Source organism: Ambystoma mexicanum, chromosome 6p (genome assembly GCF_040938575.1).
Source record: "Ambystoma mexicanum isolate Mex_15411 chromosome 6p, UKY_AmexF1_1, whole genome shotgun sequence".
NCBI lineage: Eukaryota > Metazoa > Chordata > Amphibia > Caudata > Ambystomatidae > Ambystoma > Ambystoma mexicanum.
The window spans coordinates 1,361,616,370-1,361,760,548 of record NC_090935.1 but is presented as its reverse complement, the minus strand read 5'-3'; positions in this window follow the sequence as shown (position 1 = coordinate 1,361,760,548).

Below are 144,179 nucleotides of genomic sequence, written 5' to 3'. Positions count from 1 at the left end.
AATTTCGCAGAAAAGTGTCGCAAGCGGCTGGCGCAGAGTGTACGCGTGCGATTGACTGCGCCAGGCACGTGCGCTAAAACCGATTTCCGCGCACAGCGTATTCATGGATTTTAGGCTCCCAAACCAGCCGTGGCGCAGAGTATCGCAGCGACCCTGCAGCAGCGCCAGTAACGCCCCCAAGAACGCCCTCGCGCAAGGAAAAGCCATCAAAATCGCAAAATCATCGCAAAGGGCTGCGCTAACCCTGGACCAGTTTACAGGGCTGCCAAACAAGGAACGCAAAGCGGGTAACGTGCATATCAGGGGTACGCGTGAAGTTATACACGCGATTAGCCAGGGTACGTGTATTACAGGGGTACGCGGGAAGTTTAACACGCGATTGGCCAGGATACGTGTATTACAGGGGTATGCGGGAAGTTTAACATGCGATTAGCCAGGGTACGTGTATTACAGGGGTACGCGGGAAGTTTAACACGCGATTAGCCAGGGTACGTGTATTACAGGGGTACGCGGGAAGTTTAACACGCGATTGGCCAGGGTACGTGTATTACAGGGGTATGCGGGAAGTTTTACATGCGATTAGCCAGGGTACGTGTATTACAGGGGTACGCGGGAAGTTTAACACGAGATTGCCCAGGGTACGTGTATTACAGGGGTAGGCGGGAAGTTTCACACGCGATTAGCCAGGGCACGTGTATCACAGGGGTACGCGGGAATTATCACATGCGATTTGGCTGTGTACGTGTATTACAGGGGTACACGGGAAGTTTTACACGCGATTCGGCTGGGTACGTGTATTACAGGGATGCGATTTGGCCAGGTACGTGTATTACAGGGGTGCGCAGGAATTATCACACGCGATTTGGCTGGGTACGTGTATTACAGGGGTGCGTGGGAATCATCACACGCGATTTGGCTGGGTACGTGTATTACAGGGGTGCGTGGGAAGTCACACGCGATTAGGCTGGGTGGGTCCTCACAGGTGTTCCCTGTACACCCTCCACGGCCCCTGCAGGCAGCCTACAAAACAGGGGACTACCCTGCACACCTGCTCATGTCCCCCTGCACCCCCACCCCCCAGCAGTGCAGGGGCAGCCTCCACCAGGCCCCCACTCATGTCTCCCACCACCCCCACCCTCCCGCCACCAGGGGCAGCCTCCACCAGGCCCCCACCCATGTCTCCCACCACCCCCACCCTCCCGCCACCAGGGGCAGCCTCCACCAGGCCCCCACCCATGCCTCCCACCACCCCCAACCCCCAGCAGTGCAGGGGCAGCCTCCACCAGGCCCCCACCCATGCCTCCCACCACCCCCAACCCCCAGCAGTGCAGGGGCAGCCTCCACCAGGCCCCCACCCATGTCTCCTACCACCCCCACCCCCCCGCCACCAGGGGCAGCCTCCACCAGGCCCCCACCCATGCCTCCCACCACCCCCAACCCCCAGCAGTGCAGGGGCAGCCTCCACCAGGCCCCCACCCATGCCTCCCACCACCCCCAACCCCCAGCAGTGCAGGGGCAGCCTCCACCAGGCCCCCACCCATGTCTCCCACCACCCCCACCCCCCCGCCACCAGGGGCACCCTCCACCAGGCCCCCACCCATGTCTCCCACCACCCCCACCCCCCCCGCCACCAGGGGCAGCCTCCACCAGGCCCCCACTCATGTCTCCCACCACCCCCAGCCCCCACCATCCAGGGGCACCCTCCACCAGGCCTCCACTCATGTCTCCCACCACCCCCACCCTCCCGCCACCAGGGGCAGCCTCCACCAGGCCCCCACCTATGCCTCCCACCACCCCCACCCCCCCGCCACCAGGGGCAGCCTCCACCAGGCCCCCACTCATGTCTCCCACCACCCCCACCCTCCCGCCACCAGGGGCAGCCTCCACCAGGCCCCCACCCATGCCTCCCACCACCCCCAACCCCCAGCAGTGCAGGGGCAGCCTCCACCAGGCCCCCACCCATGCCTCCCACCACCCCCAACCCCCAGCAGTGCAGGGGCAGCCTCCACCAGGCCCCCACCCATGTCTCCCACCACCCCCACCCCCCCGCCACCAGGGGCACCCTCCACCAGGCCCCCACCCATGTCTCCCACCACCCCCACCCCCCCCGCCACCAGGGGCAGCCTCCACCAGGCCCCCACTCATGTCTCCCACCACCCCCACCCTCCCGCCACCAGGGGCAGCCTCCACCAGGCCCCCACCCATGCCTCCCACCACCCCCACCCCCCCGCCACCAGGGGCAGCCTCCACCAGGCCCCCACTCATGTCTCCCACCACCCCCACCCTCCCGCCACCAGGGGCAGCCTCCACCAGGCCCCCACCCATGCCTCCCACCACCCCCAACCCCCAGCAGTGCAGGGGCAGCCTCCACCAGGCCCCCACCCATGCCTCCCACCACCCCCAACCCCCGGCAGTGCAGGGGCAGCCTCCACCAGGCCCCCACCCATGTCTCCCACCACCCCCACCCCCCCGCCACCAGGGGCACCCTCCACCAGGCCCCCACCCATGTCTCCCACCACCCCCACCCCCCCGCCACCAGGGGCAGCCTCCACCAGGCCCCCACTCATGTCTCCCACCACCCCCAGCCCCCACCATCCAGGGGCACCCTCCACCAGGCCCCCACTCATGTCTCCCACCACCCCCACCCCCCAGCAGTGCAGGGGCAGCCTCCACCAGGCCCCCACCCATGTCTCCCACCACCCCCACCCCCCCGCCACCAGGGGCAGCCTCCACCAGGCCCCCACCCATGCCTCCCACCACCCCCAACCCCCAGCAGTGCAGGGGCAGCCTCCACCAGGCCCCCACCCATGTCTCCCACCACCCCCACCCCCCGCCACCAGGGGCAGCCTCCACCAGGCCCCCACCCATGCCTCCCACCACCCCCAACCCCCAGCAGTGCAGGGGCAGCCTCCACCAGGCCCCCACCCATGCCCCCCACCACCCCCACCCCCCCGCCACCAGGGGCAGCCTCCACCAGGCCCCCACTCATGTCTCCCACCACCCCCACCCTCCCGCCACCAGGGGCAGCCTCCACCAGGCCCCCACCCATGCCTCCCACCACCCCCAACCACCAGCAGTGCAGGGGCAGCCTCCACCAGGCCCCCACCCATGCCTCCCACCACCCCCAACCCCCAGCAGTGCAGGGGCAGCCTCCACCAGGCCCCCACCCATGTCTCCCACCACCCCCACCCCCCCGCCACCAGGGGCACCCTCCACCAGGCCCCCACCCATGTCTCCCACCACCCCCACCCCCCCCGCCACCAGGGGCAGCCTCCACCAGGCCCCCACTCATGTCTCCCACCACCCCCAGCCCCCACCATCCAGGGGCACCCTCCACCAGGCCCCCACTCATGTCTCCCACCACCCCCACCCCCCAGCAGTGCAGGGGCAGCCTCCACCAGGCCCCCACCCATGTCTCCCACCACCCCCACCCCCCCGCCACCAGGGGCACCCTCCACCAGGCCCCCACCCATGTCTCCCACCACCCCCACCCCCCCCCCCCCGCCACCAGGGGCAGCCTCCACCAGGCCCCCACCCATGTCTCCCACCACCCCCACCAGTGCAGGGGCACCCTCCACCAGGCCCCCACCCATGTCTCCCAACACCCCCACCCACCAGCACTGTGGGGCACGTGGCCAGCAGGCAGTCAGGCAGCAGCAGATGGCAGGTGGGAGCGTGCTCAGGGCTCTGGGGGGCAGTAATTTGGCCTCCTGGCCAGGAGCGTGGTCTCTCGTGTGTGAACGCGTGGACAGCCTGATAGGGAGTGAAATCCCACACGTCAGCAAAGGCCCTTAGCGCGTAAACCCGTCAACAGCATATGCGCGCCTATAGTCACCTGCACGTGCAGGAAATTGTTGCGTGACACGTCCCAGTGTCAAAGCGTGTGATTGGTGAAAATGGATCTACACCCAGAAGTGACAAAGCGTGTGATTGGTGAAAATGGATCTACACGCAGAAGTGACAAAGCGTGTGATTGGTGAAAATGGATCTACACGCAGAAGTGACAAAGCGTGTGATTGGTGAAAATGGATCTACACGCAGGAGTGACAAAGCGTGTGATTGGTGAACGTACACGCCGCGTAAGTGACGCTGTACGTGTGGGCCTGTATATAAGGTACATGTAGAACACCATTTCCTTGTACGTGCTTTTCCTGGAGAGCGAGTGGGTGAATTCTGTACTTCTTGTCGTTTCACACGCGATTTACTTCACGGCGTTTCCAGTTCGTATTCCCTGTTACCTCTGACAGCTTTTTCTCTTTTTTCTCTTTTACTGGTTTACCTGGGCCTGTTCCCTCAAACAGTGTCCCCTTCTACTGTTGTCCTGTCTTCTCAGACAGCGTACACATCTTCTTTTGGCGGGGGTTTAGCCAGCCAAACGCGCTCATTTTTCACGCTCTTTTACCTGGCAGACGGTGAGTCACGCACGTATCCAACTTCTGTGCTTGCCCCGTGTGTAGCCTACCCCTTCAGAGGTCATTCTAGGCTGCGTGTGACACGCATACGTTCATTCTTGTGTTACTGGGTGCCACAGCGTAGTGCAGGTTTTTCTTTCTGCACACGTGGTCTAGGAGGGGTTGCGTGCACGTCATCTCCCTTTTTTGGGCCTCCTGTGCGTTGCGTGACCCGTCATCTTTCCCCAGGGGTTACAATCAGCCGTGCTAGAGCACTAGGGTACAATTACCATCTGGTACCCAACCCCTTTGACCCCCAATTGCCCAGGACAATTGTCTACAGCCACTCCCATACGCACATTAATATCAGTGCCATGGCTGGGAGGCGAGGATTCCGTAAGGGTGGCAAAGGTGGAAGAGCCACAAGTGGTGGCCGTGGTGGATCCGGTAGGGGACGTGGTCGTAACTTGCAGGGTGAGCCTGTCCCCCCATGTGTGGAGGACCAGTCAAGGGCACCCATCATCCCTCCCCCCTCCCCCCCCCCCTCCCGTTGAGGCTGAAGTGGCTGACACCATCCATGCTCAGCCCTTGTTGGACCAGCCCATTGTGGCACCAGACCTGGCTGACTCCATGGCTGACTTCCAGGTCAGCAGGGCTACGACACGTGCGCTGGTGCACGTTGATGCCATCATGCCACGTGGATCTGGGGCAGCAAGGTCATCTGCTGCACCAAGGAGGCAGGGTGGAGAGGCTGCAGGGGCAGCTGCGGCTCCATCCACCCCAGCCCTCACACACCCAGCCAGGACAGTGTCGGTCCTAGTCCATGCTGCTGACATTCCCCCTGACACCATCACACTAGAGCCAATGCCTGCACCAACTCCCATGCTGAGTGTGCAATCCCACACTCCTGATACAGAGTCCACCAGGGCTCCTGCCCCTAGTGTCCAGAGCGGCGCAGGACACTCAGGATCACCACCACCTTCCAAGCGGAAGAGGAAGAGTGCTCGTCCGGCACAGGCTGATGCCACAGACACGGCTACACAGTCCGGCCCGTCCAGGAAGCCCAGCTTCACGGATGACGAACTGAATGCACTTGTCGAGTATGTGTCCGGACATGACAACGAGATGGTCATTGTTGCAGGATCCAAGACCACACCTGCACAACGCCAGGCACACTGGCAGACCGTTGCGGACATCGTAAGTGCCCTTGGAATCGTGAGGCGCACAGCCAATGATTGCTATAAGCGCTGGAATGACCTAAAGCGCAGGGCAAAGAGTAAGCTGGCCTCAAGTCATGCCGCAACTCTAGTGACTGGAGGTGGGTCTCCAGTAGTAGACATGGAACTCACTCCACATGAGTCAGTCGCTGGGACCTACGTCACGGAGGAACAGATCCAAGGCGTGGGAGATCTGGCTGATTACGAGGCATTGTCCGGTGAGTGCACATGCATGTGTGTGTCATCCATGTGCATGGTGTGTGTGTGAGGGCTTCTGTTCGGGTGCCAGGTGAGAGTGTGTGCGCCTGAGTCGTATGGGTCAGCCATGTGCTTCATGCAATCCTTCCTGCACAGCTGCATTTGGCCATAGCAGTATCCCTTCTGCCAACAGTAGACATCTAGCACAACTGCACGCCAGTTGCCCTTGAAGTGTCACCTTGACACAACATATTTGCTTCTTTTTCACTGTTCATTCAGTCAGTTTGTTTGCATTCCACCACTTTCACTAGGCATGTCGCTGTCCACTAGTCACATGTCTGACATGGGTATGGTAAAGTGGAGTGACTTTGTTACCTGGATATCATTTGTACACACATGTCCCTGTGCAATTTGACCATTTCAGACTGGCAGCTCCAGGTGAAAAATCTGACCTGTTAGAATTAGAAAAGCTATTACATGCGGGAACTGGACTGAATGAATAGGTGCTGCCCTCCTCTCCATCTTCACTCAATAGCAATGGTACATGCCATCTGTGTGATGGCATGTGTGTTTCACCTGCCAATCACAGGCCAATGTGTGATGCCACTGCCAGGCAGCATGCAGAAAATGTGTTCATCTTCCATCTTGGTGTCATCAGTGTGTGCCATTTGCCTGCACTTCATACGCAGTGAGGGTGCATGCATGGGAGGGTTTTAGTCATGTGGGACATGTGTCAATCAAGTACTGGTTCTCTTGCTTCTCAGCCCTCAATGTGTGCCATGGTGCTAATGCCTGTTTCCATTTCTTTGTTTTCATGTCTTTGCAGGGGAAGACGCACCTGATACTGCTGGGGTTGTGGAGTTGGTGCAGACCCAGGAGGTGTCCGAGGGCCGACCAACCACCAGTGAGGGACGTGGTGTGGTGGTGGGGGAGAACCCACAAGTGCTGCAGGTCGTGCTCTCAAGGGGTGTCTCTGGCTGCACCTCCCCCGAGCTGTACTCAGGTGTTGATTCGGATGAGACCTACGTGCCGTCGCAGGTGAGTGTTCCAGGGAGGGATTCTGTTCTGTCTCACCCACCTGCACCAGGGTCAGTACCCTCCATGGGGATGTCAGTGTTGGCAGCTACGCCTTCGGTGGTTACGGATGCAGGGTCACACTCCGCGACATCTGATCCTGTTCCTGGGCCAGCAGATCAGAGGGGGAATGCAGTCCTGCAGCCTCAGGCAGTGCCGGCACAGCAAGGCGCAGTTCGCCTTGCCCCAGACAGGTGTGGTGCCCGCCGACGTGGTGGCCGTACGCCACCCGGCAATACCGCATGGGAGCAATCCATTTACGGTATGGCTACCCAACAGGCTGCATCATCCGAGATGATGGCTCAGGCCATGGATAGGGTGGCCACTTCCATTGTCCCCCCAGAAAGGCTGATGGAGCGACTAGAGCAGGCAACCGACTCCATCTGCCAGTCACACAGGGAGGACATGTTGAGGTCCAACAGGGACAGGCGGGCGGCACTGGCGACTCTGCAGGAGGCCATCTCCATTGAGTCCCAGGGCCACAGGGAAGCCCTGAGGCAGGAGCTCCTTCACCTCAGGACGACTCTTGTTGAGCTTGAGGCTTCAACACACCAAAGGACAGAACAGCAGCTGGAGCGTCTCACCCGTACGCTCTCAGCTGAGATGCAGGCAACGAGGGCGGAGGTCCGGGCATCCCGTGAGTTGTTGCATGGGGACCTCCGCACACTCATCCTCCAGAACCAGACCTACCACACCCGCATGCTTGCAGCCATGGAGGAGCAGACTAGGGCCTTGCGTGGGCTGCCTCCCATAGTGCAACCACCTCCGGATGCAGCTGCACAGGGTGATAATAGCGACAGCAGTGATACTCCCACAATAGGGTAGCCGTGTGGGCCATGAGCCCATGGAGATGTTTTATCTTCCCAGGATCCACGCAGGTGGGTTCTGGTGTGCATCCTGTCCTCGGACCTCCTGGGTGGCCTCCCCAACCCCCCCGGGCCCATCAATGGCCATTTTTGATTGTTTCTTATTTTTATTTTTATTTTGATTTCTTTTATTCCCAATTTTTTTGGGACGATCTGTTGGCTTCGATCTGTTGGCTTCGATCTGTTGGCTTCCGTGGTTCCTGTGGGCATACGCTGCATTGTGGCTGGGCACATGCAGGCTTGTAATGTATTTGGTTCAGATGCTTGGGTTTGAGTCACACACACCCCTCCTGCTTCCCGTTTCCATGGGCTTGCAAAGGGTGTGCCCAATTGACAGTGAATTACATAGTGACGTTGGACTCCCATGAGCTGTGTGGCCAGTCTGTAGTCAATACTGTGTATACATTCATAGTGCATATTGCTGTTGTGTTGTACACTGCATGTTGCATTGATGTGTAACTCTTCTTCTGTGTCTACCTCCCAATTTGCAGGTCCCTTCCTCATGTCCACACAAGGACCTCTAGTCTGGAGATGGGGACCATGTTGGCAGCAGTGCACCTACAACTCTACATGGCGACAACACTGCACAGTTGGTAGTGGTGGGAGTGCAGGCATTTCCAGGTGGTGAGACTACTAATATGTAACATTTGTGATGTCATGTTAATGGTACTACGTGCTCAAGTATGTTGTTGGTCCGGCATTGCTGTGAGCATTTCAGGTGTTGCAGGTTTCTAATAGTGCCACTGTACATAGTGAGACTGATGTCATGTTGTGGGGATTACTTTGTTTACCTGCAATTAGCATGACATGGCACGGTGTGTCGTGTGGCGGTGCTGGGGTTGGGTTGGCTGACATGGCACTGTCCACTTGTTGCATTTTGCAAGTGGGTATTCATTTTAGCTGCTTCAATGTGTAACTTCACAAAACTGCATTGGTGGTGTCTGTGTGGGTAGGGATGCACACATTGTGACACTTCCAGGTGAACAATCTCAGGCTGACATGGTATTCCCGGTTCATTCTCCAGACATTCAGGATCAGTGTCAGGTTGAGTCATCATTGATTGTCAGATGGAATGTGCCAGGGCAGTGTGCACTCCACAGGGGTGTGATTTCTATGTGAAGTAATTAGCCACTAGCTGTGTACGGGCTGCCTCCCCCCGTGCCCTTTCCCCTCCCATGCGCAGCGGCTGTGCATGTGGTTGGAGATGTGGGGCCACCACCATGTCCACGGCCAGGCCCCGGCGTGTTGCAACGTTGTGCAGGACACGTGCTGCCACTATGATCCTGCACACTACTGGGGGAGCGTATAACAGCTGCCCGCCAGAACGGTCAAGGGAGCGAAAGCGTGACTTTAGCACTCCGAATGTGCGCTCCACTATGCCCCTGGTTGTAATGTGGGCTGTGTTATATCTTACCTGGGGTGGCGTGGTGGGGTTCCGAATTGGCGTCATCATGTGGGGGCTGAGAGGGTAGGCACTGTCCCCTGTGGAGGTGGTGATTGGTATCATTGGTGGGGTTGTGACCTTGCTCAGTATCCAACATGCATGCATGTGCAGTGGCATACATACTCACCAAGCAGCCATGTATCGCCATGCCGCCCAGCATCTATGTCCCGGCATAGGGTGGACATTCGGTAAATGAAGCTGTCGTGGGTGGACCCGGGATAGTTGGCATATACTGAGGTGATGATTCCCTTGGCATTACATACTACCTGCACGTTGATGGAATGCCAGTGCTTGCGGTTCCTATAGATGTGCTCTGATGCCCTGGGGGGACGTAGAGCCACATGGGTGCAGTCGATGGCACCTAGCACTTTGGGGAATCGTGCCACTCCGTAAAAATCCAGGGCGGCAGCATGCCTTTCTGCAGGTGTTCTGGGCAGGTATATGTGCCTGCGGACTGATGGGCGTGCAGTCATGATGTTCAAGACCTGGTGTAGGCAGCGTGACTGGGTGGCCTGTGACACCCCACCCACTATGGCACTTCTCCGCTGAAATGATCCAGTGGCTAAGAAGTGCAGTACATTGAGGACCTTCTCCAGGGGGCTGAGTGCTTGGGAGCACAGGGTGGGTGATGTGAGGTCATCCTCCCACTCAGTCACCAGGTCCAGTATGATGTGTGGTGGAAACCTGTACCTCCCATACACCTGGTCATCAGGCATCCCGAAAAGGCTGGTTCTGGGTGTGAATATTCTGGCCCTGACTATCCTCCTCCTCCTCCTTTGGTAGCCCACTGCCACTGCTGCTAGGAACGGTATGTTCATCCTGGCGTCTGAGCTTGTTATTGTTAAAGTCCGCAAATGTATGCTTTGCGCGTGTTCTAGGCGAGCGTGTGACCCGCGCACCCCTGGAATCCAGTTCCCAGTCCAATAGCGTGTGGAAATTCACACGCACCACGGGATACAGCGTGTGACCCGCGCACCCCTGGAATCCAGTTCCCAGTCCAATAGCGTGTGGAAATTGACACGCACCACGGGATACAGCGTGTGACCCGCGCACCCCTGGAATCCAGTTCCCAGTCCAATAGCGTGTGGAAATTCACACGCACCACGGGATACAGCGTGTGACCCGCGCACCCCTGGAATCCAGTTCCCAGTCCAATAGCGTGTGGAAATTCACACGCACCACGGGATACAGCGTGTGACCCGCGCACCCCTGGAATCCAGTTCCCAGTCCAATAGCGTGTGGAAATTCACACGCACCACGGGATACAGGTTCGCTGACGTACTTGCGTGTGTAAGTGGCCGCGCACCCATTAAATACACGTACATAGGCCAATCGCGTGTACGCGCACTTTTGTCCAATTACACGCAATGAAATACACGTACATAGGCCAATCACGCGATGACACTCTGACGTGCAGTATTTCCACGTGTGTTCCGTCATCACGTGCTGAGTGGGGAACGCCCGTGCGGGTCACGTCAGATGCGCTTACGCGCTGAGGGACTCTGGTCCAATAGATTCGCGTATGCGTGCTGACGCGCTTACGCGCTAAGGGCCTTTCCTCGGATTTCACGCTGACGTGCAGGATTTTCACGTGCCAAATCACTCCGTATCAAGCTGGCCACCCGAAAACACACGGAACACCACGCTCCTGCCCAGAAGGCCGAGTTACTGCCCCCCAGTGCCCCGAGCAGCCTCCCACGTGCTATCTGCTGCTGCCTGCCTGACTGCCTGCCTGCTGCCACCGTGCCCTGCCATTTGGTGCCTGCACATCAGCCATCTGCAGGGGTCCAGTTGCTGTGTCCACCCCTGCTGGAACTGAAGACTCCCAACTGGGATTACATCGCTCCACAGCCCAGCCCCAGGACCCAGTTGCCCACCCACACCTGCCTCTGGGGTTGCCATGTCGGGCACTTCCACATCTGGCACCAGTGGCAACCCCAGGCCAGAGGGGCAGAGGGGCACCAGCTTCACTGCCACCGAAGTTGGTGTCCTGGTGGAGCATGTCCTGGGGCAGTATAATGCCCTCTTTGGATCGTCCCGCGCCAGCAAGGAAGGACGGGATAGGATCTGGGCCGACTGTGTGGTTGCCATCAACGCGGAGGGGGTGGCAACCCGCAACGTCCAGAAGATCAAGAAGCGCTGGGAGGACTTGAGGTCCAGGACCCTTGTGAAGGCCCGGCGCCTCGTGGAGGGGGGCCGGGGCCGCATGAGTTCCATCCAGAAGAGGGTCCTGGAACGCGTACGCCCAGCGCTCCACGCCCAGGTCCTTGAGAGGGAGGCCCGTCTGGAGTTGAGCGGTATGTGTCCAAGCATTACTGTGTGAGACAGGGCATGTTGCGGTGTGCTGGTTCTATGATACTTGCCTGTATGTGTGCCATGGGCCATGTATGCATGTATGTGTGCAGGGACATCATGGTAATGCATGTGCGACCAGTGATGTGTGACCCACATGGTTGTTGCATGTGTTGAAATGCGGCATGGGGAGCCCTATGCAGATTTTGGACATGAGAGCATGCCAGTCTCTGTACCTGGACATGGATGGGGGTGAAGGATGGGTGCTGATGCCAGGTACATATATGGTAGCCATGTCTGTGTGCCTGACCTGCGTGTCTGTGACTTGTGCATGCCATGGATGCATGACACATGTGTGTGACAATGCACAGATTCAGTGACGCACCCAACTTACCCTTGTTTCGCCTGTGTTCGGTGTGTTTGGGGCCAGATGGATGTGACTGAGGTGAAGTGTGTGCATGTGATATGCATGAGCCATGATGCATGTGAGTTACATATCATTGAATGTTTCTAGAGTCCATTGGACATGCATGGAAATGTCCATGGCATGCACCATGCCTGTTACTGTGTGTGTTTTGCCTGGACTGACCCATGTGTTGTGGAGGGACATGATGGAAGTGTACTTTGACAGTGGTGCTCATCTGCTATTGCTTCCTGTCTAGGGGACCATTGTACAGTAGCCTGATGCTTGTGTCCTTTGTCTCCCTCTACGCAGCGGCTAGTGAAGAAGAGGGCGGAGACGGCGCTGTGGAGCAAGGCGGCGGGGATGCCCCCACGGCTGCAGCGGAAGGGGTGGGTGAGCCCCCACAGGGGCCTGCTACGGCGGGAGACGGTGAGGAGCCATCCAGGTTGGTGGTTTGCACAGAGGAGGAGGAGGCCGACACTGGTGCACACATGGGGCCTGGTGGGAGCATCCCTGCTGGTGCAAGTGGTGCAGTCCAGGGCCAGGGGCAGGAGGCAGCACAGGTCACCGTGGAGGGGCCTGTGCATGTCACTGTCCCTGACCCTGTCAGTGCACCACCATGCACCAGCAGGGATGCCCCGTCCCAGGCCCGTCCGCAGGTAGAGGGGATGTCCATGTCACCTGACTCCCCTCCACCTGCGGACGTGGTAACCCCTAGCCGCGTGGAGAAGGTCCTGATTGGGGTCGCGATGCGCACGGCTGTGATTCGTGATGACGTGCGTGCTTCCCGGGAGGAGCACGCACGTCATCACGAAGTGCACCGTGCCGACGTGGCCCAATTGGGATCGGCCATGTTCGGGGGTTTCCTGCATGTGTTGGCCAATCTGACGGCCCTCTCCTCCTCTGTGCAGGCTATCCACCGGTCGTTCTCCTTGCCGTCTTCCGGCCCAGATGCCACCAGGGCCCCCTGTGGACCTGCCCCGACCAATGCAGCCAGCTCGGTGGGGATCCCATCCCTGCCACAGTTGGGAGTCGGAGGTCCAGCAGGGGTGGACAACACAGCAAGTGGACCCCAGCAGATGGAAGATGTGACGGCATCATCGGGCAGGGCACGTGCACGACGGCGTCGGTGGTTTCCATCAGCCTGGATGCCGTCGTGCTGGCAGAGGCAGTGGCGTCGGAGGCAGCAGCGGGCTCGACGTGGGAGGCATCATGGCTCGGGGCCATCAAGATCAGAGGGGCAGGCATCGGCCGGAGGGCAGGGCAACCCTGGGATGGTGGTGTGTTCCGTGTGGGAGGAGTTTGGCCAGCGGATAGGTGCGGAGCGGCAGCGGGCGGAAGAAGAGCGGCTCGCCATGGTCAGGGCGGAGTTCTCCATGCGTCGGGCATTGAGGCGGGCTGAGTGCCTCGAGGAAGCTCGCAGGGAGTTTGAGGTGGACATGGGGTTGTCCCTGCGAGACCTCGGGGCCAGGACAGAGTCCCGCCTCCAGGACATCGACATGGAGTTCGATGATGCCCTGGCCAGCAACATCACCAAGTGAGCCGCAGGACTTGCCCGCTGCCTTTGTATATAGTTATTTAGTTAGTTAGTGCTAGGTTTCCTTTATTTATTTTTATTATTTTGGACCGCTCGGACAATGGCCACTTTTTTGTACATATATTTTTCATTAGTTAGTGGTAGGTTTCATTTTTGGTGTTGGGCTCATGGACCCTGGAACATTCCTGTATATAGTTTGTTTTTTTGGGAGATACATTTTTTTAATTTCTTATTGTTTTCACCATGACGTAATGGTTTTTCATTAATTTCCTATTACATGATATTGCTTTGGACAAATTCATTTTAATTTTTTTTTCCTTTGTTTTTTTGTTTATCACTTTTGTTCTCGGACATGGACCATTTATTTACTTAGCCACATCGTTGTATGTTTGAAAAGTTCACTTATTTTTGGTATTTAATACATTTTTTATATTTTCTTACACTTGTGTTATTTTCTCATTGGTTTGTTACATGTCATGATATGGGTTTTGACATTCACTTGCACCCATTGTGTATGTGTGTGTGACGGACATGTGTTCTTTTGCATACTTGGCATTGGGGTTGTGTCATGTGATTGCATTCACTATGTGGGTGGATGCAATCCTTGCCTGGGTGTTTGTGCTGGGTATGCTGGCCATTACTGCCATGATTGTGTATCGTCAGGACCTGGGGCCAGGGGGACATGTGTGGGGGCCTGCTGGCAGGTTCCCCACAGTGCTGGGGGGTGGGGGTGGTGGGAGGCATGGGTGGGGGCCTGGTGGAGGCTGCCCCTGCACTGCTGGGGGGTGGGGGTGGTGGGAGACATGAGTGGGGGCCTGGTGGAGGGTGCCCCTGGATGGTGGGGGGTGGGGGTGGTGGGAGACATGGTTGGGGGCCTGGTGGAGGGTGCCCCTGGTGACTGGGGGGGTGGGGGTGGTGGGTGACATGAGTGGGGGCCTGGTGGAGGGTGCCCCTGGTGGCGGGGGGGTGGGGGTGGTGGGAGGCATGGGTGGGGGCCTGGTGGAGGGTGCCCCTGGTGACTGGGGGGGTGGGGGTGGTGGGTGACATGAGTGGGGGCCTGGTGGAGGGTGCCCCTGGTGGCGGGGGGGTGGGGGTGGTGGGTGACATGAGTGGGGGCCTGGTGGAGGGTGCCCCTGGTGGCGGGGGGGTGGGGGTGGTGGGAGGCATGGGTGGGGGCCTGGTGGAGGCTGCCCCTGCACTGCTGGGGGGTGGGGGTGGTGGGAGACATGAGTGGGGGCCTGGTGGAGGGTGCCCCTGGATGGTGGGGGGTGGGGGTGGTGGGAGACATGGTTGGGGGCCTGGTGGAGGGTGCCCCTGGTGACTGGGGGGGTGGGGGTGGTGGGAGACATGAGTGTGGGCCTGGTGGAGGCTGCCCCTGCACTGCTGGGGGGTGGGGGTGGTGGGAGACATGAGTGGGGGCCTGGTGGAGGGTGCCCCTGGATGGTGGGGGGTGGGGGTGGTGGGTGACATGAGTGGGGGCCTGGTGGAGGGTGCCCCTGGTGGCGGGGGGGTGGGGGTGGTGGGAGGCATGGGTGGGGGCCTGGTGGAGGGTGCCCCTGGTGACTGGGGGGGTGGGGGTGGTGGGTGACATGAGTGGGGGCCTGGTGGAGGGTGCCCCTAGATGGTGGGGGGTGGGGGTGGTGGGAGACATGGTTGGGGGCCTGGTGGAGGGTGCCCCTGGTGACTGGGGGGGTGGGGGTGGTGGGAGACATGAGTGTGGGCCTGGTGGAGGCTGCCCCTGCACTGCTGGGGGGTGGGGGTGGTGGGAGACATGGGTGGGGGCCTGGTGGGGGCTGCCCCTGCACTGCTGGGGGGTGGGGGTGGTGGGAGACATGAGTGGGGGCCTGGTGGAGGGTGCCCCTGGATGGTGGGGGCTGGGGGTGGTGGGAGACATGAGTGGGGGCCTGGTGGAGGCTGCCCCTGCACTGCTGGGGGTGGGGGTGGTGGGAGACATGGGTGGGGGCCTGGTGGAGGCTGCCCCTGGATGGTGGGGGGTGGGGGTGGTGGGAGACATGTGTGGGGGCCTGGTGGAGGGTGCCCCTGGATGGTGGGGGGTGGGGGTGGTGGGAGACATGGTTGGGGGCCTGGTGGAGGGTGCCCCTGGATGGTGGGGGGTGGGGGTGGTGGGAGACATGGTTGGGGGCCTGGTGGAGGGTGCCCCTGGTGACTGGGGGGGTGGGGGTGGTGGGAGACATGAGTGGGGGCCTGGTGGAGGGTACCCCTGGTGACTGGGGGGGTGGGGGTGGTGGGAGACATGAGCAGGTGTGCAGGGTAGTCCCCTGTTTTGTGGGCTGCCTGCAGGGGCCGTCGAGGGTGACAGGACCCACCCAGCCTAATCGCGTGTGTAACTTCGCACGCACCCCTGTAATACACGTACCAAGCCAAATCGCGTGTGATAATTCCCGCGCACCCCTGAAATACACGCGCCCAGGCTATTCGCGTGTGGAAATTCCCGCGCACCCCTGAAATACACGTACCCTGCTGTAATCGCGTGTGGGACTTCCCGCGCACCCCTGTAATACACGCGCCCAGCCTATTCGCGTGTGAAAATTCCTGCGCACCCCTGAAATACACGCGCCCAGGCTATTCGCGTGTGGAACTTCCCGCGCACCCCTGAAATACACGCGCCCAGCCTATTCGCGTGTGGAACTTCCCGCGCACCCCTGAAATACACGTACCCTGCTGTAATCGCGTGTGGGACTTCCCGCGCACCCCTGAAATACACGCGCCCAGGCTATTCGCGTGTGGAACTTCCCGCGCACCCCTGAAATACACGCGCCCAGCCTATTCGCGTGTGGAACTTCCCGCGCACCCCTGAAATACACGCGGCCAGGCTATTCGCGTGTGGAACTTCCCGCGCACCCCTGAAATACACGTACCCTGCTGTAATCGCGTGTGGGACTTCCCGCGCACCCCTGAAATACACGCGGCCAGGCTATTCGCGTGTGGAACTTCGCGCGCACCCCTGTAATACACGTACCAAGCCAAATCGCGTGTGATAATTCCCGCGCACCCCTGAAATACACGCGCCCAGGCTATTCGCATGTGGAAATTCCCGCGCACCCCTGAAATACACGTACCCTGCTGTAATCGCGTGTGGGACTTCCCACGCACCCCTGTAATACACGCGCCCAGCCTATTCGCGTGTGGAAATTCCCGCGCACCCCTGAAATACACGCGCCCAGGCTATTCGCATGTGGAACTTCCCGCGCACCCCTGAAATACACGCGGCCAGGCTATTGACGTGTGGAACTTCCCGCGCACCCCTGAAATACACGTACCCTGCTGTAATCGCGTGTGGGACTTCCCGCGCACCCCTGAAATACACGCGGCCAGGCTATTCGTGTGTGGAACTTCCCGCGCACCCCTGAAATACACGTACCCTGCTGTAATCGCGTGTGGGACTTCCCGCGCACCCCTGAAATACACGCGGCCAGGCTATTCGCGTGTGGAAATTCCCGCGCACCCCTGAAATGCACGTACCCTGCTGTAATCGCGTGTGGACCTTCCCGCGCACCCCTATAATCCACGTACCCGGCCAAATCGCGTGTGAGACTTCCCGCGCACACGTATTTTTTGTCAGCGTGTCCGTGTTTGTGGGTACCCCTTTGCACGTCATTTGTCCTGGAGGGCCACAGTATAGGACATTCATCATGGCAGTATATGGGTGCTATTTGTTGGCACACCTTTTGGCGCACATTTCTTACAGCCGCTGAGACGCTACCGCCTGCTTTCTTGTGGCGGTCGTGTTTGTGCCTGTGCGCTGGTTTGAGCGTGCGCTTTTTTGACCTATTCTATTCCATGAATACGTGTTGTAGGCGAGCGTGTGGGCGTTCTGCGCACTTTTACCCTGTGCTTCCCCCGTGACGCCCACATTTTGGCAAGTTGTTCCCCATTCCGAGTGTTACGCCCCGTGTTCCGCCTACTTTTGTTGCGTGCGCCGCGCTATGTGCGATTTTCGCTGTGGACTGTGCGATTTTCGCTGTGACCTGGCGCATGCCGTTAGATGGCCTGTGCGCCAACGTGCGCCGCGCACTTTCTTATCGCACGTCCGATGGTTTTCTCGCGCACGGCCTTCCATGAATCGATGTGCGCTGCTTTTCGTGCGATTTTCGCTATTCCACTGCGATTTTCGCTATTCCACTGCGATTTTCGCTATTCCACTGCGAATCGCACGTTTTTGGCCACTTGCGCCGCGCTAATTATTCCATGAATCGGCCTGCCTCTCTTGCTGGAATTGGCCGGGGCACACACAGAATTGTTATTTCTGCAGGGGTGGAGCACGTTGAATGCATATGTTTCTCCTTTATCTCTCTGGGATGGGAGAAAACACTGATTTTCATGCTTCTCCTATCTCGCAGAGGTGTGTACACATTCTGAATTTTGACATCTCTCCTTTGTCACAGGTGTGGGCTCACACGTGACATTTTACATCTCTCAACGCAGGGCTAGGGGACTCATTGACTTGTTATGTGCCCTCTCTGGCAGGGCTGGGTGCACACACTGTTTACATCTCTCCTACATACAGAATGTTTACCTCTCTCTCAGTAGACATGAGCCTTAGTGTAGGAGAGTGGTTACCCGAGCAATCATCTGAGTAACTTTACATGATGGGGGCATGTTACAAATCTCAGCAAGACATGGCACCCTGTTGCGACAGGGTAGACTCAGAAGCATCCTTTCTTATGAGTGTTTATTGCGTTAGAAAAGATAACTGTTCCTACATACAGGCTCTCTTCCTAGACAAGACAATGGTGCACCACCAATTTAGAAGGGAAAAGAGAGGCTTTACAAAATCTGAGTGATTGCCATTTTAACAAAGTGTACCATGTTTATTGGGGTAATTTATTTGGCATTTAAATCTCATTTTTCAAATGTTTATCTTTTTTGTTTTGTATCTGGACTGGGCTATTTATGTTGTTTTCTTTTTTCCATCATTCTCTTAAAAAACTAAGGAATTACAAATGATTTGTACAGTTCCCCCAGTGACATACAACCATACCAAACCTCAGCATCTTCAAATGTGCTTGGACTCTGGCTTCTCAAAAAGATGCAGTGCATTACCCATGATCGCCTCCTAAACCAATTCCTCCGGCTGAAGACATGCCTCCATACTAGGCACAATGTCCCAATCTCCCTGGCAATGTTTTCCGGAACCCTGTGCTCAGGGACATTGACCCTGTCTCCCACAGATCCTGAGATTGCACCTACGAGTGGTCTGTTTTTTGAGTGTGTTGGTACCAATCTGTCACTGCAGGACTCGCTGACTATATTGAGTGGCCTGCACCAACAACAGCATTTCTGTTCGCTTCAACCCTCCTTAGAGGTCCCTGCAGCAGTCTCATCATCATTACTGGTACAAACTTGCAGTTGGTGGAACTTGGTGTACACTTACCGGTGCCAGCACTGAAGGTGGTTCAGGATGGGCATTGCACCCAGTGAATGGGTAGCAGAGATCTTCCCCCTCCTAACACTCTTTGCCACTGTGCACAAGATGTAGTCCTTGTATTCAGCCTCTGCTACTAAAGCCCCACCAGAGAACTTAAAGTAATACCTGGCCCAAGAGGATTATGGAAAAGCAGGGGCTGTCTTCTTGCTCTCCCAGTACTTTCCTTGTTAGTCCCAGGCCTTCACTGAACCCTCACTGGGTGTGTGCCTCCCTATGACTCACTGGGATACAGGCTCATATCCTCCTGGCCACTGTGACATTGGCTCTCCTCCTGGCCCCTGTGCTCCTGGTTGAGCCACTGGCTAAAGCTCCTGCACCACCTCAACTAATTCCAACAACAATTTGCTAAAAAGAGAATGAAGGTTTCTCAAATACAAAAAGGTGTTTTCCAAATAAATACACTTTAAAAGAAAAAGAAAAAGAAGCTTTCCTCAACTTCAGTAACAAAGGTTAGAGATTCAAATCATAACACAAAATAAAATGATTACCTTACAAAAAATGGCTTCCCCAGAAAACTGCCTGATTGCCTGTCTCCAAAAGTAAAGAACAAAATAAAGAATTCCCAGCTAAAAATAAAAGGTTTTTAAAATCCCAAATAACACACACAGTTCCCAAAGAACAAAACATGCTGTCTAACTCCTCATAATGTCTCTTCTCTTTCTCCAGTTACTGGTGTGCATCAGCTCTACCTCACATTCCTATAGCAAAATCCAACCCAAAAAGGAAACAGCAAGTTGTGTGTTCTTCAAATAGTCTTCCAAACTCATTTTCTGCCTATAAAGACACCAGAATATATGCTTGAATACCTGAAATCAACACCACTATGATGCTCTCAGCCAAATCCTCATGCATTGCCTGAATCAATGTATGCGCTTCTCGATCGCTTCTAAATTGTGCGAGAAAATCACACCTCAAAGTTCTTCCACTGGCCCTCCCAGATTCACCTGAATCCACCGATGGAGCATTGAGTGCACTGGCATTAATGGGGGGGAGATTCGCCCAGGTGTAGTCAAGAATAAGTCAGAGCTATTAGTTCTTTCAATCAATGTGTTGTCTCCCCTGGGTCCCAATTTAATATGACCCAAATACATAGTGCACACTTAAAACCTCTTAAATTACTTTTGCACGGTGTGTGTTGTATTGATGCAGTGAAGTTAAAAACACAGAGGTTGGCTGACCTTTTAAAAGGTCTTTATTAAGATTCACAATATAATGTTTTGGGTTGGGCAGATACCAATATGTATGAGGGAAATATTCTATCCCTAATTAAGTTATCGCCTCCTTTACACCAGTTTATTAAGTATATTTTTAAGGATGTGATAACCCTGAAAGGCAGGGAGCACCTGAAGAGTCATACTATAACATAACTTTCTTAAACCTACTCTTAGTAGCCAACATCTGAAGGTGAGGGCCAACAGAAATATTCAGAACCTATTCTGTATAGGTCCTTTAGCCTCCAGGCTAACCCTAGGCAGCAGCATAAGAGTTCTTCAGATTGGCAAACCTAAGTGTTCATAAACCTATCCTTTTAAAATCTTTCCTTATCCTGGAAATGAAACAAACATCAAATACTTTCATATTTAAGTCTCTCTGGGGTTTCCCCAGAATATTGTTCGTCTTCAGAACTCATCAGTATTCGTGTAACACTTCAGATTTGTACTGTCCTTCATAGTTCCTCATGGGCCTTGGGTGTTGCAAGTTCCACTCTGATCTTTGACTCATTGTGTAACCGTTTCCAATCTTTGGGATTAGAACAGTATCCATTTCCACAAAGTTAGGATCTCTGATGTGGCCAACTCTCTCAGGTCTCTTCAAAGAGTTCTCTTTCTCAGCACCAGTCTTTTTTCCTAGTTTCTCTTTAACCTCAGATTCTTTTACTGAACTTCGAGATCTTCCAACAGTCTCTGGTACCCTCAAAGTTTCCATGAGTGTTATCCAAAATCTCTTGTTTCTTTTAGTAGATACAACTTTTCAGTTTCACTGCAGTCTTTGGTTCTCTCGGCCATCTCTTTATGAGCCTTTGTTCGACATTTCCTAGCTCTCTCCAGGACCTTCACATCTCCCAGGCTTTCCATAGATCTCACCACAAACAGTTATTCACTCAGACTTCTCTTAAATCACACCACCACGTTTCGTTCTTTCAGCAAAACCTTCTTAACAATAATGTGCATTTCTCCCCACTCATACAAGGTCTTTTTTAGGAAGACAATGGGCTCACCCCCCTGCCTGGGCTGCAATACACTCATAAAGTTAAAATGTCTTCCTATTGTTCTCACAGACTATTTTATTTGTGCCTTTGGTGGTCTGTGAACTCCCATGGTTCGCCTTTCTTTCAGCATTCCACTGTTAAACGGATGCAGTTAGAATTATACGCTCATCATCCATTCTCTACACTTGGGGTGCAAAAAATTGCTCTTTTCCATATTAACAGAATCGTGTCGTTCTGAGACATGCTGGGTCCTGATGTCCTAAATTTGCTTTTCCGGCAGAGACAGATCTTTAAGGAAATGTGAGCCCAAGGAATACCACTCCATTTAGCCGCAGAGAAGCACATCGGGTATCAGGAAGACCAACCTTGTCCACTGTTACTCTGTCATGTACTGTGGTTAGAGAAACTCACCATCCTTTTAAATGAGGAAACTGTGATGTCATATCTAATATGATCAATGAAGTCATAGAGGATAACATTTCTTTCGGAAGCATACATTCAAACATTTCTAGGATTGTGTGCTTCATTGTCCCTTTAACTAAAGTTTTGCACTGAACACATAAATAGCTTTTTTTAACACTGGGGAAATAAATGAAGATACGTGCAACAGATTCAGTTTCTTGTATTTGGCATATTAACCTCCATTATTTAGACTTGTGCTCTTATACTATTTTGAAAGATCTAAAGGAAATATAATGTATTGGTAATTTTGGATTCAGTCTCTTGCCTAATTTAACCGTCTTCCACCATTTTATGAAGATCCAATACTCGAATGATTGTTTAATCAGAATATTTGTTTTATCAATTAAAATGAATAATACATTGAAGAATGCTGTCAGTGTTTGATGAAGCTGTCACTCATTCGACCACTTTTTGGTGTTTAAAAAATGCTTAACTACCTTGATCAGTGGTAAAACTCAAGTAAGTACTCTCACATAAGGGCAGCAGAGCAGAGACCAAGAAAGACGCCAAGGCCACAATATTGTTCTCACTATGGATAGATTCAAAGATAACTGGGGTGTTCCCATATAAAATAAAATTAATATCAACAATAGTGACCGTCAGGATGGTCTTCTCCAATTAATCCTCTCCCTCCCACCAGGTAGACAATCCAGTCCTCTGTGTCGCTGGCATGACAGTGGCAGTCTTTAGAATTCCAGGAAATTGTTCCACCTCTTCAGATGCATTAGGTACCTAGTGAGTCCGCGACACCAGATGTCCAAGTCCTTATAATTCTGGTGAGGTAACATGACCTTTCCTGAACCCTCTTGTTCTGTCATTTCTAGTTGTGGGCTTTCTGGGTCCCCCGTACCAGTGCACCATTGCTGTTACCAGTCTTCATGAGTGGACAGGTTATGGACTGTTCCTGATAGTGAGAGCTAAAGAGGAGTCCCTCGATTATGGTGATCGAAATCTAAACTTCTTTCCTTGTTCCTCCTCCCACCATCTGGACCTGTTAGGGATGACCTGGCCCAGAAGGACATGCCTATTCTGTTTCACTAGGTGCTACCTTTTCTCGATCTTAGGTTTTCTATGCTTTCTCCCTGTTTCCTCTTTACCCCTCTCTTCTGATGTTACAAAGGTTTCTTTCTCACCCCAGATCTCTGATGTTCTCCGCTCAACATTGCTTGGGAACTCTATATCATCTGCTGGTTCCTCTGATTACCAACTCTTTGGTTCACATTAGTGACCCTCATTACTACTACAGTTTTTTTCCTACCAACTCATGATTTCACCTTCTCTATTGTTACCACCAACACTTCCTCTCTCTGCTTTGCAGATCTTGCCATCCTCCTTCTTCTCAATTCCTGGTTTATCTCTTTTCCCTCATCACTCCCAATTTTACCACCTTCTTCTTCCCCACTCCGATGCTGCCACTTTCTTGCTCTCCACTCCTGAAGTTACCACCCCCTTTCTCTCCACTCCTGATCTTATCATCACTTTGCTAGCAACTCCTGATGTAACACCTCTTTTCTCCCCACTTCTGACATTGCCACCTCCTTCCTCATCCTTTCAGCTTTCACCTCTTCTTTCATATCTCCTTTGCTGCCAGCTTTCTTGACTTCACCACTCCTTCATTTGCCACGACGTTCACCTTCCAGCCTTAACTAAATGAAAGTTTCCTGTTCAAACAACCCAAAAGTCCAGAGTGGGTGGTTTCCATTATATAACTTCATTCCACCTCCCTCTTGGTGGATGCTCCTTTTTGAGGGTTGTTAGGTAAGAATTGATGTAGTAACACTGTGTGAAACTACACAACACGTCTCTGCTTGGAGTTAGGTAACCCAACCTTTGGTATAGGTATGTACTACACAAGTTGGTAGTGTGACTGAGCAGCCAGGCCTAGCTCTAGATGGGTACATGTGAGCTGTAGCAATGAAACTTGTAAATACAGGTAACCAAGTAACACTTACACTCAATGTTTCTGTTATGAATAGTTATTTATTTATTTATTTAACATCAATTTAAATCCATTTAAATTTTAAATAAGCGTTCCTTAAAAAGGGCAAGATATGTAACACTGTAAATATACTTTAAAATTCTCTTCAGAATCAAACAAGTTAGAGGATACTCTTTGGATATGCTTTTCACACACTTCCTACACCCTGAGATGACTTCATTCACAAGGCTGTAATGGCATTTGTATATCACACTGAATACACTTTGCAGATTCTGAGGTTGCAGAAAGGAAAGGTTTGAAGAAGCCAGAGTCAATTGGAGCACAGTCTATGGAGCTGCTGCACCTCTAAGATAAAAAGTCTTGCACAAAGTTAGAGAGTTTGTAGAAATCACTTGAAGGGGCACAAGCTGTGAAGCCTGTGAAAATCAGAGTTGAAATCAACTCAAAGGTAAGCTAATTAAATTCCCAAATGAGAACAACACAGCTAAAAAAGACACTGAGGTAAGTGCCCCAACTCTAAACAGTACCTCTGGTTAGAAGAAGAGTGGTCCAGCTGGAATCTGTCCTTTTGTAGCGATGCAGACCCTGGGTTCCTGAGCACCTGGGTTCCTGAACTCCAGGGTTCCTGAGCCTCAGTCGTGGGGAAAAGAGGGAGGACGTCTGGAGGGCTCCTGCAGCAGCAATTTGGAGGTCGTCGGCAGCTAAGGGCTCTTTTTGGTTCAGCAGCACTTTGCGATTTTGGTGCTCGGTAAACAGCACCAACGTGGATCTCTGATACCAGTTGGGCTTCCTTTACTCCTTGGGTCCTGCACTCTGGTGAGAGGACTCAAGCTCAGGCCATCCTGCTTCTGGAGAGTCCTTAGGAGACTCCTGAAGCTTCTGGACAGATTTCAGACGTTGCACTCAACTACGGATTTCTCACCGCCTTGCACTCGGTTCTTGCAGCAGTGCAGAAGTATAGCGAGTCAGGGAAGATGGTCCAGTGGAGTTCGTCTCGGGGTTAGTTGGTCCCACTAACCCAAGGGAAGAAGTCGTCCCTTCCGGAGCTTCTCTGTCGAATTGAAAAAGGAATTTCAGCACAGCAGCAGGGCTTCACCAGGCAATTCAAAGGTCTGTGAGAATGCAGCAAGCTTCGTTCACGGTTTCTTCATCTGTTGTTTCTCCCAGTGGTCAACTCTGCCTCTAGTCCCGAAACCCTCACCTTTTAAGCAAGTTTCTCCCATTCATGCACAGCTTAGGCTGTCAATCACACAGCAGGGTGGCTGTCCAGCCAGCCAATCAGGACTGGTTGCATTCAGGCACTCCTAGAGACAAAGGATAGGGGAGTTTCGGGAACCTCCCTCACATCCTGCCTTTCCAGACACACTGTAGCCAGAGGCAGGCTTCAGGGCTAAAACCCGCCAAAGACCAAATGAGCAAACGGTTCAAACCTAGCTCAACATACAGAGTAAAACCCAAGGAAGACTTCACAAACAGAAAATGATGAAAAAAGAAGACCCGGCCATTTTGACAAAAATGGTCACTCACGGGTGCTGCACTGCAGCTGAGGATTCAGCCTGCGGTAGAAAAGCACAATGGTAGAAATATTAAACCACTGCCACCAGCCATTTCAAGTAGCAAGGGTATCATAAAAAATGTTCCATGAGAATGTAGGATAAGGGGCTACTATGTAACACCCCAGAACTCCACATAAGATAAAGTGTGCTGGACCAACAAAGAGAAAAGGTAAGTAAAGTCAATTCCACTCTCAAAGTGGTTAAAAACCACTGAACAGATTATCATACCGTGTTCTTTCGAGAGAGGGGCGCCTGCTACCTTTTTTGCATTTTTGGAAGGAACTTGGGGTTGGTCACCCTAAGGTACCTGGGGGAAACCAGATGTGGACTCCCTGCTCACTGTGCTCAGAGAGGCACACCTTCACCTCACTGATGAGGCCCAACAAGGCTGAAACATGTGTATGGGGTTGTTGTTGGTACTCTTGTTCAGAAGGGAATTGTCATAGCATTTTGGTGCGGGACAAAGACTGATATGCAAATCAATATTTCCCATCTGTGAAAGGTATAGTGAACAAAAAGCAGATGGCTGCGAACTCTCAAAGTGGTTAAAAACCACTGAACAGGTTTTCATGCCGTGTTCTTTCGAGAGAAGGGCGCCTGCTACCTTTTTTGTATTCTTGGGAACAGTAGTTTACTTAAGAAAAGGTATTTAAAACTTATGAGAAATCTAAAGGATTTCTCTGTGACACTGCACTGAAGGTGCTTTGTGTCACCATACAAGAAAGTAGATGCCCATGGAGTTTGTCAGACTCCAAAAACAGTGGAAACACATAATCCAAATCAGGTCAAAACACATGAGAGAGTGAGAAAAAGGTCTCGCTCACTCCAGGGTTAAAAGTCCTAAAGTCCAGCAAAAGAGCTGGGGGGTCTCTAAGTATGAAGGAAATCAGCACAGAAATGAGAATTCTCCCCAACAGGGGTCTGCCCCACGGAGGCAGGATTGTGTAGGGAATGGAATTGGTTGGGCCATAGGAGGACATCTGGGTATGGTTTGTGTTCAGAGTGGTATATGCTGATAACTGGTCTGTCAGCCATTTTGGATCTCAAATGTGTCTGTATGCTATTACGCTAAACTGGTGGCATTAATGCTCTCTGCATATAACCGATTGTTTGGGAAGGCAATGGGAACGTTTGTTATTCCCTCGAGTTCATTGTTTATAGTGTATGAATGGGAGTTTCACTGGTGTGGGACTTTGTTGATAGGGATGCGATGTATGATAACGCGGCTAGGGTTGGGTTCCCACATTTGGAAACTCTGAAAATGAACACTTGCCATCTGCAGGGCCATGGGGTTCAATGCGGCTTCTATGGAGTGCCGACAGCAGTCCCATCCTTTTGCCGGGTATGCCAGCAACAATACCGCTATCGGCACTTCTTCTTTGACCAAGTGGAAAGAGGTTCCCTAATAGGGAAAGCATGACCTTACAGTGTAATTTTGGTTCTGACTCCCTCACTTGGGGAGAGGGCTAGTCTCCTTAATCTGACAAGTTCCTGCAAAGGGTGCGGGATCAGGTTTAAAGCTCTTAGCTCCAGTCTGCCCTTATGTGGCTATGTGACTGTCCTCTGCCAAGGGCTGGGTCGAAGGCAAAGTGTCCATGGCAACCTCCCCAGACCTTCCATGGGGACAATAACCACTAGCTGTTGAATCCCAGGCATTGGCAGGGGACATCATCACAGTACATAGAGAAATTATTTAATTCTGACCAAAATTCGTTGTCCATTTCCATAAAATCTTTCATTATTACATTTTATTTAGTTGTATTATTTGCCAATTTCCATGCTTCACCATTCAGATATATTCCAGATTTCAATTACTTTAAAATCTGTTTACTACCTTTAATTGGGTAATGATATTCAGAATGTTTGTGACTGGGTCTAGAGGTGGAGAAGACATCTGGTTTAGCACAGGACTATGAACAGCCATGAAGAGGTGGGATGAGGCCTAGTGGAAGAGCTCCAACGAGGCAAACTCGCTGCACCAACAGGTGGGCTGCCAGGATTCTATGCCCGTGCCCAGCGGCTGTGCGGGCAGCCCACTTCTTTGGCCTCATGGAACTCTTAGGTATTATATCCCACCACAGGTGGGGTCGCACAGTGGGAATCCCTCATGGTGTACTGGGACTGGTGATGGAGAAGGGCTACTGGAGGCAGGCTTCACAAAGAATGTTTTAAAAAATATAAGTAGCTAGGGTCCTCACGGTAGAGATAGGTGCATTAGAAGTGCATGCTAAGAACCTTGATTGCAGATACATCGTTGCACCAATTTGCACCATTAGAAATGATAGCATTCTATGACAGGAAATGACAAAAGGAATACATTTGTTGGAAAAAATAGAAAGCAAATGTTCAGATGTCATTTTTGGTGTATTTTGATTTGATTCGTGGTGGGCTGAAACGTAGAAGATGCATATTGCCCACCCTCTCTGGGCCGCTCTAAGGGTGCCAGATAGCATGCCAAAGTGGCATTCTTCATTCCGGCATAAGGCTTGTACTCACACGACTCCACGACACAGCAGATTTTTGAGATGCTGAAGTGATCAGCACTTAGAGGCCCTCAGGAAACTCCGGTCATGTTAGAACATAAAGCCAGAAAAAAGTGTCTGTTTTATTTTAGTACATTTAGACCTATTGTTGGAAGCGTCAAATATTAATTGGGCTATGGAAACTATCTTTTTAGTAAACATTGCTGAATAAGTTAAGAATGTGTACTATATATTAAAGAAATAACATTCATATCCATGAATCAGGGCACTTTCTTTCCTTTGTTATGTTTTCTGTTTTTCAGAATAACATGTGTGCATGCTTTGAAAAAGAATGAGCATCTCTTTCATTTTAATTTGCATGATTACATTTTATTTTTGGGACTACAAGTTGAGTAACAAAAAAGTACCGCCATTTTGAACAACATTACTATGGGAAGAATGTTCTAAGAAGAGTAAAAGCATTGCCTGCACTCATTTGTATGTCTGTGTGTGTGCACAGTCATGTGCGAGGGAGGTTGTCTGTGTGTTAATACATGCAAGCGTGTTTACACTTCTCAGAGTGTGTTTGTGTGTGTGTAATTTTGTGGGGGTAGACAACATGAGAACCTACATTACAGTGGCAATGCGGGCAAAGTTTGTTGGGAACAGCCATCATAATGAAACTGATTCATAATGTTGGGCCCAGACAGTCACAATTAAAATGCCTCTCACAGGGCAATACTGGTATATATTGAGCATAAGTGACATTAGCATGTGTTTTTCAGGTCAATGATGTCACACAAGCAGCAAGAGAATCTGCTAATATGGAAGCATGCTGGTATATATTTGGCACATCCAGCAGGTACATGTGTTCTTACAACTGACATAAAGGCTAGGTTGGGCATAGCCAGAATGAAAAGGTGCTCTTACAGTGTTTTATAGGGCAGTGCTGGTATATATTAATTGGCTATGGCAGCAGAAAAGGTGTTTTTCAGGCGAAGGCTAGAGTATGCTATTAACAGACCAGGTAGATGACTCCACCAACATTTACTTCTTTTAAATTCAATATAATGCACTTTTTAGTATTTTGATCCAATATAATTCGCTCCCAGTCCTATTAAAGAAACGGACATGTGTGAACATGACAGGGAATGGGAGTGCAATTTCTCACCCTTGCCCTCGTCTTCTTCAAGTCTTCAGGACAAGAACATTTGAGGGACAAGAACAATTTGAATCCTTCTGGTTCAAAGACTTCGCTTGCTCCCCAGATAGAATATAAAAGGACACCCGTTTTTATATAGAACAGTTTACTCAAATTGCTTTCTCCCTAGTTTATTGTTCAATGACTATTAATATATAATTCTTCAAAAATGTAATTTACAGTGCATAGATACATTCATGTGCAAATGTTCTTAATTAATTTCAATTGAAATAATTTGCTTAAATCAAAATATGTATCATCGGCCTGTCCCCTAACACATGAGATAAATATTTCACATTATGGCAATTATAATATTACACTATTTGCGCTTGTGAAAATGACACCTCCTGTTAAAAAAACACATTTTTATAGTCTGAAAACTCATTTGTGTACATTTTGTAAGTTTCATGCATGAAGTGCTCCAGACTTTTTTAAATAAAAACAGGAGCTATGGTGAAAGCCTCTGAACAACATGAGTAAAGCGTGTGGGATCGAAAGGTTTCCTGATTACGTTACGTCTATGGGGCAAAGAAAGCCGTGAGACCCAGAGGACTACTTTTATTGATTATGCTGAAGAAGTCAAGGGGAGTGGTGTGAATGTGCTGAACAATGTATGGGATTGAGCTAGCAACACTAAACAAATGGACTGAATACATTCAGCACCTGGAAGGATGGTGAACATTACATTTGTATAACAACAATTGTGCCATCAGCTATGTATTTTGGCCAACTTTTTTCGATTATCAAGTGATTAAGTCTACATGATTTGTACATATATGGTGTGTAAAACAACCTTTTGGACCAAGTACATAATGTTAGTGGAGTCACTTATCTTTTTGGTGTAGGCTGTGGACCCAGAAGTCCTCCAGGAGGTGTCTGCCATTATATTATTTTATAAAGATGGTTGGTTTATTACAATCTTTCATCTCTCTAAAAACACATTACATGTTAACAATACCAAATTACATTTCATTGATAACATGCAATACAGTATTTGATTAAAAAAAAACACAAAACACTACCTTAATCAAAAAAAAGAACAGTGCTTCAAATACAAACTCATCACAATACTACCCACCTTATTCAATTCATATACAATATTTACTCACAAAACCTACAAGAAATAGATAAAAGATCAATCGATAGTCACTCGCCTTCCATTTCTTAATTAACTATACCTTTTTTTTTAAACATTGCTTCTAAGAATATTATTGCACTAAAACCAAAGCGTTCTCAAGTAAAAACCACAATTCCTCCGCAGTTAGACTAATCACCTTTGATATTATTTTCGCTAAATAGCAAGTTATCAAGTCCACCAATTCTGTGCAAAAAACCAAAATGTGTTTTAACGTTTCAATCCCCCCATTTTTCTAGGTTCTACGTTATTTCGCTGCAGTATTTTTCATCGCAGATTTTTTCATCGCCGTTTTTTTTTTTGAAAAACCCATCGATTTTTTTTTTTTTTTGGGGGGGTTACCCCACGACCCCCCTTTTTTTGTTTTTATTCCCTTACACCCACAACCATATATTACATTTTTTAACCCCCCCCAAAAAATAAAACGAGTTTATTTTCGAAATAAAAACGGCGATGAAAAAACATGCGAAGAAAAATACTGCAGTGAAATGCGTGTATACCTTTTTCTAACACCATCTACAAGAAGTATATTTTGCACCATCTTTCATTCGGGTGGCTAGCACTTCTTTCGTAGGCAACAAATTGAGTCTCACATGCATAAACCGGGAGCAGAAATGTTTACTAGGAAATGTTACCTAATATGTGGGGACCATGTTGCAAGCCCTCACTTCAGGATAAAGGTGATAAAATAATATATATCGTTCCTTTTCATCCTGTGTTCTAATCCAATCCCTTCGCCAAAACTTCTGCTTTACAGCTATCGGATCCGGCACCAGGTCACCTCTCATGTATCTTGCTCCCTCAGTATACCTTCTCAGAACTACTTCCACTGATCCAAGATCCACTCACCACTCCGGTCAGACCGACATTTAAGTATGTGGAACAATACTGGGGTGTTGTTTATTACACATTTGCAAAAAAAAGTCAGGGCCATCCAAACCACCATAACTTAAAGAGATAAGAGGCCCAATTCGTATCTGATGACCAGAACAGGCACCCAATTTGTAATCCCCAAGACTCTTCCCCAACATATATCTTCCAGTTTAGGCCATACATCATAAGGAAGGCTCAAGGAAGCTTCTGCTCCGTAAGTACGTATTGAAAATACCTTCTGTTTATAAAAAGTTAATACAGGGACTATAGAAAAGCTCCCATATTTACTATGTAGAGTTGCCCATGTGCAGCTAGATTTTCGGCCTTGACTCTTAATTCTCGTTACCTAGTTTTATCATTCACATTAGAGTTTATACAAGATCCCACGTATGTAAAGGAGTCGACCATTCCTATTTCCTCATGGTTGAGATACCACTTATATTTCACTCTCCTTTTACCTCTTCGTGATTTCAGTGTCATTATTCTGGATTTTGCCACATTTATAATCAACCCATTGCACTGTATGTAATATTGTAGCGATTCAGTTTACTTTGAAGGCCGATAGCGGTTTGATCAATGAGAACAAGTTTGTCTGCGTATAAAACTCAGCCCACCTCATTCCCATTGATATTCGAGGGAAAGGATACAGCTCCATCCAGTGTATCGCCCAGATCTGAATTAAATAGATCAAAAAGGGCAGGAGCCATTGGTCATCCCTGTTCCAAGCCTTTGTATGTCTGTATGACTATTCAAAGGAGACCTACTAAATAGAATCTCACTCTCAGTGCATTTGTAGAGTGCAGGCCTTGAATGGCTTGCAATAGATCTATCGGGCAACCTCAGCCTAACATTGCTTCCCATAAATGTGCCCTGTGCACACTATCATATGCCTGCGCCAGGTCAATGAATGCAAGATAGCAAGTCAAGCAATCTCCCAGGGCTCTACTTTTCAGAATGTTGAGTGAAAACAGGTGTAATCCTGTCCCCACCCCTTTCACAAGTCCCATCTGAAAGATGTTGTAGTGTTTTGAACCCTTCACCCACTTTTCCAGATGTTTGAAAAGCAGTGAAGCGAATCATTTGTCCAACACATCCAAAAGGGCAACAGCACAGTAATTACCTGTGTCTGCCCTATTGCCCTTTTAACAATAGGGATTATAATCAACGACTTCCAGGAATTGGGGACATCTTTTGCACTTAGTACCTGCTTCAATAGCAACACCAAAAAGTCTGCCCATAATTCTGCTTCCGCTTTGACCATCGCATTGGTCAGCCCGTCTGTGCCAGGAGCTTGGGAACTACTCGCCTTCTTGACCTAATGATGTAATCTCTTTCACAATCAACCATTGATTGGTCTACTCCATTTTGTTTGTGTTTTTGGCATATATATTTCTCTAAAAGGCCTCATGTTTATTCTTTGGGCACAAACAACATGAACATGTGCTGCAAGATGCTTGTGCCCCGTAACGTGGGTCGCTGTGCCCTTAACGGCAGGGTTGGCCTGCCTTATTGGGTAATATCGCCATTAGCACCTGTGTAGTTCCTAATGTAGCGAATGGTGTGTAGTATATATATAGATTTTTTAAACATAGTTTTTCTGCGTGACTGGTTTACAATCTGTTTTCAAGGTTGACGACTGGTTGATGACTGTGTCATCATCAACCTTGAAAACAGACTTTGGGAACTACGGCTCGGCACTGGGCCGTACAAAAAAGCTAGGTCTCTTTTCTTTAAAGTAAAAAAGCACACTTAGCACCCTAGTGGTTAATCAAATGGGTACTAAAACGGGAGGGGGCGAAGGGGAAAGGAAGGAGGAGCGGGGAAGTGAAGGGGGCCATGGCCAGCAGCACCCAGGCCTGCTCAGAATGCAGGCTTGTACCATACAATACAGCCCACGTTCCGAGCATCCTGAGTGACCAGCACCCCCTTGCAGGGTGCTAATTGTTACCCGGAATGTACTCAACCTTTTTATTTCTACCTCTATGGATTTGGTTGCAAATTGCATGACTTATTTGACCCTCTTTCTTGATATTTTTGCTGCCAAATGCTCAATTTCAACCCAATAGTTCAGATATATTCTCAGGGGAAGAACTCCTGCACACACTCCAATATGGTTTGGGCTCTCTTGCGGTTTTCATTCTACTGGGCAATTCCTACCAAAAAATGTATGCCCAACCCCTTTATAAAATTACCAGCCGAACAATAAAAATGCTTGCACTTGGAGCTTTTTTAATGTTTTTTTTCTATTGGACATGTATAAAACGCAATGTTCTCCAAACCACACTGCATCCAGAAAGTACAATGCCTAACTTGTTAACTTATGCTGCCACTAGGTTAGTAAGAAAGGTTCTGACATGGGAGCGATCATGCTCACCCTTGTCCAGATACATGCTTGCTGATGCTTGAGACAAGAACCTACTCAAAATGTGTCTTGCTGATGTCCCTGCCTATTTGTTTGGTTTGCAAAATGATTGTGCTTGATAGAATATTCCATTCTCAATAGCTAGTTGTTTTTCATCTGTCAAACCTGGTGTGAAAAGTTGGAAGAAGGGAATCAGTTATGTCGGTCAGTAAACCTTTTTTCGTCCAACAAATAATGCCAGGTGTACGGTCTGAATGCTGTTTGGTGTCCTTTCCCTCTCTTCTCTTCAGAAATGAGTTGCTTCTCATTTTGATACCCTCCAGGACCTTATCGGTCAGGCTTTGGTCAGTTAAGTGTCCTCTTTGAGTTCCAGGTCCAAATCCTTGAGCCTGGACCCTATTGTGTCTCACAAGATCCTGGCTTCTCTCTCAATAGACCCAGGTGACAACGTCCCGGTTTTCCTCGTCTGCTTCCTGAAACAAAGGGAAATGAACCCTGAGTGTTGGCGCTGAGGCCCATGATATCCCCTTCCTCCTCTTGTGATTGTCCTGGCCTCCCCCTCCTCTCTTTCCATTCCCTGTCTGGGTATGCTTGGCCACGCCCCCTTGAGGGTTGATTGCAGTATTCCCTTGCTGTCTCCCCCTTCCCCTCTCTCGTGAGGGCTTTGGCATCCTCCACCATCCCTGATGCCCTACTGGTGCTCTACGGTGGCCCCTTGCCTCTGCAGGCCATCTTCAGCGCCCGGGTTCACTGTACCATCATGTGTGGGCTTCCACTTCGGTTGAGGCCTGGCTCTGCCTGCTCTAGCTAGTCTATTTTACACCCCTCAAAGAATGTGTAAACTAGGTGTAAGTCTATTATATGCAGAAATTATGGAAAATGCACAAACCCTATCTTGCATGCTATGGAGCAGAAGGAGGTAAGAACATGATCATATTTGAAAAGGTTTGATAGAGTTACAGAAGCATTCTTAGAGATGTCAAACTCAAAGACATTAGAAATCGTCTAAGAGACCATAATCATATGTCTGGTCACACAATTTAACATTCTTGGCCATATGGAGACATGCTCATACAGAATGGACAATGTAAATATGTGTTATGGTTTATGACACAAATGTATACAATTATAGGGTGCTATCTACTCATCACAGCTGTATTTTTGAAATAATGTCAATGCCCTGCCCAAAAATAGAAGCAGATATGAATGGAGAAAGGTTAATATCTCCAAAGGTTGATGTTTTCAAGAAAGTATAACTGCTTGAATGGGTCGGCAGTCATAAAGTCACAATACACATGCCAACAGGATAGAGTCATAAGAAATAACATGTGGGAATTGAACCTCTAATAAACAAGCCAAATAATTAAACTCCTAAGAATCCTTAAGCCTTCTTATTCATTGATTCTACCATAACTCAGACACATGCATTATTGTAATGGGCTTCCATTACTCTATAGGAAGTGGTTCAACTGCTGTAGTTGACCTTGTATAATAGGAAGCTACCCTGTGGAGATGTGGGGTGGGAATTTAAGCACTCTAAGAAGATATGGGTAAGTTTGCAGGTCCCCCCTCATTTTTCTTCTCAATGGTATCTCTCTTAATTTCCTTCAGATGCGCTAAGTCTTCAGGGATGTGTGGCAGGAGTTTGGGTATGTCCATATTGATACTTGGGGCAACATCTGATGCAAAATAAATGTGAAGGCTGCAGGAAGGGAGAGGCAGGTTTGTGGAAAGGGAGGGGTGGGGGGAGAGGGTTGGAAGGGGTCCCCTCTTTCCATAGCCACCATTTAATCAAGGAGGAAAAGGACAAAGGAAACCAAATGCCTACTCCACCAGTTACCTCAAATATCACTACCAGAGCTCTCCCGTCCTCTCCACACCCGCTTGGCCCTCCACCATACAGTGCCACACCACAGCTCATCCCTTCCTCTATGCAACAGACTGCCTGCCCAACATGGCTGTTGAACACAGCAAAGCAACACCCTCATGACACCTCTTCCCTTGTCAGCATCATACAATACATGCACCTGGCATGTGCATGCCATCAATCCAATTTCTTCTTGCACTCCCTGACCAGGGTGGCACAAATATCTTGCCTCTCCCCTCGACAAAATATAACACTTATCAATCAAGCATGGCATGGAACTCAGACTCATGAAAGAGATGAGCTGTCAAGCACTGACATTGAGGATTGAGTTCAGATCCCATAGTTGACCCCTTTCAGTCCTTCCCTGTAACGATGCTCTTTTTTGAACTATTTTGCTTTTTGCTATTCAGCCTCAAATGAAATGTTTTAATTCGGGCTCATTTTAGGGATGAACAATTTACATTGAAAAAAATTACAATAAAAAATGTTGTAGAGCGCTGACAGAGATTGGGGCCAAGTCCACAAGGCTGATCCTTTTTTCAAAAAGCGTGTGTTGTCTCAGGGGCACTGTGGGTCAGTAGATAATACAACAGGTTTAGTTTGTGTTTAGCACCACACAGTGGAGAGACTAGAGAGGTGCAGTTAGTTTCCCTTTAGGTATATGGAGAACGGGAGAGCAGAAAATGTTTGTGTTGTGGCTGGTTCGCAGGATATCTTATCGCACCAAAGGGCACACCACCTGTTGACCTTCTCATTTGCAACATGAATTGCAGGTACGGGATCACTTGCGTGTTTTCTTAAGTGCAGAAGGTCCCCTCTTTAACTTTTCCACCAGATAATGGAGCAAATAAAACGATTTTACACTTTTGCCGAAACTAGAGAAAAAGTTAATGCTCCCCACCAAACCCCAAATTATAATTGGAGTCTGCCTATTTCATAGGAATCCATTGATTTACTGCCAGCATAAAGTTACAAGCGGTAAGCAATGTCCCGCATTTGTCAGGTGGAGTGGAACAGCCGGCAGCAGTTAAAGCCCATCCTGCTCTTCAGCTCTTCCTGAAATTCTATAAAATCCTATGGATGGGTAAATATGGAGGTAGAAGTGTGCGGCCGCTATTACTACCCCTTTCCTTGAATTGCAGACCCAGAACATGACCCCTATGACAAGTATCGTGGAGCCGTTTAGACCATGACTTGCAAGGCTGCAAGTCTTCCAAAGTGACCCTGTAACTAGATAGACTTCCCCCAGCCTGCTCCAGGGGTTTCACAAATACACATTCTCGTTAAAGGGGTTATACAAAGATATCATTCAATCCGTTTCCTGTGCTTCTGCAAATAAAAGCTAGAAAAGGCGGATTTCCAAGCCAAACAATTGCAGCCTTATTTAGTGTGCCCAGTTTCCCCTTGCTGTGGAAACACTGTCATAATAATGTACTTTCACAGATAGTTACTACTTTTGAAATCCCGCCGTTGTGCCAAACGCAGCCCGTGCATGTTTTGCCAGCCACATAAAATACTAAACAGAAAATGAACAGGATTGAGAAATGTTGATAATTGGGTACTGAAAGCTCTTTGCAATGCGTCTCTGTTTTCCATCGGCATTTAAGCCAACCGGAAGACAGTCTCCGCTCTCTACAGCAAATATGCATGTCCTTGCAGAGAGCAGAGCTAAGAATCTGCCATGAAATCTAAAGCAAGACACAGAAAACCTTGCTGCTTAAACAGAAAAAAAAAATGACGCATGGTCTGTCGAATTAGAAGGGCACGCGCTACTTCACAATCAATGTGTAAGAAAATCTGTTGGAAAAAAAAAGAACATCTCTTCTTTTTCTTCTTCCTTTGTTTTATTTTTATTTTCATTCTAGTGAGTTCTTATTTGATTATCAATTCTGATTGTTCATTTGTAATCCTGCATCGATTGTTCGAATGCAATGTTGTTATGTACCATCTGTTGTTTATGATGTATACAATTCAATATTTTACACAAGGAAAAAAAATAACATCTATGTGTTTTCATGTGTTTGATTTATTTTACTTGTTTAAGGGGACAAGGGCCTCATTACGAGGTTGGAAGTAGTCATGCCGTTTTTACCGGCATGGCTACCCCCAAACTCGGGTCCAGATCCGGGTCCTGCGAAAGGGGAATTACTGGGCCTTTCCGATCTCGGTGGGCCTGGTAATTCCACTTGTGCGGGACCTGGAGCCGGTACGTCCCCATTCCCATTTGAGTCCTCATAGAGCTCAATGGGAATTGGGAGTAAGGTAGCAGCAAAAAACTGGCAGCAATTCTTCCACCTTGCCACCAATACTGCACACGGAAATTCTACAAAATAAACTCCATGGGGTCAAACAGTCTCCAAAAATTGGGATTTTCAACGTCTTACAACACTTATTATCCCATGGTAATATTACGGGACCAAGTGGTGGTAACATAACTGAGTTTGGCAGTAATTCCACAGATTTACCACCAAATGACTGTCCAACTAATGATGAGACCCTTAGTGTGTATATATTAGCGTATAGACGTTCTCAGTACAAACATCTGCCTGTGTGGTCACAGGGATTTGTTCATATGTATGCTCTGCGCTCCCGGTAGCCTTGGAAAGTAGCATTCAAAACAATTTGCAGCCAATACCAGTTCTTATAGCCTGCAGGCTGACCAATGAGCATTCTCCCTAAGCAATCCAAGGGTTATAATTAAGTTTTATAGCCTATTTTAAGGTATGACCTTAGGATGAAGTGGGGGTGTAAACATCTTTTGTTGAAAAGGCAATCTTCCTGGAGTGGTTGATGGGAACTGGGAAGTTCCCAGCAACCACATACAAACATGATGTCAAGGGAGGGGCAGGTCTTAGAAACTAGCCAGGCTGTGTCTGACAGGTGTGGCCATGAAAGGTAATGGAGTGGCGGTTGGGTGAGATCGTGGGAGAAAGGGTGGGCCTTGTCTGGTGGTGTGGCGCTGCGTAGATTGCAGCCAGCCCATCTTAACAGGGTAAGGAGCGGGCTGGCGGATGGGGTATTTTGAGGCCTTGGGACAGTTCTGTTAGGTGCTGCCAAGGTGAGGAGGATAGTCGTGCAGGCCACAGGGCTCTAAACGGAAATGAAGCGTCACGTCAGGAGCCCTGCCAGCACTGCACACATATCGAGGGAATTATGCAGCATCCCTGTAGCCACTCGATCAAGCAAACTGCAGGACAATGTTTCACATTCTGAAGGTATGGGCATGCAATCACTTCTTAGTTGCAGGATTTTCTTGAATGGAGCTTCCCTCTGAACCCCGAGAATGCACGCAGGGGTGTGTGTTCTATCATCCCTACAAAATGACCTAATCATACTTTTGGAGAGTTGCAATTTCTCTTCCCTGATCGATTTATATATGTCAGCAGCAGTAAATAACAACTATCACACTATCATGGTTAAAATTACTGCACCAATCATCAATAGCTAAATTTACTCTTGTGACGTGCCCTACCCTCCCCCACTTTTCTTTCCATAAACCTGCCAAGTGCAGTCTTATCCCTCCTTTAGTGTGGCATCCCCACAGGGATAATCTAATATATTCATCAAATTCTACATTTACCATCTTTTGATGGTAGAAAATAGTAAGTCATTTGGCTTAATGTTTAGGCTCATGCAGAACCCTTTACGTAATGTGGTTGCATCACTCAAAGAGTTTCAACCCAAATTTAAATTCACGTTCAGCACTGTTTCCCATTTAGTAAACAAATGATAGCCTATTTCTCCTTAAAATGATATCCCACCGAGGCTGAATTATTGGACGCTAGAGATTTTCCTAACCTGTATCCTTTCTTCCCTGGATCCGCTGAAAATGGCCTTACGTGGCCACACTCACTGGGACTTTGCCAAACACCAGTCCACATAGAGTGATATCTTGACTTCTTGCTGAATACCATATCACAAATTAGTGGGTGCTTTCTCTTTCTATCAAACAAAACCTGGTAAAGAGCCTTCGTTTGTTATGTCTGGTATTGCTCATCACGTTGATTCATGCCTTGTTATTCCGTGTTTCTCTCTATGTGGCTTCGATATTGTCTACAACCCACACCAATCTGCCCATTGAGGATCCTCACATGACTGCCTACTCTAACATGTTCAAATTCTACGTTCCAACACAGAAATCATACCAACTAAGCCACCCACACATGGCAATTCAACACCCTACCCAACAGACATCAAATAATAGAATACTACACCTCCACAACCAACTTATAGTGCACAGTTCCAGCAAATGCGTCCGAGCAGCAGGGGCACACAAGTGGCCCATTTGGATACAAATGACGAAATGCTTGGAAACACAACCACATTCTGAGCTCACGGCACTGCCGCTCTGCATGCATCCACACAAAAGGAAAGCGATGTTGCGTTTGCGGTCTCTTCCCGCCAATTAACCAAACTCACCCCTATCTCTTGCAGATGCATCAAATCGCCCGCAGACAATGCAAATGGTAGCAGAGGACATCAACTCCAGCAACGTAACATGGTATCCAGTCTTTTTGCCACAGAAAATTCACAGACGTATGTTTTTACTGCACTGTTTACACTGAATGTTGCCATAGAATCCGCATGGGAGGTTTGGGTGAGGCAATTTGGGACGGGGAGAGTGTGGGGGATTCATGGGGGAGGGTTGAGTGGGGGATCTCCACCTGCATTCTGCGGCAAAAAATAAACCCGTAAAAAACAAGTAGTGAACCAAAAATGTGTGGTAAAAACACATGGAACCCATAACAGAACACATGGTAATTGCTGCATGCAAATGCAGAGTAACATAACAAAACAGAGGCTGGATACAACTCTGCAGGATATTTTTAGAGATCCAAAAATGAGTCACCATGAGCAAAGTTTACTGATGAGCAATGACACTTTAAAAGTGTGTCACACAGAGGTTCGAAATTCACGTAAAAGTGGAGTAAGAAAACATGATATAAAGAATGCATAAAACCCTATGAGATAACATTTTACACTTTCAAAAACTAACCATTCACTACCAGTAAAGTAATCCGACGAAAAATCACACCTAAAAGTGCGATTGGGATAAGTTTGGAATGTGCATACCATCTGAGACACGTAACATAGTTACTGCATGGGATTCAATACAATGAGATTGTAGAAGTCTGAAAAACTAGTCTCCCTCTTCAAAGCATGCTGATGATGAATGACGCGTCAAAAGAGAGACCCCCCTTGGTGTAGAAAGGCAGCCCCTCCCCCATAATCCACGTTTAAATTGCAAATAGCTGCTAAGGTGAGGTCATTCTTTCCTAGCTCCAGGACACCTTCTGTGGGAAATGTTCACACCTTGTGTATATGATAGGTCCTAACACCACCTTCCCATGTCCTCGGTCCCTCCGAGACATGGTTCACTGCCAGCTCTGTCACAAGCTTTGACACGCTCCTCCCTGACGGCTACAAGATCCTCTCTGCGCCCAGGTCCAACCGTTTCGGGGGGGTGTAGCCTGATCTTCACCGAGTGGATTTCTGCCTCCGCCATTCCTATGCAGGCTTACTCTTCTTTTGAATGCCTCGTCTGCAGGCTCTTTCTCTCCCCCAGCCATTCCCTTACTGTGGCCACTATCTATTGGTCACCTGGTCAGATCTCCTCCTCCCTCTCTGAGTGGGCAGACCTCTCCTCCTCCTCCCTCCTGGCATCGACCACTCAACTCATCCTTCTCGGAGACTTCAACATCCACCTGGATGCCTCTTATCCTCCCTCTGGATTCTTTTGCGACCTGTATGACTCTCTCACGCTTCATTCTCCCCTCTGGACCGACTCACTCTGCAGGGCACACTCTGGATATTCTGATATCCTCATATCTTCCCCTTTCTGTCCCTCTCTCCACTCCTCCCTCCTAGAGTGACCACTTTCTCCCCTCCTCCCATCTCACCCTCCCTACCCCTCAGGCCAAGCCACTTCCATCACTGCCCCCCACCTTCTCGGTCATCTGACCCATGAAGTGCGTGTCAGTTGAGGCTTTCGCTGCCACCGTCTCACCCCCATCTCCGCCTTCGGCTGACTCACACCCTGACACAGCCCTCTCCACGCTCCACTCTGCTATATCTGATACTCTTGATATCCTGGCCCCTGTCATGAGAATCTGCCTGAAGCCCAAAGCCAAGTGCAACTCCTGGTATGACTCATATCTCGTCAGTCTAAAAGGCAAGTGCAGGGTGGCCGAGAGGAAATGGCATGCTTCATGTGCATCCTCTGACAACCTGGCCTGCCGCCTGCTCTAAAGGCAATACCGGCTATCTGTCCTCACCAAGAAGAGAGCTCATATCCAAGCCCGCATCTCTGTGGCATCTAACAAATCGGCTGAACTCTTTAAAATCTGCAAGGAGCTGTTCAATCCTGCCACAGTCTCTACCTCTCCGCAGGCCCTCTGCTCGGCACTGGCTTCTCACTTCATTTCTAAAACTCAGGACATCGTGTCCTCACTCTCCTCCTCTCACCTTCCTCCCTCTACTCCCTGCTCTTCCTCTGGCCCTTCTACAGCCACCTCTCCTCCCCCCTTCTCGGCCTTTCCCCTGTTCACCACAGACAAGGTTTCTAGACAAGTCTGATCTATGAAATCCCTGGCTCCTGCACTGGCTGACTTATGCAACCACTCGTTCGCAACTGGAGTCTTCCCTTCCGCCCTGAAGCACTCCCTTGTGTACCTTCTTCTTAAGAAACCCTCTGCCACCCTTCCTGTCCGGATAACTATTGCCTAATCTCCATAACTCCCTTCCTGGGCAAGCTCCTGGACAAACTGGCCATCTCCTGGCTTAATCTCCACACTGAATCTGTTGGTTGCCTTCATGACCATCAGTCTGGCTTCAGAGCTGCCAGAAGCACAGAAACTGCTCTCCTGAACATCCGTGAAGACCTGCTCTCCAACCTTGACTCTAACACCCCCTGTGCCCTCATCCTGCATGATCTCTCTTCTGCCTTTGACACTGTCAACCATGCCATCCTGCTCAACCGTCTCCGTGATAACCTGGGTATCACTGGTCAGTCCCTGGCGTGGCTGACTTCTTTCCTCTCTGACTGACCCTCCCAGGTCCAACTTGGGTCCTTCCTCTCTGCTATCTTTTTCTCTACCTGTGGTGTCCCCCAGGGGTCTAACCTCTCTCGCTGGCTGTTCAACCAATGCCTGACACTCCTTGTTCCACCGCATTGCCGCTCTCTTCCCCAACTTCCAGTGCTATGCAATGAAACCCAGCTCATTTTCAGGCTACCTTCGGCCACCTCTCCCCTCCCTCACATCTGACTGTCTGCTATCCAGAAGTGGTGTGCTGCCAATGACCTCTGCCTTGATGCCAGTAAGACTGAGATTCTCTGCATAGGCACACCCACTCCCTCCTTTCCTGTAGCTCTCTGGCTGGCCTCCCTTGGCCCTCTTCCCACCTACAAGGCTAAAAACCGGAGGGTCATCTTCGACTCCACACTCTCCTTCTCTCCTCACATCTCTGACATCTCTAAGAAGTCACACTACCAGCTGCACCTCCTCAGAGGTATTCTTCCTTTCCGCTCCTTCCCACAGAAGCTCACTGTCTCCGGAGCTCTGGTTCTCTCTAGGCTGGATTATTGCAACAGCCTCTTTCTAAATATTCCTGCCTCTACTTTCCGCCACTTGCAACTCATCCAGAACCGGACTGCGAGACTTGTCCTTGGCCTCAAGGCCAGGGATCATATCTCCCCAGGGCTGAAATCTCTGCACTGGCTCCAGTGGCTGCAAGTATTAAGTTCAAAACCCTATGCATTGTCCACAAGGCCTTCTGGGGTATGGGACCCCAATACCTTCAACTTTCTCTTCCTAAATATCTTCCTTCTCAAGCTCTCCGCTCATCCACCTCCAACACCCTCAGGGTCAGTCCCTTCTCCATGCAAAGAGTTGGTGGTAGATCTCTTTCTTCGGCTGGGACCTCCCTCTGGAACAGCCTCCCTGACTCCCTTAAACTTGAGGAGAACCATCTCCAGTTCCAGAAGCCCCTCAAAACCTTTATCTTTGCTTCTGCTTTTTCTCCTCCTCTCCCCTGCTGACCTCCTGGCTTTAACCTGAACTGCACTGAGTACCTGGACATCCTCTGACCTCGGGCCCAGCTCTCTCCCTCGCTAGTCTCACACACGTGCACTGCCTGCTGGCAAATCACGCACTTGGGGACTTTTCTGTATCCCTACAGTCCCCCTACCAGCACTTACCCCTGCACTTGCCACTTCTGGCCATTACTTTTACTTATTGTCATTATCTATTACCTTGTACTGCACTGTCCCTTCCCCCCCTTCCCACGCACTTGCGCGATCTGAATGATACCTGGCCTAGTAGCATCGTTGTCTGTCCTCCCTTTGTTCCTCCTCCCTGCCTTGTCGCGCCTTGAAACACCTGTGTATAGGAGCGTTATAAATACCATATCATATAATATCATCTGGCCCATTATGCTACCCACTGACTGCACCCCTGCTAAGAAGCTCAAATTCTGCATTCTAACACACAAAACAAAACGGCTCACACATGGCAAATGAACATCCCTCCGAACAGCTACCAAACAACAGAACACTACACCTCTATGCTTGTGGCACAGAATTCTTAAAAATAGACCTGGTCTACATGCATCAATGCAACAGCAAAGCTATCTTGCATGTTCCCTCCCTCCCCACTAACCTATCCTGCCCTCTCCCGTTCAAATCTAACAGAGCTCCTGGAGACCATGCAAATGGCTTCTGAGTGCAGTACAATTCCCAATAACAACATCCCTGATAAGACTAAGCAGGAATAAGGAGAGCAGTTGGTTAGAGTGAAATCATGTGTGGGGGGGGTAGAGGGGGCAACATTGGTTACCATGATTGCAAGCACATGCATAAACAACCTCAAGAACAGAAATTCAATTTAAAAAACGAAAGTGTAAGCACAGATATTCCTGCCATCATCAAAATTACTACCAGATGTGAGATGTATGTTGCATTCAAGAAGTAGCGAGCCACACACATCTCTACAATCTTAAGTGATGGCCAAAGGTATTGTCATTTTCTTAGGCCCAACATCTCTAGCAGGCCGACTCAGTATTGGTCATAAGATTGTATAAGACAACACTTGCCCCAGCATTGTTAATCATCAGTACAACAATTACAACAGGCCCTCTGTGGATCGCATGCAGACCCCTGATCACATGACCCATTTATAGAGTGCCATCACCTCTTACTCTTACGCCCGCACAAATGGTCCCAATTATATCCAGGTGACATGAAGTACAAGATGGGCATCTTCCCAGTATGACAGAGATAACGTCATTATAGAAATGTGTGGTCAGAGGTGAAAATATACATTCACATTTGAAGCTGTAGTGGGCGCTGTGAGGAAGGGGTGATCCGTTTGCAGGTGCAATGAAGGCTTTGATGCAGCCCAGCACAAGCGAGGATACTAGAAACAGCTCATTTAGAAACACATAAGAATGTAAGCCCTTGCGTTGGGATCGGTCTTCCTCCTGCAGTTCTTGAAGTCCTCCACACTCTGCTATTCACTGTTGGGCAGTGGGCTGCTTCAAGGATTACCTGTATACTGATAGGAAGCTAAATCCTGCAGTCTGGGCCTTTACTCATACATCTCTAAACTAATCCCACGTGTATGAAAGACCGGTGGGGCTGCGCGTGTAGTTCCCTTCTATACATCTGGACACCCTGGTAGACCAGTAAAATGCATCATATTTTCCATCACAGAATCGGCAAGTAAATTGTTCACCAAATCTGTGCCGAGATGCCTTAACGCAGCTTGACGAGGGTCTCCTACCTGGAGCTCAAGATGGATTTAGGGAGTGAGCTCGACGACCGACTCGAGCTTAGTCTTGTGACATTTGGCCTAAAAGTACATGGATTGGGTCATTTCAGACTCCTTCCTGCTTCTTAGACTTCTGTGCATCCACTGACTTCATTGATCAGAAAGGGTGGCTGCATACCTGGGGGGTATTCCTTGCAGTTTTAATTGACAGTCACGAGGATCTTGAAACCATGTAAAAAGCCGAGCTGATGACACCTTAATCTGATTGTGTTACAGTGATAGTGTTGTTTTTTTTTAAACTCTTAATTTTCCCATGTTTTACCGGAGTAACATAGTACATTACAAACATGTGGCGCATTCCAGTGATATTGGTGTCAGGCACTGGGGTATCTTTTTGTCGGAGACCTTACCATCCTCTATGAAGAAAGTGCATGACTTCATCTGCATATATTGGGGTAGTTAATCTGAGATCTTTCATGTGCTGATGACTTAGTTCTCTTGGAGCATACCCAAGTTGATCTGAACAGGAATCTAAATGCATTATCCACTCATATTAATATCAAATCCTTGGAAATCTATGTCGACAAAACAAAACTAGGAGCATGGCCAAGATGTCAGGTTTCCCTGACTCTCTGGTTCCGGGACGCTTGTGCATAAAGTATTTATGATAGACACATTGACATCAGTTTAATTTAATGGTTATTTTTGTGTAAAAAGTATATAATTTGAGGCAGTTAGGGACGTTTTCGGCAATGTTATTAGATTAAGAAAATAACAAAAAAAGATGCACATTTTATGAACATCTTTACAAAAGTTATGCCTTGTGACGAGTCCTTGGATCGTGTCCCTTCTTCCATGAGGGAGGACCCCTCCCATGGGTCCAGGGTGTTGCAGCCACAGTCCAGTAGTCACCCTGCAGGTGGTGCAGTATGGGAGGATCACATTGGTGGCAGAATCCTGTATTACACAGAGAACACAGTATACAAATACCCATTATCCACTCCCTTACCCTCTTAACATATTCAGAGCAACCTAGTCCCTCCCTCCTGTATGTATTATTGTATGGTAGAAAATACCAATTCCTTACCTTACACAGAGACGAAGGAGAACACTGGCTACACATGTGAATACTGTGACTGGGAAACTGAGACGAAGAAGAGGTGCAGAGTAATACGATTTACCACATAAATCCAAACAGGGCAGTCTAGTCAGTTTGGACAATCCGAAGCACAACTGAGTATAAAAACAGAGGAAAGACTGGGAATGGAATTGAGCCCTTCATGGAGGAGCTGCAAGAGCAAGCAGAGACATGAGAGAAGGAAGAACACTGGCGGAGTTGCCGAGGCAGGGGCAAGCAGAAGCAGAGCGGGCTCCAAGCGGAAGGACCATTCCACAAACCTGGGAGTAGAAACTCCTGGCCTCACAGCAGACTAGAGAAAACGAGAGGGAAATGTTGCATTCCCCAGAAATAGATTTTGACTGCAGAGTTGCTGCAGAACGCAGCACGACCAGGAAGGTCAGGAAAGCCCCATAGCAGACCGCAAGCCCTCAGACCCAAGACCATCGCGGACCAGAAAAAATATTATGCTGGTTTTTGGGGGGAAAAGAGGCACCAAGAAGCTGCTGGAGAACCCGGATGGGGGTGTAAAATCCAGAATACAGGGTCTGGGGTCCGAACAGAGGCGAGGAACTTTAACATATCCAAAACCGCCCTATGATACTTGGCAGTGTACTATACCAAGTATTGCAGAAAACAGAAAATAAGTCAGAAAGGCGAGTCTGGGACTGGCCCCCATATGAGGATTAAATCATTGGACATCGTCATAGTCACAGTACCTGGCAGGTTAGTGAATGAGGTTGACCGGGGAGAAGCTGGAACCAGTGGAAGGGAATCATTCCCCCTGGGTTTTGTGAGCATTATACCAAGCCAAGAGAAGGGAGCCATTCTCTTGACACTTTGGAGAAGCTGAAGAGAAGCCAGGGGAAAGGAATCATCCCGCCTGGTAGTTGTGAACAGTATACCAGGCCAAGTGAAGGGAGACCCTCTCCTGGAACCTTGAAGAAGCTGAAGAGAAATCATGGGAAGGGCTTAATTCCCCTTGGTGTTTGGGAACATTTTAGAAAGCCAAGAGGCCTTATGAAGACCCGGCAAACATTTTGGCAAAAGGCTGCACATCCTTTGGATTTTTTCGCACCATTTGAACTTTGTTTTTACGAGCTGTAAAGGAACTTTTAAAACCCACATACAGAAGAAGAAAGATATTATTTTGGTCCAAAAAACATCACCATGCACCTTAGTTTAAATCCCTAGTGTAAGGGCTGGAAATCGGTTTGACACGATGGTGGACATTGTTTTCTTTGGACATCCTGACAGACTCTTGGATTCTTCTTTGAGGCAGGAAACCCCTCTTATTATTAGGGAAAGTTAGGTATTCACAAACCCTCATTTAGTTAATAAAGGCGTAGCAATAAACATGCCGCCATTGTGTCAGTCTCTTATTTCGACATCCTCACAGTCGGTTTTAACATAAAAAATTTTGGTGGGTGGAATTAGAATTAGATACAAGTAAGAATCAACAATTTACAACTTTCATCACAACATTCATTTACAACACCAATCCTTGATGACCAACTACCTTTTGCTCCCACTTGTCATGCTTACCACAGCTCTCCATTCTACAGACGATCCAAGGTTCCTCTACTCTGATGGTCTTCCCTTCCAAGATAAATTAGTCCTGCAGCTAGGTCCTGTGGGATGTGCAGGGGCGGATTGAGCCTGCTGCTTTGTGGTGCACATCCTAGCTTTACCCCTCTGACACAATGGGCAGAGGCTCCTCCATGCCCACCACTAATTCGATTTGAACTTCCTCGAACTCCTGCTACAGCCCTTTTGGCAATCTGGACCTCCACCTAGGTTTCCTTCTGACAGTCCTTTTGCTCATCCTGAGCTGCACCCTCACCCTGATGAACTGAGACAGTTTCCTGCTCCATGCTGCCAAACCAGTCAGGACCAGGGGCGTTGCTAGGGGGGGGCTAAAGGGGCTATAGCCCCTGATCTTTTGGTTGTAGCCCCGGATAGAATCTCTGGAGCTACAGCCAAAAGGCTAGCTAGCCCCCAGTCCCAACAGTTCCGACATCAGCTTAGCCCCGGGTCTTTTCCAGACCTAGCAACTCCCCTGGTCGGGACCCAAACCAAACACCTACTCCAGGGTGCTTGCTGTGCTCACTGCCTCCTCTCACATGTCAGACATACATACCCGCTCATCCAATTCCTCAGTGGGAGTGTCCACATAAGGCCCTGGCTGTGTGCTGCTCTCTGTCGGGACCTCCTCTGATGGCCCCATTCCTCTCCCATTCCTTAGACCTTGCCCAATGCCTCTGCTTCCCCCACTGACTCAGATGATCAGCATTGATCTGTTGCCTGGACCCGCACACTGGTGCCCACAAATAGCAAGAGCCCCCTCATCAATCATAGGAGAATTCTCCTGCAAAGAGATTTTACAGGCACAAAATGACTGCCGCAAATGGAGTGGAGTGGAGTGGAGTGGAATGGTGTGGTGTGGTGTGATGTGTTGAATGTGTGTCAGAAAACCTAAAAGTGTGTGAGAAATCCTACACCAACAAGTACTACAATACAATTAAACAGGGAACAGGTTTTAAACTCCAATTAAATATCCCTTAGTATCACAGTTTTAAACTATTTTGAATCTGTTTTAAAAAAGGTTTTAATGTATGTATGTTTTTTATTGGTATTGTTAAATTGAATTGTATTTATGATGTGTTGTATGTTTGTTCATTTGCAAAAGGTTATATGTTAACTATAATGCAATAAAAATAAATACATAGATACACAACAAAACGTACACGACTACATAAAAAACACACAGGTTTTTATAAAGGGACACAAAAGAAGAAAGGTATAAGAGAAAAAGGCAAACATTTTATTTGGAGAAATAACACCATGCACTAACAGACAGTGAACAAACACTTAGAGAAAATAGGAACAGAAAAAGGACTTCACAGCCACACTACACAAAGGAAACAACAACAAACAAAAAACACTTCTTCAAATTCCTCTGAAGATTTTTAAAAATATCTTCAAAAGCACCAAAGCACCAACCACCCTGTAAACGTGAGTTTACACTGTATAACACATTCCCTCAAAGCCTGGCAAAACTCACAAAGGAATAAAAAAATTGAGCTGGGACTTAAAAAAAGTTAATCGTCACGAGATCCACCGCTCCGGATTGGACAAGAAATCCCCAGGTTCGTCAGGAATACATCAGCACCCAAAAAAATACATCTTGTTCTAATGGTAGGGATGGATCTTCTATAAAACATGAATCCATTACCATGAGTCTGGTTAAAGAAGGTCATCCAAGCCTATGTAAATTACTCATCCTTTCTTAATAGACATGTGCAAGGAGACCACTATTTGGTGTCATAGAACCGCCTTTTGCCATATAGTGAGCAGTGCTGAATGTTCATGCATGTAGTGCAAATGTAGGCACTGGAGTATGGTTTCTTGGTCATACAGTTGAAAGATGTTGCTTAGTAGACATCAAATTATTATATGCATTGGCTACTATGGACAGAATACTATTTTTAGAAACTTCCTGCAATGAATATGCTTCTTCAAATAATCGATGTGAAGTGAAGGTCGTTCCACCATTGTATAACCATAATCAAAATGGTTCAAACGGATGCCATGATTCTTTAACCTCCAATCTCAAAGAAGAAGATATTGCCTGAAAAGGTAGACCTTTAACTCCAATATTTTTTAATGTATCTTAATTTTCTCACTGCATGCTTAAAATATACTCTCTTCCTAGTTGTCTCCGTTTTGCTTCAGCTGAAGTGTACTGTCCCACAGTTCAAGAAAGCAGAATATGTGGGTGTAGTATGCTCTTCCATATTCCTTAAACATGGAGCAGACCAGTCTTCTGTGTGAAAGCTATTGATAAACAGCTTCCATCAGCATTTAAAAATGGCCTCTTTTGGCATGATTTTCGGTTCTTTGCCTCCACTACGTCTTTGATCATTAATCCACCTCAAAGAGGCCAGACACAGTGAACATTCACTCTAGCTGTATCCATAAAATAGCATGACATAAGATAACATAACATTTAGTGTAACATTATGGAGAAGCTGTGGGTCTAAGAAGCCACTTAAAATGTCAGTAGGGCTAGGGCTTGTCATTAAGTAATGCAGTTTGCACAACAGATGCAATGGGAGACGGACAGCCAACAAGGTTTCTATGCAAATTTAAAGGATTGGTCCAAGATAGGTGACCATAAAAAGAGAAAAATCTCTGAAATTATAAATATCTGATTTCGTCTATATAAATATCTGATTGTGTCTCCGCCACTTGGGGATTCTCAGAGACCCACCCCATCATTCAGACTTTGAATGATGTGGGTCTTCCTTGATCATCCTGCTTTCTTGGTGGTTTCTGTATGTGGCTTAGGTATGGTGTGGAGCTCTTTTTTTCTGGTCTCTTCTTTCCAGCAAGGGGGTTCATCATTGTGTTTGTGACAAACTACAATATTGGTCCCTTTGAAATTCCCACGGTTAAAGACATTGTAGGAGGCCTTCCAGAGCTTCCACTGGGTTTCTCCTGAGCCACTAACCACATCCCTTGTCTTGGGTTCTGGCTCTTAGACCTCCCATTCCTACCTCTATCTCCTCCTGGTTGCACTACAATCTTCTTGTACCCGTGGTCGAATTTCCTCTTTCCATCACTTCCTCTTCCTGCCCACTCTGGTAGCATAGGCCCTGAAGAAAGTGGTTGCACCCCAATGTACCACTGAAACCAGTCGACCAATGTTTGTTCTTGGGGTTTCCCAACAATTTAGGGATTCCCCTTTTTGAACACTTGTCTGTAGAAAATGTTGCAGATAGCTCTCTAACTTTTTTATTATTAATGTTAACCTTATCTGAGGTAAAGAAAAACTGGAAAAATAAAGTAACCATTTTCTTATGCTTGATCTGCATCACTTTGGAGCAAAGCATGATGTGTCTTGAAAGTGTTTTTAGCCTTGCTGTTTATTGCCTTATTTTGGTAGGGCAAGCCTCTCTCTGTCCCCTCACCCTAGATAAGCGGTACACCACCGACTTCTAGGGTTCAGCCATCACAGGAGGGCACAGTTAGTATGGTTGGAGGGCAATGTAGGTTGTTACACGCCCAGACCCTGGGGTATCACAGCGTAGTTACAGCAACCTTTGGCATTGAAATAGGAGATTTTCATTTCAATGTTGAAAACAGACATTATAACAAGTTATATATTAAGACATAGGCATTTTGTTTTAAATAGGATGAAAACAGTACAGGAATCATACTTATTTACTCAGTTAAGCTACAACTTCTAATAGGTTTGGGTCAGTGTAGCCCTTGAGAGACTAATGAGACTGATGGCGGCTGGCTTGTGTTTGCTATTATTGGTTAAAAAAACACGTTTTTAATGATTTTTTAAAGCCAAGGAAGGATTCCTCATTTTTAATATTGAGTAGGAGGGAGTTCCAGTGTTTGGGAGCCAGGAATTGGAAGCTGCTACCTCCTGCTCTAGAGCTTTTGTACCGAGGGACCAAGAGGAACGAGTTGTTGTTGGATCTGAGTGTCCTGTTGGAAGTTATATTCATGTTGGTGTTATTCATATAAGTAGGGACTTTGTTATCTAGGCGTTTATGTGTGATGCATATTGTTTTGAATAAGATTCTGGCCTTGATGGGAAGCCAGTGGTTCTCCCTCCTAATATTGGAGATGTGGTCGGATTTTTTTATTCCTAAGTCTGCTCGTAATGCTTTGTTCTGCATTAGTTGTTTTCTGAGGTTAGTGTTGGACGTTCCTAGTAGTAAGACATTACAATAGTCCAACTTCCATTGAATCAGAGCTCTGGCCAGTGTAATACAGTTTGTAGGAGTGAGGAACTGGCGGCGTAATGCAATTAATTTAGATGTCTATGATGCAGAAGATTAAAGTGCCGAGATGTGTTTGCCCATACGTGTGAATATGTTAGGGTTTTGGTACAGGTTAGTTATCCACCCATAGTCCTCCAGTGTGTTTACCATCTTTCCAAGCCTACAGATGCTCCCTTTTCAGGCTTAGGGTTCATCTCTATCACTGCTACTACATTGACTCCCCTGGTGCATAATGTGGTCCTCTGTCTTCCCCCACTTTCCTCCTCTATTTCTCTACTGTATCTATTTCTGAATATGGTTACAAAAGGTCGACTTTGTGGATTCCAAGTGGAAAGGCCACATCTGCAGGGTCGGCCTTTTGACACCAGCCCCATTTCTGGCCCCTGTCAAGGGTGTCTCCCCGCACACACTGGCCGCTGCCTGACCCACACTCTCACCCCCTGCTACCATCATGCCACTTACCCGCTGTGCTCCAGCGTGCAAGTCGCACACTCATCCAGCTCTCATCCAGCTCCCATCCACACTCATCCGGCTCCCCCAAAAGGCCTACATATGGGAGGTGGCCATTTGCATGCAGCCTGTCATATGTAGGCCTTTAGGGGGCATGGCCTACAAACCGTGAACATTCTTTACTGGTGTTCCTCTTTTCCAATTTCTCTTCCCTTGTACCCTTGCTCTTATCTCTTTTTTTCACCCTCCTTCTCGCCTCCAATCTCTGATGCTCTGCTGCCCCTCCACCTCGCCATCCACCCTCCTTCCCTCCTCTCACCCGCCAGTGTTTTATATATCCACTTTCTTCCTCTTCTCTAACCCTCTTCGTCTCCTTTCCACCAATGTTTGATGGTTCACCTTTCCTTGTCGCCTCTCCTTTTCATTTTCTCTCCAACAACTGCCTCCAAACCATTGCTGGTTATTTTGCCAAATATCTACTCATCTCTCCCTACTCTGTGTCTTCCTCTTTAGCACGCTTTGTTCTCACCTCCTCTGTAACGGCAGACTCAGCCTTTACAATGACTGTCTGCCATTTTGAATCCTCAGAGCAATGGCATGCAGGAGAGGCTCACCACACGGGAGAAGATGACCACGCAACATTCTCCTACACTCCCCATTCTGAATCTGTACAGTGTAAATTAGTCACTATCTGAATGTAGCCCATATCCTCACACTCCTGATCCCTATCTCTATGTGTGGTGCTTCAAGCATGTCTTAGGTATGTATTCATTACAGGTTTTCTCATGTGAGGCTTCACATTGGCATAGGTTACCAACACTGGGCTCTCTTTCTTCGGTACAATTATCTTAATAAGACATGATCCCAAGACCTCTTGAGACGACCCTCTGCAAACTTTTCATGGCATGATGGAATTAACCAGGGTATCCTCCCAATGCTGCCACTGTTTCCAGCATTATTTGCCTTGTGGTGGCACCTGATCACCTTGATGACTGACAGTTTCTTTCCCACAGAGGACTTTGTCACAGCCTCCACCTCCTTTATCCATTTCAAGTTTTAGATTGTCAAGTATCAAAACAATTACCAAATGTTTGCTATGGAGAGGTTGTGCCTCTGACCCTTCATTACGTCTTGGCAAATTGGCCACATTTAAAACTGTCCATTAATTTGCCAGATCACTAGAATCAGCATGATGCTTTTTAAGGCTAGGTACAACTGTGTCCTTGTGGCAAACAGTGGATTGCAACCAGTACATAAACAGTGTACGGGTGAACATTGGGGAATCAGAGGTTTTGCTATTATCAATGTGGTAAATTTTAGAATCAAACAAACAGGAGAAGAAGATGATATTGGCTATTTTGCCCATGAAAGGATTTCACCATTGCATGCAGTAGTGGAACAATATTTTGTCCTAATCAATCCTAATCCTAATTAGTACATATCGCCAGGTGATACTGAGCCACTTTTGATTGTATATCTTCATACATTTTCGAGACTTTTTTATACAAAAATAGTTGACTCATTGTTGAAGGAGTAATGAGGTGTGCATTCATTCAGCAGTTTATAGTGAGACACCTGAAACTAAGTTAGCCTGTGCATGCCTCCCTGTCATGCTAGCCTATATAAGTACCTGTGACTCAGGCACATTTTTATAATCAACCTAATTTGGAAACATACGGGGGACTAGGGCTGAGGGATGTTACAAACCATGTCCTCATTATATGTTTGCTAGTGTCCTGGCGGTACTACTGCGAGGATATCAGCAAATGGTAATAACGTTACAAGTGCCTGATCTGCCAGAATTACCAGATGATTACAGGTGCTGGCAATGGTAGGTTATTACTGGCACTGGTAATACCAGCACTGGTATAACTGGTGTCGTTCATACCTACTGTTTTTTGTCGTTGGGGTGCCTGACATAGCTCCAACTTTTAGCTGCAGGTAAATTCGGCCACCCCACCAGCAAACTTGTAAACGTTATTACCCGCACTTCATTTTCGGACCAGCAAATTTAGAATAAGGCCTGCTACCTGGAGGTGGAACATGAGAGATTTCCCAGTGCCCTTCCACAAAACATTGCGTGCCCTACTGGCAGAAGCAGATGCTACTCAGCTAACAAACTGTTTGGGGGGGTAGTATTAAACCAGGGTGTCCCTCTGCAAAATTACCAGTACTTTGCAAAAACCACTCAGGCGACAGAAAAACCCTTCTCCTCAAAACCCTAATATGCTCCCCAAACCAACTCCATTGGATGAAATGTAACAACCGGCCTAACTCCTGAAGGAGAAGAGGTGAGGTGCACCAACAACAAGAAAGAGGGGAGGGGAAACACACAAGCCATTTTCATCATAGTCTAATAGTACCTTCCCCTGCAAAAGCCAGAAGAGCAGTGGAAAATATCCCCTTCTCTATTCAGCAGCTGGCCCTGCCTATACATAACACAGATGTCCCTAAACCCCACTAGGGGAACACATTAAATCGTCCCAAGCAAACGGGAAGTAAGCAGGCCTTAGATATCTGAAAATCTCCATGTTTAAGTCCTTTGCCTGCAAAGTAAGCAGCAAACCAGGGAAGGGGAACCCGCAAACAAACAACAGGTGCATGTCAGCACATGGCATTAATAAAAATGACCAGCAGAATTTCAAAGCCCCTCATCCTAAACATCTGAACTAAAAATTCTCATTATCAGATCACTGCAGAGGTCTACCAGACCACCATAGCCAATCACGAAGTAGACACCTGACCAGGCAGGATAAAAGACGTTGTTTCCTCAGTCTGGGAGAAAGGAAGCAGACATTCAGGTGTTAATTGGAGCGCTGAGAGACCAGAGCCAATTGCAAGATGAGAAGAGCTGAAAAGGTTCAAAAGGGTCCGGAGTCTGGACGGACTGTAGAGATCAGGTGAGGAGGGCACCCTGTCCCTTGCAGAGTGAGAGAACTGAGAGAGCAACTCGCCACAGGAGAGAATCAGTCCCTGTAGAGAGAGAGGAGAGAGACATCAGGAGCCCCAAAGATGACCCTGAAAGTCTGGCGTGAGCTATATCTCAAACACTAGCAGAGACAATATTGAAAGAGAGTCCAGAAAACCTGCTGAGGGATAGATCTCAGACCCTTGTGGACGCCAGAGAAAGAATAGAGCAGACATCTGCCCAGGAGAGCCACACTGGGTAGGTGGATTGAGGCAACAAATCCTTACAATGACCATACGAAAGTGGGAAGACACATTTGCCGATAGGAGTGTGTCAAGGGTAGTATCCTAAGCAAGTGGGGAGAAAATACCGACTGTTAGGAGGCAAGCCACAGGAAGACCTCGAGCTATCTAGGCCAAGTTAATGCCCTCGGCAAGGTGGAGGAATCACTTTGCGCTCGCCTTGGAAGCAAGATGGTATGGTGCTCCAGGTTCGATCTCTGGGTCCACGATTAGAAACCTCTGGGTATTAAGCACGTTATAAATAACCAATCATAACCTGCTGTTAGGAGAGTCACAAAAGGTAATACCCTAAGCCTGTGGGAGGGGTGATACTTTCTGCTAACAGTTGGTTAAGAGAAAAGTAGGGTGCTATATTCCTAGGAACAAGATTGTCAAGTCACAAGAAGCATACCACATCTATGTAGGTTGCCAAGCAGCAAGGAGGGCACTGTATCCCCGTGACTGTGAAGTCAAGAATTGAGAGCTATTTGATAGAATCCTGGAAGTGTGGAGACAAGAGGCAATCTGGGTGTTAGAACATTGAGACTACATTTTGAGACACGAACCAACCATGCTGTATATCTTTAAGATTGTGCATTAGACCAGTGCTTGCTGGATAGGTTTACATCTCTTTTCTCTTATTTGCTCAGCCCGACCATTAAAGAAATAGTTTATGTTTCTTAAGTAAACGATCCAGGGCATACAGAACAATAGGGTGCAGTTATCTTCCTGGCTCTTTGGTATAGTTATTCCAGTTTTGAGGATTAGGGGCAATCACTAGCCTCAGTGGGAGTTCACCTCAGCTGCCCAGTGACGTTTACCAATGAAGATGGCCACTTTTATTTTGTATTCATGAGTTGAGTTGATCTTTCATGACACACCACACATCATAGCCTTTTGTTTTGGGAGATTAAAAGAGCAATTTCAGTAATAGTATTTGCTCTTCATCAGATCTCTGAGGGGCACCAATGCTTGAGAGCAGATTCTATCTTTTTTGGACCTCTGTGCCACTGGGATGCTACGGGCTCCAGCAGCTGGACAATTTCGTATTATAGGAAACGTGCTAAGGCCCCGAGACAGGTACAGGAGTGCATTTGTTTAAACAGAACTGGGTTGCAGCACGATCTGCAGTCTCCATCAAGGGGCACCTGACAGGTGGTCAAAGAAGTCCAGCAACTCCTGGGACCTCTCAAGAATGAGGGGCTTCACTCCCCTCTCAAGGGAGACCGGTAGAGGTGCCTGCATTAGAGGACTGTGTAACAAGTCTTGGGAGGATAGCTCAGCACAACCTGCTCGCCTTGGAAGCAAGACGACAGGATCCCCGGGTCCGCACTTAGAAACCACTGGGTATACGAGCGTTATAAATAACCTATCATATCAAGAGAACAACAAACTTGTTAACACTACTGTGAGTGTGCCTTGGGTTTCGCAGTGTGCCCCCCGAAACTGTGTTCAGCAGAAGTGTCTACAGAAGGGACTACCTTCTTAGGCCACTCATACTGTATTTTGTCCAGTCTGTAGCGGCTTTTTAAAACAGTTTTTCAAGAAAGAAAGAGACACCATTAACAGAAACCTCCTATCTCACCCCAAAAAGGACCCCGACATTGGGCCCCAAATGATGTTGAACAATAATAATTTAGGAAGGATAACATTTTCAGCAGAGATAACACCTTTTTTCTACAGGAATCTTCGCTCTCCCCGCCCCCTTTACAATTATAAAGAGATGACGAAGTGCTGGGCTAGAAAGCTATATGGTAGGGTTTCAGCGCCTTAATACAGGAATGCATTTGTGTAGGCTTCTCAAATCGCCAATGAACATTCCATTCCGTACTGGGAGATACGCAATGTCTATGACCTGTGAAAACACACACACTGTGATTAAGTGTGTACTTCTGATGAACCATGAAGGCTTTCCTGGAAGCATCTCTCGGAATTCTTTTTTTTTCCCGGGAAGAAGATGGTCCGAAGCAGCTGAAGACGAGCTGCACCTTCCCTTAATACAGAGCGTGCACTGGCGCCCTAATCTCTGCAAACATTGTACGAAAGAAGATGCTATTTAAAGGAGCAGGAACTATGAAACTGTCATGGATCCTTGGTTCGATTTCACGCAAAGAATAACACTTCACTACAGGCCGCCATTGTTGGGGAGGAAGTAGCAGCGGGATAGGAGAAAAAAAATGATTTTGGGCGTTATTATAAGTTGGCTGGTCAAGAAATAAAGTGCCGGTAATCCATTGTGGGTAAACCTGTCCCTCTCTTAACCTCTTCTCTCCCTTCTCGGGCATATCCGCACTTTCTAACTCCAAGATGTTTACCCCTTCAAACTCCCCTCCCCACTATCCATCCCCTATGATTCCACCACCCCTATTTTACTTGCTACCTAGGGTCTTCAGTGCTCCCCCTCCCCTGCCTCCGCTCCCTCCTTTGTCTTCTCCTCTCTCTGCTTGCTTGGTGGGCCACGCAGTGTCACTCTCCTTATCCGTCTTTCGCCCACCGTGGTCCATCCCCATGGTCTAGGACTCGATCTGTTCTCTGTAGCCGGTGATCTGTCATCCTGTTGGTTCAGGTCCAGGTCAACTTGCAAAATGCCAGACCCTTCTTGCGGTGAGACTATCGTTTTTGCACTTCTGCCCACTCAAAGAGAAGTCTGAAGGGGAAGGTCCATTTATATCTTATTCCCGCTCATTGTGCACTTTAAGTATCAGGCCCATTTGGCGTCTCTTAATTAGCGTGCTGTTGGCCAAGTCCTGATACAGCGCAATCTGTTGCCCATTATAAATCACTGGTTCCTGCTGTCTGGCTGCTCGCAAGACTGCTTCTTTTTGGGCATACCTAGTAAATGCTGCCAAAACTTCTCTTGGCTTTGCGGCCTGGCTTCTCTTCATTCTTCCCACTCTGTGCATCCGGTCTAGCTCGATGGTATCTGGGAACGTTTCTCCCAGGAGCCCCGCAAAGATACTTTGGGCCACTTCCTTTCATTCTCTGTCCATAACTGACTATGGTAGCAGTTTCAGCCTAATGTTGACTCTCCGAGATCTGTTCTCCATATCCTCCATTTGGAGTTCTAGATTCTGCATAGCCACATCCATTCACTCTATGGCTTCACTGTTCGCTGTTGTTTCTCTGGCCAACTCCTGTAGCCCCTTTTCCAGCAGGTCTGTTCTGTCCCCCATTTGCCCTATTTCTTGTCATATCTCCCCCAAAGCAGAGTTTAGATCCAACCTCATAAGCTGAAACTGCTCTTGGAATGTCTTAGCCAGGGTGGCCTGTAGGGTGAGCATTTCCCCCCGGAAGTCCTGCCGCAACATGGAAATCATTGGTTCAGTGTCCTCAGGGGTGCTGTGTCCCATTGCTCCCTCTTAGTTGCCTTTGGATGCATCCTTGGTCTCTTGTGAGGGCCAGACCATTAGGAGAGTTCCCGGCAAGTCCCCCGATGTTGGACCTGTCTTTACAGTTCTGCCTTTAGCCTTCGTGGTCATGGCTCTCCTGGAGCTGCCCTTATAGGGGTTATGCTATGCCCTCCTACCCGGATCAGAAGCCTGTGTGCCTCCTCTTCTGCTGTGCTGGGGCGGTCCCCCTCTCTCCACCTGGTCCGGGACCCTCCCCACCTGGTGGTCTGCGTATCGTGTCATTGGGGGCCAACTTGCCGTACTCTTGCGTGATTCCCTCCGGGTTTCACCTTGGTTACAGCACTCCCTCCTTCCTCTCCTGGGAGTTGTCCCTCTTTTCTTGTCTGGCCTGAGTGCTTCAGGGCCTTGCTAATCTATGGCCCCCCGTGTGTCTCTCCACCAGGGGTTGTTCCTCCTGTTTATGCCAGTGCTGGGTCTGATGTTTTTCTTTCACTCATCCAGCTCCTCACCTTGAGCAGGGTGTTGAGTTGATTTCCCCCTCCTATTGCGCCCCTCCGGGCGTGCCCTTGCTGTAGAGTATATATTTGATGGGGTTTGTGAGCCTTCATCAGCTGAGTGTTATACAAATTCTGTTCTTTCGCCTTCTCCCCGTTGAGGGTGAATTGTCCATATCTTTCTCCCTAGGATCCTCCGGTTAGCCAATTGTGCCTTTTTGGGAAAGTGTATGTTTTCTGTTGCTCTGTGTTACGTGCTTTTCTTCCCGCTCGATTGCCCTTCCTCACCTTTGCAACTGGGGGGGTCTGTGCCTCCCCTCTTTCCATGCTGACTACGATTCACTAAGGGGGGCATCCACGTTGAATCAGAGAGCTCCCATGTCCTGTGTGGTGTCGCTGTTCTGCCCTCCCTTCCCGGTATGATTCGGGGCGCGCCTGACTCGCCGCCTGTCACTGCTTGTCTTCTGGGCCATCCGGGACCTTGCCTGATCCTCCCACTTCCTCAGAGGTTCTGCTTTCCTTCTGCAAATATCTGCTCCTGCTCCTCGCTGCCTCTGAACCGTGGAACACTCCCTGGCTCGTTCCTCTCCCTGCCTGCCAGGGACCGTCCCATCTCGCTCGTTCTCGTCCCCAGATGCTCCTCCCTGGATTCTGACACAGCAATCAGGGTGCCGTCTTTGCAGGCTCTCTGCCTGGCCATGTCGCGCTTCCTCTGCTGCCTCCTCTCCTTCTGTGAAATGAGGTCTCTGCTCACTCCTCAGTGCCGCTTATTTCCTCTCAGATGTCTGGGTATTTTGACGCTCCTGACTGCTCGTTCTCCGCTGGCAGGGTGGTGGGTATGCCATTGCGTTTCCGAGTCTTGGGAGCACCGCCGGCATGTCTACTCACTGCCGGCCACCATCTTGGAATCCTGTCCCACTGTACTTTTGATCCCAGAGGCTCCCTCTCTGAAGTGTTGCACTGTAATGTCCCCATGTGTCCCAATATAGTCTTGCCCACTAGTACCACACTGTCATGTTGCCACCAGTTGTCCTGCTTCCACAAGGTGATGTGCTCTCTCTCTCCCAGGTGTTCCACTGTAATGTTGCTCCTTGGTGTTTCAATGTAATTCTTGATCCTTGGTGTCCCACTATCATTTTGCTGCTGAGTGTCCCACTCTGATGTTCTCCCAGAGGTTCTTTCCCCAAGGAGCATGTTGCACTTCTAACCCCAGGTGCTGTATTCGTTCTCCCATGTGTCCCACTCAAATTATTCTTGGTGTATAATGCTACTCCTTCTCCTATGTTAGCACACAGAGGGGAGTCCCCCAGATGAACCATTTTGGAACAAATTTAATGACCTAGCTCTAATTTACACTAGGTCACATTCCGTGAGTTGTATGCATCACCTCACAAAATGAAAATTACACAGTGTACCAAATTTTTCATTTAATAAAAAATGTCATAGTTTTATTACGTAGGCCATAGGTCCTACGTGCACCAATCATAAAAAACACCACAAAAAGACATGTATCAATGTGGAAAGTGTATACAATGCATCTATTAGCAATTTCATGATATAGTCATAAAAACACAGATGACACCGCCAGGGTTGTGTATCCCAGAGCCAAGCGGGCACATATTCTAACTTCCTGGCCCTATCTGGCTAACAAGTCACAGATATGCTCTGTATGGCAGTGTCACCCAATAACAATGCTAAAACTAATTAGACATGGCACATAAAATTGCGTCTGACCAAAACACACACATCCCAGGTCTACGTCCGTTGTGGCGTTGATGAGCCATGTCACAAAGCTCGATTGCACGGAGCGATGTACCGGACGTTTCGGCAGGGCATCAATTCTGCTGCCTTCGTCAGGACCCCAAGGGGAATGGAGTTCTGTGGATGTGATAGATAATGATATTACTGGCCTGTACAACCAAATAGAAACACCACCAGCAGCCCAAGGGAAACAGCTTACAGCTGCTGGTAAAGTTGACTAATAACAACATATTTGAGGAGAAGAGATTCTCCACGTATAAGGACACCGAACTACTGTGTATAGGAGGAAATCCACCCTGCACCCTTTCCAGACACGGGAAGTGCGGAGTACACTTCCGAGTCTGCACCGAGCCTGAGTCCGTATAACAAGGTCTGCAATCGACTCAGCCCGGCAACCCCAACTGTATTGTTCCGGTCGCACTGGGGGCCCTCCTAAGGTAGGCGCCCTCTCGGCATATCTGTTATTGGAAATGAGTGCAGGAAATGGGATTTGTGGTTAAGGCCGCGGGGGATGTTTTTGCACTGTGCATATAAGGGCACACATACCTACGCAAGTCTGCGGCTTTCACGCCTTCAGGAGAGCGGGACACTCTAATACATTCTGAATTTATTCCTTCTGAAACGGCATATCTTTTTTTCTTTGCAGTTATGAACGGTATCGCTTTGTCCCTTCTCCCCTCTCCAGTCTATAGTTGGTGTAGTGGGGACGCGGCATTGACCCCCCTCAGAGTGGCTCTACCGGCCCTCGAAACCCTGTGTTTGCCGTGAGAGGGACCACCTTCTATCACCTGCTCTAGCCTTCAGCTGCAGGTGAGTTTCCGACTCCTGAGCTTCTTTATCGTTTTTGGCAGTAGGGTTTCGGCACGTTTATTTATCTGTGCTGAAATTTGTGTTTGTAGTTTCAGATGAGCCGTCTGGGAGGTACTTTCCCGCGCCTTTGTGCCATTTTGGGGTTACTGAAATACCCCATGGGGGCACCACACTATCATTCTTAGTAAGTGTAGGGCCATTGCTAGCCCTGTTTGTACCAGGTTGAGGGTACGGCATACCTCTTAGTTCTGGGTCAGGTGGTTGGGCACTCTCGGCATGCGCACGCCTGGACACAGCAGCACCTTATTTCGCTTCTGAGGGGGTCTATACTACTGGGTTGTATTTTTTCCCTCCTTTTCACGTTCCTTGGTGAGCTTTCTTTTCTTCTCTGCCCTCTCCTTGCCTGTCGACAGAGAGGGCACAGTGAATGATTTGGTTTGGTGGAGGTTGTTTCTATACTGACGTTACCACTCTGGTGCAGGGTGGATTTCCTCCTATACACAGTAGTTCAGTGTCCTTATAGGTGGAGAATCTCTTCTCCTCAAATATGTTGTTATTAGTCAACTTTACCAGCAGCTGTAAGCTGTTTCCCTTGGGCTGCTGGTGGTGTTTCTATTTTGTTGTACAGGCCAGTAATATCATTATCTATCACATCCACAGAACTCCATTCCCCTTGGGGTCCTGACGAAGGCAGCAGAATTGATGCCCTGCCGAAACGTCCGGTACATCGCTCCGTGCAATCGAGCTTTGTGACATGGCTCATCAACGCCACAACGGACGTAGACCTGGGATGTGTGTGTTTTGGTCAGACGCAATTTTATGTGCCATGTCTAATTAGTTTTAGCATTGTTATTGGGTGACACTGCCATACAGAGCATATCTGTGACTTGTTAGCCAGATAGGGCCAGGAAGTTAGAATATGTGCCCGCTTGGCTCTGGGATACACAACCCTGGCGGTGTCATTTGTGTTTTTATGACTATATCATAAAATTGCTAATAGATGCATTGTATACACTTTCCACATTGATACATGTCTTTTTGTGGTGTTTTTTATGATTGGTGCACGTAGGACCTATGGCCTACGTAATAAAACTATGAAATTTCTTATTAAATTAAAAATTTGGTACACTGTGTAATTTTCATTTTGTGAGGTGATGCATACAACTCACGGAATGTGACCTAGTGTAAATTGGAGCTAGGTCATTAAATTTGTTCCAAAATGGTTCATCTGGGGGACTCCCCTCTGTGTGCTAATGTTGTCACTCATTTGTCCCCTGTATGCCTTTGAGTGCATATCCCTTGCGTGGCGATATCTAGACAGTTTGTTGCTGTTTGTAGGGGTCTCTAATTAGTTTGGGTCTTTTTCTTCCCTTCTTTGAGGTTTCACATTTGGTGTATGAGGCGATTTTGACTACATGGGCGGTCATTTTCTTTTCTTTTTTGACCTTGTGGTGAGACTGTGTCCGTGGTGTGTGTTCGTGTTCGAGAGCCCTCTCTCTATCGACCCTGAACTTATTTGGATGTGTGGCGTCCCCTCACGCATCCTGCTCTCTTCTTTCAGTTTTAGCGCCACTTGTCCTTTATATTGAAGGTAAGATGGCGGAGGCGGCTACGCTTAGTTTCACGGAGGACCAGATTACTAATATACTTAAAGGTCCTTCTTTCTTTGATTTAGGTAGCTCTGATGCCAATGTTCCCCAAACATCATTGAGTGAGGACTTGCTCAAGCTAAAGAAAAAATCTTTTCGCACTGAACTACATGGGCATTTCCTTCGGGAATATTTGAAGGCCAATATTATACCGGCAGGCCTGGTCGTCAGAAACGAACCGTGTCTATTCTTAGAAGATGAAATGTACAAGACGAATTTTAGTTTTATTGCGACGAAATGCAGTCGTGATCTTATGTATGTCACTATATCTACGGCGCAACGCCTCACACGCCATATACAAATTGAATTGGATGAGGCAGAGACCAAATTCCGTACTAGTACGGTGATTGCCAATGCACAGGAAAAACTTAAGGAGGTCCAAAAACTATTCGAAGAATTTAAGAACATTACTCTAACCAAAAAAACCAAAAAATTGTCCGAGGACATTCAAGAGTTCAAGCTGGAGACCATCTATCCATATTTGTCAGCTGACTTCCTCCAGAGTAGAAGCAGTAAGAACCAAACAGGAGGTCGGGCTCGCAGACAGGGGCCACATGTTAGTTTCTCGAGCTCGGGTAGTGACTCGTCCCAGGGCTCTAATCAGTATCCCCTTGGGCTTCCGCAACCAGGCTACAGACCTTTTTTAGGCAGAGGTTCCCCACAAGGCCAGTTTTGGGGCCCCCAATATCCGCCGCCCCCCATGTGGTTTCCCCCGGCATACAGCCTCGGCAACACCGGAGGAGATAAATCAGATTGACGTCCAGCTCGCTTTGCCCATATTTAACCTGTCAGGCAAAACCCTCACACAAGCACAGAAAAATGTTCTAACTAAGGGACTTTCATTTGTCCCTACTACCTGTACCGATTGGTTTGTAGTCGAAACAGACATCAGAAAATTTCTGAGGAAAGTCAGACTAAAATCTTTTTTTAAGAACTCAGAACCACTAGAAAAAAGTTCGGATACGGGATTAAAAGGACCCTCTTCGTTCACACCTACCGACAACCAGGTGACGAAGGAGATCCTTACCTTTGAGAAATGTGTCCTTAAGGGAGTCCGAGATCTAGAGCACAAGAAACAATCAATCAGATATAACCTGACCAACTTGGAAAGACAAGCTATCAAAACCCTATCTGAGGATTCCGAATTGGTTATTAAACCCGCGGATAAGGGCGGAGGTATTGTTGTTTTCAATCAACAACAATACCACACGATGCTTCTGAACTTATTAGACGACACGGTTAGTTACAAGAAAATCAAGAAAGACCCACGCACGGATCTTAGGCAGACCATACAGTCAGCTACCACTCTAGCACTTGAGCGGGGATGGCTGTCTAAAGATGAGTTCGATTTCCTGAATCTCTCGGAAGGGCGCACCCCCACATTCTATGCGATCCCAAAGATACATAAGAATGCCGATAATCCCCCGGGGCGCCCAATAGTTGCTGGTTGCGGTTCGGTTCTCGAACCGGTATGTAAATATATTGACAAATTCTTGCAGCCTCTTAGTCAGGCTACTAACACCTATCTACGTGACAGCTCCTCAGTTATAAAACTAGTCGAGGGTAGACCATTCAATACTGAGGAAGAAATTCTTGTTACACTGGACATATGTGCTCTTTATACGAGCATCCCCCAGCAAGAGGCGATTCAATGCATACGTGAAATTCTCTCGATTGAAAAATCACCACGCAACACCCCTACAGAATTCATTTTGGAGCTACTCACTATGGCCCTTGAAAAGAATTATTTCCAATACAAGGAACAGTTCTTTGTGCAAACGCATGGAACAGCGATGGGCGCGGAGTTCGCGCCCAGTTTAGCCATATTATACATGGCTACGTGGGAACATCATTTTGTTCTAGCGGAAACTAACCCGTTTGTGAGCCACATAAAACATTGGCGGCGGTATATTGACGACATTCTCCTCATCTGGCAGGGTCCAGCATCGGCTCTCCAGGAATTCTTTTCGTGGATTAACAGACAACATACAGAGATTAAATTCACGATTAGTTCCAGTACCAAAGAGATCCAATTTCTGGATCTTAGAATCTATGCAAGAAATGGCAACTTGGAATGTTCGCTATTCAGAAAGCCTACGGATAGAAATACATTACTCCATTTCTCGAGCTTCCATCCGAGGGGAGTAAAGGAGAATCTTCCGTATGGTCAATTTCTGCGATTACGCAGAAACTGTACATCTATCAATGAGTACACTACCCATGCGGACAACCTTACCACACGCTTGGTTGCTAGGGGTTACCCGAGAAAACTGGTCTCGAAGGCGGCTAAAAGGGCGAGATTTACCCCTAGGGAATGTCTGCTCACTCCCAAAGTCCGTACCACAGAAGAAAAACTTGTCTGTGTTTTGCCCTACACTACGCATATCTATGCGGTCAAGAAATTGATAAAAAAATGTTGGCCCTTGGTCAAATTGGAACTGTGTGATGAACCAACAGCACTTTTTGCTATGACCAGACAGAAAAATCTGAGGGATATCTTTGTGCACTCGAAACCTCGGGTTTCGAGAAATAGAACTACGGGCTGGGACCTCCGGCCTCTGGTAGGACATTTCCCGTGTGGAGGTTGTTCTGTCTGTAAGTACACCAAAAAAATCAAGGATTTCCAGGTGAGAGATAGGAAATGGGACATTCGAGCCATGACAAACTGCAAAACATCTAATGCAATTTATTGCATCCAGTGCCCTTGTGGCCTTAAGTATGTGGGCCAGACTATGAGACCTGCCCACACACGGATCGTGGAACATAGGTCCCGTATCAGATGTAAGAACATTAATGCCCCCTTAGTCTCTCACTATATGCAACTTGGCCATTCCCCTGAGGATCTCCTTTGGTGGATTTTGGAGGCTCTACCGAGACACAATACCCCGGCATGTAGCCTCAATCAAGCCGAAGCCAGGTGGATACACAGATTGGACACCATAGAACGGGGTTTAAATGAAAATAACCCCCTTCGGTGGTGAAAACTCTTCCCTCCGCCCCCGTTTTGATGTTCCTCTGTCTGTGTGGAGATATAGCCTCGCTTGCCTTCGTGGCCTTTGGTCCGTGTTGGCTGGGATATTTTCTGCTGTGATTTTTCGTGGCCCTGCCCTAGTTTGTGGGTGCCTCGGACGGGGGCGCCCCGAACGTATGGATCCGTCAACTTGATCGAACGTGGCTACATGGGGGGAGGTTTTGACACTCTGGCTCAGTCAGGTCCATAGCAAGCCCTACTCCCTCGTCCTTTTTCGGTTTCCTTGTTTTTCTGCAACCTATGTCTATTTTAGACGTGTTGCCTTGGCAACGTTGGGTCCTTTCCTTCGTGCCGATTTCCAGACACGGGAAGTGCGGAGTACACTTCCGAATCTGCACCGAGCCTGAGTCCGTATGACCACTGCGCGGTCTGCTATCGACTCAGCCCGGCAACCCCAACTGTATGGTTCCGGTCGCACTGGGGGCCCTCCTAAGGTAGGCGCCCTCTCGGCATATCTGTTATTGGAAATGAGTGCAGGAAATGGGATTTGTGGTTAAGGCCGCGGGGGATGTTTTTGCACTGTGCATATAAGGGCACACATACCTACGCAAGTCTGCGGCTTTCACGCCTTTAGGAGAGCGGGACACTCTAATACATTCTGAATTTATTCCTTCTGAAACGGCATATCTTTTTTTCTTTGCAGTTATGAACGGTATCGCTTTGTCCCTTCTCCCCTCTCCAGTCTATAGTTGGTGTAGTGGGGACGCGGCATTGACCCCCCTCAGAGCGGCTCTACCGGCCCTCGAAACCCTGTGTTTGCCGTGAGAGGGACCACCTTCTATGACCTGCTCTAGTCTTCAGCTGCAGGTGAGTTTCCGACTCCTGAGCTTCTTTCTCGTTTTTGGCAGTAGGGTTTCGGCACGTTTATTTATCTGTGCTGAAATTTGTGTTTGTAGTTTCAGATGAGCCGTCTGGGAGGTACTTTCCCGCGCCTTTGTGCCATTTTGGGGTTACTGAAATACCCCATGGGGGCACCACACTATCATTCTTAGTAAGTGTAGGGCCATTGCTAGCCCTGTTTGTACCAGGTTGAGGGCACGGCATACCTCTTAGTTCTGGGTCAGGTGGTTTGGGCACTCTCGGCATGCGCACGCCTGGACACAGCAGCACCTTATTTCGCTTCTGAAGGGGTCTATACTATTGGGTTGTATTTTTTCCCTCCTTTTCACGTTCCTTGGTGAGCGTTCTTTTCTTCTCTGCCCTCTCCTTGCCTGTCGACAGAGAAGGGCACAGTGAATGATTTGGTTTGGTGGAGGTTGTTTCTATACTGACGTTACCACTCTGGTGCAGGGTGGATTTCCTCCTATACACATTAGTTCGGTGTCCTTATAGGTGGAGAATCTCTTCTCCTCAAATATGTTGTTATTAGTCAACTTTACCAGCAGCTGTAAGCTGTTTCCCTTGGGCTACTGGTGGTGTTTCTATTTGGTTGTACAGGCCAGTAATATCATTATCTATCACATCCACAGAACTCCATGCCCCTTGGGGTCCTGACGAAGGCAGCAGAATTGATGCCCTGCCGAAACGTCCGGTACATCGCTCCGTGCAATCGAGCTTTGTGACATGGCTCATCAACGCCACAACGGACGTAGACCTGGGATGTGTGTGTTTTGGTCAGACGCAATTTTATGTGCCATGTCTAATTAGTTTTAGCATTGTTATTGGGTGACACTGCCATACAGAGCATATCTGTGACTTGTTAGCCAGATAGGGCCAGGAAGTTAGAATATGTGCCCGCTTGGCTCTGGGATACACAACCCTGGCGGTGTCATCTGTGTTTTTATGACTATATCATGAAATTGCTAATAGATGCATTGTATACACTTTCCACATTGATACATGTCTTTTTGTGGTGTTTTTTATGATTGGTGCACGTAGGACCTATGGCCTACGTAATAAAACTATGACATTTTTTATTAAATGAAAAATTTGGTACACTGTGTAATTTTCATTTTGTGAGGTGATGCATACAACTCACGGAATGTGACCTAGTGTAAATTGGAGCTAGGTCATTAAATTTGTTCCAAAATGGTTCATCTGGGGGACTCCCCTCTGTGTGCTAATGTTGTCACTCATTTGTCCCCTGTATGCCTTTGAGTGCGTATCCCTTTTGTGGCGACTCCTTCTCCTATGGGCTGTGCTCCCTTCTAGGTGCCACAATAAAATTTCCCGGGGTGGCCCAATGTAATTTTGCTTGCAGTTGCTGTGTGATTTCTCATAGGTGTCTCTCTGTATTTTTGCTCCTACGTGCTCAGCGCTGTGTATCCCACTGTAATCTGGCCATGGGGTTTGGTTCTTTTCCCAAATATGACAGAGCAAATTTTCTCTTAGGTGATGTGACATTCCGCCAGGTTCCCCTCAGCAATTCCGTTCTCAGGTGCTATTTTATCTTGCCAGTTTGATCCTTTTAATTTTGATCTCTCTCGTGTCCTTTAGAAATGTGCTCCCAGATGCTCAATGGTAATTTACTACTAGGTGTGCCATGGAAAGTCTTCTTCCAGATGTCCCACTACGACAAGTCCCCTCTTATTTTACACACAGTTATCAGCCATCTGCCATTTTGGCACTCATGTGAATGTGGTTATTTTGCTCCTAGGTATCCCACTTTGACCCCTGACATTGCAATTTGCTCATAGGTTCCTGAACATAATTGTTACCACCTGGTACTTTCAGCACCCAGGGGTCCAACTTATTGTACGCCCAAGGAGTCCCACCACGTTTCCTGCCCATTGTGATCTCAATCTCATGTGCCCCTGCAGGGAGATCAACCCTTGCATTAGGTGTTCCATGGCCAATTGCCGCTCCCAAGAATCTAACCTCAGTCTTCTCTACTGTGTTCTGCTCCCAGGTTCTGCTCTGTGCATTTGCATCACTGGAATTCCAGTTATAGACCCCCCCAATGTGGCCTGGCCCTCCTGCAATAACTAGGGTACATTCACAATGACCCACACATAGCAAGACAGCTGTACAAATGTAACAACATCAGACAAAAAGACTTAGGAGTCATATCGGAAAAGGACAAAGCAAGACTATGCTTATTATGTAGTTGCAACCATCATAAACAGATACCATCGACCCACTGCCCAAACTAATAACCCAACTGCCTTCAGGTTGCCTCCCCTTATATTCCCCCACGGTCTTGTCTCCTTACATTAGTCATACATCCGTTTAGGTATCCCCGCTCCTCTTTTAAAACAATAGGACTCAATCACAGTCCTTCTTCGGGTTTCTGTTTCCGTCTATCCTCCTGGGACCATGTGGTTTGTCACTTCTGGGTCATTCGCTCTCATCTGAAGATATCCGGTATCTTCCTCCGCAGGTGAGGGGTGTGGGGTCAATGCCCCCTGATGCATATCCGGTCAATAATAGTACACCATTGTCCCAGCAGGTTTAGGCTAGTATAATCCAAGATGGAGGTACAAGTAGCCTTCATCCAGTGCACCCAAGAGCTTCCAAAAGCGTGCTTCGGCAGCCCCTTAGCGCATGTCCGTTTCAGCAGAAGCTGTCTATGCAAGCATTGCCAACAGCCAATAGGCAGGGATATCCCTATCCAATGTTTAAACAAACAAAAAATAGCAGTCTCTCGGGGGCATACATATTTACAATACTATAGGTGTGAAATAATGTACCTGGACTTCTCCCATATCATGGTTTATTCGCCCATTATGATCATAGTCATCCAATAGCCTTTATAGCAACATTTTACAGTACAAATCAGATTCCCCCTCTCTTAGGGTCATCAGTGTTAACAGCTGGATAAGAAAGACATTTACTAGTACTAACTACACCGCTGCAAGAGCATATTTGCATTCATATGCAACACCTAATAACAATAGTGATCATGGAATTCATGAAGAAAGCAGATATTATCCATCATCCAAAACAAGAGCACTGTCAGAAAGTCGATTGGTAGCATGAGATGCAAAGCTTGCACACAACAAAGTGGAGAACAGAGGAGAATGAACCAGGAAACAGAGGCAAGACTGCAAGAAATGGTAATCAATGATTCACACTCATCTTGCACCCAATTTGTGTACGCAAGTGTAGTTAACAGTACATCCTCGCGATGTGAGCGTGAATGAGTCAGATTCCTCACAATAAAAACCCATCATAAAATGCATTCTGAAGAAATGTAACTGAACACACCCTTTATCAGAAAGGACAGGCAAGCCTGTGGAAATGCAACAACAGTTCCTTCAGGTGACCCATAGCAGAAGAGCATGTCACTCTAAAATGCAACCTACTTCAAGAGTTTGAAGATTAACATAAATCTGAGGAGCAGACTCACATCAGAGGAAACATGATTCACTACCAGAGAATAACAAACAGCATCATGCTTAGCATGTTCTCCAAATCCAACCATAGAAAAGATATTAACAATCTCTTTAGTGAAGGAAGAACAGACACATGTGTTACCACTGATACATGGCTATCAGATAACTACAGAGTGATAGCACATGAATCCATCCAAACCAATTTCAACTTCGCAACAATAATAGGAAGGAAAGAGAAGGGGAATAACTTGTGTGCATATGGCCCACCATTAGGTATGAATATCACTACCGGTGGATATCCAAGACCACAAGTTGCACCTAATCCACCAACACCCCAAACACCAAACTAATGTATCCTTACTGCTAACATATAGAACCCTTTATACAATTACACAGTTCCCTGACTTGGGTGTGAGCACCGAAACCTAAATATGTCAGGAGATTTCAAAATCTGTGTCAATGGAGAAAAGGATCTTCCGCCAAATCACTGGGCTCCTGCATGGTTAGCCTTCACACCAAACAAACAGTTAAAGAGCATCACAGTCATCCAGATACACCCTGGACACAGCCTTCTGTCAAGAGCACTTTTTACACCAGCCTCACCAATCCATGTACGGTGGAGTGATCACGTCATTCTATCTTTTGTGCTTAAAATGCTGTTTGCATGCTTCCAAAACATCAAGAAACATACATGCATCAGCAGGAGAGCTTGTAAAAAACTTGACTTTGCAAACATGTGATAAGAATGTCATGCTTGGTGTGTTGTCCTCCATTTGGTTATTCATTTTTTTTCTGGGAAACAAGAAGAGAACCTCCAAAACTGGATTACAAAAGCAGTGGATATCATAACACCTACACTTAATTGGTGGCATTAGTCCAAAAGGAAGCAGGAAGGTAGTTCATCCCTGAACTACAAACCCTAAAGGAAATAAACAGAAAAAATCAGAAACGGCATCTATGCATAATTACAATTTTAAAGACAAAGCAGCATAACAATGACAAAGCCAACACTACAAAGCAGCAGTCGTAAAGGCAAAGATATTTCACTACACTAAATGCTCCAGAGTTGCAACACACCAGAAAAAGAGATGTTCAAAATCATCAGCGAGATGACACATGCTACAAAACTAATCCCCTGCGAAAAACTCTAAAAACATCAATAGCAACTTCCAAAACATGTTCAAGAACATCCAACTAGCAATTGAAGCAACACAAATTAATAGAAAACAAGAAACCTTTCACAATGAATCCACACTGTTGACAATAATGCTCAACCAATTAAAATCTATCACTGAAGTGGATTTTGTTGCTTTGCATCACCAGTTTGGCAAAGTAGGGTTTCCATCAGCCCCTTGCCCGCTAGACATCCTTGGCAAGAAAGGGTCGGCAAGGCTACACAGGGAACTCATGTATTAATCACTCACAACTGTTAATGTAACACAATAATTGAAGTTGGGCTTCATTAAACTACTTATCGAAAATGCCACTGAAAACTCAGAAGAACCCACAAACTATCAACCAATATCCAACAAATAATTGCCTGCAAACATCTTGGAAATATATATATATATATATATATATTACAGGGCCTGCTGTAACGGCTCTGTACTTATGGTAAAGTTGCTCAACCCGTAGGAAGAGCACTTTTTAGATGGCTTATAACTTCATCCCTCCCTGAACAAATCCTCACAAAGCTTTGCAGAAAAAGTATATGTCCACGTCAGATTGTTCCTTGATGTTAGGTTAGGTTTCGTCAATTGGGGGCAAAGTTATAGTGGGAGTCCCAAAATGTTGTTTTTATCCAATAGACGCAATGGAAAAAAATGTTTCTCAAGCCTACAGTCCAAACTGCTGGATGGAATTTCACCAAATTTGTGGCCGGAGCGGCAACTTGGTCCCAAAAGTGTCCTTTTGTAAATTTGGTGTAAATTCGTCCAGTATTTTTTTTTAAATGACCAAAAAATAGGTTAAAAAAAATACTGATATCTGTGTTTGTTCCGCAGACTTCCCTTTTTCCCTTTTCGGTCCGCGGACAGGCTGCTGGTTGGCCCAGGGCGAACATGAGGTCCCCGAACATCAGACGCGCCCACTGATTGGATGGTGAAAGGCGTGAAGTGCACCAGATTTTTGGAAATGCCTGCCATGCTAGATTTGAGGACTTCCGTCTTTGTCCATAAACATCGCGGTAAAAGCATTTTGAAAAACACATTGCATTTGTCAAACGTATCAAACAATCTTTGGGGAGATGAGGGATGATGAGGATGGGATAGATTATGGCCTTAAAAAGCAACACAAAAAACAGGTGTTTTTCTTCTTTGGTGTCTGCAAACAGTTTGGGACAGCACTGTGATGTCCGCAAACATCTCAAATATTTGGGGGCTTGTATGCTTATTTGTGCATTACAGGATTTTTACAGGATTTTTTGGATGGGTTATAACTTCGGCGCCACTCTATGAAACTGCATGAAATTTCGGGATTTTATTGTAAACCTGATTATGAATGGTTTTGCAAAGTGTGGTGCTGTTTTGTCAATAGGGAACACAATTAGAGAGGGGGTCTCAAAATATTGTAAAGTCTTGTAAATGTGGTGCCATTTGCCGAATCTGCACAAAAGTTTGCACAAAATTTCAGATCTAAATATACATGTTTCTGCAAAGTTTGGTTATATTTTGTCAAGAGGGGGCTAAATTAGAAGGGGGTCTCCACATTTTTAGATGGCTTATAACTTTGTTGCCATTTGACAGATGTGGACACATGTTTTCAGAAAGATAAGTGACCCAAACTTAAATGTTTGTACAAAGTCTGAATGGACTTTGTCAAATGGGGGCTAAGTTATATGACTATTGTATGTACATACATTTTGACACTTTTGAAAAAATAAAACATGAGTGTATTTCCAGAAACCTCATCTAAGGAGCATTGGCAAGGACCTGAAAGCATGGTTTTGTAAATGTGTCCCTGCTCTAGTTTTTGACAAGTGTCATAATGTAGGTACCAAAAATAGTGATATAACTTTGGTGACTGAGGTATAGCCTGTGGCCGTGGGCAGTGGCCGAATTGTCCGGGTCATGGCATAAGGTCAAGACCTGGACAATCTGGCTATTCGCCATGACCATGCGGGACAACCAATGGGGATAAAGTGGCCATGTCCACCAGGGACTGGTTATGTGGTAAAGCTTTTCAAAATTGGGATAGGTTTGAAAGAGAAATAAATTAGCTTGCAGTAATGTGGTCATAGTATTTTTTCTTTGCCTTCTGCAAGTCGCCATGGAAAGGGAAGATGGATTCTGCCTTCCCGTTCTATGGTGGTCATCTTGAAAAAGGATTATCCTTCCTACAGCGGGATGCCACGCGCGTCCCGGTGTTGGAAGAAAAATCCTTTTCTTTTAGCACTCTGGGTTACCACTTTGGCAACCCTGGGTGCTAGTGGCCTTGGGCTGGCGGGCAGTTATCCCCCATTCCAGTCCCTGGAACGGGCAATGAACGCCACATTATTCCCATTTGCATAACACAAAATGCAAATGGTTGGAAAATCTTATTGAGTCTAGAGAAACGTAACGTAGATGGAGCCTATAAGATTTGTTTTAGTTCTATTTTTTAACTGTGAAAGGTGGTTCCTAAAGAAACCTTTTTTTTTATTATTTTTTTTATTTTGTTTTGCAGGAGAGGTTAGAAGATAAGGTGGGGAGGGAAATGAGGGAAGCACTAATATAGAAGGGAAGGTGGACTGGGGAAGATGGTGCGCGTGTGTTATATCTAAGGTAGGGGGCAGTATTTCTCATGCTCCTTCATTACAGCCTCAAAAGCACTTTGAAATTGCTCCCCCCGCAGAGTGGTGTGTTATAGTATATACAGAGGACTGTTGTCTTTGAAAGATAGGGATCAATAGCCTCTTTCATTGCTTGCAAGGTAGCTGGAGGGATTGTTTGTCCCACAGAAGTAGGCTGTTTGGTTACAGTATTGGTTGAGGAAGATTAGGTGGAAGAAGACAGCCTACTACTTGCTAAGAAAGGAACAGGCTTTCTGAGAGCATTGCAGTGGTTGGATTGGATGTGGTGGCGCATGCAGGTGGTCCCGTAGGAGTACTGTCCATGTACTCCGCGACTGAGCACAACGTTGCACTCAGTGCATTTCACTTTTGTAGCTTTAGCCTGTGCTACATTCCCAACAGTGGTACAGAACTGGCACACCCATGATTCTCTCTTGGTGTTAGAGGTAGGCTCTTCCTCTACCTCATCTTCTTGGTCCTCCACATTGTATTTGGAATAAATGCGCTTATTTTGTTGTGATGATCCTCCTGCTGGTGGTGGCTCTTGGGGAGGAGGGATTGCAATAGCTGACGCCATTTTTACCATAAACAGCAGTTTTGCTAATATTCTTCCAAATAGTTGCTCTGTACTAGATTGTTAATGGATAATGAGCAAGAATAGGAGTAGGAGCTGTGCAAGGGGAACATTTTGAGCGTGAACGTTCCGAGATCAGTAGAAAGTGCAGTTGAGAACTGTCCGCGAATCACAGACCCGATCACGATGTGCGGACAAGTTTACAAACAAGTCATCATGCGCGTGTGTGGTCACATGACCCTGTCCAAAAAAGCAGCGATGACGTCAGTCATTCGCAAATGTCAACTGACAGAAAAACTGTGGAAAAAGCTACAAAAAGTATATAGAAGTGTTAAACATGATGCTAGAATGTGGGAAATGGCATAGATTGAAGGTGAAACTTAGTAAATTGTCCAAAAATGTTGCTATATTGGGCTAAGTATGATATTAGTAAGTTGTAGGAAATTAAGGGTGCACTGGTAAAAACCCATGAAATTCACAGAAAAAACATTGTTAAAGGGACGTTATGGTTAAGTTGCACTAATAAAAACCTATGCAATTCACAGAAAGAACTTTGCTAAAAGGACGGTATGGTTTAGTTGCACTAATAAATACCTATGAAATTCAATGAAAAAACATTGTTAAAGGGACGTTATGGTTACAAGTAAAACCGGAAAACCTCAGAAATTCATCACTCCCGCCACCACTGTGTACTGCTAAGACTAACACCCAGGACATCATAGATGATATCACAAATGTCATTGATGACATCACTATTCTGATGTCCTATTGTTCGGCAATTTTTTGAACTTCAGCAAGTTTGTAAAAATGTATATGGACAAATTGAACATTGTTGTCATGCGGATATGTTTGGAAGCCAACAACTGTACCAATTGCTCCATTGACTAAGCATTGTTCTACGTCAAGGTTACGTTTTAGAATTACTATGTAGTTTAGACACAAAGTTAATATTTTTTCCAATATGGCTATGTTGGAGATACATTTTTCTAAGCTATTTAGTTGTGCTGTTGCTTGTTGACACATAGAAATTGTCATGCTGTGCACTTCTAGTTTGTCTATGGAGCTGATCTGCAGTATAGGTTGCATTTCTTTTTTCAGCATCGTCTCGTTGAATTGACTAATGCTGCAAGGGTTGGCATTAAGAACATATATCTTAGATTTTGTTGAGTTAATTGTTCCATGCCATCAGAAGCAGATGTGTTTTGCCCATATAGCTCATGGATCAGTCTACTATTAAAAATGGATTTTGCATCTTAAGTTAGCAGCCCAGTTGTAATGCTTTGTAAAATGTTAGCATATGTGAGGTCTGCAAACTGGCGCATGTTTTGAGTTAGTTCTCTGTAGTGATAATGTTGCAAGAGATTTACATTTCCAATGCTGCCAAGAGTATTATGGCATTCTTTGTGTACTAATGTTCTGAAAATAGGTTGCCCTTTCACTGGCATTAACTGTAGGATGTATCCGAAAACAATAACATGTTTTCCTCCAAACAGTTCTTCATAGTTGTTTTTAGGACTTCTTGCATTCTGAGATGAATCAATGCCAGCTTGATGTTGGAACCATGCTTCATCTATCAGGAGCACTTTCATTTGTTTTAGAATGCTGCGTACCTCAGTAGCAGCTTCTGCTGACAATTTGTAGCATTCTAATTTGTTTTGTTATTCTATGGGGAGTATTAGTAGTCATCTAATAATTCTTTTTCTTTTCTCCAATGTTTAAAAAGTTGGAGTAGGGCCATGCAAAACAGTTCTCTATGTTGTGGCACTCTAAATAATAACTTTACATGATTAATTAGATTGGATTTGGTTAGTTTCACTAGGCTTCCTTCACAAGTTGAAACTGAATAATTGCCAGTAGTCTCATTTGGTGTGACATTGTTTTTGTAGGTGTAGTTTTTGGATATGTCATACAGACACATATTTTCAAAAGCAGTACTTCTGTTTGGGTAGTATGTGTCAAGTACATTGTTTTTAAAATGCCCTGGCTGTTGGGATCCTTTGTGGCTATGTTTTCTACTGCTTGGTAGGATTTTAGTACTCTTTTTCGGGCTGATGCTCGTCCAATGTTCAGCCAGAAATGGGTTCAGATTTGACATATAAGGCTGTACTTGTTAGATGGTCTGCAACTTCATAGGACCTGCATTCTCTATGGGAGAGCATATTTATACCGAAGCTATACAATTTCTGTGATAGTGTTTTGTCAGATGATATGTCAGCCTTTAGATCGGTTTTCTCAGGTGTGGTGAGATAGGCTGTGACATATCTTACAACAGGGGGATTGCCTGCAATGTATTGTATGTCTATGTTTGCATTTCACAAGAGGGCAATTATTGCATTGTAATCATTGATATACTTGGATGCTTCATCCCCTTTAACGTTGTTTGTATTTTTAGGGGATTTGCCTTTTACACTGTGTCTAACAGAAGACATCAAGGTATTTACTTGTTTTTTTTGCACACTGGTCTAGGAAAGCCAAAGCAATGATTTGTATAGTATTCACCTTTGTTTTGATATCTACGTTGGCAGTATTTGCCACATTTATGTTTTTGGATGCGTAACACTTCTGTTTGTAGGTCATTAACTGTGGTTTCTGAAGGGATGTCACAGGTAATGAATTTTTCAATAAACTGTAAGACAGTGTTGTCACAATCATGGCCACATTTTGGAGCATCTTTTATCCACAAAAGCATTTGGATGTGTGGTGCTCCTCTAGTTTGATATTCTTTACTCCAAAAGAAGTGTTGCACTTCTGCGAGCGCAGGGGTAGTTTTATTACAGATAAAATGCAGCATGGCTATGAAGCGATTGTGAAAGTACCTTGATACATTTTACAGGCTCAAGAGTTCTGCTGGTGTTTTTATGTCTATTCCGTATTTATTTTAGTTTGCAGTGTTAGAAGTCATGCAAGTTATCCCATGCATACTCTGCACAACTTAAAGTATCAAACCCTGTGGGAGGGCCTAGGTTCCTTAGCATGCAACGGACATCTGAATAACGTGGGAACTAATACTCTTTTGTACAACGCATGTTTGCCAAGAGATTTGTGATACTTGAGTGCAAAACTTAATCTTTGTCTTTTATTTTTTGAAGCAGTTGTGTAGCGGATATATTTAAAAAGTTAGAGCATGTTTTTAATGTATGTGCAGCTCCATAACATAGAGTTGCTAGTTCACTTTCAAAGAGGAGGTGTTCAACATTTTGCCTGAATCTGGGGTCTTTAGAATACATTCGTAAAGAGCGATATTCTGATGCACTAATTCGTGTGGACCTTTCATCATATCTTCCTTCTTTTCTTGTAGTTCCTAAAATGCAGCCTAATGAATGTCCTCACAGACCAATGTGGCTGCGCACTGTACATGAGTCTATGGTTTGTAAAGTTTTCATTTTATGTTTGTCTTTTAGTTTTACACAGTAATTGAGGAATTACCGTAAAGATTTAAAGGATTGTTGACGTACATTACACATTGAGCTGCATGTCCATTTGTACACTGGATGGTTTGTTTGGGTGAAAAGAGAATTTGGTTCAAAGTTCGCCGGGGATTTTTTTTTCTATAAGGGTTTCTTTTGCATAATGGTGTGTTCCACCATTTGATACCCTCAACTACTATTGTCTATGACAATTGATTTTGTTGTTCTTGTTTATAAGCTTCTTCATTAAAGTATGGTTCTGTGCTGCGTGTGTGAATCCATTCCCCATTACAGAAGTTTGAGAAGGTCTCTATATTGACACTATGCATGTTTAGAAGGACTTGTTGTAATTTATTGATTAATGTATTTAGTGGTTTCCTTCTGTTTAAAATCAATATAACCAATGTTCTCTTTAGTTTAAAAGCTATGTCAATTAGAGCTTGCAGGATTACTCTCCTGAAGTACTTTATTAGTGAAGATTGTGAGTTTTCAAGTGTTTTTATAAGACTGTGAAAAACTCTATGGTGGAAAATGTTTTGTAACATCACTTTTTTGGATTGCTTTATCGTAACTATGTTAACACTGGTAGATTGATGATTGGATTTGTTAGGTCTGCTTTTCTTTGTAAATAATGTTTTACTTTTTCTTTTTGCAAGAGGGGCCTTACCTTCTTTAGTTGTGATTGCTTTAGTTTTGTTGAGTGATGTTACAAGCTCTTTTATTTTAATGTTTTCTAGAAATTGTTTTAGAGGTGGATGACTATGTGGTATACTTTTAGTCTTATCTGCTCTAGTTTTTCTTTCTTTTCTATGGAGTTGCTTTTTAGTAGGCATTTTGTTGTGTCTGCTGGGAAAAGGGAACAGTTTTATTGGAAAAGTGTGCAATGTATATGCATTCATGGTGCATGGGTGTGTGGGTCTGGTAGTAGAGATGAATAGAGTGCTGTTTGATTGTGAGGTGGTATATTAGGTGTAGTTGGAAAGGTTGTGAAAATATGAGTGTACAGAGGTGTGATGGTGTTGAGTTAATGAGGAAGGCAGTGGTAGTCTGATGGAATCTGTACAGTGATAGTGCTGTTTTGAGGAACAGAGTGGGTGTTGCAATGGTGGTGTCTAGATAATTATAATGATGTGTTATTTATATAGCGCCTTAACTCAAAACGCTTTACAGAGAACATATTTACATACAAATATCATCCCAGCTGAAGTTGGTACTCATTTATCGACCTCGGAAGGATGAAAGACTGAGTCAGCCTTGCCGGGATTTGAACCTGCGACCTGCAGATCACACATAGATCGCAGCAACGAGCGCTCAACCCGCTGAGCTATCTTATGGTGGAATAAAGTGGGCTAGAGTAAAAGAAATGTTGATTTGAAAAAGAGTAGTCTGGTGTAATACACATAGTGTCACTGTGCTGCTATAATACAAATACCTGGTACATTAATGTACTTACCTTGTCGGATGCGAAGGGTATTCGTTTTTCGGTTGTTGATTGCAGTGATGTGCTTCTTTCCTGTAATTATAAAAGAAAGTTAGTGGGGATATATGTTAATGGCAAAGTACTGTTAGGAAGCAAGGGTCATTATTATAACGGAAGGAGGACTGGTGTGGAAACAGTTCATAAAATTGGTGAATTTTCAATTAATATGTATTTTCATTTGCAGAAGATCTGTTACATTTTGTAAAAGAGAAAATGTTGATGGAAACGATTTGTAGTACACTTTTAAATGGCAGTTGGTGTGTATAAGTATAATGTGTTAGGAGTATGTGCATACTTGCCAACATGATGCATTCTAATCTGTAGGTGTGTATGTAGTCATAGAGTTTTTGTTTGCATTATCAGACATGTACCATTGTGAAAGTTGGATTACAAGTCACAGAATGCAGAGAAAAAAGTAGAACTGCATAAGCAGCTGAAGATGGGAATGTTTTTTTTAGGAAGTATACATGTACTGTTAATATATTTAACTGGCACACACTGAGTGCCAATTACAAATGGTGTACAAATCAATTTTTTCTGCTTTTACTTTCTTTTATAAGAAAGTGAGACAGTGCTGCTGGAAGTACAGGTATACATTTGTTTTACTTTCTTAAAAGGCTTCCAAAAATATTTTGCAAAGTGCAGCATTTCATATGTGTATTTGATATACATGTCACAGTTTTTAATTGTGAAGTTCAGTCATCTTTTTTTCATTGTATTCTGGGACTTAAGAAGCACCGATACATTGGAATGGGTGATGTATGGATGTGCTGCCAACATATTAAACTGTGGGACACTAAGTGCCACTTCAAAATTAGTCTATAGGATTATTTTATCTGGTTTATCTGGTACTTTATGGAAAAGTGACACAGTGCTGCTGTACATGCATATATGCATTTTTTTACTTTCATCAAAATGCTTGCAAAAATAAACATTTTGAAATACAGAGCATTGTAATTATTTGCTGTTTCATGTGAGCAGATGATGAATACTGCACTGCATGGCATTTGCTAGAGTGATTAAAAAAGAGAATGTTATCTTTTAAGAATGATAATATCAATTCTCAGGGTGTCTCTGGACCATTATCCCCCCATTCCAGCCCCTGAAATGGGGGATGAAGACCATTAGCAGCCTTGGTTCCCAAAGCGGTAACTGGTGGTACTAAAAAAGAGGATTTTTCATCCTACACCACAGGTGTCCCGGTTTAGGAAGGAAAATCCTTTTCCAAGATGGCCACCATGTAAAGGGAAGGTGGGGGTTCCATACAGGGCCCCTCTTCGCTTTCCATAGCAGCCTGCAGAAGGCAAAAAGAACACCATATGACCACATTACCACAAGCACATTTTTCTTCCCTTTCAAATCTATCCTAATTTAGAATAACTTTACCACAAAGCCATTCCCAGGTGGACATGACCACTTTAATCCCATGTTTTGTCCCTTCTGGTCATGGCCAGTAGCCAGATTGTCCGGATCATGACCTTATATCATGAACCGGACATTTTGGCCACTGCCCATGGCCACAGGCTACCCCTCAGTCACTAAAGCTATACCGCTAGAAAAGACTGCCACATTTGCAAAATCATGCTTGTAGATCCTTGACAATGCGCCTTACACAAGTTTGCTGGAAATCTACCCACCTTTTATTTTTGCAAAAGTGTCAAATGAATGCACATACTATCGTCATATAAACTACCCCCCTCCAAAAAATCCCACCAAACTTTGTAAACTCATTCGAAATCAGGTCAGAAATATCCCACCCATCATCATCACCCCTCACCTCCCCAGCCATTATTTCATAAGTTTCACAAGTGCAATGCTCATAAAATATTATTGTCCCAAGGGTTCGGTCATGTATTTTTATACATACGTTGATCTATCGCAAACATTTCCAATTCACCTTACCTCACTTTTCCTCTTTTATAAACGTATGAAATCTGGCAGCAGGGCGCGTCCATCTTCTGCTATTCTTATCCATGGCTGCATCTGCCTAAGGTAAACTGCCCTGACGTCACTAAATCATATACCCCGCCTCTGAACCTCACATCAGCAAACCTAGTGATATTCTACACCTTTCTCAGTGACGTTCCTCGTCAGTGTAGCCAAATGCGTCCATAATCACCTACGTGACGTGACGCAGAACCCGAAAATCAACACACATCGACTAACAACACAGCATGTCAAAATGCGGAATATTAAACCGTACTTTAAAAGAAAACAATAACACTGTACAATTGTAAAGTACTTTTATTTCACAATAAACCGCACAAGAACATCTGACTATTGCCATATTGAATCAAATTTCAAATTTGTTTCTTTGCTCACGATCCAAAATGTTTATCGTGAGGCACACGTTGTTCTTTTTGCGTACACAAGGTGTAAAAGAACCACTTGGGTCGCACAGTGAATGCCAGGGCTTCTGCATCAACTTGGGGCTAGACCACCGTAAAGGATGTTATGTTACTCCTAATTGCTAGTACAGCGTAAGGGCATATGGGCCCTGGGCGATCGTCCCAAAAAAGAGTCACTGTGATCCAGGCGTTGACAGCTATGTTAAGCTGCCGATTGAAGAAGCCGTCACTTAGTATCTGGAATCTATGATAATCGCAGAAAGGCAGAATATATCTGTTTCCAAAACATAACAGAAAATGTGTCTCAATACCCGAACTTTATTACAATTTATCTATTGACTTATTAATTCAGCATAGAGTTTAAACTAACAATTAGCACAGACATCGAACAATCTCAACAAAGAGAAAAACAACGTGGACACTGATACACAATTCGATATGGTCATACATGACATTTTAATGAAATATTAGCGTTGAACCAGGGTGAACTTAGTGGTGGTCTACATGCACCTCGATGCTGCACTTCCCATAACCACATATAAAAGACAACTACACACAAAGAGAGTACTTGCGTTTCATTGCAATAAGCAACACAGAACAGACGAATAGAATATAACCCAAAAATAATCTTCAGATAATAATAAGTTAATGCTTGTTCCGGTATACAATCGTCAAACTTACATTATATTCACTATTTCCATTCTCTTGGCGTAATTCAGACCATAACACTCACTGCGTTTGCACCAAAGATTCTTCATAAACTGAATTTACATGTTCCTTACATACATTTGGAATGCATAACCTTATCAAATCTTCATTATTACAAACCTCCTAACATTGCATTCCATACAGAATGGTCCCTTTCTCTCAAGGTAAAAAACAATTCAACCTTATACTGTGTGTCCCATGCGTGGGCTTCCTTAGCTTGCAACCAAAAGTTCAAAGCTGGTGACCTTCACTCAGAATCAAAATACATTCTCATTTTGCAACAACTTGGCTCACCGCATCCATGACAACTCTTATTCTCATCCACATCCATCAGACACTGCAGGTGACTGCCTGAGATGCCAGACTCTAGGGGGCGCAAGTCTGACTCCATTATTATTTTAATTACATTTTAACACAGACACATTAGTCCTTTATTTTCCGCGCTCTGGTTGTACCACCAAGCGTTTTAATTAAGAGTGTAAATTAACCCGAAATTGCTTCTATTTAATATTAATAAATATTCGGCAACCAATATAAACAATATAGAGTAACGGGCGTTCGGAATGTAGTATTACTCTGTAATACCACAAGATAAAGTTGGGTTTGTAGACTACAGGGGCAACAATCTATATTTACAAGTCCACAATTCCATGATTCTACATCTCCATCCCTTGAATGCCAAAATGCAATCTCTTTCGCCTGTACCTTAGGCACATTATATTGTGGACCACCTCCAAATGTACTGCGTGACTTTTGTGACAAAAAAACACCTGTTTTTTGCTTCTTGCAGCCATATCCCATCCCATCCTCATCAATCCTCGCCTCCCCAGAGATTATTTGAAAAGTTTAACAAGTGCAATATTGTGTTTTTTAATATGTTTTTGTCGCGATGTCCGCGGACACCAAAACATGGATCCAAGATGGCGGACGCATCAGAACAATCTGACGCACTTCGCGCTCTTCACCATCCAATCAGCGAACGCGTCACATGTCTGCGGACATGACGCGAGCCGATTACCCAATCGGTGTCCTGTCCGCGGAGTGAACAGGGAAGTGTATCACACATTTTTTAGACCTACTTTTTGATCGTTTAAAAAAAAACTACTGGACGGATTTTCACCAAATTTACAAAAGCATGCTTTTGGGACCAAGCCGCTGCTCCTGCCGCAAATGTGTTGAAAATCCGTTCAGCGGTTTGGGCCCTAGTGATGGGCACATTTTTTTCACTCTATGGGAAAAAAAGAAATTTTGGGACCCCCCTATAACTTTGCCCCCCCGGACCAAACCTGACCAAACTTTGCAAAAAAATTCAGAGTGGGCCATATACTTTTTTTTGCAAAGTTTGGTGAGGATTCGCACAGGGAGAGCGAAGTTATAAGCCACACAAAAAGTCCTCTTCCTATGGGATTAGCAACTTAACCATAACTACACAGCCACGGTGTGTATATATATATATATATATATATCAGTAAAACAAGTTGTAAAAGGTACGTCATGGTTAAGATGCACTAATAAAAACCTAGCAAATTCAGTGAACAAACTTTGTTAAAAGGTCGTTATGGTTACACGTTAAATTGAAAAACCAAAGAAATGTGCCAGTTATGGTAAACTATGCAACCATAACTCATTCCACTGCCATGCACTGCTAAGACTAACATCCAGGACATCAGAGATAACATTACAAATGACAAGATGACATCAAATATCTAGAACATCTATTTTTGTTTATTATTCCTGTTCTCCTGATCATGACTTTCTACAACCTCCAAATACTCCTATCAATGTTTCCCACTCTGATTCCGCATCCCTTTCTTAAAATAAAAAAAGATAAATATGATCTGTAAATACATAATATAAATAAAAACATATAATTCTTTAATCTATGTAAAATTGTTTTTTTAAACGCCCTTTTGACATCCACAGATTATAATAAAATCTTTGTCTGCATATTTACATACTAGTGATGCAGTATGGATGTGTTTGTGTTCGCAAACCTAACACCTAGTCTGCCAAGCAAACTAGGTACTTTTAATGTGTTAACGAATATCATGGTCCGTGTGCAGACGACACACATTGTGCATACTATGTCATCGCTCACGTGGTAGTTTGCGAATGTCCTGACTGGTAGTTTGTAAATGTGGTGCCATGGTCGCAGACGTCCCCAGACATCATCATGTGACCCCGCCTGAGCAGCGTAATGACGTTTCAATGATCGGTGTCTGTGCTTTGCGAACATCTTTAAATCAATTTCTGGCCACTCTAGGGACATTCAAGTTAAGACAGTGCACTTCCACAGCTCCCAGTACCATTCTTACTTGATTTCTAAACTTTTCACAACTTTTCAAGGCCTTCTTTGGGCACCGATGTTCGTGGACAGGATGATAGTCCATGTACAGCTCCTCCAAGGGGACCCACCCATTTCATTTAATCATACACTATCTGGCAGACCAGGAGAGAAGATCTTTACTTTTTTGGGAGATTAGAAGTTTGCATTTGGAGCTGCAATGGCCTCTGCTATGGCCATCCCTCCTCCCCAGGGGCCACCACCATCACCTCCTCAAGAACTTGGACAGGAGAACAGGGGCCCTGCAGAAGATGACATGCAGGTGGAATAGGAAGAAGACAATGTGATGGAGGAAGTGTCTGTGACCTGCAGTGTCGTGGCTTTGGAGGTTTTTCACCACCATGGGAGGGATGAAAAAGGCTCAGGCTGCCTGTGTGCAGTGCACTGAGTGCAAAATTGTACTCAATCGCGTCCAAAAGGGGCACTACTCCTTTGGCACTACCTCCATGTGTCACCACACCCATACCTTTCATTGAGCTGCCCTGAGAAAGGCAATTCCCTACTCAGGGAGTAGGATATGTTTGGCCACTACACCCTCTTTGACTACTCCTGTCACCACTCTGGACACCACCGTGGGGCAGAGAATTCCTCCTGCTGTCTCGAAGGCCATACAGGAGGCTCTTTTCCTGTATTCAGATTGGGAAAGTCTTTTAGGTGTTTTAAACATTTGAAACATTATTTTACGTGTCTTGCATTTAAATGGTGTGTATGTTAGGAATAACAATGACCTTGGATTGTCTTCTAGCATTTTTAGTTTAGTATTATTAATGTGTTGTATCTGTGTGTATCTATTGTGATCTGAGTCAATCAGTGAAATTGATATTTGTATTAGTAGTGTAACTGTATTCATGTGAATCTAATATATAATATGTATCTTAATTTTTGTTAAAGTTCTTTTGAATTGTGTATAAATAAAGATACATTTATTGCATATTATATATCTTTTGTTTTCATTTCTTTCACAAAAACTGTTTCAAAGCATTCTGTACATTGGAAAGAAAAATCTAGTTTCAAACATCTGTTAAATCTGCACCATTTCTTGGAGAAATGTTGACTTCATCTTATTTTATATTCTAATTGTGGAAAGATGCCATACCTAAATCTTTTAAAAGAAGCACATACAGCTTTATTACCATTCTACATTACATTTTCAATTTTTGGACAAAATAAGTTTGAAACTTTCCATATTTTCCTTTGAGTAATCTGTGAAAAAATAATCTTTGTAGCTGGAAATAGTTCTTCTAAACATATATTTCATAGCATATTGCAAAGTTATTCCAGTAACATATCCTAAACTGTGGCCTCCACAATGTCATATAATTATATCTGAATCTTTGAAACACACTATATTTTTACACAAGGGTAATAATGCCTTCCAGTTCAATCCACAAACTTCATACCGTAACACCTCCACACTTTCAAGTCCAAGGTTTTCAGAGATGCCAAAGTGCTCTCCATATATCTTCAACCAATGCATCATTGAATCTCCTAACATCCAAACAGTCTGCTTCTTTATAGCCATGCTTTCAGCATTTCACACAAGAAATGAAACACTTGCTACCCTGTGCTCCCGTACACTTCAACTCCTCCTCCGTGACCATGAAACCTGATTGGCTAATACCCAGACCTCTTTGAATTTTCGTGACTGAGGAAAGTTTCTGCAGTCCTATTTTCATGCAGGGCATCATTAAAAGATCCGGATGGCATGTGCAGGTCTGCGGACTATCGCAGACATCGCCAGACACCATCGCACTGGACAGCCCTTTTACCATTTTTACTTTTATATGTGTAACACTCCCTCATTGGCTACTTCCAAACACACATGCACCCACCAATCACATCCAAAACCTCTGCATGTAGCCCTGTCACCTCAGTTCAACACAGATGTATATTTCAACTCGGAGAGTACATGTGTCCTGTCATTCAGAACCTCCAGTATAAAAAAACAACGGTGAAACTGTCCCAGATTTCTATTTGCAGATTCAACAATATCTTTACCTAAGTAGCAGTAGTACGGGCATGCTTCTTTTTTATAAAAGTAATGTTTTCACTACGTTTTAAACTATATAAACTGGGTCGCTACCACTTACCCTGTAATATGCATCTCAGTAAGCATATGCTCTTTTTTAACCACTTCTATCAAATGCTATGTATTGGCAACATTGTCCACCTGCTGACATTAAGTGGTAGTTAATTAAATATACTACCAACATATTGAACCTGCTCTCACCAAGTGCCACTTAACAGTATTCTACAAACATTTCCCTTACTTGTAAAAAAAAGATACAAATGGTGGGGCTCCAAATGCACGTATGCATGTTTTCATTTTCAATAAAATGCTGCTCATTTTTTAAAAAAAGAACAGTATTTTTCCTTAACTATAAAAGTAATGTTTTGCAACATTTGCTATCACATCCCTCATAGTGCCACCATTCTCCACCTGCTCACATCAACTACCACTTAATTGTACCATACCAGTATTTAGCAACTGCATTTCCTTTCCTTTACAGAAATATTAACATTTTTATACTACTGATATGATATAATAGGTTATTTATAACGCGCTTAATATCCAGAGGTTTCTAAGCGCGGACCCGGGGATCTAACCTATGTTGCTCCATGTCGTTTTGCTTCCAAGGCGAGCACGTTGTTACCGAGCTATCTTCCCGAGACTGCTGTACCTGTACACTGTATGTTTCTTATTAAAATACAAGAAAAAGTGGACAAAATACATCAGCTTTCCTTACATATAAATGTATAAGTTTTAATCCCAGTAGATTCCATATAGTGGCCAATATTACACCTCATTACAAGTGCCACTTCAAACAGTTGCTACAATATTTTGCAGATGCATGTTCCTTACTTCAAAAACACAGAGACATGATGGAAGTGCCAATGTATTTATGCATTTTTTTCCTTTCAGTAAATTTCAACTAAAAACAGGCAAGCCTAAGCGCAACAATTTTCCTTACATATAAAGGACTAGTGTTTTCCAACCAATGCTACAACACACCATATACTGACAACATAGATAACATACTTCAGTACTCCACACATAACAAACCTTTATTCACTGCCTTTTCCAATAACTGCTCCTACCACAATAAATATCAAAATATGCCACTAAGCCTACTTCAACATTACCACATAGAGCAACTAACTTTGTTTTCCAATTACAGAAAAAAAGACCAACAAAAACAGCTACCGAACAAAGAAAACTCTTCATGTGCTACAAAGTAAGTATATGAATATAGCATGTATGTCTCTCTAATTCAAATAACGTAACTTCACTGTGAATTATTTAACACTCAACTGTATTGTTTTACACTCATACTCATTCCATTTCACCATTTACACTATTGACAATCCCATCTCAACATTCCTCCATACTCAATAAAACACCAGTCCGTTATTGCCTAACTACACAACATTCTATCATACACCTTATTTAGCACTGTTTAATTCATGTTTTCTTCCATAATCCTAGCCTCATGAACTCCTCAAATCAAACCCCAAAACCTTTGCACTCATGGTGTTACAAACTACTAACGCACATTAACACACATACATAATTTTCAACACCCCTTTACAATTACACCCACACAACCCTCATACCTGTGCAGTAAATTACACCATTACAGCAACCACAGTTTTTCACAGCACAGCACAATATTCCCCTTTAGTCAATGCCACCACTACTCCTGTATTCACCAACACCACTACTGTACAGCACATATTACTATAAACATGTATTATCCTTACCCCATCACATCCATTTACTTATTTAACACACTTCCCAATTACAATATTATATTTATCCAAACCCACCAAACCTATACACCCCCTCACTCAAACAACCTTCCCAACCACACATATCATCCCACTACAGAATCTCACAGCAGTCTTTTCCAACCATCTACAGTTACAACCACACATCCACATCCTACTTGTCCTTTTTGCATAGACTTGCACAATAGCCTGGCACGTAAGGGGTTAAAACACACATTTCTTTTTTTCCAACACACACAACAGCATGCCTACTAAAAAGCAACTTTGTAGAAAACAAAGACAAGAGAGAGCAGATCAAAATAAAAACAAGCCATGTACTCATCTGCCACTAAAACAATGTATAGTAGAATTCAAACTAAATAAATATGTAGTAGGGAAATTAGGCCTCAAGATAAACCTCACACTATATCTAGCAATGTTAATATAGCCAAAGTAAACCATTCCAAAAAGTACATTTTAGAAAAAAAGTTCCCGAATAGAGTTCTTGCCAATCTTATAAAAACAATCTGAGAAGTCACATTCTATGCTTCAAAACTATCAATGACTACTCATCCTTCAAGCTGTAATTGACAGCACATTTAAACTAAAGAGAACATTCTTTATATTAATTTGAAACTGAGTGAGACCACTAACTAAATGAATCACCAAACAACAAAGACTACTTGTAAACAAGTGCAATGTCAATGTAAAGACCTTTTTAAATTTCTATGAAGGTGAATGTTTTCACACCAGCAGCACAGAATCATATTTTAATGAAGAGGCTTATAAACAAAAACAAACAAATTCAAAGCTGCTACTGAAGTATGCAGAATTCTGCAACACATGAAATTACTTCTAGCTCATGAAGTAAGCACGGTTTCCAACCTTATTCTCGCTTTAATTCATCTCAGAATGCAGGAAGTACTTAAAACCAACTACAAGGAACAGTTTGGAGGAAAACACGTTATTGTTTTCAGAGACCTCGTACAGTAAACAAGGGTAAAAAGACAACCCATATTCAAAACATTAGGCCACAAAGAATACTGTAATACACTCGGTTTAAATCTCTGGTGGCATTTTCGCTACAGAGTACTAACTCAAAACATGTGTGAGTCTGCAGATCTGACCTATGCTAACATTATTAAAAGATTTGGAACTGGTCTGCTTACAAAAAATGCAAAATCCACCTTATAAACTAGAATAATCAATGAGCTGTATGGACAAAAGAAATCTGCCCCAGATGCCATGGAACATTTAACTCAGAAAAATCTGAAATGCATTGCTTAATGCCAATGCTTGCAAGCTGTAGCCAATTCAACGATACAATGTTAAAAAAAGAAATGCAACCCATAGTGCATATCAGCTCCACAGACAAACTGGAAGTACATGGAATGACACTGCCTGCGTGTCAACAAGCAACAGCACAAATAAATAGCTGAGAAACATGTATCTCCAATACAGCTGGATTAGAAAATGATTAACCCTGTGTCGAAACTGTAATTCTAAAATGTAATCTTGATGTCGCACAAGGTTTATCCAATGGAGCAATTGGTACAGTTGTTGGCTTTCAAACATACCCACATAACAGCAAAATTCGGTTTGTCAACAATCACTTTGACAAACTTGCAAAAGTTAAAAGAATAGACTGCAGAATAGCATGTTTCCTTCTTTTCAAAGATATGTATGTACGCAGAGAACAATCCTCTGTGTCTCTTACATACGCTGTCACTGTTCACAAGTTGTAAGGTCTAACTCTAGCCCATACATTGATCGACATAGGCAGCACTGTCTTCAAAGAAGGTATGAGTTACACATTGATACAAAGAAAGTCAATGCTGACATTCCTTACATTCTAGAAAACAACAGGCTATGTGCACTGTACACTGCCATCAAGATGTGTATCCTGTACCTCAATAAATAAAACCTTCAAAAAGAGAACTAATAAAAACAGAAGCTATACCAGATCTCCCTGCAATCCCACTGAAAAAACTACAGGTCCTTAAACTTATACAGGCACAAATCTCTCTGGTTCAAAAACAACTGCAGGCCCATCAAAGGATGCAGTGGCAAAACTCTCTGGTCCATTTAAATTCAGCAAAACAACTGGAGTAAATGGCGATGCAAATATCACAATCAATCTTCTCTTTTACTTCAACGGCTCAGACAAGTTGTGTTTGCGAATGCTCGTCCATACAAATGCCAGAAATAATCCTGACAGCACCTACAGTGTCTCAGGTATAAGGCAAGAATTGAACTACTGTGCAGGAATGGCAACATATATCATAAACACACAATAAGATCAACAAGAATTCCTAATGAAATTACTACAAGTACTAGAAACAAAAAACATCCCTATGAATTAAATCTTCTCGATTTCATACATGTGGAAACATACATGCACTCTCTACAACCATGTTTCACGAAAGCAGATCCCTATTGAACGATTTGTGCATGCATCCATGTGAATCCATTCCATTTCACCAGCTTCTGCAGAATGCAAATCATGGCATTGTATGCTCTTTTTGTAATTCAGACAATTGCTCCAGCATACAAATAGATTCACATGGCCAATATGTGATGCTAATGTTTTTATGGTACAATGCAGATGGTACCAAAAATAACTGCAAGCTCACTAGCTTTACACACGGCCAGGTATCTCTTGGCAAGAAAACCTTCACAACAGAAAGCATAATATACCACACCGGTGCCACAACCACATCAGGCCACTATGCTGCATATGTCAAAAATATGTGGTTGATTTGAATGTAACAACACTTCCGTTACTCAGAAACATAGGTTACCAGCAAATCTAACAAATGTCTACCATAAATTGTAGAAACTCAAATGTACTCATTAAAGTACATTAACAAATCTTAATAACTACAATACACAGTTGGAATATGCCAGTGGGTATTTAACTAGTTTCAACATACCCTTCATTGCAATACATGTCAAACATTCCATCCCACTTATAATTACATTATACAGCCATAGTAGTACAATAGTGCTTTTAAAATCCAATACAGTTAGAATACACCAATAGTTATCTAACTACTCGAAACACACACATATGTGCTGTAACAAGTTAACATTAAAAAATGCAAGAAAATGTATTTCTAGCAATATGTTTTTCTCTATCCATCGTGTTTTTTTTTCTACAAATGACCCAAGGATTTCAACATTTTAATACAACAACAGTGTCCCACGCACAAATGTTGTAGCAAACATATTACATAGAACATACTATTTATGAGGGTCAACAAAGTAAATATAGATGTACAACTGGAGGTAATTAGGTATTTCAAAGTATGTTGTATTACCAATTATACTTTTTTTCTTTACAGAGAAACAACCACAGATTGCACCCTTGTTACCATATTCAACTAAATATCCAAACCCACTATACATTACTCTGAGCATATTATTTTAGCGAAAACTATTAAGAACAAATTATTATAGCTTTATACCAGTCTCCACAATTTTACATTGCAGCCATCTTACAATATTCAACTAAACACCCATGACCACTATCAATTATCCTTCCACCACATTACAAATAGTGTAAACTACCCCTAGAATACCCATAATTACTATGCACATATTACTGTGGCCATGGCCAGTGTCCACATTCTTGGGGGCATGGCTGCAAGAATCTAGATACTGGCGATAGCCACATTTATACAGCCATGCTAGCCATTGCCACAAGTATACAACCATGTCCCCAAAAATATATGCTCTTCAACCATTTTATAACCTCGCCATAAACACAACTATTCACTTTAGCTATTGTATAACCACTTTACACACTTCTACAAAAGCTAACAAATGTATTATTATTCCAAACACAGACACATCACTGACACTCGCTACTTTCATAAAATATGTTTAAATATACCAAAACACAGAACCCCCCAATCTCAATGATGTCCACAGCTCAGAATATAGCTGCAGACAGTAAAATTGCCTGCAGACTCAGCGGCACCAGCACAGTTGTTTTCACCAATACAAATGTCTCAATCTCATACTTTTTTCCACCCTACCCACCCTTTCCACATACTGTTTCATCCATAAAATAACCCAAAATGTATTTTCTATTTAAGGTCTGTGGTCTGTGGATCCTATAAGACGTCTGTTTCAAATGTTGGACGCATGTCACATTTTTCAATAAACAATCTCTGTGCATGTTTGATGTCCGCGGACATCACATCAGGAAATAAATCTACAGACCACATAAATCTGCAGATATCACTATTTCATTTTACCTACTTTTTGGCCATTTTAAAAAGAATCTCCTGGACTGATTTACACCAAATTTGCAAAAGACTGCTTTCAGGACCCGGCTGCCGCTCCTCACACACATTTAGTGCAAATCCATCCAGCGGTTTGTGCTGTTACTGTGAGCAGAGTTTTTTCAATGAATGTCTATGCAGATTTCCAAAGTTGTCGGACCCACTACAATGATGCCTCCTTCACGAAACCACACCAATCTTCAGCAAAATCAGTCAGAGGTGCCCATATACCTTTTTTGCAAAGTTTGGTGAGTATGTGTCTAACAGCATCACAGTTATATGCCACCCAAAAACTGCTATATCGGTAAAACACCTTTACCATAACTACAAAGCTCACTTTGACCCGCATAACTAGGTGCTACTAAAGTCACGGCGAACTGTCATTAAATGCTGCACTCATTGTTTACTATCGAGTGCTACTGAATCTGATGGTAACATAGACAGACTACTGGGAGATACTATCTAGTGTAGTGTGATATGCAGACGGCCACTCACACGCTAATGTACTGTAAAAGCACCCTTTTGCTATATCTGCACCGCCACATGTCTGGCATTAATATAATTATATAGGGTTTTGCTTACCTTGACACCACTGTACCATTAACGGACCAGGGTGAAGTCCATAACCACCTGGTCTCTACTTGCGTCTACCTAGTCTAGAGATGCAGTGTTACTAAGTATCACCAGATTAAATTGCCATAGCCGTACCATTTTGTCCACAGTTGTTTATGCTTATGTCAACCATGCTATAGGTAAATATAGCCATACTGCTAGTCCTAAATCTAATGCCCCCCACTGTATGCACTCTAGTCGCCGATGGGACTGTCATAGTTAGGTATATTCTGTTGTTTGCATCGTTGTCACTGCTGGGTCTGTCAAATCTAGGTGCCCACTGATGTATGCATTTTAGTCGCTGATGGGAATTGTCAAATCTAGGGACCCTCTGATCTATGCACTTTAGTCGCTGATCGGAATTGTCAAATCTAGGTACCCTCTGATTTATGCATTTTAGTCGCGGATGGGAATTGTCAAATCTAGGTACCCTCTGATTTATGCACTTTAGTCGCGGATGGGAATTGTGAAATCTAGGTACCCTCTGATTTATGCACTTTAGTCACTGATGGGAATTGTCAAACCTAGGTATACCCTGCTGTTTGCATTTTAGTCATTGTTGGGTTTATCAAATCTAGATGCCCCTCTGCTACCTGTTCCCCAACATGTACACTACTAAAACTTACCTAATATACATACTCTGTACCCTACTCTGGACTCTTCTAACCACCATCCTAACAATGGCACACACCAACTCCACACTGTGCAACCTGCAAGAGAGAAACATTCGAGACTACCACGCCTTTATGACCTCAAAAACAAAAGAACGAGACCACTAGGCTCAACTTCAACCCCAACTGCATTCGACCCTAACCTTCTTGCCCTAGTGGCAGAAAGACACCATAAAACACAAACTGACCTCCTCGATAACCAGAAGAGGACTAACACTCCCAATCTTAGACTAACCCAAGATAAAACTACAACCTCCAGCTTATCAGAAGCCCTCATGAATGCGAGGTCCCTCATAGCACACAGTACTGAGATTGCCGACACACTTGCTATGGACAACTTAGATCTCTTCGCAATCACTGAGTCTTGGCTCCATGATGCTGCAGGTCTTGCACTCATGATTGCCGTACCTGACAATTACAATATACTAAGAGTTGATCGGTCCAACTCTAGAGGAGGAGGCCTGGCCATCATTGCCAAAACCAAGCTAGATGTAAGACTTACCCCTCACCCAGAAATAACATCCTGCAAACTTCTCTCAGCCAAAATTCCTACCTCTAATAACAGCACACTAACTGTCAGTCTAGTGTATAGACCACCAGGCCCACTAGGCAACTTTGAGGAAGACTTATCCAGCCTCCTTACCAATAACATCAAAGACTCCACCCAGCTCCTTTTATTAGGTGACTTTAATCTGGGCTTCAATGATATTGAGGACAATCAAGCCTATTCCATTCAATTAATCCTAGTTAATCATGGCCTCACCCAGAAAGTTCTTTCCCCTACGCACATAAAATGATGGACATTAGATTGGATAGCCAACCATAATTGTATCACTACGATTTCCAACATTTCACCACAAACGTGGACCGATCACCACCTTATCTGCTTCTCATTAACTATAGAGCTACCTAAACCAAATAATCAGGAAATAGCACCATCTATGCCAACTAGAAGTAAAAAAGATATGACTTCCGAAAAATTGTTCCCACTCCTCCTACCAGCCCTCACTGTTAGCCATATTGACCCTGACCCTAACTCGCTAGTGGAGACATTTAATAACGCTATGTCCAAAGCCTTGGATATAATTGCCCCCATTAAACTTCGTAAAAGTAAACGAGAATCTCATCTTAAATCATGGTTCACCCCGTACCTCAAAGAGCTACAAATCCAAAAACGTAAACTCCAAGCTATCTGGAGGCACACACCTTCGGCGGAGAACAAAACTCTTCTTGACAACTTTGCTAAAAAATATAAGAAGGAAATAATCCAAACTAAAAAAGACACATTCAATGATAGAATGAATAAAGCCAACTCTAATTCTAAAGAACTCTTTTCCATCCTTTGGGAAATGGAGAACCCTATTGCCCCTGTAGACAACGCCCCCAAGGACAAACAATGGTGCACTAGCATCCAAAATGCCTTAGCTAACAAAATTGTCACCCTACAAACCAAAATCGCAAAGAAGAAAGCATCCTTAAGCTCTACTAGAACCCACACCACCCACTTGACCAACACACCTAGAACAGCCTCCCAAAGCAACTGCAAACCTTTCAGTTTTACCAACTTATCCATTCTGGAAACTGAAAAGGTGATCTTATCACTGAAGCCTTCTAATTGCCAAGGTGACAATTGCCCTGCACAGGTCATTAAGGACGCAACAAGAGATTTAGCACCCTTCATCTTGAAACTAATTAATGCTTCCTTTAGATCCAGTACTGTACCCACTAACCTCAAAGAATCCTGGGTACTGCCCCTCCTTAAAAAACAGACCCTTGACCCAGCTATCCCCACCAATTACAGGCCTATCACCGCAGTCCCATTTCTCCTCAAAATCATCGATAGAGTAGCCTACCTCCAGATCCAAAACTATCTGGAGACGAACCAACTACTAGGATCTCGCCAATCCAGATTCAGACCATTACATGTCACTGAAACGGCCCTTATCGATCTTAAGACACAAATCAACGAGTTGAAGGATAAAGTTAATGCTCCTCCTCCTTGACTTATCGGCGGCCTTTGACCTGGTGGACCACGCAGTGTTATTCAACTACCTAGCGTCTGCCGCCCATTTCTCAAGTGAAGCTATAGCCTGGATACAATCCTTATTAGCTAACCGTACGATGAGAGTGTTCTCCCCCTTAGTTCTCAGAGAGTGTTCTCAGCGGACCCAATACATATCACCTGTGGCGTCCCACAAGGTTCATGTGTCTCACCTACCATGTACAATATCTTCACTAAGCCACTCTTCGACAAACTGGACAGACTGGGGGTAATTTATACCAATACGCGGAAGACACGCAGATCCTCATACCACTATCTGGCAACTTTGTCGAAGACACAGCTCTAGTAAACAAGATCTACCTCCTCATTCAGGCATGGATGGCCTCCCACGGCCTCTGCCTGAATGATGACAAAACAGAGATACTGATCCTGGGTTCCGACTCTAACCTCAAAAAACTCACCCCGAATTACTGTGCCTTCAACATAGATGGCAACATAATCAAAGTGGCAACTGAGGTAAAAACATTAGGTTTCTACCTCGACTACACATCTCTCAAAAAACAAGGTAATTCCCTAGCGTCCTCCACAGCTTACACCTGCAAATTAATCAGGGCCGGCAAACCTTACCTCTCCAAAACTAATTGCATTACATTAGCTAATGCCTTAGTAATGTCTAAATTGGTCTATTGTAATGCCGTCTATGCAGGAGCCAGCAAAACTGTCATAAATAAAATGCAAATATTGCAGAACAATGCTCTTAGAGCAGCGCTGCACATACCCCGCAGAGCCCATATATCTAACATCAGGAAAGACCATCACTGGTTAAAAATTAGTGACAGAGTTCTCCTCAAGACGCTATCCCTCACCCATAAAGGCCTGAAAAATACTGCGCCCCCATATATCTCGGCTAGACTGATTAGAAAATCCCCCACTCACCACATTAGAGCCTCTAACCACCTCCTACTTGAAATACTTAGATTTAGACCATCCAAAGCGGGAGGGGCAAGCTTCCTTGTCAGAGCGTCCCGTGCCTGGAATGCACTCCCCACCGCACTGAGAGCTAACCTACCCTACACCAGATTTAGATGTAATGTGAAAAATTGGCTCTGGACTAATGATGACCTACAATTGCGCTAGGCCCGGATCGTTTATCATATTTAACTACCTGATACCTCTTATACCCGACAACAGACTATCTCATGTAAGGGACATGCATTGTTTGGATCTTGCATTCATAGTCTGCACATTCTGTATACCTGTTTTGCAAATTTATCAATAATATATGCACTGTATTTCCCATATGTATCCTATGTATGTATACCTGTTTTGCAGACTCATCAATAATACATGCACTGCATTTTCCCTACGTATCCTATGTATGTAACCTAAGCTTAAATATTCTTATAACTGCTGCACCCAACTACTCCTGGGTTTTGGTGCGCATTATCAAATAATAAACTAAACTAAACTAAACTACAGGGGCACTACCGCAGGCCCTATAATATATATATAGAAATATATATTCGGTGAAAAAAAGTTGTCAAAGGGACGTTATGATTAAACTGCACTAATAAAAATCTATGAAATACAATTAAAAACATTGTTAAAGGGATGTTATGGTTACAAGTAAAACCGAAAAAACAAATTATTCTCCAGTTATGGTAAGCTAAGCAAACATAACTTGCGTCACCACCTGCATGCACTGCTAACACTAACAACTAGAACATCAAAGATGACATCACAAATGTCATTCATCACATCATACCATATTCATATTTTGTTTGCAGAGCGATCACAGGCATTTCTATCGGAACACTGTGCGCGTGTCCCCGCGGCACATGGGTCAGTTTCCAGATGACTGGAGTTACGGGATTTGATGAAAGGCAATTATAAATATCTCTAAGCAACACCCTGATGAAGGACTCATAAAAGTCTGAAATGCATTGGTATTTTTGCATCTGCAAATAAAATATGGATATATTTTTGCCAAGGAACCCATTTTGAACTAATTATTTCTAAGTAGTGCACCAAGATAGTATTCACGGATGAATACAACAGAATTCAAGGAAATATAACTACTTTATTTCAAACTTCAAAGAAACCACTGAGTTTTATTTAGGGTGTGCAGCCCGCATCAATGGCTATTTAGCCTAGGTCTTTCCTCTCTCACATGAAGTTAAAACTGTGCCATTCCCCACCTCCTAGAAACATTTTTAATACTACTATAAACTTTTTCCAACTTTTTTCACCGTTTTTATGATGTTCGCCCACGTTTGTGAACATCTGATATCATCACAGACTTTCAGGACATTGTCACGTGACTACATGCGCATGGCATGATGACATGGTCACGAACGGGTTAACGCTTCGTGAATGGGTCTGTGCTTTGTGAACATTTTAGCTGGTCTTGGAAGTTTCAGGGTAAAAATGTACCGTTGCACAGCTCCTACACCTATTCTTACTTTTTGTCTATTTGCAATCTAGAACAGAGTGCATACTTGCAAGAATATTAGCACAACTGCTATTTATCTTCAAAAATGGCATCAGCTATTACCATCTTTCCTCCGCAAGAGCCACCACCACCAGCTGGAGGGCATGTACAACAGTAAAGGGGAAATAATTCAGAAAACAAATGAAAGGACCAGGAAGATGAGGTAGGTGAAATGCCTTCCTCCAGCACCTAGAGAGAATGATGGGTGTGGCAGTTCTTTAACACCGTTGGGGGTGTACCAAAGGCTAAGGCTGCAAAGGTGAAATGCACTGAGTGCAACATTGTACTCAGTAGCGGACTACCTGGAAACTACTCCAACGCGACCAAATCTATGCACCACCACAGTAAATCCAACCACCGGAATTCTCTCAGAAAGGTTGTTCCAGTTTTTCGGGAGGAGTACACTGTCCTCTACCTCATCTTCCTCAACCAATACTGCCGCCAGACAGGCGACTTCTGTGGGTCACAAAATCCCACCAGCTACCTTGCAAGCGATAGAAGAGGCTGTTCATCCATATATTTCCAATGCAACAGTACTCTGTATATACTGCAATACACCATCCTGCAGAGGGGAGCAGTTTTGAAGTGCTTTCATTGCTGTAAACAAGGAGCATGAGAAACACTTCCCCCTACCTTAGATTTAAAACATGCCAAACATCTTCCCCTGTCCAACCGCCCCTCCATATCTGTGATTGGTGTCCATTCCCTTATTTCCCTCCCCACCTTACTTCCTAACCTCTCCTGTAAAAAAAAGAAAAGAAAGCATACCAAGTCAAAAAACACAATAAAAGGTTCCTTTAGGACCACCTTCCACAGTTGAAAAATAGAAGTAAGAAAAAATAACCTTATAGACTCCAGGTACTTTGCAGTTTTCAGTAAAGTAGTTAGACTCAATAAGATTCTTCAACATTTCCATTAGCATTTTATACTATGCTAATGGCAATAATTGACAATTATATACTAGAGAAAAAGAAAAAAGCACAGAAATTATTTTCTGTCGCAAATACTATTCTCTAGCAAACAATAAGCACCATAATCCATGGGCCGTTGTGACTATCCGTGTTTCCACACTGCCCTCTACATGCCATGCATTATTAAAAACATGGAATGCACATGCACAGCATTGCAGAAGACAGACCTTGTACCCTTTTTACTGTTATGTTTGTAACACTCCCTCATTGCCTGCTTACAGTCACACATGAATCCACCAATCAGTCAAAGAAACTCTACATATAACATATTAAACTTCAACACACCAACTGACACTTAAAATGTTTTACAGATTTTTTGCATATGCATTTCCCTTGCCTATCCAAAAACATAGTACACACCGCTGCTATAAATAACCATATGCATTGTGCAGTAAAACAAGTGCATGAATGGAAAAAGGAGTATGGATTACCAAGTGCTGATAGGAGCCCAGAAGGAAAGTGCACACACACGCCAAGGTGGGGCACCACTAGCTATCCTGCTGTGGCAGAGGAATTCCAAAGGTATGGTGCACAGCCGCCAGCCGATAAACCCGCAAGGGCAGTGCTGAAGGGGGTGGAGGAGGTGTACTGGTGTCAACTAGATATAGTGCCTGAAACCTGTGAGGTTCATGAGGGACCAGGCCACCAGTATTAGTGGCAGTGGTATAAGTTAGCAGGGAAGGAATTAAGTAAAACAGGAATACAAAAGCACAGTTTTCAGAAGTTTTTGGAACAAAAGGAAGTCCAGCTCAAGTACAAGAGGAGCAGGAAGGCTGTTCCAAACAGAGGCACCGGCCGAAGAGAGAGACATGCCTCTTGCTGTCTGTTTCAAAAAAGCATTTGACCAGCAAAGTATTGGAGTTACAGCAATGGAGGGCTCTAGCAAGGCAGTATATAGGGAAAGGAGGTTCGACATACTGTAGTACCAGGCCCCAGAAAGCCTTGTCAATTATACAAAGGATCTTGAATTTCATCCTTGCAATCAGCAGAAGCCAATGTATACATTTTACGGCTGCAGCAATGTGATCCCTGAGATTGATAAATCTTGCAGCCCTATTCCAGATTATCTGAAAGGAGCATAAACAATAAAGGGGGAGGATAAGGAAGATGCTGTTGCAGTAGTCCAGCCTACACAGGACCAGGGATCTACAGACCTTTAGATTCTGGGGGAAGGTGAGAAACGGTACAATGCCTGTAAGGAGGTCAATCTAAAAGCATGGGCTTTCTTTACAGCTCGAAAATGTAACAAGTAAAAAAAGGACCCCAAGATTGTTGGCCTCACAGGATGGTGAGAGTAGAGGGCCCAAAGACAGCAGCCAGAGGGTAGGAGAAAACAGGGCACAGGTGTTACAATAAGAGAGATCCCTGTCTTACTGGCATTGATACAGAGATTGTTAGCCGCACACAATGCCTCGATGGTGGTCAGACAATCAGGGATAAAAGATTAGGAAAAGAAATAAGTTGAGGGAAGTTTAACGAAAGCTGTGTGCCATTCACATAACACTAGAAATTAGAAAAGAAGAAGAACAGCAAGTCAGCCAGAGGAACGAAATAGATATGGAAACTCTGGGGTACTTTGCAGGTACACAGTGAAGTGGTGGAGTACAAACAGCCCAGTTGCAGGTGGTAAGGGCCGTTAGTGAGACCATTCCCCCAAGAATCTGTCCACTGGCAACACATAGTATAGTAATATGTGTATAGTAATAATATACAGTATTTGTAATATGGTGGAATAATATAATTGAAGTGTATGTGTATTTATGATTGTAGTATAATTGAGGACAGTGCTAATGGATTATGTATTTGTTTTTGTGAAGATAATAAATAGGATAATACTTGGTACAGTTACTTAATTGCATACAGTAACAAAGCTGGAATCTCCAATTCATTTTCTGTGAAAACAAACAGTATAGTTTATACCTTTAATTGGATACAATTGTATATATACATTTACTTGTTTGACCCTCATAAACAGTACATTCAATGTTCTATGTTTGGTATAAGAATAGTGTGTGCTACACTGTTGTTGTATTGACATGAAATAATCATTGGGTCATTGGGAGAAAAAAATCCATAGAGGATTAAAAAAACTATTATAATTATGTGAGTGTAAGTGTGATAGTAGGTTTGTTTGAAGTGTGTTGTAATTAAGTGAATGTTTAAAGTAGTTAGGTACCTTTTGGTATATTCTAACTATATTGGACTTTACAAGAGGTTTTGCAGTAAGAATAACTGCAATTGTATATTTGAAGTGTACTGCAATGAAGGGTGTTTTAGAAGTAGTTAGATATGCAGTGTAAGTGGCCTGAGGTATTTGTAGCACCAGTGTGGTAGATTATGCCCACTTTTGTAAAGACTTTCTTGCCAAGAGATACTTGGCCGTCTGTGAAGCTAGTAAGCTTACAGTTGTTTTTTGTACCATCTGCATTGTACCTTAGAAGCATTATTATCACATATTGGCCAGCTGAGTTTATTTGTATGTTTGAACGATTGTCTGAATGACAAAAAAGGCATACTGTGCTATGATTTGCATTCTGCAAAAGCTGGTGAAATGGAATGGATTCTGAATTTGGTATGGAAACATACACAAATCGTTCATTCGGGATGTGCTCTTGTGAAACATGGTTGCAGACAGTGCATGTATGTTTCCACAAATATGAAATCTGGAGGTTTTCATTGATAGGGATGTTTTTGGTTTCCAGTACTTGCAGTAAGACTTTTTCCTGGAATTCTTGTGGTTATTTCTGTGTGTTTATGGTGAATTTAACCATTCCTGCACAGTAGTGTAATTCCTGCCTTATACCTGAGACACTGTAGGTGCTCTCAGAATTATTTGTGGCATTTCTATGAAGGGCGAGCATTTTCGTAAACAAATGGTCAGAGCCATTTAAGTAAATGTTGTGAACAATTGGTGGCAATTGGAAGAGAAGATTGATTGCTACATTTGCATACCAATTTACTCTATTTATGTTGCTGAATTTAAGTGGACCAGAGAGATGTGCACCTGCTTCCTTTGATGGGCCTGGAATAGTTTTTTTTGAGAAGAGACATTTGTCTCTTTGTATTGTGATGGACTTGGAGTTGATGGTGGACTAGACAGTTTTGCGGTTGCATTATTTGATGGAGCAGCAGTTGTACTTTGTTTCTTTAGTGGTATTGTTTGGTGATCTGGTATAGGTTCTGTTTGTATTAGTTTTCTTAATAAAGGTTTTCTTTCTTGAGGTACACGGTACATATCTAGATAGGGGGTGTACAGTGCACATATCCTGTTGTATTCTAGGATGCAAAGAATGTCAGCGTTGACTTTGTTTGCATCAAAGTTAACTAGGAATAGACCATTTAGTGTACACAGACGCAAAAGTGCTAACTAACTCATACCATCTTTAAAGACTGTGCTGTCAATGTCAATGCCTGATCTATGGTTAGACCTTGCGATTAGTGAATAGGGAAGGCATATGCAAGAGATAGAGAGAAGTGTTCTCTGTGTACATACATGTCTTTGAAAAGAACGACACAAGCTATTGTGCAGCCTATTTTTTTTTAACTTAAAGTGGATGTTGACAAACTAAATGTTGTTATGTGGATATGTTTGGCAGCAAACAACTGTAACAATTGCTTCATTGACTAAACCTTGTTCTACACCAAGGTGATGTTTTAAAATGACTCTGCAGTTTAGACACAGGGTTAATACTTTCTAATCTAGCTGTGTTGGAGATGCATATTTCTAAGCTATTTAGTCATGCTCTTGCTTGTTGACACATAAGGGGTGTCATGATGTGCACTTATAGTTTGTCTGTGGAGCTGAAATGCAGTATGGTTGCATTTCTTTTTTAACATTGTATCATCAAATTGACTACAACTTGCAAGCGTTGGCATTAAGGACATGAATTTTACATTTTGTTGAGTTAATTGTTCCGTGACATTAGTAGCAGATGTGTTTTGCCCATATAGCTCATGGGTTAGTCTAGTATTTGAGAGGGATTTTGCATCTTTAGTAAGCAGACCAGTTCTAATGCTTTTTAAAATGTTAGCAAAGATGAGATCTGCAGACTGACACATGTTTTGAGTTAGTTCTCTGTAGCAAAACTGTTGCCAGATATTTACATTTCCAATGCTCCCAAGTGTGTTACGGCATTGTTTGTGTTGTAATGTTTTGAAAATAGGTTGACTTTTACTGGTGTTAACTTTCGGAGGTCTCTGGAAAAAATAAGGTATTTTCCTCCTAACAGTTCTTCGTAGTCGGATTTTAGGGCTTCTTGCATTCTGAGATGAAATAAAGCCAACATGAGGTTGGAAACCATGCTTACTTCATCTACCAGGAACACTTTCATATGGTTCAGAATTCTTTATACTTCAGTGGCAGCTTCTGCTGATAATTTACAGTATTTAAATTGTTTTTGGTTTTCTACTGGGAGGAGCAGTAGTCGGTGTAAAGTTACACCTCCAATTAAGCCAGTGGGGGCTGTTACAACAGATGAAAAGCTGTTGTTTGTTAAGTCTTGTAGAAATTTGCTGACTATTTTAATGAAGAACATTTTACTGGAATCAGCTTCACCACTTATATACAAGAGCAGAGGCTTAGAATTTGTACAGCTACAAGTTTTTGTTTCATGTTTAAAACCATGTTCAATTTCTTCAGTGACGTCTAGATAATTAGTAAGTTGTTCATCGTTTAGCTGTGATTTGAGCACTGAAAAGTCTTCTTAATGTTGTTTAGATTGATACACACTATTTTCTACCTCAGTCATGGCTATTTCTGTTTCATTTAAAATGAGTTGTTCTTCAAACAGTTATGGGCTTCCTGTAAGGGAAGGTTGACTGCCCTCAGGAGTGTCTTTATCTAGTCGAGCCTCAATGTATTCCTCTTGTTGGTGTTCATTGTCCAACAATTCTTTGTATGGTTTGAAATTGGCATTTTCTATACTGCTTTCATTTGCTTTGAATGCAGCTTCAAATGAGTCATGGTCACCTATTAATTCTGCTTCTTTTCTCCAAGGTTTGAATAGTTGCATTAGGGTCATGTAATAAAGTTTATTTAAATGATAACTTTATTTGACTAATTAGGCTGGGTTTGGTAAGTTTCACTAGGCTTCTTTCACAAGTTGAGACTGAATATTTGACATTTAATTGTGTTCAGATTTGCCATGTAAGGCTGTACCTGTCAAACGGTCTGCTGCTCTGTAGCACCCACATTTTCTATAGGAGAGCATTTTTATACCGAAGCTGTACAATTTTTGTGACAGTGTTTTGTCAGATGATATGTCATCTATAAGGAAGGCATGGCATTAGAGTAACACAGACACAAATGATCACAGTTCAAGGGTGTTTATTAAACTGCAAAGTGGGTGCGAAAAATGCCTAATGGAACCTAAATCTAAGATGAGAGCAAGCTACGACCATCAAATAATAATAATACCGTGCTTGTGGAGTCTAGTCAAATAAAAGGGCCAATACTAAGAAGCCTATTGCCTAGTGTGCGATAGTGTTCACAAGAAAAGAAAGAAATGTTCACAAAATGATAAGTCAGGATGTTATGGCCGGGGTCTCCACTCCCCACGTTTTTAGCACGGGACAAGGCAGGACTCTCCAGCAGAGCACTATCCTGGTCTTCTCCGGCACAAGCTTACAGTTCCTTTTCTCTATATCAGGGCATTCTGTGCCCAAGTATCTTCTCATTTGAAGTCTCTTGCTTCAGAGGGCCTTACATTTCAAAACAACAAAACAAAAGTTCCTTCTATTATCTTTTGCGTCGGGTAATTACCCGTCACCCTTGGATCCCCTCAGCTGGACTCCGATCCTCCTCTAAGTATTCAGTCTCCCTCCGTTGGGCTGAGATCAACCATAGCACTTGTCAATCCAAACAGACTTCCGAAGGGTGATCTCGTCTTGCTGGATCACTCTGTTTGCTCACGGCAAGTGCGTTTTTCACACATTCACAATTCGCACAGCGTTTCCTTCAACCGGGCACAAAATGCCTATTTCACAATGTCAAATCTTTGGCAATGGGTTAAGGATTTTCAATTGTATAAGGGATTTGGCTTGCCTCTTGAATGACCACCTTATCTCTCTATATCGGCATTCCCTATGACCTCTTGGTACTTGTAGTTTTCTTTCTTCCCAATACTCAATACAGCATCTTTGCTCGTAAGAGGGATACCAGCCAGAGACCTAAATAGCACTGGATCATTCTATCTTTGGTACCAATGTGTTCACAAATGAACTATTGTCTAATTATCGTTTTACTGTTGCCACTGCAACCTTGGACCCAACACAGTCCGGTTCACTATCAGCTTCTTACGACTCACCGGCTGTGCTGAACCTTTTGGTGGTTCCTTTGCTGCAGGAGTCAAGGACGGTACCACAATGGCAACCTCGTCTCTCTGTCCTGGCTATCAGTGCTGGGGGGTGCCATGTACCATTGACATCGTCAGACCATGGGCCAGCTGCGATTCCCAGTGTCTTATGTTTCTTTCATCTGAGATTTCGCAGGACTGGGTTGAAAAGGGCAAGGGCACCTCCCTCCTTGACTTCCTTTCAGGTCTCCCCATCTTTCTTCTCCATTTGAACTGCCATCCTGCAATGGCTGCTTCCTCATTCGTTCGGCCTTCCTCAGAGTGTGCTCTTGTGCTCAGCTTTTTGTCCCTGTGGGGAAGGGAAAGGGTAGTCAGGTGTGTGTAGTTGCCTAACTCTGCCTGACCCTTGTGTTGGGACACGTCAGGTTGTCGTTCACGCTGTGAGAAAGTGTTTGAGTGGGGAAAGGGGGGGGTAGAGTTTCTAAGTATCCTACTGGGCAGGATTGGGGAAAAGGTATCATAAGGAAGGGGATACAGCATCTCAAACTTCGGTGTCCCACTTCCACTCCCCGAAGATCCCACATCCAGGTGATCCTTCTGCACTTGTCCACCCCCCGGAACTGGATTCAATAGTGATGGCCGTGTCCTGGCCACCTGGATGAAAGACCCCTAGGGACTAGCGGGTGAGACACCTTCAGTTTTCTCACACATCCCAGAGGTCTTTTACCTTTGTTTTCTCAGCTTTGGTTAGATAGGCTGTGACTTATCTTGCAACTGCAGTGAAATTGTCTACAATCTATTGTATGTCTATATTTTCATTTTACAAGAGGGTAATGATTGCATTGTAATCATTGATGTACGTGTATGCTTTGTCCCTTTTAATGTATGTGTTTTTAGGGGATTTGTTTTTTACACAGTGTCTGACAGAAGATATAAAGCTATTTACTTGTCCTTTTTTGCAAACTGGTCTAGGGAAGCCAAAGCACCATTTGGTGTAGTATTTACCTTTGTTTTTATATCTACGTTGGCAGTATTTGATACACTTATGTTTTTAGAAGTGTAAGATTTTTGTCTGTGTGTCACTTTGTGTGGTTTCTGAAGGGATATCGCAGGTAATGTAAATAATAAACTGTAAAACAGTGACATCACTGTCATGGCAAAATTTGGGAGCATTGTATTTTCCACAAATGTATGTGGATGTGTGGTGCTACTCTGGATTGATATTCTTTCTCCACGTCTCTGGGTGAAGGCATGGTTTTATTGCAGATAAAGTTCAGCATGGCAATGAAGCAAGGGTGAAAGTACCTTGATACATTGACAGGGTCAAGAGAACATAGATCTCACAATGTTTTTACATCTATTTCGTCTTTCTTTTGGTTTGCAGTGCATACAAAGTCATACACGTCATCCCTGTGTATTCTGCACAACTTAAAGTAACAGACCATGTGGATGGGCCTAGGTTCCTTAGCATACAACATATCTTAGCGTGATGTCAGAAACCAGTGTTCTTTTGTACCATGCATGTTTGCCAAGATATTTGTGATAGTTGACTGCAGAAATTAATCTTTTCTTTTATCTTTTGAAGCAGTTGGTTAGCGGACATGTTTAAAAAAAATAGAGACTGTATTTAATGTGTGTTCAACTCCATAACATAGAGTTGTTTCGAACAGGATGTGGAAAATGTATTCTACATTTTGTCTGAATCTGGGATCTTCAGAATACATTCATAAAGAGAGATATTCTGATGCACTCATTTGTATAGATCTTTCATCTTATCTTTCTCCTTTTCCGATAGGAAAGAGTGGACGAAAAGAACATGCTTCTACACTTTACTCGCATATGCTCATTGGGATCCTTTGGATTGAAGCATTTGATATGTTCCTAATGGATCTTCTAAGGTGTCTTTGGAGTATAGTGGGTGAATTGTACCCTGGTTTAAAATGTTGACTGCTGTAACAAGATCAACAAAAAACATGGGGGGGTCCTGGGAGTCCCTCTGCCAGACATTAGTCCTGGTTATGAGAGACTTAGCCAGAGTCTTTAGCTCACTATCTTTCTCAAAGGAGAAATATCTAAAACATATCAGTCTTTGTACTGCCCTAGGGCAGTCCAGCACCGAAATGCTAAGCAATTCTCCTCTGAACGAGAGTACCAACAGCAACCACAGACACGTGTTTTGGTCTGGTTGAAGCACATCAATATGTTGGAGCTCTGCCTCTCTAAGAATAGTGAGCAAGGGGTCCACATCTGGATTCTCCTAGTAACTTAGGGTGAGACCCAAAGTTACTTAAATATGCAAAAAACAAGGGGGGTTCTGGGAGTCCCTCTGCCGGACATTAGTCCCACTTAGGAGAGACTTACCCAGAGACTTTAGCTCACTATCTTTCACAAAGGAGATCTATCTAAAATATATCAGTCTTTGTCCTGCCCAAGGGCAGTCCACCACCGAAATGCTCAGCAATTCTCCTCTGAACAAGAGTAGCAACAGCAATCCCAGACACGTGTTTCAGTCTGGTTGGACCTCATCAGTAGGGTGGAGCTGTGCCTCTCTAAGAATAGTGAGCAAGGTGTTGTCATGATGCCTGCTCCCGGGGAGCCGGTTCAAGCCCTGCGTCCCCGAAAGTGGACATCCAGTCCCCAAGGAAGGACCCAGCAACCCCATATAGGGGCCCTTTGGACAGTGTCCTGGCGCCTATGGCGCCAGGCTCATAAAAGACATCAGTCCTGGTGCCATAGGCGCCAGGCTCATTATAGAAGTGCTTGGGTGCACTTACCTGATGCAGACCATGCTGCAGGATCCCGGCCTCCTTGAGGCCTGAAAGGAACTACTTTACCTGTGGGACTAATTTACCATACGGGCATGGTCGGGGAAGGATACTTACCTGATTGGAGGAAGGATACATACCTGGAACTTCTTCCAAGGCTATTTAAACCCCACCCGAACAGCCACACGTGCTTCACGTTGTTCTGCATCTAGCAGCTGGATGCTCACCGTGTCTGCTCCTGCATCCTGACTTCTGCCACGCCTGCCAGCATCCTGGATCACCTGCAAAGGAAGAGAAGAAGAGAACAGAAGAAGGAAAAGTCCTTACCTGCTAAATCCGCATCCCGGAGACATCTCGCTGACAATCCTGAAAAGGAAGACTTTTATTTAAAAGCTCATCGCATCGATCGCTGCAGCGCCGCATTCCACTCACCTTTACAGGGCGCCTCCATGTTCAGCAGCGATCATCCGGATTCACAGTCACGCCCCAGCGCCTAGGGAGAAAAAGACCAGAACAAAAGGTGAGAGAGCGAAGGGAATAAGGAAAGCTAAATCTCCATGTTAACACTTACCTGTGGATTAATTCCCTCTTCATTTCGGGTCTGCGCCGCATCCTGGCATTTCCGGACCCCGGGCCCATAAGGGGAAAAAAAGACATCAGCGTTAATGAGCGAATGAAAAGACATTACCAAAAAACGCTCATTAAAGACTTACCTGATTTCTACAAGGATTTCACCTCTCATCTCGGGTCGGTGCCTGTTCCCCGGCATTCCGTACCCCGGCCCCTATGGGGAAAAAGACACTAGCATTAGTACATTAATGCATGGACACAAGGGGACTCTCTTATCAAAAAACTTACCTGGAAGCCAAGCAAGTTTGGTTCTCACCAATCCGAAAATCCAGTGAAGTAACTGGATACCAACACGCCCCTGCATCAGAAGCAGGATGGAGAGCTCGTCCTTCCAGACCCTAAGGTGAGACGCTACGAGGAATCACAGAAGGGTTTCGAGGAGGGTGAGAGGGGAAAGTGGGAGGCTGATTGCATTACCCCGCAGACAGTTAATCCCCTATTTTCACCTACAGAAGAATACTTCTGCGAGCCAGACAAGCCAGATTTGGGGGGCCGGTCCAGTCCGTCTTCCGAACCCTGCGCTTCACCTTAGAAGAGGTCACAGCAGCGCGAACCAGGCCAGCGCCTCTGTGGGAGTCAGGTGAGCGTTACAGAACGCGAAGCCTTCCTACAAATTCCCACCCAGGCGCTATGGAAAGTTCTGAGACTGATCAGTTGGCCCAATTACTGGGGGAATTACGGGCCGAAGTACATGCCGCTCGTCAAGAGACTAATGCCCTCAGGAGGGAATTAATAATATCAAAGGAAAGAACTGATGACCTGGCCAGACAGCTTTTGCAAGGTCAAGCTGGGCAAACTCCTCTACCCGGTTCCGGAGGGAACCCCGCTCCTGTGGTTTCCAGTAACCCTGTGCAGATTAATCTACCTGGAAACATGCCGCTGGCACCACCCGAACGCTTTGCTGGGGACCCCAAACGATTCGCCGTATTCATGAATCAGTGTCGTTTGCACTTCCTATGCAGACCTGGGGCCTTCCCTAATGATCAGACCAAGTAGCCTTTGTATTGTCATATCTCAGCGGCTGCGCTGCCGATTGGTCAGTTCCACTGGTTACTCAAGATGACCCGGTTTTTCCGTGATTTTCAAAGGTTTCAAGCAAGCATGGAAAGGTTATTTGCTCGACACTCTCAGGGGCAGGCTCTGGATGACAAACTTCTATCCCTGCGACAGGGCAATCAGGACCTCCTATCCTATATTGCAACCTTTAATAGACTAATTGTGGAAACGGGATGACCAGAGGATAAAAGAGTCACGTTGTTTTATCGAGGCCTACGCGGAGAACTTAAAGATGTCTTGGCCCAAGTTATAAATCCGCCCCAAGAATGCACAGAGTATATAGACTTAGTGGTCCAATTGGATCACAGACTTCAAAACAGAAAAGCAGATCGGTCCAGGTTTGAGACCCGGGTGTTGGTCAAGACCCATGCTATTGATGTCTCTGAGCCTATGCAAATTGGAGGGGTTGAAGGACCCTTAACTCAAAAGGAACGTGAAAGGAGGCGGCAGTTAAAATTATGTCTTTATTGTGGGAATTCTGGACACTTTCTACGAGATTGCCCGGCAAAACCGCCCCGAAAGGCGGTAGGAGCCGCTGATAAAAACCATGAAGACTCTGTTTCGGGAAACGACTCCGCCCGACAAGTGTAGGGGTCCACTTGCCGAGCTTGAAAACTAACTCTCAGACCTCGCATTTCATTGTGCCAATGGTTCTCGTAGATCCAGAACAGCCTAAGCGGTTGCATGCAATAAAGGAATACATCGATAGTGGGGCTATTGGAAACTATGTGGATCGTGAATTGGTCTCTAGGATTAACCTCCCTCTCCGTCCTAAAACCAGCAAAGATGTCATCAACACAGTCGATGGAACTGAAATTGCCTCTGGACCGGTAACACATTCCACTACTGAGGTGACTCGTATTGGTCCCGACGGCCATCGGGAGGGTGTTGTGTTTGATGTAATCAAGGCTCCACAGTTTCAGGTTATTCTTAGAATCCTTTGGTTAGAGACACATAATCCTCAAATTGATTGGCGAGCAAAGAGAATAACCTTCCCGGATTGTACACAAACCTGCTACCCAGAAAACCTGAAGATTAATCTAGCATCTGTAACCTCTGCCTCCATGAAACTACCTCCGCAATACCAAGACTTTCAGGACGTCTTCCAAAAGGAACAGGCCAACACGTTACCTCCTCACAGATCGTACGATTGCCAAATCGATCTGGTGCCCGGTGCACAACCCCCTTGTAGCAGGATTATGCCTTTACCGAACCTGAGAATCTGCATTTGAGACAATATTTGTATCAATACCAAGCTAATGGTTTTATTCGCCCTTCAAAGTCCCCGGCATCCTCGGCTTTGTTCTTCGTGCCCAAAAAAGAAGGCGACCTTAGAACTTGTATCGATTACCGTGCATTGAACCAGATAACGGTTAAAAACCGTTATCCTCTGCCTCTGATCCCTGAACTCCTTGACCAGGTGAAGGACGCTTGCATATACACCAAGTTAGATCTCCGGGGGGCTTATCATCTGGTATGAGTTAAAGAAGGCGACGAATGGAAAACTGCCTTCCGTACTAAATACGGATTATTCGAGTACCAGGTGATGCCTTTCAGATTGTGTAACGCGCCGGCTGCCTTCCAATACTTCATGAATGATGTCCTTCGGGAACTCATCGATGTTTGTGTTGTCGTATATATCGATGACATTCTGGTGTACTCCTCTTCTGAATCTGATCACAGAAAACACGTCAGGGCAGTACTTGAAAAACTGCGCCAACACAAACTATTTGCTAAATTGGAGAAATGTGTTTTCCATACCACAGAAGTCGAGTTTCTAGGTTTCATCCTGACACCCAAAGGAGTCCGAATGGACTCAAGAAAAGTGGATGCCATCCTCAAATGGCCATCACCTACCTCTGTAAAAGGGGTTCAAAGCATGCTCGGCTTTGCCAATTTCTATCGCAGGTTTATCCCGGAATTTTCACGCGTGGTACAACCCATTACTGCACTCTTGAGGAAAAATAAACGTTTTGAATGGTCTGAAGAAGCCGAGCAGGCCTTTCAGGATTTAAAAGCTAAGTGTACCTCTGCACCTATATTGAAACACCCGCGTCCAGATCTCCCTTATGTCGTCGGAAATGACGCATCCAGCCTAGCCATGGGAGCTGTCCTGTCCCAAAGAGATCCCGAAACCAACCAACTGCATCCCGTAGCATTTTGGTCCAGAAAATTCTCGGCACTCGAGGTTAATTATGCAATCACGGACAAAGAACTGTTAGCCATTAAGTCCGCTTTTAAAGCCTGGCGGCATTATCTGCTTGGCGCTCGACATACCATCACAGTGATCACTGATCACCGGAATTTACAGTATTTGAAAACCACCAAGGCTCAGTCATCACGGCAGCTCCGATGGGCTTTGTTTTTCGCTGAATTTGATTTTGTGATTACCTATCGACCTGGCTGCAAGAATGGCAAAGCAGACGCCTTATCCCGAATTGGAATGGGAGAATCTGATACAAACTCAGAACCAGTACCAATAATTCCCGAACAGAGGATTCTAGGCATGACTTCGTTACAGACGCTTGAAGACATTCAAGCCAGAGTGAAACAACTCCTGGACCCTACAACCTTACAGGATTGGATACAAAAGGGATCAGACTTTACCATAGATAATGGTTTACCTTATTTCCAAGGACGCTTATTCCTGCCACATAAGGGATTACACAAACTAGTTATTTCCGGTTATCATGATGCATTAATAGAGGGACACCCCGGTATTGCCAAGACAGAGGAAAAGGTGAAACGACAATTTTGGTGGCCCTCTTGGCGAAAAGATGTTAAATCTTTTGTGATGTCCTGTGGTATTTGCGCCCAAAATAAAAATCAAAAGAAAAGACCAGCCGGTCTCCTTCAACCTCTAGACATACCGCCAGCACCCTGGCACACCCTATCAATGGATTTTATTACGGACCTGCCTCCTTGTTCGGGGTACAATACTATTCTGGTAATTGTGGATTTGATTTCCAAAATGGCCCACTTTATTCCTTTGAAAGGTTTACCTTCAGCTTCTGTCCTAGCCAAAGAATTCCTCGAAAATATTGTTCGGCTACATGGATTCCCATCTATACTAATCTCTGACCGGGGAAGCCAATTCATTTCCCACTTCTGGCGCAAATGTTGTCAAATGGCGCAGATCGACGTAAGATTATCGACCAGTCACCACCCTCAGACCGATGGTCAGACCGAGAGGACAAATCAGACCCTTGAGCAATACTTACGGTGTATGTTACAGCAATCTGAAAGCAACTGGAAAGACATTCTTTGGATAGCCGAATACGCATATAATAATTCGGTACACTCTGGAACTGGCCACATTCCTTTTTATACTTTGTTTGGGCATCACCCTCGAACCTCAAACCTTGACTCACCTCAGAACCTCGGAATGCCTGCAGTAGAACATCTGCATTCTACAATTACCCAAGCCTTCAAAGAGGCAACTACGCATTTACAACAAGCCAAGAGAAAATACAAGGAGAATGCTGATCTACATCGGAGTGAAGCACCTCCGTATCAGATTGGAGATCAAGTGTGGTTAGCTACCAGACATTTACCACTCAAAGGGCCTCGAACTTTTAACCCAAAATATCTGGGACCTTATTCTATTACGGCAATAATTAACCCAGTGGCTGTTAAACTTGATTTACCAGTAGTATGCGAATTCACCCTGTTTTTAATGTGTCACTTCTGAAACCAGTGGTACCCGGAACCCGACTACTCAAACCTCCAGAACCTATTCTAATAGATGGGAATCCCGAATTCGAAGTGAAGAACATTTTAGACTCAAAAATGCATAGGTCAAAACTGGTCTACCTAATTGATTGGAAGGGGTACGGACCTCAGGAGAGGTTGTGGGAACCCAGCGACCATGTGCATGCACCTCGATTAGTCAGGAAATTCCACCGACTCTTCCCAGACAAACCAAAACCCCCAGAGGGAACAACCTTGGGAGGGGCCTTGGGGGGGAGTGCTGTCATGATGCCCGCTCCCGGGGAGCCTGTTCAAGCCCTGCGTCCCCGAAAGCGGACATCCAGTCCCCAAGGAAGGACCCAGCAACCCCATATAGGGGCCCTTTGGACAGTGTCCTGGCGCCTACGGCGCCAGGCTCATAAAAGACATCAGTCCTGGCGCCACAGGCGCCAGGCTCATTATGGAAGTGCTTGGGTGCACTTACCTGATGCAGACCATGCTGCAGTATCCCGGCCTCCTTGAGGCCTGAAAGGAACTACTTTACCTGTGGGACTAATTTACCATCTGGGCGTGGTCGGGGAAGGATACATACCTGATTGGAGGAAGGATACATACCTGGAACTTCTTCCAAGGCTATTTAAACCCCACCCGAACAGCCACACATGCTTCGCGTTGTTCTGCATCTAACAGCTGGACGCTCACCGTGTCTGCTCCTGCATCCTGACTTCTGCCACGCCTGCCAGCATCCTGGATCACCTGCAAAGGAAGAGAAGAAGAGAACAGAAGAAGGAAAAGTCCTTACCTGGTAAATCCGCATCCCGGAGACATCTCGCCGACAATCCTGAAAAGGAAGACTTTTATTTAAAAGCTCATTGCGTCGATCGCTGCAGCGCCGCATTCCACTCACCTTTACAGGGCGCCTCCATGTTCAGCAGCGATCATCCGGATTCGCAGTCACGCCCCAGCGCCTAGGGAGAAAAAGACCAGAACAAAAGGTGAGAGAGCGAAGGGAATAAGGAAAGCTAAATCTCCATGTTAAGACTTACCTGTTGATTCATTCCCTCTTCATTTCGGGTCCGCGCCGCATCCTGGCATTTCCGGACCCCGGCCCCTAAGGGGAAAAAAAGACATCAGCGTTAATGAGCGAATGAAAAGACATTACCAAAAAACGCTCATTAAAGACTTACCTGATTTCTACAAGGATTTCACCTCTCATCTCGGGTCGGTGCCTGTTCCCCGGCATTCCGTACCCCGGCCCCTCTGGGGAAAAAGACACTAGCATTAGTACATTAATGCATGGACACAAGGGGACTCTCTTATCAAAAAACTTACCTGGAAGCCAAGCAAGTTTGGTTCTCACCAATCCGAAAATCCAGTGAAGTAACTGGATACCAATGCGCCCCTGCATCAGAAGCAGGATGGAGAGCTCGTCCTTCCAGACCCTAAGGTGAGACGCTACGAGGAATCACAGAAGGGTTTCGAGGAGGGTGAGAGGGGAAAGTGGGAGGCTGATTGCATTACCCCGCAGACAGTTAATCCCCTATTTTCACCTACAGAAGGATACTTCTGTGAGCCAGACAAGCCAGATTTGGGGGCCCGGTCCAGTCCGTCTTCCGACCCCTGCGCATCACCTTAGAAGAGGTCACAGCAGCGCGAACTAGGCCAGCGCCTCCGCGGGAGTCAGGTGAGCGTTACAGGTGTCCACGTCTAGATTCCCAAAGTAACTTAGGGTGAAACCCAAAGTTACTTAAGTGTGCAAAAAACAAGGGGGTTGCTGGGTGTCCATCTGCCTGACATTAGTCCCGGTTACGAGAGACTTACCCAGAGTCTTTAGCTCACTATCTTTCACAAAAGAGAAATATCTAAAACATATCAGTCTTTGTCCTACCCTAGGGCAGTCCATCACCGAAATGCTAAGCAATTCACCTCTGAACAAGAGTACCAACAACAAGCCTAGACATGTGTTTCAGTCTGTTTGGACCCCATCAGTAGGGTGGAGCTGTGCCTCTCTAAGAATAGTGAGCGATGGGTCCACGTCTGGATTCCCTTAGTAACTTAAGGTGAGACCCAAAGTTACTTAAATATGCAAAAACCAAGGTGGCTCCTGGGAGTCCCTCTGCCGGACATTAATCCCGTTTATGAGAGACTTACCCAGAGTCCTTAGCTCACTATCTATCACAAATGAGAAATATCTAAAACATATCAGTCTTGGCCTGCCCTAGGGCAGTCAAGCACCAAAATGCTAAGCAATTCTCCTCTGAACAAGAGTACCAACAGCAACCCCAGACATGTGTTTTGGTCTTGTTGGTCCTCATCAGTAAGGTGAAGCTGTGCATCCCTAGGAATAGTGAGTAAGGGGCCCACATCTGGGCCCCTTACACCCCTAAAGTTACTTAAATATGCAAAAAGAAGGGGGGTCTTGGCAGTCCCTCTGCCGGACATTAGACCCGGTTAGGAGAGACTTACCCAGAGTCTTTAGCTCACTATCTTTCACAAAGGAGAACTATCTAAAACATATCAGTCTTTGTCATGCCCTAGGGCAGTCCAGCACCAAAATGCTAAGCAATTCTCCTCTGAATAAGAGTACCCTGAGCAACCCCAGACACGTGTTTCGGTCTGGTTGGACCTCATCAGTAGGGTGAAGCTGTGCATCTCTAGGAATAGTGAGTAAGGGGTCCACATCTGGATTCCCCTGGTAACTTAGGGTGAGACCTAAAGTTACTTAAATATGCAAAAAGAAAGGTGGTCGTGGGAGTCCCTCTGCTGGACATTAGACCCAGTTAGGAGAGACTTACCCAGAGACTTTAGCTCACTATCTTTCACAAAGGAGATCTATCTAAAACATATCAGTCTTTGTCCTGCCCAAGGGCAGTCCCCCACCGAAATGCTCAGCAATTCTCCTCTGAACAAGAGTAACAACAGCAATCCCAGACACGTGTTTCGGTCTGGTTGGACCTCATCAGTAGGGTGGAGCTGTGCCTCTCTAAGAATAGTGAGCAAGGTGTCCACGTCTAGATTCCCAAAGTAACTTAGGGTGATAGGTGTGGTTGTAAAGTTGTAAAAGTAAGAGTTTATACAGGTGTGTTGGGCTTGGGCTAGTGAGTAAGGGAGTGGTGGTGTGGTTTAATAAGATGGCACATTATGATGTTTTGAGGACAACAGTGGGTGTTATAATGATGGTGTTTAGATGAAAAAAGAAAGAGTGCAAATGTTGCAATATGTGTAAGAGTTAAATACATGTTGATACAAAAAGAATACTCTAGTTTAATATATAGTGAAAGTACATTGTTCCAATTAGACATATATTGTATATTAATGTACTTACTTGTAGTATTTGAAGAGGGTTCATTTTTTGGTAGCTTTCTTTGGCAATCTTCTTCTTTCCTATAATTGTAAAAGACAATGAGTGGGTATATGTGGTAATGATTAAGTACTGTTAGTAGGTGAGGTTGTTATTCATGAAGGTAGGTGGAGTTGTTGCGAAAAAGAGTTAATGGTGTTGTTTTATTGGTGGTGTACTAAAGTTTTTTAACTATGTTGTTAGAACAATTGGAGTATGAGTACTGCTGTTTGGCACATTAGAAAGAACAGGGCACAAATGGCTGTGAGCAAAAGGTGCATATTGCAGTTATTTTTCTGCTGATTTTAATAAAAGAATTGCTGTGTTTGTGGTATAATGTATTTGTAAAGTTTTGCAGTGTTGTTAAAGAATAGGTCAACTGTGGCCTAGTGTTAATGCAATGGTGGATTGTTTTTGCAGCAGTGTTTGGTGTCTTATAGTAGAGGTTGGGAAAGAAGAGTACTTTATATGTAAAGTGAAGTGTTGTATATAGATACTTTGGCGGTATACAGATATGCGTGAGCAGGTGGAGAATGGTGGCAGTTTAAGGGATATAATGAGTGAGTGTGGAAAGTGTGACATGTATCACGAAATATGGAAAACGATGACCATTTAAGAATGTTTCTTTTTAGGAGCATTTTCATGAAAGTTAAAACATGCATATGTGCATTGATAGCATCACTGTGTGTGACGTGTTTGTAAAAGAAAAGGAGATGGAAAAGATTTGTAGAACATTTTTAAGTGGCACTTTATGTGTGGAAGTTTAATATCTTGGCAGTGCATGCATACTTGCCAACATGATCCATTTCAATATGTAAGTGCTTATCAAGTCTTTTTTTTCCTTTGCATTCTGATAGTTGTAGTTGCACTTTTTGCATTAGAAAACTTGGACTGCAAGTCCCAGAATGCAGAGAAAAGACTAGGACTAGATAAGCACCTACAGATTGGGTGCATGTACTGGCAAGATATTATACTTCTACAAATTAAGTGGCACTTACAAATGTTGTACAAATCTTTTGCACCTGCTTTTTCTTTCATTTACAAAGAATTTACACACAGTGTTGCTATAAATGCATATATGCATTTCTAAACTTTAATGAAAATACTCACAAAAATATTTTTTTTTAAACGCACAGCATTTTCCATTTTCCTTACATATAAATGTCACACTTTTGAATCTTCCAGTCCAGTCCTGTTTTTTTTTCATTCTGGGACTTGTAGACCAAGCTGGTTAATGGGAGAAGTGGTATTACAAGTCAGGGAATGCTAAGAGAAAAAACAAGACTTGTCAAGCAGCTATATATTGGAATGGGTCATGTTGGCCAGTATGCATGTCCTGCCAACATTTGAAACTTCCACACACCAAGTGCCATTTAAAAATGGTGTACACATATTTTCAATCTGCTTTTCTTTTCGAAGAAAGATAGACAGTGCTGCTATAAGTGCACATATGTGTTTTTTGCTGTCATGAAAATGCTCCTTAAAAGAAGCATTATTAAACACACAGCATTGTAAGTTACTGCCACTTGATGTGAGCAGGTGCTGAATTGTGCAATACCTGGGATTTGCTAGAGTGGTCAAAAAAGAAAATATGCTTATTGAAAAGCTTATTAAAGTGTACATGGGAGGATTCCTGTAAATATATATTTGTAAAAGAGTTGAAAAAATACTTAAAAAAATATAAGCATACCTGCACAAGGTCTTGTTAGATGCAGCTGTTGTGAAATCTGCAAATAGAAATCTTGGAGAGTTTTACAGTAGTTTTTGATGCAGGTGGCTGTGAGTAACAAGAGACATGTACTCTGAGAGTTCAAGAGTACATCTGAAGTGTTGAACTGAGATGACATGGTTATTAAAGAAAGGAGTTGCCTTTCTCAGAGCACCCGAGTGGTTGGATCTGGTGTGTTGGCACATGGAGGTGGTCCCGTTGGAGTACAGCCCAGGTTTTTTCATGACTAAGTATGTCCCCACACTCAGGGCATCTCGCCTTGGCTGCCTGAGCCTTCGGGACACTCCCAATGGTGGTGAAAAACTACCCCGCCTATGACTCACGCTGGGTGCTGGAGGTAGGCACTTCCTCTAATTCATCTTGCTCTTGCTACTCATCCTCTTCTTGCCGGTCAAGTGGCACAGCGAGTAGAGCGCTCGCTTTGACATCGGTGCAGAGCTTGCTAATGCAGATTCGAATCCCGGCAGGGCCAAACTCAGCCTTTCATCCTTCCGAGGTCGATAAATGAGCACCACACACCGTGGGTAATAATAAGCAGCGCTCAGATACCTGAGGGTTCGTAGCGCTATATAAATGCCAAATTATTTATTATTATTATCTCCATGCGTGTTCCCCTCTCCAATCCCTCCAAACGGTGGTGGTGGTGGGGTCCACTGTCAAAACTGATGCCATTTGTTGGAAAGTTGGCTCTCCAGTAGAGCTCAGCTCTGCAAAGCAGGTGCTCTTGGGCTCTCTCACAGATTGAGAATGACTAAAAGTAATGATTGGGCCCTTTCAGAAGGAATGAGCAGCTGTGCCATGGGCCAGCCAGGATACCGCCTTGGCTGGGACTGGAGGATCGTGTGGTATCATACAGTCTATGCTAAAATGTGGTACTGCAGCAGTGACAGACAGTGGAAAGTCTTTCAAAGTTTTTGTTTTCATGGATGTTTCCTTATATGTTTGCACAGTGGAATTAAAGAAATCAACATCTGTTTTTTTTTTATTTTCCTTTTTCTAAATTTCACGGTAGGTACATATATTACTGAAAGTATAAAAACATGCTAACATATTTGACAAGTTGTGGTGATTTTCTTATAAAGCTTGTGGCCCACCCATTCTGATGGATTATGAAGCTCTCTTTTTCAGAGAGGATGCAAGGTTTAAATCAGGTGGCTTTCCAGATCGATTCTGCTGGTAAAACGCTTCTATTCATATTTTAGAAGTAACAATTTCAAGTGCCTAGAAGCTGTGGACGTTTCAGTCCACAAGAAAAGATCAAATACACACAACCCTCCTAACTTGCACTTGTGTGATATGCTGTGTAACATAAGGGACACTCTATATTCAGACGCCCGAGCCAACAAAATCTTTGTAACTTGAAGGAGTGCTTTGCTGCCTGAGCCTGGAAAGTACATGTGCCTGGGTAGACAGCTTCTCTGCTTGTGGCCTGAGCATGTACATTAGGTGTAACCTAAGAGATGCTATATGAGCCCTCAGCCAAACAGTATCAATAGAACCTTGCAGATAGCTTAACTGTCTGTGGTGTGAGCATTTATGGTCTGTGTAATCTTAGGGTAACCTCTGCTCTCTGACCGGTGACAATCTATACAAAACAGGTGAAGGATGCTGTAAGGATCTATCTTTATGAGTAATTGGCTTGTAGTGATTTGCTTAGCTGGTATGTTACTCTTCTGGCTGTGTGATGTCATCAAATGGAATGTTTGTGGAAGGTGGCAGCAGAGGCATTTGAAAGGTGTCAGTTGGGAGCCAGCTTGCCAGAGGGACTGGTAGATGTCTTATGCTCTGGACTACAATTAATTATTTACATCTGTAACTTGCACGACTTTACAATAAATGTGTTTAAATCAACACAACCTTTTAGTCACGTTTATCTGTTACAACAAGACTTTACACGGATGCCCCTACTATCCCCTACTATCCAAACTCTAAACCATAAAGATCAGTCTAGTATGGGGCAAATCTGTGCCGAAATCTAGTCCTATCACAATAAACAACACCACTGGCATATTGTACCAGCCCGGGCAAAGTTGAATATCCATGGCCTAGTCGTTTAATCAATATGATTGGCAGACCAAGGCACGAAGCAGTAGCACAGTCTTTGTGAGTAACTCTAACCCCTGAAATTCAGCAGATAATTAATGTAAAGCAAACCTAACTTCTCTCCCCCATATGTGCAGAGTATGACCTCAATGATGACCTCAGAGATTATATCACTGATGACATCACTGGTGACATCCCGAATTACATCATATTTGACACCACTGATTACATCACTGATGACATTAGGCATGAGATCACTCAGGAGGTATGTTCAAATACCTTATTATGTGTTGCTGTGGGGTGTGCAGGCTGGTGTGGAGGCTGGCATGGGGTCTGGTGGTCTTTCTGCTGCTAAAGAATGCAAGCCTATTATCCACTGTTTAAGGTGTGGCGGGCCCGCTTGCAGTTTCATATAGCAGATGACAGTGCAGTTTGCTGTCATTGTTTGTGCTGAGGTTGATGCCGAGGCTCAGGGTTTAAGGACGGGTAGAAGGGATTAGAATCTGATTTACCTCTGGTACATCCTTCTGAAAATGGTCCTGACTAGTCAAGATACCCTGTGTGGGACCTGTTCCCCTCCGAGAAATCATGTAGCTGAGGTGAGGTTAGTTAGTGCCTGGAAGAGAAGTAGCCTCCAAGAGATTCAACCAGACTCCCTGGAGTTTGATAATGGAGATGTAATCTCAGAGGCCTCCAACAAACAGGGAGACCATGTTAATAGAGATGTCCCATGTCTCCTACTGGTCGGCTCTAAAGCTGACACGGGTGGCAGTATTGAGCTGTTAGTTCCGTCGTCATCCATGTCACCTAAATGATTCCCTTATATAAAGGGAGGAACCACCTAGGGAAATTCTGGGCTCCAACGGTGAACATCCTACTGAACATCTGGCCCTAATGAAGAACATCCTGCTGAGATGGACCAATTCTGTTCTTCTCAATGTCCTTCCACAAATGAAAGAATTGCTGCACAGCTTCTCCAATGTAGAAACTCCTATGATTTCTGTTTATGGCTGGAGTTGCTGGACAAAGTTGCTACACTGGTGCGCCCTTCATGGTGGATAATGCATGTCAAACTAATACCCCCCCAGACTTCTGGCATGGTTAATTTGGGTTGCCAAACTTCCCAGCAGGAATCTGTTTTTTCTGTGGCCGAGGATAGAATTAGGCAGACCAAGTTGGACGCTCTGAACCGTCTCAAGTCGTCAATGGCTGGAGATCTGATACAACATTTTTCTACTCCCATGTCAGTATCCACCTCCGGAGGTGCCCAGGGGCAAGTTGTTAAAGGGCTGGCTTTGGTGGACATAGTCCCGGACCGGGTCCAGCCTCCCTGTGTGCTACTCCTGGAGTCCGTACCAAAATGATACCCAACTCCTTCAGTACTGCTTGACATGGGAAATCTGAGATGCCATATATCGCTAATAAGTCACTGAGAGAGCTTGCGTAAGATCCTAGAAACATTGTCATCACTAACGTATTGTCAGCAGTGAAGTCAGAATCCAGAGAGGCCCTCAAGAAAATGGTCATGGCTTGGCTTTGGGAAAGAACTGGACCAGGGATTGTTAGAGGCTGGGATCTGAAGGTCTTGTATAGGATTAAGGGGGGGAGTGGTGTACGCAAGCCAATCTGGGTTGTATAATCATTGGTTGTGGACGCAGTAATCTCCATTTTTTCCGGGCAAACCGTAAAACCTTCGCCAACTTACCTTCCAATCTGAAATTGATAGTGGACTGTGGATAATCTCTGTTTTGGTTCCTTTTTTGATTAAGATTATATTTGTTTTTGTGTTTTGTTTGTTTGTTTGTTTTTGCGCAATATAAGAATCCAAATAAATACATAAATAAATACATAAATACATATTTTTGGGACCCTCTCTTGGTACATATGTTATTAAAGTATACTTAATAACAATGAGAACATTGTGTTGAACAATAAACAGCTACACATGCATGATATCATTGCATGTAGCACACTCCTTTGCACTATTTCTGAAAGGATGACATTTATAATATAAAAAGGTCATATTTTAGAAATGTCATCTGCTGTCATCTCTGTCATCATTGTGGTCATACGCTGCACAACAGAGGGTGAGAAGTTAAGGTGGTTTTAACTGAATTGTCTGTTGAATTTCAGGCATTTTGTTGCATCACATTTTCACATTAATGTCCCTGCAATGAAAGGTTTTTTCCCCAGCTCTACTTACATTGCGCTAATTCGTCCTACACTGGTGCTGGAATAACTTTGTGTTCCTGGCACAGCTCTGTTGTGACAATAGCTGCTATGGAAAGGGAGAAGGAACAATGCATACTTCCCATCTCCCTGATCCATGGTGGCCATCTTATTTTGTAGGTTTTTTTCAAGTTGAGAAACAGCAAGCATGCTGTTTGTCAGCTTGAAAAAAAAAGAAAAAAACTATTTGTAGCCAGGTACAATGTTCCAGGATAGTAATAGCAATAAACCCCTCTGGGCGGGCTCATTACTGGGGCAGGTAATTCCCCAGGCTGACATTAAAGGCTTCACTTCACTCTGGCTTCTTACTAGTCTGGAGCATTACCTGGCCCAGTAATGCCCCCGCCCTTTGGGATTTATTGCTAAATAACATTTTATTTGCAAATAATGTACACTCACAACATCGAAACACTAACTAAATACAAATAGCATATGTTTCATGTTTGTACAAACTTTATTTAAAAAGCTGTGTATAGGAAATGCAGAGTAGTTTATGTAACTTTACTACCACTCAAAATAATGTACGTGGAACCCATTTATACAACATAGTTCCTATAGGAAACAGTATATCATGTCAAAATATGCATAATGTTTTACATAATACAAAAAGAAGTAGAAGATTGCAGAATGCTTATGTTTATCATCTCGTCCATATTCACTTTGAGAAAAAAACAAAATATATGTATATATATATACACTAACAATTCTACTGTAATCATATACTACTTTAAAGTATTATCAAATGTTTTTATTGTGTGCACTTTATTTTTGACAGCAAGCACACTCATTTTACAGAATTAAAATAAACTACAACTATAAACCTTTCCAAGGTTTTATATTGATACCCTGTCATTGCAGATATGCACAAGTAAGTGGTTCTAATAATGTTATGCAGGAATTCTTTAAACTCCTAGGCAATCTACCTTTGTGTGATGCTGTAGAATCATTGCACACAATCCAAGGATGGTAGGAAGATTAATACCCCAATTTTAATTTGTGTCAATTCTCTGGTCCCCATTTAGAATAAAACATAAAAAAACAAGCACAATTATATTTCATGATATTCCATCCATGCATAATGGATATTTCATGAAATGGGTGCACACAGAAGTAGATTGTGTGCAATGACTCTACAGTATCACACAAAGGTAGATTGCCTAAGAGTTTAAAGAATGCCTGCATAATATTATTACTGTTGTAGTTTGCATGAGTGATGTCCTTCAAAACAACATACCTAAATCTGTATTTGAGTAGCATTCAACTCCTGTTTCATTACTATATCGACAGTGGGAGTATTTCAATTATACTTTATTTTCTAACACTGTTAGATTGTCTTCCTTTACAGAATGTACAGGAACACTTTTCTTTGAATGTACCCGTACCTGTTGCGTATTTGTGGTTGAATTAAGTTTTACAGGAGTTGGTAATAAGCCAAGATGAGGAGCATACTTTACACATTACCTATTGTACTCTTGAACACATAACATTTCAGCTGTCACTTTTGTCTCGTCAAAGTTTAATATAAACAATCGTTCTTTATTTTTTACCCTTGACAGTACTACATATGACATTGCTTTCTTAAACACTGTGTGATCTATGTCTATCAGTGCAGCTTCTAAAGTTAATCCTTGTGATTTATTCACAGATATTGCATCCAGAGCACAATGGAAATTTTGCTTTTTTCACAAAAATGTGTTTATAAATCAGGAAGTGTATAGAAGTACGGCAAACATAGTGAGGATCCTCTACACAACCAATCTTAACCAAAATATATGCTATACTTGTACTGTATAACAAATGCTGCAACTCTCCCCATTGCTCCATTCACCAGACCAATTTGAACACTCAGGTTTTGTTTTAAAATAGCCAGTGCATTTATGCACATCTTTAAAACAGACTCTAGACCTGATGTTTTTTTAATAGATTTTTCTAATTGACTTAATCACACTTTAGCTTTGCTATCCAATTCTGGTGGAATAAGATGCCCATCTAGAACATCACATGACTTTTTCTCTATAATTGAGTCCTTCTCAGAGCATATCATCGAGTTCCACTTGTCACATTCTGCAAGTGTAGACATCAAAGCAACAGGAATGTTCTTTTCATGCAGTTTCAACATGACCTCAGGCCCAGTGAAACCTGCATGAAACATGTGAGAAATCAGTCTACCTTTTAAAACTGTTTTCATCTCATCTTCAAGCATGCCTATATGAATGTTTTTTTTTAGCATATCTACATTATCCAAATCTGCAGACTGCCTTATATTAAATGTAAACTTCTTATATTTAAGATAATGCCAAAGCCCAAAATCAAAGCCCAAAGCCAAGTGCAACTCTTGGTACGACTCAGACTTCGTCACCCTTAAACTCAAGTGAGGGGTGGCTGAGAGTAAATGGTGTGCTTCAGGTACACCCTCTGACAAACTGGCCTGCTGCCTGCTCCAGAGGCAATACCGGCTATCTGTCTGCACTTAGAAGTGAGCCCACATCCAAGCCAGCATCTATGCTGAATCTAACAACTCTGCCAAACTCTTTAAAATCTGCAAGGAGCTGACCAATCCTGCTGCAACCTCTACCTCTCCTGTCCCCTCCCAGGCCCTATGTACGGCTCTGGCCTCTCATTTCATCTCTAAAATTGAGGACAGCCGGTCCGCTCTCTCTCTTCTCTCCCTCTTCCCTCCACTCCTTGCTCTTCCCTGGCCCTTCTTCAGCCACCTCTCCTCCCTCCTTCTCTTCCTTTCCCCTGTTCTCCCCAGATGAGGTTTCTAGACAAGTCTGATCTATGAAAGTCTCATCAAAACAGGTTCCCCCCTGTTCCTCTAAAACCTTCAAGGACCACATTGACACCCTAGCACCTGCTCTGGTTGACTTCTGCAACCACTTCTTTGTCACTGGACTCTTCCCTTCCCCCTGAAGCACTCCCATGTGCACCCTCTTCTTAAGAAACCCTCTGCCCCCACCAGCACTTGACACCTGATGTCTGCACTTACCCTTGCACTCGCCACCAGCTGGCTGCACTTGTTATTTAATGTCTTAGTTATTTTACTGTTTTCCTATGTACTGCACTGCCCCTTCCCCCCAAGCCCCTGCACGTGTGCGATCTTAATGGCACCTGGCCTAGTAAGATCGCTGTCTCTGTCTTCCCCGTTTTCCCCTCACTTGCCGCTTCACGCATTGAAACACTTGAGTATACGCACATTATTAATGCCATATCATATCATATCATATATCATATCATATCATATCACAAAGATTCTCACTACTGATGCTACCTTTAGTTTTTAGACTATTGTATGGGAGAAATTCCATAGAACAGGGTATCTGCCCCATGTTCGTTCTCAGTTGAGGGGCTCCCGCACCCTTGTTTAATTTTGAAAATTTGGGGTTTCACCCTATGTAACCCAGGGTGATCCAGAAATGGACCCCTTGCACACTGTGCCTTAGAGAGGGTAAGGTTCACCTCACTGAGGAGCCCCAACAAGGCCAAAACATGTGCCTGGTGTTGTTGATGGTACTCTTGTTCATACTAGAATTGTATAGCATTTCGGTGCTGGACTGCCCTTGTGGGTGGGACCAGACGAATATACAAATGTATATTTCTCCTCTATGAAGGGTGCAGTGAGCTGAAACATGATTGTAGTTCCTCCTGAGTGGGAGAAATTCCATAGAACAAGGTATTTGACCCATGTTCGTTCTTAGTAGAGGGGCTCCCACACCATTGTCTAACTGTTTTCAATAAATTGCGTTATGCAGATATCCCTTTCTTTACCAAACTGCAGATCATCTTTAACCCACAAAAAGCAGATGTACATGTGGAGCTCCACGTGCTAGATACACTTTCCTCCAAAGGAAATGCTCCACAGTGCCTGGTGGACCATTGTCTTTATTACACATAAAAATGTAACATTGCTAATAATCGGTGGTGGGAAAATCTAGATAAGCTAACAGGGTCCAAGGGGCACAATTACGCTGGTGTCATTTGTGCGATACCAACTTTGGTTGGATTACTCTCAAAGCCACTCTGCAAGATCATCCCTGCCATACTCGGTCCACCTTTACGTCACAAGCCAAGTCTGAAGACTCATGTTTTGGAACATGCATCTAACCTCAGAATGTCTTCTATACCAATATGCTTTAGTTCCTTTCGTATTGGCAAGTATATTGGTAATTTTTGCTTCAAGATCTTCATTCTTTTGTTTTACCTGTTGCACCATGTCATTTGCAGAAACATTTTGAAATCTAGCTCCTGTTTGAAGTGTATGAGCAAAAGAATAGCACAGTGTTGAAAATGCACTTTCATACAGAAAGTGAAAAATAAGTAATATAATATTGCCATTTGTATCGCGCCTTTCACCATTGGTACAGTCCCAAAGTGCTGTAGGATGAACACCCTCGGCAGACAGAAGTCCAGGTATGGAAATGTTGTCTGAGAGATTTAGAATGCTTGTGTGCATTTTAGCCAATACAAAGGTAGGTAGGGGTGAGTAGGACCCTGCTAGCCACCCATGTCGAGTTGGGAATGTGGATGGGTGCTGAGAGGTAGTGCAAGGAGCATGTGAGAGCAGGAGAGGCATTATGTGTACAGCTAGACCACATTTTTGATGTGGGGATAGCTGCATTCTTTGTAATTGGTTATTTATAACGCACTTAATACCCTGAGGTTTCTAAGCGCGGACCCGGGGATCAAACCTGTGTTGCTCCACGTTGTCCTGCTTCCAAGACTAGCACGTTGTCCCTGAGCTATAATCCCGAGACAAGATTCTTATTGCAACAGTGTTGTGCAATGCGTCTTATTTTGGTGTATGTGGTGGATGGGTGCTGAGAGATAGTCTGGAGAGTATGTGAGAGCAGGAGAAAGAACGTTATGTGTGCATGTAGTCAATATTGGTACGGAATCTGGACTCTTCGGAATACATACATATACAACGGTATTCTGAGGAAGAAATGGGACCTTTCTGATCAGCCAATCTGCCATCCTATCCTGTGTGCAAAAGCATAGGGAAACACCAAGCTTCTAAAGCTTTTTCACAGACACTTACTGGTGTACCTTTTGTTTGTTTCATTTGATATAATTCAAGACTATCACCCATCACCTCTCGTGAGTGTGGATCATGAATAGTGTAATGCTCATTCAAACTCTTACCTTCAAGTACAGTAAGATGCTGAAACTGACCCCCACGGTTCATGTCAGTTAATCCAACATCAAGTATGGACAAGTCTGATACATTCAGACTGTCTTTATACAGTTTGTTGTGATTGACTAGAAACTCTAAAGCTCCCTTTACCTTTGTGATATCTTTAAGGTGTTGCCAAACTTTCTTGCCCTTTGTTGCAACTCCATTCACTAAAACAAACAAAGAATCATTAATATCATGTTTCACCCCCAGAGTGTTCACGTTCCCTTGCAAATTGAGAGGCAAATACACAACACTGCCTTTCACACCTTGCACTAATATCTTTTTAGGGAGTTTTGATGTCTTTTTTTGTAGTCTAACAATAACCTGAAAAGGATGAACAGTATGCAATACAATCACCGCAAACATGTTCACATTTTAAAGTACAATAGGAATTTCAGCCACCACCATGTTGTTCAATATGCTTCTTATAAGATTTTTTCTTCTTTGTAACACACTGAAACAGTATTTGCACACAAATAGTGCTTCACTTGTATTGAATCACTGTACTACAAACAAATGCAGATAAAGTTCCTTCTAAACATCATCTACACAGTCTCTTACTTTTGCTTCTATGTACAACTTTTGTACTTGTCTTTTATAGAATGTGCGTCGACAGGACAACCAAATATACTCAGATTTTTCACTTGAAGAAGACAAAAAAAATGCCATTCCTTGGCCACACCCATGAACAATTAGATCCTTTCAAAGCATAGGATCGTCATGGCCACTTCCTATAAGTGATTCTTCTACATGGAAATCATATTTGAGATGAGTGGTTTTTACCTTCTCAAGAGTAGAAACGAAACATTCGACACTTTTAGTAGTTAGCAGATTAGTTAACAGTGCATAAATGACATACATGGTGTTTTGGACTAATACAGTTTAAGGAGAAAATACTGTATTTTGCTGTGATGTGCAGCCAGCATTAGTATCTGATGAAGCAGTCTCTCACCCTTGCTGAAGGCAGGCCAGAGATTGACCCAGAAGGCCAGTTTTTTGCGGACTTCACAGTCATTAATTTTCTTCAGCATATTGATATGTTTTTGCACATTATCATTTTTGTGTAATAACTGTACGGAATGTATTTAAGACTCTACAAGAGTACTTGTCAATGTAACAGAAAGAATTACATTTCCATACTAGATTTTCTTTTCTTACTTCTATTGAACATTGGCCTAATGTATCTTTTTTACTTGTTCTTGATTTTCAGATTTCTTCACTTTCAGAAATCAAATTACCTTTCATTTCATATTTTAGTCCAGTTTCTGCAATAGCAAGAATCACATTGCATTTTTTAATGTAACTCTATTCACTGAAAAATGTTTCTGCATGTGAAGTGTGCATCCAAACTCCACCAAGCACTTCACCAAAGTTTTCTTGTGTAAGTACATGAATTGATTGAACTTTATAGTCGAATCGCTTTGTGACCACAGTCAACTTTTTAAAATGCTTCAACACTAAAATGAACAATTTCCTTTTTACGTGAAAGGCCTTTCTAATGATTTCCCTATCATTTCTTTTTTTCTGGAAGAAAAGCTTCAACACATGAGCACAGTCTAATTTCACACTTCTGCAAAGATTTGAGAACATTCAAGAGTGAAGCATTTCTTATGCCATTCTTAATCATGTCACTTAAAAGTAAAGCAGTACTTGTTTTCTTTTTAAACTATCTCCCATTTCTTCATGCGCTGAAATGAAGTTGATACACTCTTTCTATTAACAGTCTTACTAGAAATCTGAAAGTTACCACTGGGTTAAGTAGTTGACATGGCTTGTGTCTCAAATTGTACATTTTCTCATCTTGCTCTTTAATATTAATGAGTCTTGTGCCATCACTTGTGTGGCCTCTTAGTGCTCTGATAACTTTGCAATGGAAGGAGCGTTGCAGGGTGTGTTAGTGGGATTGAGAGGGAGAAGAGCCAAAGAGCTTTGATGTGATGTTGGCACCTCCAGCCACTGAGCATTGGTGCTTTACGATACATTACTATATTACTTTCACAGAACATGAAACATCAGCCTCAACATTTTCAGATATGGAAACTTTACTTCCCTGTAAAATTGCACCTTCCTTCTGTTGCATATAGCCAATTTATTTGAAGGCAATCTTCATCTATACTGCAGAAAAAGAAGAACAAAATGAATACTTAAACTTCAAGACCAATGTACTTTCATATGAAGCATTGAAAATGCAATCAGTGTAATATACACAGTCGTAAACAGTAATTAACCAACATAATACGAGTATTCAATGTGCTGGTAATTGTATAAAGTCTAGGAGCTACTAGCTGTTAGATATGGTTACCACAAAATACTATAGTTCTAAAATAAAAAACCTACACGTTATGCATCACACTGCAACAACAGGCTAACAACACATAACCCCTCACAACAGCACATGGGGAGTTGCAGAGACCCAAACACTGCACTTACGTTCAGAGAACGGTGCAAACCAAACTGAAGCTGCCAACAGGAAATCACAACTCTCACCTTCCTATTCCCATTGCACCCTACTAACCCCCTACACCTCTCTCAATACCTTTCACATTAACATGATACCTTGTTTTCACTCTTTTTATTATTGAGTAGTTAGTTATTTAAGGGCCACTTTAGGATACAAATAATCTCATGCAACACAGGCATGAGGCAGATATATAAACTGTTTCATTATATATGCACCCTTGAAGGCTCCATACTAACCCCTGTACCCATTCATACCCACTAACCACCATCACCCATTCAAGATGTATCTTCCTGGTAAGTCTTTCCATTTAATGCTTCTTTCATTTGGAGCTCATGTGCTTACTGTTCTCACTCAATATATATTCTTGGAAATAAGATGTAACAAAGTGAGTAGGTGTCGATACACCGAAACAAAGGTATCCTTCACTAATGCCTGAATGCATTACATTTACACCACAGCTCAGAGTCAAGGTTTGGTATGAAAGAGAGAACATTTGTAACTGTACTTGCATTCAGAATATCTGCTGAAATAGATTAGCATTCTTACAGACAACATAAATGCCCTGCAACCTACAGCTTTCAATATGTTGTGGCCGACAGCTCCCGTAATCCTTCATCATTCACTGTAGCAGGTAAAGTGGATTTCAATTGTACATCAAAACATATGAGAACAGCAGTTTACAGAACCCAAAATATCTTTATTGGATTGTCACCATCCATTCTGATTATATATCCTTGGAGTGACCTTCACCTTTTGTTATAATGGACTCAAGAGGTAGTAATTTTCTTTTCATAGGATCCAATGTGCTAATTATACTAACCTACCATCATTAGTAAGTAGGCAATAGCGATTCTACCAGGTTTAGCTTTTTCATATGCATACAAAAAGCATTTTCTGGTACTGCTGTAGTCATATCAAGTGACCATTGATGTTACCAAATACAGAATGGTCCATGTACCTGAGCATATAGTAGCAGTAGCTGGCACATTTTTTATAATTCTACATTTGTGTAGTGTATACTGCATTTAATAATGCTGGAGGTCCCAATGGATTCCATCTTCTTTATGCAAAAACATTAAACATACACCCCCATAGCAGTCCATTCTACATGCTCCATGGCATGCAGGCATGACAGGGAGAGCCCACAGTTATAATTAAACCTTCCCTGACATGTTACAATATTGTGCAGTGTTTAATTTCATGTGGGATCATTGCTTACCATGCACACATACTAACTGTTCAGAATTACAAATACATGTTCCCAATATGCAATCATGACTGTAACAGTTACATTTCAATTATGAGTGCTGTTTACCATGTAATCATGCCAAACCGTGTTCACAATAAAAAATAACCTGTATATCATGCCTGCATGCCAGCTACCATATTTTCAGTTTACACTATCAGTGCAAATGTGAAAACAAACCTATGGTGCACAAGCATATACACCAACTTTTGACCTGTTCATTTAACCCCAACAGTGCAAATGCAAAAAATGTGTCAACAAGAACTTTAGAAATACTCACTATTAACATATCAGTCCCCCAAATCTAATATTCACTCTAGAAAATCCATGAGTAATGCTTCAATGCATTCCATTTATATCACACCTCGCTATCAAACATTTCTATGGCAAAGCGAAGAAACAAAACACTACTTCCATTTGCACCGTTCCCTTCTTCTGTGTCACACAAATGATTCAGTATGTGTGCGAAAATATATTAGCATTTTTTACCACAACTTAAAGACACTTAAACCTGCAGCTTTTCATATGTTCTGACCTGTGACACCCAGAATCCCTCAACATTTACAATACTAGCTGAACCTATTAGAAATTCTACACCAAAACATCTCACAGAATCCTAAACACCTTCATTAGATTGTTGTAATGTATTCCTAATACATACAGCTGGGACGACCAGCCCATTATATTGTGCAAGCATCATGACCTACTAATACCAATTACTCTTTTCATAACATAAAGTTAACTAGCACCTAAAGTAAGGAAGCATTACAAATTCCACTACTTTTGAATTTCAATTGCTATGGCCATGGAAAATTCATTTCTCTGTCTAATTTCACATGATTACTGACCTTACACATTGATGTAGAAGCACACATACTGCACAGTAGAACCTTTCTCGGTGAAAGATAATTTATATTCCTTTTACCCAACTCAATAAAGGCAGTCCCTGATATGTGTAACTATTCAAACAACAAAACATGTTACACTCACTGTCAAATTCTCCATAACATCTACAGATTTTCACATGAGCCAAAAATAGACCATCAGTGCAGTAGTGTTTCTGCAAACAGAATGACAATTCAAATAAAAAGATTTTAAAAAATGGTGCCTATAACATTTTTTCAAAAAACAATGTCAATAAAAGAGGACTAAACATCCCAACTTAACAAAATGGCAAACACGTTTTGACTTTAACCTATCACATAAAAGAACAATGAAAGCAATCAAACCTTCCAATTACAAAAACAGAAAAACTGACATAAATAATTCCCTACTGCAACGAATACTTGAATTACAAATGAGCATGTATTTTCAAGTAATCTGTGAGAGAGTGCAGACATAATGGCTGGAGGTAGAATTGGGTCCTAGGAGACCAGATGTTTTGGTTGATGATTTATTGTAGAAGCCTACATATTGACATTGATCTGAATTTAGCACATTTTAGAATTACATGATTTGGATTGCGAGGAATGTGATGGTGCCAGATCTTTCCTAAATTGTTCAGTGTCGGAAGCAGAGAGCAGCCAGATGCCATACTCATTAATTGAAGAGGTAATGATTTAGGGGATGAGGGTTGTCTCTGCCTTTGATAATAAAATAAGATTTTGAAAAACTCATGGAACTTTTCCTTCACACCACCTTCATTTTTTCCAACATAACTCAACAACAGAAATGGCAGTGGACCACCAAACTAAATTCCAAAATTGAGAAATCACAGAGGAATGTGAAAAAGTAGTTTCTGCTTTCATCAGAGATCAAATACATAGGCGGTTATCCAATAACAACATATAGTTTTACATGTCTATTGTTTATAGACATGATGGTGTATATCTTACTGATGATGGAAATGCACTCTTCCTTGAGAACATTTGGTCAACCATACAACTCTATTAAAAACAACAATCAATCTGGCCTATAAAACATCTGTATGTGGTATTGTTTTGAATAAATAAAGTTGGTTAAAAAGAACAATCAATGTACCCAAAAACAGTTATTCTAAGGACTACCTATTACAGATATATATATATATATATATATATATATATATATATATATATATATATATATATATATATATATTTATGCATACATATAAATGTGCAAAGCATCACACTTTTTTTGTACTATTCCTGAATAACTAATTCCGTGCCTATACAAACAAAATCCTACACTCACTATATTTTCAATGTGATTAAATACCTTCTATAAGTATCTCTTAAAAGAGCTGTTCAGTTTTATATATCAAAATTAAAAATTGTATTTTATTCTGAGAACCTTTCTCCTTCTCATATTCCACTGCTGAATTCCTTCAAAGAATTTCTCTGTGCTCTTCCGTTAGATGGTTTAATAATGTTCTTTTGCCAAAAAGAAAATATCCTGTGCTTCCAGTTAAAAATATCTGTCAACAGCTTGATGTGATGAATCTTGCGAAATCCTCACAGAATCACTGCCTAAGGTCACCACCCAGGTGGCCAGGGGAAGGCTACCTGATCCTAACCCTGGGGGTGGTATTAGCTGGGTGGATCACCTGGGAGGAGAAGGCCCCCAAGGGCACAGAAGGAATCAATTCAGAGAAACGCAGTATTTATCTTCTTTAGAGAGGGAGAATCTTACAATGCCAGAACATTTATTGGCTTGTTGCAAGAGCAAGTCTTCCCTTTCCAAAGCTACCCACATTGATGGTAGTGAAGAATCTTGTAATCACCAAGGGATCAAAATATGTAGAAATCAAACCATTAATACCCTTATTTCTGATTCATATATTTCTCCCTTAAATCTTAACCAAACATCAACTCCTCTAAAACGTTCCCCTAACAATCCATTTGATAACCAGAATAATTCTAATAAAGTTTAAGTTTGTATTTCTGAAGGGAAAGGGTAATCAGAACATTGGGGACTTCAATTCCCACAATGCCCTAAATACTGGGATGAGGAAGAGGGACTCAGAGGCATTGGACTGCAAGATGCAGTGTAGATGTTCTAATGACCCACACCTGACTTCTGAATATATAAGACCCCATATGGTGCAGGCCATTAAGATTAGTAGTAGGAGCAGGAGGGGTTGCAAAGGCTGTCAGCTGCAGTTGCAGTGTAAGGAGAAAGGAGACACTGCGACAGCTGCTACCTGTGATGTGGGTGTAAGTCCTGAGAGGGTTTCCAAGTCTGATTACCCTAATTGTAGAGGCTGTGTATTGGAAAGCGGTGTGGAAATAAGCAATCCCCATGGAAAGAGAGGCTCTCCTTATTGTATGTGGTGTCCTGTTGGGTGCTGAGCACTGGAGGACCCTGAGAGCAAGAGGAGCTCCTTTCCTTTTCGGCGTGGGCTACAGAAAATTCAAAGTGGTCTGCTGTGTCAGAGGCAGAAGCAGAACGAAGGTCGGCGCAGGCCGAGGGAAATCCGAAACAGACTGCTGTGCAAGAGCCAGCAGTAGAAGCAGAATGGCCGCAGATCAAGCGGACGCGGTTGCAAATGCTGGTGAGTTTACTTTGATCCTGGTACGCTCCGTGATCGGCCGCTGGCCACTGATGATGTTTTTGAATACCGAACTAACATAAAGAAATCCCATTGGTGGCATAAGAACTTATAAAGAAAGGTTATAATCATTACCTTCAAAACCCATATTGTTTATATGATAAAGAGAAACCAGTACAGGAACAAGTTGGCCATAACAAGCATTGCCAACGTAAAGAGGGGGCAATAATTTACAAAGCATATGAACCTTTTTGGCGAAATAACAAGACTATATTGGCAGAGAAAGATTATAATCCTTATCGTCAAAGTGAAAAAGAGGCAAGAGTTGAACAAGATATTAACAAGCATTGCCAAAGCCAAAGAGGTGCAAATGAGATAAAGGAACATTGGTAGTAGTTATTTGTTGTGAAAGTTGAAAAACAAGAATGGCAGAAGAAAAGCCCTTTTGGTAGAGGATGTCCATGAGGGAAGGAGTATAACCTGCATTGCCTAGGACAAATACAACAGTGGAACAAACAGCACCAATGTGAATCATGTTTTCCCAGAAGAAGTTGCGAACTTTGATGTTGTGGAAAGTTAAAGACTTTTCATAAAAGCTTGAAGTAAACCTCACCACAGAAATCGTAGTAGTGTTAGGAGCTTTTAGTTCTGCTAGGTGGGTATACCAGAACAGGGACTTTCTAGTGGTAGTCCTCCCAGGTTAGTAGACCAGGGAGAAATCATTGTTGATACAGAACTGTAGTTGAAGTTTGTGAAGAACAAGTGGCAAGGCCACTAATGTATTCACTAAATTGTTGTGGAATCATCCTGACAAAACATTGTTGTTGGTACAGAAGAATTGTGAATGTGTTTGTTTCTTACTAAGGAGAAGTTATATTGAACTTGTATCTATACTTGAAGTGATAAAGACTTGTCATTGGTTTGAATTGTTGGTTAAAGATCAAGTGAAAGACTCTTTGAAGCAAGAAGAACTTTATGATCAGAACGTTGCTACACAACGGAATGGGCTTATTTGAACCTTTGATTGACATTCCTGCTTTGAATCTGGGATTGGGGATCCAACCCAGGTTGCAAGGATCCACAGTAATTAGATTTAAGTTGAATATCACTGTTATTTCTGTTACATTTGAATTGCCGTTGATTACCTTTATAAATGTGTTCGATGTACAAGTTTGAGTGACAGATTCCTAGCGTTAGAGTTTTGTCCTTTAGTTATTATGATGGTAAGGAAATCCTCATTAGGTTAGGGACAGTAAGGCATTTATCAAACCCATATTATTTAATAAAATGGCTTCTTGTGAAAAAAAATTACAAGTTGTCCGTTTCACATTTCTGATCCCTCACATTGAACACATAAATACTCTGTCTAAAGTGATATTGTAAAACCAGAAAAATGTAGTTAGCCAAGGCTTTTCATAAAGTTGACCTATATCTTCCACATCACTGTTAGTTTCATTCTCGAAATGAGATATTCTTCCACAATCTTGTGACACAATCAGATTTATCACTTGACAATCCAGTGAAGAAGTTATCAATATCTGTTTCTGAAATTGACTCAATTTTTCACCTCTAAAAATATATCATACACCAATAGTATTTAAACAGCCTTCAAATCCACATCTGCTAATGACACACCTCTCCCTGAAGAGAATATAAAAGAAGGACTGTGCTTCCAATACCACACATTCTTGCAAAAAACACCTTGCATCAACCAATCACACATTATTTTCAAACTCAGAATCTCATTGGTCTAAACTTTTCACATTTAGCTGTATAATTGCTGGTACAATAAATGCAGGTAACACCTGATAACCGCAGCTAACAATGCAGCCTTTATAGCCGTGGGAATCGGAGCCCACCAAAAATACACAAAATCCTATTGGCCGACTCACAACTGCAGCTATTGTAGTTGCAGAATAACTGTGGCTGCTCTGTCGATGTAAAATAACCGTTAAAATAACTCTTGCCAGACAAAAAAACCCAGGCCACACCACAATCAACATTGGGAAACTAATTTCAATTGGTAAAAATATTTACATTTATTTGTGGCTTGTTCTCTCTTTTTATTTTGGGTTCCAAAGCTTGTATCTGAGGCGATAAGAGGCACGCTCCCATTGAGTAGTGAGATTCCTGCAGCTACGCTTGAGCCATTATACCTGCAGTTATCAAAGTGCTCCGAAAACACATGATGCCCAATGGTTGTCCAGTAGGCACGGTATAACCATGACTATTCTGACGATCCGAAACAAACTTTAGGATAACACTTGCCAAAAAAACAACACCAGGCCACACCACAATCAAACATTACCAACTCATTTAAATCATTAAAAAGTAGACTTTCTCCCTTTATATGGTGTTTTTAAGGGGATTCCACAGCTGGTAACTGCGGCTATCAGAGGCATGCTCTCCTTGGCTGGCAAGATAACCACAGCTACTCACTAATCCAGCCACACATGCAATAACCACAGCTATCAGAAAGAAATGCGCTCATAGGTGTGGTATTCCTGTGGCTGCACGACTGTTTTGTAACAATACTTAAAATGGCATTTGCTAATTGAAGAACCGTAGGCCACACCACAATCAATCATTTCGGGGCCATTGACACTGTGAGAACAGCCACAATCAAACATGTTTAGGTCTTTTAAAAAAAGGTTTCTATGTCCCGAAACTGCGGTTATGAAACCAAGTCCATGCATGAACAAATAGGTCTCCTGTGGCTCCTGCTTAGTTCTCTGCCATAACCGTGGTTATTTCACCACACCCGCAAGAGACCTGTATGATTCTCTCATTGCTTTTTCTCTTGCCTTGAAACACCTCTGAGTCATGCCAGGAAATATTGTCATATTAAAAATAAATGTCTATTATTTTTTTATCTTCCCTGACTCATTAACCTTTCCCCCTTGTCATGTCAGCTGTGTGTATTCTTTATTTTAGTTTTTTTCTTTAAAGCCTTTTCTTTTAGGTGGCATTGCGTTTTTATGTAGTCTTTTTTTTACTGTATACATTTTCCTCCTTGTCATATCTTTACCATCATGTCAGCACACAGTGACAGCAGCGACAATGACATACAGAGGTCATCTTCCCTCCACAAGATGATGATGTAATTTGGGTCACCACTGCCTCACTACCCCCTGAAAGAAGGCACAGAGCATAATAATGGTATCGGACAGCTGGATATATTTCTTGGTGCCGGAGCACTACAGCTTAAAGGAGGAAGAGAAGGCCCACTGTACCTTCTGCCGAAAGGCTCTACGATGGAGGCCATCCAGCATGCCATCCCAGAGCCTGGGCACCTCAGCCCTCATCCAATACCTGATGAGGGTCCATTGGGATGAGGTGGACAAGCCCTACTGGAAGGCCCACTACACGCAGAAGGTCAAGGTCCATGTACCCCAAGCAGCACGACAGGTGTGCAGTGCTGCATCCACCTCCTCACCTGCACCACCATCAGGTCTGGCCACATCATCTCTAGCAACATCCGGGCCACAGGTGTAGCACCTTCCAGCAGTGGGGCAACGGCTATACCACCTTCACCCACCCACAACCCAACCAGCTGTCATTCAGCCAGAGGTGAACCTGAGCGAGTGCCTCATCTTCCACAACAGGATTGCCATGGAGATACCCTAGATGAGTGGGCAGTTGTAATTGCAAACAGCCCGCAACACTTCCACCATCAGGCTTTTTGATTTTTATAAGAGGCAATTTTTTCAACCCCTTTTTTTTTAACAAAAAAACATCAAATAATTCAAAAACGAAGAAAACCAAAACAAATATGTTACCTTTTTTACCCCTTGTTACATGGTCCAACCCTAATGTTCTTCCCACCCCAGTTCATCCTCCTCTTATCTCAGAACTACCCTTAAAGTAATACAAAATAGGAACAAAATTCACATACTGTATAAATGCATTATTTAACCATATATCATTCATGTTATAGCATATGTCTCACTGCAACCCTATATTTTGACCCATTTTTCATGCCCACGGTTATTTGAAGTGCACCAAATTGGACCATGTACTTACCCCAGCTATTAGACAGAAACCACATGTGTGCATTTTCAACTGTTTAAGAACCTGGAATCGCTTGCAATGCACCCAGGTACCCTCCCCACACTCAAACACATTCTCCTCCCCTCCTCATAATGCCACAACATTGGCAGTTTAAATTCACTTGATCTTTCCTCTGACGCACTTATATTTCACATGTTTAACGTTATAACCGTTTTTAATATAGCTGTGGTTATGGCTGCGGTTATAGCCACGGTTATTGTAAATTCCTTCGTGGCAATCTCATTACCTGCTGTAACCTAGACTCCACAATTTCACATGATATCCTCTTTCCCTCTCCCCACCTCTACACTGATGCCAGTTCATCCTTTTTCCTCCTCCAAATGGCTGTTTTCCACTTTTTGGTTTTTGGCTAACCCCAGAATAACCACTGCTATCTCTCGCATCAAGCACACAAAGAAATGGCTGTGTTTTCATTTCTGAAAAGCCTTGCTGGTGCATTGTGGGATGCATATATAGCTATAATTTTCGGGGGAGGGACACCCCCTTCTCTGTCAAATATTTTAATAACTACTGGACGGAATGGCCCCAGACTCTTCCTGGAAAACGAGTCAATGATTCCTGCCCAAGTTGTTTCATACTTAGTCCAATTCCATCCAGCAGTTTTTGTTGTTTGGTGCGCAGACATTTTTACTTTTCTCGATGGGGAAATGAATGGAAGGAGGCATATTTTTGCTTTCTTAATAACTTTTTCATTTTGTAACAAATCTTTCACAACATTTCTGGTCTAGGGGGGGCAGTGACAAACATGTTGTTAGTAGAATATCAGCCAATTCCATCTGGCAAGTCAAAAGTTAATAGCAATTCATTTTTCTGATTTCCTATGGAATTTGATACTCACCTTAACTGCACTATCATATATATATATACATATATATATATATATATTCCAAAAGCATTTTGACATCGGAAGGCAGTACATTGTAATATAACAGCTGCATAACTGAGGTACCTATTCCCAATATCCATTTGATGGGCTTTATATTGGAACAGACACAACGGTAGGCAGTGTATCTTTTGCCAAAGTACTGAAGTCAAGTTTGATTTGTCTTGGCAAATGATTAAGTGTGCCATATATTGTGTACAGTTTTCCCATGGGGGGCACACTGTTCAGTAGGAGAACTAGTGCTTTCCTGGTACGAAATGTTTTCCTCTGTGGAGGAATAATGCTACTTTTACCTTACTCATTTGAAGATTGTAGCTGTAAAATTCATCATGTTGCCCATATTTTAAAAATCTCCAGTGGAGAGATTCCCTACCCCCTTAGTTGATCTTCAAGTCCCAGTTTGACTGACCATGTTTGCATTCTTTGCATTTGCGTGCTTTATCCTCCTGTTCATGTGACCATCTGGCATGGATTGTTGCCACTGCTTCATTAACGCGATTTACAGTCATCGTGTAAGTCTAGATTATGGCCACGGCTCCATGAAGTGAGTTAGAATGGTAATGCTGAGAGATATCCTGGACACTATCCTACTCCTCTTAGACCTTTCAGCAGCCTTCGACCTGGTTGACCACAAAATACTTTGCAACCACCTCTATACTGCTGCCCACTTCTCCCCCCCCTGCTGTCATGTGGATTCAATCCTTCCTAGCCAACAGAACTATGAGGGTTTTTTCATCTATGGCTGCAGCTGACCCCATCCCCAATACCTGTGGTGCTCCACAAGGCTCCTGCGTCTCCCCTACCCTCTATAACATCTTTACGAAACCCCTCTTTGATAAACTGGACCATCTGGGTGTCACCTACACCAACTACGCAGATGACACCCAGATACTCCTCACCATCTCTGGCAACTATATCACTGACGCTTCCAGGATTAACGAAATCTTCGCCATCATTCAGGCATGGATGGCCACACACGGCCTCTGTCTGAATGATGAGAAGACCGAGCTCCTCCTAGTCGGGTCCACTAATAATCTACAGAAACTCAGCCCCGATTACTTAAACTTCACCATAGATGGCAACATCATTCCAGTTGTGAAAAACGTGAAAACGTTAGGCTTCTACTTGGACGCCAATACCAACCTTGCCAAACAAGTTAACATGACTGCCTCAGCCACCGCCTACACGGGTAAACTAATCAGGGCCTGTAGACTGTTTCTATCTACAAACAGTTGCCTCATTCTGGCGAGAGCCCTTATACAATCAAAGCTTGACTACTTTAATAGCCTCTACCTTGGTGCCAACCAAGCCATAATCAAGAAACTTCAGATCCTCCAAAATAATGCGCTGAGAGCAGCACTAAATATTCCCAAGAGGGAGCACATTTCCCACACAAGAATTTCTTGCAAATGGTTATCCATTCAGCAAAAAATTGACCTAAAAACCCTGTGCCTCACCTACAAAGCCTTAAACCACCTAGCCCCCCAATACCTAACTAACAAACTCACTCTTAAACCCAACACAAGAGTCACCAGATCATCCAATACCCTCAGCCTCATCGTGCCCAGATTCACCGCCAAAGGAGCGGGAGGCTCGAGTTTCACGGTCCTCGCCCCTCAAGTTTGGAATACGCTGCCACTGAATATTAAACTGGTCAAATCCTTCCAATTGTTTAGAAAAGTAGTCATCAGCTGGCTACTGGAGAAGGTAACCCTTAGTTAGATTAAGCTTAGTTCTTATTGTATATATTGTACATACTCTGAAATGCTTCTTACTACCTGCCTGTACATACTATATATGGCATATTCCCGCCACATTTGTATAACCGCTTGTATACTGTAACTTTGTAACTTGTCCTAAGCGCCCATTTACCCCTGGGTCTGGAGCGCTATACTAAATAAAATAAACAAGCAAAACAAACAAACAAACACAGAAGAATGAAAGTGACTTAGATGTTGGCATATGTTGTGGTCATACAGATGGCACTGTTGCAAAATGCTTCTGTAAGGTACTGTTGATGATATGGCATCTGCTTGAGTTTCTCATGTGTGTTACCCTAGAGAATTAATTGTAAATTGTGAAATTGTGTGGCTTTTTACCCCATTTTTCTCAAAATACTTGCTTCAAAATGCACCATTTCAACACACTACTTTAAACATTTTCTCAGAAGGAGACCCTCCTTCCCTATCCATGCTCCCCTACATTACTCCCTTGCTACGCTCTGTCATTCATACTAATTCATGGGATATGTTAATGCTCCAACACTCAAAATATTTACCTGCTGCCACTGGGCATGGCTAGTTTACAAAACCAGTGACAGTTTAGGGACCACCTGTCCCCTGGCACCACAAGACGCCTCCACCACTGGCATGTGCATAATAATGTTACTGGCCACAGACAGTGGCGCCTGGTACATTTGGGCACCAGGGGCCAGGCACCCCTTGTTTCTCTGCTAGGTGAAAGATGTGAGGTTTGATTAAAAAATGTACTTAAATCTTTGACCTAGTGCAGGACCGCACATGCCCCTTCGGCATCATGATCATCATGTACATCGTGCATGTGCAGTGCCCCAGGCCAGTCTGGGAGTCTGTGGTGTTTCCTGCACTTCTGTAAAACGCATGGGGGCTACCTGAGCAGAGCATGCAGAGGAGCTCCCACAATGTGTGCAATGCCACTGCCCTGATTCCGTAGTATTAGTCAGGGCCTACGTTGATGCCACTGCCTCCTCTCCCACTCCTTCTCCTGAGGCCTCCCCCGATGGACAGGACACCTTTTTGGGCATTTCTTTTTAGGTTTACTAGGGGGCACAAAAGGGAAGAGGCACAAGAGAAAAGTGCAATTTTTCTTTTTTTATGGGGGAAACTAACACTAATAATACACTGTACAAACCCGAAAACATAGGGGCATAAAAACGTCCAGCAAAAACACCAGCACTAGGCATCAACAAACTGGACCAAACAGCTACAACTAAACACAACTCCTCAAAGCCCTACTCCAGCTATCCAAAAATCCTCCAAACATTCCCCAATTG